Genomic DNA, 143,356 nt, shown 5'->3' on the forward strand with positions numbered 1-143,356 from the left:
TAAATGGGTAAATGCCAGTATTATACAACTTATAACAGTAATAGCCAGAAATCAACCATGAGAATATACAGTCTCACTCTTCCTTGTGTTCCATAACAAACAGGTGTGGCATTTAAAAAAAAACATCTAAGTTCATGAAAGGCTAATGGTCTTTCACCTATTGGTGAAAGATGGCAATTCTTCTAGAATGGAAATGGGAGCAGATGCATCTAAAGTAATTCAACAGCCAAGGGTCCCTCACTCTGAAAAGGCCTCAGAAATATCTGACAGAGCCAGACCACTTTAAGCTTTTAGTATTGAAAAGACCTCCTTGCTATAAAGCTGTGATTCAATTCATAATAATTTCTCCATTTGGGAAGCAAATACTTGGAGCACTAAATGAGCATACCAGATGGTTTACTTCCCTTTCTTCTCTTCAACTTGTTCAACATCCCTCCATCACTACTGCTTTCTTCTAAGTGCAAGCCACAAGCACTCATGACGGGTTAGTGATTTTAAAAAAGGAAAAAAAAAAAAGTAATTGTAATTGATACTTCTTACAGTTACACAAAGTTGTCCAGTGGCAAACAATGCTACTCCAAAAACTACTGAGGCTTTACGGTGTACATTTACTACATTTGATTTACAACAAAGCCCCAAAGGCTAAGAACCACAGTTTATCATCTTCAAGATGAACCACTGCTATGAAAACAAGCTCAGTCATGAATCACAGTCATCAGCGGAACACCCGTTTACCCATCCTTTGATCTCCGCTCAGTGATCCATATTTCCTAAGGCTATCTGTATACCTCCATCAATCTCCATTTCACAGAACATCTAGCTGTGCAAAAAAAATAAAGAGCAGGACCTAGCAAGATTGTATTGCAAATGAGTTGCTTTTTTAAAATCATGGAGACTAGTGTATCTGGTTGAGATAAATGGAGAAAAATGTACAGCCTGTACTTTCTTATCACTTCTGACTCAACAGTGGAGGGAAAACATGGACAAGAGTTGCCATATTTAAAAAGAGAATAGTATTTTCACTGGTAACAATAAGGAAAGCATTAACAGAAAATGAATCTGAAACACATTTGAGGAAATATGTGATTACTCTTCTTGGGCAAATCAGAGCCCTGTCTAAAGACTAGGAGTACAGTCCTTCATTAATTTCATTTTACCACCAGGTTCAATCATTTTGCAGGGGCAGACTGCCCAAGAAGACAGTGCTTATGACCGTCCTGGGACAGCTTAACCACACTAAAGGCAGTGGGCCAGTGGAAACCACTGAAGACGTTAAAAAGCAAACCAAAATTGGACATAGCACTAAACAAGAACTTTTTCCAGTGTGATGACTAGGTCTTGTTTAGCACTACTTTATTACTGGGAGGTTTTTTCCTGATCTACTTAAAAATCCTTGTTAAATTAATAGCTAGGAACAGCTAAATTTGAGGAACAGCTATTAACTAGGGTGGACTTAGGCATTTCCCCGTTCTCAGACAGTGGTTGCCAGTATTTGGGGGATAGAGGGGAGCTGTAAATCTGAGTCAATTCCTATTTTATGAAGAAGAGCACACACCACCTCTCCACATTCCTTGACGTACTGTACACACCTTCCAAAACTGGACCGCATTTATGCACAGCTGGAAGTCTCACTTCTTTTATTTTTGCCTTTCAAAATGAGGCGACAAACAAGATTGGAGGAAGAGGCCGATGAACTGGAAGGCAGGGCTGCTCTAAGACTGACTACATTTGCTCAGCCTGGTTGAGAACACGAGCCCGATGAATGCCACAGTTGAGCAGTGCTCCTCGCTGCTCCGGGACAGCCTCCTCACGGTACCTTTCACAGAGAACATGTGCAAGCGTGCAGTTAAGCGCATCACCCTGCTTGCCCATACACCAGACCTGTTGAGTTTCACAAATTTGAGTATGAAACTTGCATTTGTTCCCACTTCACTCTCATCCCTGTCTGTGCAGAGGTCTCTGTATTTGCAGAAAGGTGCAATGACACGTCTCCCCCTTTCTGGGATCCCTCTGGGTCCAGGGAGCCTGTGGCTCACATCTCACCCTGCCTATGTGACTGCTGTGCAGAGTCACACCAGTGAGAAAAGCTGTAGTCTGTCACTGTCATGAGACTCACCATGCCAGATGTGGGATGCCATATGAGCTGATGCATGGGGTTTCAGCGCTGAGGAGGGGGCACTCTATACCTACAGGGAGCCTCTATACCTACAGATCTGGGCTGTCTTCGGTGCTATTGTCCATTCATTAGCTCCTGCTAAAACCATTGTAAGGTAATCACAGTGGGACTGACAGTCCCTATTCAGGGAATCAAGATGCTCGACCTCAGGCTAAACTGAATACTGAATTAATTGCATGTAGACAAAACACAACAAAAAAAAGAAAATAGCTAAAAAATTAGTTGTAAATGATTTAGTGAAACTCTCAGTGACAGATGTGCTCTTGCCAATAAGGCAAGCAAGCAATAAGGCTGCGTGATTTCATAGACTCATTTAGTTTGGAAAAGACCTTTAAGATCAAGTCCAACCATAAACCTAACACTGCCAAGTCCACCACTAAACCATGTCCCTAAGTGCCACATCTACACGTCTTTTAAATACCTCCAGGGATGGTGACTCAACCACTTCCCTGGGCAGCCTGTTCCAATCCTTCATAACCCTTTCGGTGAATAAATTTTTCCGAATATCCACTCTAAACTTCCCCTGGCACAACTGGAGGGCTCCTCTTGTCCTATGGCTTGTTACCTGGGAGAAGAGGCCAACACCCACCTCCCTACACCCTCCTTTCAGGGAGCTGTAGAGAGCGAGAAGGTCTCCCCTCAGGCTCCTTTTCTCCAGGCTGAACAACCCCAGGTCCCTCAGCCGCTCCCCATCAGCCTTGTGCTCCAGACCCTTCCCCAGCTTCCTTGCCCTTCTCTGGACACGCTCCAGCACCTCAATGTCTCTCTTGTAGTGAGGGACCCAAAACTGAACACAGTATTCGAGGTGCGGCCTCACCAGTGCCGAGTACAGGGGCACAATCAGTTCCCTAGTCCTGCTGGCCACGCTATTTCTGACACAAGCCAGGATGCTACTGGCCTTCTTGGCCACCTGAGCACACTTTTCCTTCAATATGGTCCAGACATCTGTTGAGAAATTAGCAGGGAGTCAGGACATGAGACAATAATATACATTTTTTTAAAGGAAATTAGCTACTACAACAAAGGTCATGTTTTAAAGTCTTTCATCCATTCTGGAAAGCTTCTCAAGCAGAAGTGAAATCTGCATAGTTTACTGTAAAGGTTATTCAAAGTTTCCCTTGAGGAAGAGTTCAAACTGAAGCAACACATTAGTTTGGCCAAAGTATAGCTCATACCATAGCAAGAGCTAAGATGACCCCATTTAGGAAGAGAGGCTGCTAAGCTGTACCTAAACAATGGCTACGCAGTGCACAATAACAGCTGAACAAAAATATCACGCACCCTCTTGCACTAACACTGCCAATTCACGAACCATACTGTTGACAGGTACCGGGCATAGCATTTCTTCTGCAGACAGCACTAAACCACAATTGCACTGCAGGGAGTGGTAGGGAGGAACAGAAATTCTGCCAATAGTTTTATTAGGGTCTGTGTTTGATCTAGCCCTCTTCAACCAATAAAATGGAAGATGTAGCAGAACATATTCAAAATACAAAATTTGTATTTTGTCAACTGAAACCATGTTTCAGGTCAAATTCCCACATTGTTAACTTGCTCAAACTACTGTATTTTCAGCAGCAAATCAAATTTTCATGAGTTTGATCAATGAAAGTGCTGTGCTAAGTAGTCCCTAGGCAGTTCTCTTCCTTCCCACAGTGATGCTTTAGAGCCCTGGCCAGGGCCTTGCAAAGCAGATGAGATGTTTCAGACCTGGTCAAGCTGCTGGTGTCTGGATGCTTCCCTGACTAGTCTATGGAATCACGATTTCGTGTGCTTGAAGCCTCTGGAGTTTGAACAGGGACTAAACAACATAAACTTGCATTGGGCTCTCCAGGCTTTTGGCTTTAGAGAAGCCAAAGCCCAGCTAGAGGAAACTAATGAAGAATAAGGACAACACCCAGTCCTTGTTTTTCTATTCCATTGGTTCTACTAAATGACATTTTCTATCATCATTATTCTCTCCCACATGCAGCTATGTATGACACAAGGTGACCATCACCTACATTTAGATGTGTACTGCAACTCTGTGTCTGCAGAGCTCAGTGTATATATGTAAGTTAAAAGAATAATCCCCTTTGGGATTTGTGGGACCCAAATTCAGTTAAAATTGGTGCTTTTTAAAAGTCAATGCAAAGCAAAGCAATGAAGAGTTGCATACTGAGCAACACCTTGTTTATTCATCCCCTTTTTTCCTCCTCCAACAGTTCATACTCTACACTATGTTTTAATTGCTCATTGACATCACACCTGGTGCTTGGACATGAATCTCAGAGCATTTCCAGCATGTTCATCATACCAAACCAACTCTTCTTACATTCAGAAACAAAGCTGGCCTGCTGTATAATGGTGACTGAAGAGAACAGTGGCAAGAGAGGACTTCCATGACATATAAGGAGATAAATCTGTGTGGGCAGAGGGTAAGAGTTTTTCCTGTAAGATTCAGCCCTTCAAATATTTAAATAACCCGAGGAGCAGCTTTTCCCAGCTTAAGTATGTGATGCAGGCTAGCCACAGCACTGGCTTTTGCCTTGAGGAAATCCCATGCAGATACATTAAAATTTTCAGTAGCTTAAGGATCACACAAAAGTAAACAAATCCATGGCAAAACCCAAAGCATCTCACTATACAAAACAAGTCAGGCCACAGTCAGATCTTTAATAAAAGCACTTTGAGTCAGTGACAAACAAGATACAGCAGACATGACAACTCAGAAAAATCAAGTTGGGGGTAGAAGTGTGCTGCTGATGTTTTCAGAGGATCGAACAAGGTCCCTAAACCTAACCATCCGCTCAGTGGCTTCTCAGTCCTTCACGACACTAGAAGGCTGCTAAAAAAAGGCACTCTTGCCTTACCCCTCGAGTTGTTATGGAAGAAGCACAGAAGGGTCTTTGTTCTGACCAAAATTGATGGAGTAAATTAACCCAGAAAAACACTCCAGCTCTAATCTCCGAGTAGGAGATTAAGTTGACTTTATAGGAAGGAGACCAAGCAACCTAGATCCTCCCTACTTCCTCCAGTTTCACAACATGCACTTCAGCTAGGGCACCTTTGTGGAGAGAAGCCTGACACTGCCAGCCTCCTAATAGGATTCATCTAATTTGAGCAGGACATGGCAGAAAGCATCTCCCTGTAGAAACCATCCCCATCTTATGGGTTAGTCTGTTCAAAGAGGCTGGTCAGCCACATGTTTGACAAGACTATGCATTTTCATTTAGCAATCTTCTGTGCTGCTCCCCTTATTGGGACATTAGAAGCCAATAAAAGGTGCATAGGATCCTTTTCACCATGACATTAGCTAAGTAACCAATTCTAATTCCAAGAGTCAGTGATCTTCTTTCACTAACAAATAAGGCCCTGAAGCTCCCTTGGTAAGGGGGAAGGGTTCTGCAGCACTGAGAGGAATATGGCAAAGGGCTTGTTCTCAGAAGCCCAGCACACACAAGAGCTTTGGAAGGTTGTATCCCTGCACTTTGGTCTTTGGGTACTGCCACCTGCTCAGTATCTGTAGTGGTCTGGCTTGAAGGGCCCATCTCTTGATAAGCCTAGGTATTTGGCCTGCTTGTCACTCAGCTTTGTCAGCTTCACACACAGTTTATCCAGATGAGCAGCAGCCACAGCTTCATCCAGCTGGAAAACAAAACATTGAGACAAGAACATTAGCAGAACAGAGTCCTATTAGTTCATGAAGTCATGGTCAATAGTGAGAAATGAATATGTGAAAACCAACAGCAGCCCCAAGGAGGACTTAGACCGACACATATGAACAGTCAGACAGCTCTTTTCCTGCCAACATACCTCACCTGCTTGAGCATAGAGGCACCTGCTTTGAGCACAGAACCATGTTCAGATGGAAAAGCCCCATGCTTTTGAGGGAGTCAAAGTTAAGCTTAACTGAGACAGACAATTTTATATAATCAAGCCCATTTCAATCTCATTTACACATTTCACATCCATCCAACAAGAACAGAGATCAAACTATTCAGAGATAAGAATATCCAGTTCGGTAGAATGGTAAAGCCCCAGTCATGTTTCCACTACAAAGACACCTGGACATACTAGACTATCATCTTACAATTTTAGGTAAGTTCTAATACTGGAAAAAATGCATATCCTTTCCAGATATCCCATCTTAGGGGTATATGTGTTAAGAAATTCATTCCAGAATCACTAATTCAGCAAGAATGTATCTATTGGCATTGTCTTCATGAAGAATAAAGCCAAGGTGGGCTGTAGGACATATGCTCAGAAATGTCAACATACTTTCTTTATCCCAGAGGTGTCAGGCAGACATGCAAACTCAGATTGAAAAAAATGTGTAAAAAGTTAAACGACGGTTAAGTGCTACAGGAGATACAAATAATCATTGCTAGGGAAACAGATATAAGGTAAGTCTAAATTCCAGCAGCACAGGAAAGACTGGCAATATTTCCCCCACACTAATTAAACAGATGTGAAAGGTTGCAATATTTGAAGGGCAATGAATCAACAAAACAATCAAGGGCCAGATCTTCAGCTTGTGTGAACCAGCATGTCCTAAATGATTTCAATAACTAGTCCTAGATTTCCCACTCAAAGGGAGTGGGTAACAACCAACTACTCTGAAGCAATCCCACTGTAATGAACCAGGTAAAAAGCTACATCTGTACTACAGCTCAACCTGCTCATAGTAGAACTGCCAACCTCTTGAGAACATGGAACTGCCAACCTCTCTTGAGAGCCAACACAGCCAAAGATGTACAAGACAAAATTAAAACCGTAAGATGAAGTGGCTGAAGAATGTGGAAGTGAACCATGAAAGCTACCAAACACTACATAAGAGTCAGGAAAATCACAAAAGAAAGAAAAGCTAACTGGAAGGACTGTGTTTAGAAGGGAAACAAGTATTTAAGCTTAATAGATCCTACCAGAAAAAAAAGGAGGGTTAAAAATTGAATGCATATCTGGTTGACTAGACTGATATGTGAAGACCTGATAGGTGCATTTCCAGTAAGTTTAAGACAGATTATACCCACTTGAAAAGGAGCTGAGTCCCCAACACTTCCCAGATCAGGTTCTCAGACTGCAGCAGAGATAAGGTGTTTCACAGCTGCTTCAGCTTGGGGACTTCAAGATTTAGGCAAAAAGGTACACAAATTTAGATGAAAGTAAGCTGACATTCTTACTTTAAAATCAGACAGCTGAGCATATGGATGGACAGATTTGGTGCCAAGAACATGCACACAACAGTTTGCCTAGATTTCCAGGAACACACATTGCAGAAATGTGTGCATGCTTGTAATAGCTGATCAAAGCAATATTCTTGGCATCAAAGAAAGTGCAAAGTACTTGGTAATTCTTAAATTTTACATTTGGACCTCAGAGCTACTACACAGAACAAGGAAAGATACTAGCTAGAAAATTATCAGAGAAAGCTCTTCTGCCCATCTTTTGTTGGTTCTGACAAGGTGACTGCTTTATTCTTTGGAATTCTCTATGGAGCACAGAGGGTAAAAAGAGTATTTTGTCACAGTATATGAACCTGAACAGATCACTGCTGTATGCTCCACTAACATGCAACTCTGTTTGCAAGTAACTGATCTGGGCATTACTTCTCATTTCCAGTTCAAGTATGTTTACTAAAAATTGTTATTCAGGAAGAGGATGAAGCCACATTTTATTAGCAACATTGGACATCATTTGAGAGATTTGTCAACAAAACTTTTCCTTTGAAGATGATTATGTGTCACCTTGCTGATCAACTCCTACATTGTATTTCTGGTTGTCCTGGTTTCAGCTGGGATACAGTTCATTTTCTTTCTAGTAGCTAATATAGTGCTGCAGTTTGGCTTTTAGTATGAGAATAATATTGATAACACGCTGATGTTTTGGCTGTTGCTAAGTGGTGTTTACACCGGTCAAGGACTTTTCAGCTCCCCATGCTCTGCCGGGCGCACAAGACCTGGGAGGGGGCACAGCCAGGATAGTTGATCCAAGCTGGCCAAAGGGCTATTCCACCCCATAGGGCGTCATGCTCAGTACAGAAACTGGGGGGAGTTGGCCGGGGGGCAGCGATCGCTGCTCAGGGCCTGGCTGGGCATCGGTCAGCAGGTGGTGAGTGGTTGCATCACTTGGGTTTTTTTGGTTTTCCCTGGGTTTTGTTCTTCTCTCTTGTTATTTTCCTCTTCATTACAATTTATTATTATTATTTTATTCCAATTATTAACCTGTTGTTATCTCAGCCCACAAGTTTTCTTACTTGTGCTTTTCAGATTCTCTCCCCCATCCCACTGGGAGGGGGGAGGGTGAGTAAGCAGCTGCATGGTGCTTAGTTGCCAACTGGGGTTAACCAACAACACTGGTATGCTTTGCTTTATCTTTAACAGATGGTTTTGGAAGCTTAAGTCCTTCAGCAAACACTTCATAAGTAAGCCCAAACATACACCTGGCTCCATTCCAAAGGTAGTGGAATTTAACTCAAGAATCTTTTTCAATGACCATCTCATTCTCAGGCTTGTTTTGGAAAACTAAAACCAGTTTAGTTTTATAAAAGGAATTTGTGAGTTATGACATGATCCAGATTTTTCCACGAACAAAGAATGCAGAGATAAGTTTAAAGGGAAACCTGGGGGAATCTGTCATTAATATTTCGTGAAGCTATTAGGACCAGAATGTGATAAGCTCTGCTCAGGTGCAAATGGAACCCAGATTCTATCAACCACAGTAAAAGTGATTCCTATTTTCACTCCAGCTTCAACACTGCCCCACTAGACTTTGCTGCTGGACAGGCACGTGAAAGCTTGTTGTGAAAGCTGACATTCAGCAGAAAGAACAAGTTGGTTGGAAGAAGCTCCCTGACTATCCTAAGGCAGCACAGGGCTTTCCCAGCACCTTAGGGAAGAGCCCCAGGTCAAGCCAAAAAGTGACTGGATGTTCCTATCACATGTGACAGACAAGTCCCAGTTCTGCACAACAGGTTAGCCACAAAAACCAGCCCACTTCAAACTCAGCATGACCAAAGCCAAGCATTCACTGAGGGACAGAAGCTCTTTGCAACAACAACATTCCGTAGGAAAATGAACTCAAGCACAAATGAAACAAATCTACATGACCACATCTGAAGTTGGCTTCCTTACAAGCTTGCATCATTCTGCTATTCTATCTCACCTTCTTTGGCAGGAAATGGACTCCAACAGAGTATTTGTCACTATTGGTCCACAGCTCGATCTGCGCCAGCACCTGGTTGGTGAAGGAGTTGCTCATAACAAAGCTAGGGTGACCCATGGCACAGCCCAAGTTGACCAGTCGGCCCTCCGCTAGCAGTATAATATGACGGCCATTCCTCAGTGTGTAGCGATCCACCTGGGGGGCAAAAAGCAAGAGCAGTGCAATGTCAGGATAAAGAGAGCATTTTAAATAATGCAAAGCTTGGTGGGCTTTCTTCCCACATCAACAATTCAGCGAGCAGCGAGCTTGCAGCGAGCTTGCAACACAGACTTTGACTACAATTGAGACACCCCTCCCTCAATTTCCAGCCAGCATTTGTAAAGCCTGTAGCTATTCTACACTTCACACAACATTAATCTTGGCATCTGCTTCATATTTAACCAGTTATCCAGTTCTTCTGGTTTTTCCACATGCATGTGGTCTCCACTGGCTGTGGTGGGGAGCATGCTGCTAGCAGTAAAATGCAGTTCATATATGCCTAATTGTAACAACTGGTGTGGAGAGACAGGAGGAACACCTCTGCATGCAACAGTCCAGAGCCTTTGCATCTAACACAGGAGCAAGAGCCAAAGTCCTCAGCCTGCTGAAACTGCTCCCCTGTAACTCTTCCCACTTCCATAAGGCCAATGCTCTACAGTATAATAAACAGCTGTCCTAGCTCTGGTGTACCCTCCTTTGCTCTCAGAGGGCCAAAGACATGGTCCTCCAAAGACTGATTTCCAACCTATGCTGGGGACAACAGGACTCTGCACACTGAATCAAGTCTCAGATGGGCTAAGGAGACAGGTCTTTATGAGAGTGTCCCACACAATTCAAAAGATAATGTCATTTAATATGTGCCGCAACTGTCTGGGCCAGATTGGGATCCTGCAATGTTGAAGTTAACTCTGCTTCTCCTTTCCACCAGTCACTAGCTCTTCTCTCCCCCGCCTTCACCCCTGTAGGAGGTTACACTATTAAAGCCCAGAATGAAACACCAATACAGCCTATAAGTTACAAGAGTATTCAGCATTCACTGGTATTTATTGCTCATGTCACACCAAGCACATGGGAGTAGAGCAAACCTTTGGAAAGACTTAAAAAGACAATCAATGACCAACTTTGACAAAGGTTAATGCTTTAGACAAGTCTATTTACCTTATGCTGTCATAGCACAGCACCTGTGAAAGCCTTAAAAGGGTCCCTCCCCATAGCTGTATTTATACTTTGAATCTCAAAAGTTATTTAACATAAAGCAAAAGACATGCCACTTTCAGTTTTATTCTTAAAGCTTTGCCCTGTAAGTTAAAAGCCATGTGGGATGAAGCTTTAATTGTAACAATACCATCTTCTGAAAAAACACCTTTGTGCAGGTCCTTAGCAGAGATGTAGTAAGTAAACCAATAGAAACCATTTTGTTAGAACAGGTATTTTGCCTTCAGAGCAGGTCTGTGCCTCCACCCGTCTTCCCCAGCTATGCTTCAATTGCAGCACCACTTTCTGCTTCTTGGGTTCGTATAACAGATTATTATGTTTTCAGCACAACATATGCAGACAGTAACCACCTCAAACAGAAGCTCTAAATAACATTCTTAATTTCCCCTGTCCAAAAGCAGTACAGCAAGGTAGGGTTAGTAAGAATGCTCTCCACTGAGTACTTGCAATATTTCTTAAGGATGCTGGTTCTCCATTGTGGACTACCAGTGACAGTGCTCAGTCCACTCAAAAAATATCGTAAGATTATGGGAGGAGGTAATGAAACAAGGAAGCAGCCAGAAAGCAGAACACTAAAAAACCCTGAGAACTGCTAAAACATTACTTACATTAAACATTATATTTACAGATTAAACTACTACAAGGTAGCAGGCAAATAGCATTTCAGTTTTGAAGTCTGAATCAGGTGGTTTAGATGTCAAAATATTATATCCATATTGTATCCACACAACTTGCACCTGGACAGCTGTTGGATTGTGCATGGAATCACATACCTTTAGCAATGTGCTGACATGACTCATTCAATGCACAGGGTAACATAGAAAATGCAACTTAATGTCTTTGCACAGAAATAAATACAAAATAGTAGTGGTACCAGCAGAGGCTTAAGTCAGTACTGTGGAAACACAACTCATCTGTGGGCAGCTAAACAGGCCGATTTATAAGCTCAAGGAATTGCTACAGAAGTCAAATTCAAGTTATCCAAGCATTAAGTTCCTCTCCACACTTATACAAATGCCTCCTCCTTTTCACCATCAGCATTTAGCTTGCTCTGGACTTTCTGGCTGCTTTGCTCTTTCCTCTACACCATGATATGCAAATAATTTATTTTCAGAGCCAAAGTTCATCGATCCCACCCTGACCTTCCCTTCCCCTCAAGAGTTGAGCTTGTGCTACACGTCAGTCTAGTACCAGAACGCAGCTGAGCAGGACTGCAGTGCAAACCCATGTTCAAACAACCTGCCAGCTCTTTAGTAATAAGCCCATTTCCTCCTTAACTGTATTTTGAAAGCAACAGATGAGTCAAGAATGGCACAATAAGATGTTTTCCTTTCCCAAGTATTAAACATTTCTTACACCAGCTCACCACTTGTAAACGGAGACCATATGGTATGGAAAACTACCATGTTGGACATTTTCACAATTACTCTATCTCTAGCTGAAGTCTAGCAACCCTCAGCTCTGGTATTAATCCTCTGATCAAGAGGCAGATGTCTTCATAGGAGGTTAGAGATTTTTTGCTCTTGTACTATATTCCCCTCCCTGCTACAGGATATAGAAAAAAGCTGCCAGGTCTTAGTAAAAACTTGAATATTTAGAGAGTTATTACTTGGTATTATGAAACATCGGATACTTCACCCAGAACACTGATGTGAAAAAACATATGTTCTTCTAAGGATAAGTGCAAGATCTCACACCTTTAACACAGGACTGACCTCCCCTTGAGGCCCCCAAAAGACTGCGGACAAGATGGCCACAGAAGTTTCCCTTTGATGAATCTGAGCAACCAGCAATGGCCTAAGTGGCAAACTGATAATTTCCTTCCCAGATTTCAGTGTAAGAGCAATTCTATCAGTTATCATAATGACTCATCACTGCTGCCCTGAGAAAGATCCTAACACATGCAGACAAATTCCCACGCTGGTAGTGAGGGACAGAAGCTGCAGGATACCTACTGGGAGCTCGTTTCTAAACCTAAAGTTAATGCATGTCCTGGCAGAGTTAATCAATTGCAGCAAATTTCTACTCAATGCCTTTTAATTTGTTTCAAACATGGAAATGGGGGGTCTAAAGTCACATTTTGCATCCCAGTTCTGCCTCTCCCCCTGTTGAAATGAGTAAGCTTTTAGGATGTCTATTAGACCACTCCTGCTCAATTGCCCAGCCACCAGGGCAATCAGGCACAGAGAATGAAAGTGAAGACTAATGAAGCTTTTACACAGCAGAACTTGTTCACATAACACCTGCTCAGGAGGTACCTCCTTACCTTGTCATACAGGTCTGAAGTCTTTAGGGACAAGAAATCTAGACAGACACAAAGTGGAGCATAGGGGTATACCACTAGCACAGTGTAGCTACATACAGCATTAAATACACCAATAACAGCATCCAACTGAAGATTCAAAGCAGTTAACAGTGCTTCAGATTCACTGCTAGAAGTCAACAAAACAGAAGTACTAACCTGAGTCAGAGACTAGCTTTTACTGGGCTTGGCCATGTACACATCTATAGGCCATCCTCACTTCAGTAAAGCTTTGAAGATGTGGAATGGCCACGTAAGATCAGATTTACCTCTAGGTACATCCCATCTCCAGTGGTAACTTTACCAGATGGGTAAGGAAAAGTACAAGAACAGCCCAAGGGTAAAGTGCTACTTCCCACAGTAAATCCCCTCAGCTTCAGCTATCTGTGCATCAAGCTGAGACAGAGGTGGTCCACTCAGGGCTGTCAGAGACACCTTTTACAAACTTTAGCTAATGACTTTTAAGCAAACACTTGTGGCACCCACAGCATGCTGGGCAGCTATTTTCACAGCTTTTGCTCTGTGAGCAGGTATTTCCTTTGCATCACTCTGAACATTCTGCTTGCAACAGCAGCGATTTATATAAGAGACCAGAGAGATTCAGGGTAGGAGGCAGGTCTTCAGCATTAAACCATATGGATGACCTTTCCATCCTTTTGAAAAGGTAATATTCTGTTTTTAACCAGAAACTTGTTAGTTTTCATACCTTGGACTAGACTGCATCTCATTGCACCTAATACATCTGTGACACACTGGCTCCTTCAATACAGAGTATATAAAGAAAAAGGGACTACTACCTCTGCCAACAGTGACACAATTTTTCATATGGACTTTAAGAGCCACACTGAATGGCCACGTGGAGGTAGTTTGTATGTTACCATATTAACATCCAATTTAGCCTTCAATAATGTTTACTTTTTGAGCAGTCCCAGTTTTAGCTTTAAAACCCAAGCCACTGGAAAGCAAGCAGATAGTTGCAGGCTCCTCTAGGACACGAGCTGTTGAGCAAAGTCAGCCCCACACTAAGATCATGAACAAGAACAGACTTGAATGCACTGAGAACTTGAGGGTATAATTTCATACCTAGTTGAGCCCATTTAGACTGTCCCAACAGCAAACAGGATACTGAAAAGACTCACACAACTGCTTAGTAAGAATTTGATGTGGGTAGCCAGTAAGCCACAGGGGAGTTATGAAAATTGGAAGGACAGATTGAGATCTACTAAGACATACGCTTGGGTGTGGTGTTTTTAAAAAAGTAGAAAACCTGTCCCAGAATCCTGCTATCAGCAAGCACACTCCCTCTTTAAAAGATAACTAGAAGTCCCATGCCAAATCAGACAAAACCTGGTTTGCTTTACGTGATGTTCTCCCTCAATGCTGGTGTTACAAAACAGTTTTGATTTAGTTTAGTTTCTCTGCTTTAGGACACACAGCTGAAAAGCTGAAATTTTTAGATCCCTATTTTTCTGTGTAGCTACAGCCACAGCTTGAAGTGAATACATGGTGGGAATGCAAGCTATGCAAGGATAAAACATCTCACCTTGTCTGCCCACACATAGACATCTGGGCTACACAGGTTTCTAAAATGAAGCCACTAAATCTGGAAGAGAAGTCTGAGTTTGGCAAAGCTCCAGATAGGCTTTCCTGAGGCTTCAATCTCCAAGTAAAAAAGTGTTGGAAACAGAAGTGTGAGCTTTTTCAAACCTTGACAGAATCCCGGAAGACATTCCCTTGCAATTCACTCTAATCCTGGTACCCTGCACCAGGACCAAGATTGTTCCGGTGCAGAGCAGTAGATGAGCAAGCAGCTTCCTGAGAGGACATTCAGATCAGCCACCAGGCAATCTATGGGCTCTGTTCCTCAGACGTTTTATACAGTCTCTAACGGTCTGTTCTGTATTCATCATCTAACTTGCTTCTTGAAACTGAGCTATGGCATTGTTTTCAGCTGGAGGGCTATCAAAGAAAGCACATTTCCATACCTCCTTGACACACCCCAAACAAAGCTGACTTCCTGTATGGAATGAACTTGATGCAATTAATTGTCTACACAACCACCACCAAGGGCTAGGCTCCTGTTTGTCAAGGAAGGAGGAACACATGGAGAAAGATGCATCCATACCAGGCACCTCTCGCCAGAGACCACACTGTGCACTTGGGCACTGGCTGGAAACAATTGCTTTAATACCAACACATGAATATGACATGCAGCTTGTTCCAGGTTAATCTGGAGATTCTGCTCTGCAGTTCCCCTTCTGATCAGCCCAGAGGCAACACTGGCTTCCAAGAAAGCTAGAAACACAAAGTACCTGAAGAGAAATAACCCCCTTTCTGGAAACAGACACCAAGTAGCCATTGCTTCTTTCTAGCAGGAGAGCTTGTGCAAGGGCTATCTCACCTGAGGTTTAACATTCACCGCCTCTACTGCATTTTCATTCAGCCACTTTGCATCAACTTCCACATCAAAATGGCCAATATTACACACTATGGCATCATCCTTCATCTGCTCAAAGTGCCTGCAAAAAAAGTTATATCAAAAGTTAATGCACAAAAAAAATTTTTCTTCAGCATCAGAAGATGCTGTGGTCCATAGCTCTGCTAAAGGAGAAAAGTGCCTGGCTCACTGACTGCATTTGACTCTCACAAGATGTGTGGGTCTGGTAATCTTCCAGGTATGTGGAGTCTACTGGAAAAAGCTATCGAGCTTCTAGGGAAGGACACCTCCCAAGGATATAAGAGGTTATTGGAGGGAAAATATTTTCCCAGTACGGAAAGTAAAACTATTTTGTTTAATTGGTCAAAACTGAAATAGCTGCAGTTATTACCTTTCCTACACAGAAGAAATTGTCTTCTTCATTACTTTAAAGTTTCCAGTAGACACTAGACTAGAGACTAACGGCCTTATGTCCTCTCACTTGCGCTGATCTTCCCCTACAATATGTACAATCATAACAGCAAAGATAGGAATGAGTTTGTGTAGAGTGGAGGGGCTATAAATTGAGATCTAAGAAGCAATAACAACAAACCTGCAGGGTAGTTTGAGAACAGGCTGGTTCCAAGTCTGCTACGTGTACTCGAAGATGGAACCACTTTCAACCTTTACTTTTTAACCTTTACCTACCTCCTCTTCTGTTCACATTTATCTGTCCTAACACAGAATTTAGCCCTGATGCTCTCATTCTCCAAAAGTCTATCCATCCCTCTACATCTTTTGTTTCTCCATCATTACATGCTATAAGACAGGAATAACGGCAATGTGTGAACACCCAACAGAACTGAAAGACCAAAGCCCTGATTTCTCACTAAATTGATACCAAATTCTGATGTCCAGAAATGAGACTGTGCTAGCCCTCACCATACTGCTGACAAGTTATGACTGTATTAAAAAAAAATCTAACTGTACAGGTATGCTTTCACTAAAGCAAGTGGCTAGACCATACCTGCCCTGAACAATGTCAGTGCAGCCTGTGGTGGTAACAAAGATATTGCCTTCTTTGCAGGCCTCCTCCATGGTTGTAACTTCATAACCTGAAAAGAGAAAAAGTTATTCCTCTACCCAACCACCAGCACTTATTAAAAAAAATGGACTACGATATTACACATAGAAAAGTACAGAGAAAGAATGAGTAAGAGAAGTCTGTGCCAACACCTGACCTATGGAGGATGCAAGGCAGTGGGCATACTTGTCTTACCAAATACCAATGTATTTATGGATCTATGTCCATAGGTGTAGTATATGGCACAGCACTCAAACTGGATTTAGGGGGTTAAGTTTGCAAAGGAAAGTGCACCCACAACACCTGCAGGTTCTAGTCAGGTATGAGTAGAAATGGGATAAACTGGTACTAAGAAGCATAGTTACATGAGGCACCCACAGAAAAGGAGGAGCACAGCTTCCAGAGCATGCTGTGAGCACAGCTGGAAAGGCAGAGAGCATGGCATTGCTCTCCAAAAACAACTACTGAAGGTAAGGCCTGGTGTTTTACTGTGGAAATATTCTAGTCAAGTCTTAAACCCACACTGGAGGTTAGAGTTGCACAACTTGAAGATCATGAACCCATTCAAAACCAGGCTTACAGCGTTATGAAACAGGGGCCTTACCTCACTATGGCCGCTATATCCTTGACTCCAAACACATCTTCAAGGCCTATACTAATAAACTCCTTCCCTAACTGTAAGGAAAGAATTCCTACAGTTAAACCGGAGTCACCTCTACCTCAACAAGGAAAGGCTGAAACCCACTGAAACTTTCTTGGCCAACTATTGCTCTACACTGACATGCAGAGACCCCCCATCACATGCATGGATTTCTGCATCTCCTTCAAGTTCTCACCTTCCATGGCTGCCTGCAGTGCGTTGATGGGATCAATTTCAGTGATTATGACCCTGGCTCCAAAGCTCCGCAGGGCCTGAGCGCAGCCTTTGCCCACATCACCGTAACCTGCCACGACTGCTACTTTTCCAGCAATCATGACATCCGTAGCACGTTTGATGCCATCAATGAGGGACTCTCTGCAACCATAAAGGTTATCAAACTTGCTCTGAGGAAGAAAAAGGAGCAGTTTCAGAACAGACAAAAGTCACTCAAGTAAAAATTCCTTAGAGAAACAAATATGGACTTATATGCAAGTACTACAAACCAGGAGGCTGACAGTCAGCTAAGTACTTTAACCACAGTGAGGGATGGGAAGAAGATAACCTGGTTTGATGTTTTTATTTAGCCAGTTTCAATCTATATAGTTATACCAGATACAGGCTTCAGCACACCCCTGGTGAGAAGCATTTCATAAATATGTTGTGTCTACTGACTAGGGCTTGGACATGTTAAAATCTTGTTAGAGGTAACCTGAGTTTATCAAGTAAAAGCACAATTCTTGCATATAGGGGTAGGTCCAAGTTCCTTAACCAGATGTTCACCAGTTCTCTGCTGCTGTTTCAGACAATTAACTGAACCAAGTGCCACAGGCAAGCAAAAAACACAAGCAGAGTACCTGGCCAACTGGTTAGCACATATTCTTATCTTTGCAAGACACATGCACCCTGCAGAAGCAGCAAGTTGCCCGCGTCAACCATGAGAAATTGGTTCCTGCAGCCCAGAAAGATCAAAATTGCATCTTCCCACAGGAGGAGTTACACTAACACTGCCAGACCTCACCAATGCTCAGGTCTAGAAAAATCCAGCAAGTAGCCATTCACAATACCAATCACTGCAACCGAGAACCCCTGGGTTTCACCTCCTAATGCCCCATCGCACAACATCCTCCTACTGTAACATTAACAGATGAGCTTAACAGCCAGACCTCCAAATCAAAATTCCCCTGCTAATTCAGATGTCAAATAGTACCCTACTTGAACATTTTCCTAAACTCAGACACACATATTGCTGGACTGATTTTTGTAATGCTCCTCCTTTTTCTCCTTGAGCTCTTTGTTTTGACCAGGAGGATGGGCTGTATAAACAGATTTGATTATCTGAAGAGTTACAGAAGCCAAGAATTTAAGAAATCTGGCTACCAAAGTTGTGCTATGCTTCCCAAGGCAGGGCTATAAAGAACTCACCATTCACAGCAAAATTCTCATCTCAAAGCCTGCCCTGTGCTTTCTACAGCCTTAGGACACCAATCATTCCTGTTTTCATTTAACAGAGTGCTTATAGCACTGTCTGCTATAAGCAATCTTAAGTCTGCATATCTAGATGTGAGTAGAGGCACTGATCTTTCAAACGGGACCTACCTTGCAGCTATGGCTGCTGCCATCTAGCACGCATAAGATATTACACTTTGGTTTTCCATCTACAGCTTACAACTATTACATTTTTTATAACAAAAAATGCAAAGTCCATATATAAAAATGTTGCAGCTATGACTTCAATGCATTATCTGAGCAAGTTGAGAGGTATAGTGGCATACCGCTCCCAGCCTCAGAAGCTGGCCGAGGACTAATGTGTAAGAAGTTATACTTCAGATCTGCAAGTTCCTGACTCAGTGCCTAAGTCTTATCACAGGCACATTTGCCATTAATATTTCAGAAAATTTGCGTTACCAATCCTTCAAATCCAAAGCTAGTGCCAGTTGGTAATCCTCCTTTCTAGTCCTCCAGCAGATTTTCCTTGCAGTACAAGCTTTCTTATGGAAGAAAACAGCATGGTCAGATTTGATTCCTCATCACCAAATCCCCCAACTGCAATCAAAGGCTTCCAGGTGACTGTGCATTCCCATGCAGGCAAGGTAGCAGAGTGCCAGATGCAGACATCTGTCACACCCAAAAATACATTCCAGTGGCAGGAGGGAAGAACAGAACAGGATCCTGCCTGCCTTCTCTCTCCAAATACTAGTATAGGAAGCTGGCACCAAGTGAAAATATCAAACTGGGAGAGCAGAATTTGTCAGCTCAGTTGTATGTCTTCCTGGAGATGTGTAACTGTGGTTAGTACAAATCTTTTACTACATAAATACCAAACAGTACTTGAAAATAAGCACTTGTTTGGCAATAAAGTGAGCTCAACCCAAGTCAACTCAAGAGGCTTTTTTAGAAACATCTGAATTTCCAAATCTACTATACAGCATTAATAGTTATTATGCAGGAAGCACAAATCTAGGTGAAAAGGATGCAGAGAAACAAGCTGCTTCTAAGATCAGCTGGATTCCAACCCACTAGCTATGAAATAAAAATGCCAGATGCATCTTTGTAAGCAGAAAGGAGATACTCTTCAGATAACAAACTGCAGACAAAGCAGGCCAAACAGTGAGAACTGCCATGCCCAATAGGATAATGTTAGTATGGTAACTTGAAATAGATTTAGCAACTAGATTTAAAAAACATCTAGATTCATAAACCTTAAGCACGCCTGAAATTCCCACTATAATTCATCTGCATCTAAAAAGCACCAGCACCCTTTAAACACCGTTCCCCCTCATCCCTCAGTTCACCAGGATTTGTCTCAGGAAGCAGTAATATAGCTAAGCAAGGAATAAATACCTCCTGCCCTATCCTTTGCAACTGCTGCTCACAGAGATACCTTGTCAGATGAACTGATCTTTACCAGCCACAAGCTCACACAGGTCACGCTCCCTTTTCCAGCTGGTACCTGCCAGCTACCTGCGGGCTTTAAGCTACTCGGAGTGAGGACATGCCCCTTGCCACAGGAACTGACTGTACCCCAAGAGCCCTGATTTCCAAAGGTGTTTCCACATTATTAAAATGCAGAAGAATGCATGTCCTTACATACATAAAAAGCCCTTGATGTTCTGAGAACAGGGTGTATACAATGGCACGTCCCATTAGAGACATCATGGGCTCACTTCAAGGATACAATGGAAGAGCTGTTCAGTACCAGGTCAAGAATAGCTCAGCAAGAGAAGGAATACTTGCATGGGAATGACAACATCCCAACACCAAACTGGTCAGACAGCAGAACACAGCAGAAGGACTCTAGCTGCAGTACCTTGGTAACAGAGTCATTCACATTGATAGCTGGCACTTTCAGGGTCCCATTGGCCTTCATCTTGTACAGGTTGTGAACTCCAGTGGTTGTCTCTTCTGAAATACCTCTAATTCCTGTGGGGAGAGTAAAAGGATTCACTTTAGTTGGAGTTAACGCCGCTGCAAACCAACACATCCAGGTGCTGGGAGCATCCTCCAGAGGCTTAAGTTAAACAAACCCTTTGCAGGAAGCAGGGAAGAGATGAGAACCCTCATTTGGATCCTCAAACAGTGGTTTGGTTGCAAACCAGTTTGTCAAACCAGTTTCTTCCCCCTCCAAGGCAATTAAAAGAGCAGGACAAAATATTATTTGGAAAAATGGAAAGGACCAGCTCTAGACCAGGGAATTGGGAAAGACTCCACTCTAATTTCTCAAAAAGTGATCAAAAAACTCTTCTGCAAAAAGGGCAAGATGTTCATCTCAGTGATGTTTCTACAGCCTAGTCCATTCGCACAAGGTGGCTTGAAAGGAGATGATACCTAGATAACCACACAAATCTAAAGCACTTGGATCAACTAAAAAAATTAAAAAATCAAATACACAGTTCACCATTCCCAGTCCTCCTGTTGTAATCAACTTCAGCTCTGATTAAACAGCTGACACCCCCCCCCCCCCCAAATCTGGATACTAGCTACATGAAACTTCAGTTTCATGGGTATTGCTAGCACAATCAATAAACATTATTTCAAATATATCCTTGTTTGAAAACAGTCCAGGAAGCAGAGACCAGAGACAAAGGACTGTCTAGAAACACCAACATCATATAATGGACTAAGATCCTGATAACACAGGAACCATCATGGGGTTACCCGGCTCCACATTACACCAAAAAGCCAAAGCTGTAAAGGCACCCCCTGCTTTAAGGGTCCTGACTCTGTGGACCTTCTGACAGCAGCCAATTGTTCAGAAGTGGCATCACTGCACTTAACTTCTGGATACCTCTCCTCTCTAATGTCTCAATAATACCCCACTGTACATAAACTGTGTAGTTGCTACACTGGGCAACACCCCGATTACTTAGAAAGCCTATCTGCACAAAGAAGTACACAATTTATGACAATCAGAATAAATCTGAAACTAAACTATCCAGTCTGGCTGAATTTCCACTGTAGAGGATCTAGTAATTATGTTTGTTCTTTACGAACTGGAGGCATATTACAAGACAATTATTTTGTTGAAGTATGAACTATTGGGGGAAAAGAGGAATTCTGAAATCAGGCTGTAACCACCAACACAAGCAACATCTCTATAAAGAGATCCATGTGGCACTTGGAGCTAATTCAGATTCACAAGAAAAGAGAAAATATGAAAACAATTAATGCTAAGTTCTACGTACACAAGAGATTTATGCAGAGAAGATACTGCCCCTCCAGGCAAGTGAGCTCTCACATTGACCTCAGAATAAAATTGAAAGGATGCTCATAAGCAAAATAATTTTACAGTCATTTTGATAGAAAACCTCTGAGAAACAAAAAAACATCCATAAATTGTTCTGTTCAGGCTCTTTTACTGATGAAGCAGGTGACAGCCCAGGTTATCCAATGTGAGTGCACATGAACAGAAATATTGCTCCTTTTCATGTCATTTTTCTTAATTCTTCTCCCTCACTGTACAACATATCACTCCCAATTCCTACATATATTTTTTTTATCCACAGCCCTCCTAGTATTTCAAAAAGGTGAGCACTAGCCTTCCTATTTCACAAATAGCAAAAGCAGAGGGGCCAAAGGACCAGCCTAAGATCACCAGCCCGTGGCAACGGCAGGGCTCCTCAGCCACAGCCCACGCACCTCTCCTCAATAGCCAGTATTACTTTAGGGATGGGCAAGTGGGAACCAACAACAACAACCCCCAGCAAAATCCCCAAAACTATTTATGTAGTCCATTAATTCTGGGTATCAAAGAGAAGCATCCAAGTGTCACTACCTCCCCAGCCACCAAGACCTATGAGAAATGTACAGGACAGGATGAGTAACTGGAGAATCACCCCTCTGAACGGCACACAGAACAGTCCTCACTGCTGGGAGCAACAGCATCAGCGCAGCCCAAGGCAGGAACAGAACAAAGCTAACGAGCTCAGCACCTCCAGCCGCGCAGCTGGCTCTGCCCACAGAGGACAAATGAAGAGGTCAGCCACCCGCGGGGCCTGCAGGCTCCGGGGAGGCTCCCTGAGGCCCAACCAGGACCCTGCAAGAACACGGGAGGGCAGGAAGGCCAGAGCATGCGTTTCAGAGCCACGGGTACCTGCACCCTCCGGGCACCCAGGGGTGCCGTGCCCCAGGCACAGCTCCCTAGCAGGCTACAGGAGCACAGCTCCTGGGAGAAGGCAGGCCGGTGCTTTGCCCCAGCCCTTTGGGTTTCATCTGCCCGACTGGAACAAGAGCCACGGCGACAGCCGCCAGGAACCCAGGGGCTCAGGTCACCCCTGCCAAGGGGGTGGCGAAAGGGAGGAAAGGGGAATCCCAGCTTTGTACCAGCGCTCAGCAAAGTGTGAAAGAACAAAGCTTGTCCGAGTCCCCTTCAAAGCTCACGGCTTAAGCCCTGGGAAGCACAGCTCGCCGCATTTCCCCCAGGCCTCCCCACGCCACACCGGGGGGGGCCCGCGGCGGCCCCCCCGCCCCGCCCGCGCTCCGCGGCGCAACACCGCCCCCCAGCGCCGCCCCCCCCGCACTCCACGCGTGGAGACCCTGCCACACCCCCGGTCCGAACTCCTCCAGTCGGGTCAGCAGCAGGCGGGTGCTGGCTGCGGCGCAAACCCATCCCTACTGCTTCAAAAAAAGCTGCGAACTGATCTAAGCCTAGATGAGCCACGCAGGCCAGGAGCACGCACAACTTCCGTTTAAGTCTCCAAGTGCCATTCAAAGCGGTTTTCAAACCAGAATTTGTACAGATGTCTCAATGGAGGCCAAGACAGACAGAGCCATTAGACCTCCCTTTCGCTTCCCAGACCAGCAGGTAGAAGCACTGCCACCCTGTGTCACACGGAGGAAACGAGACCAACAGCGCCAGAAGGAAGGAGAGCTTGATGAGGCTGATCTGCCCCCACGGGGGCCTGCCTCATCACGGACCTCACACAGAGCCTTTCCTAACTACACTCCCCGCGTGGCTGCCTGCGGGGAGAACGAGTTCGGGCTTCGGCATGTTTAGGGCTTGCTTGGAGGGGACAGGACAGTTCGAAGAACATTGCCTGCTGCAGTGACATACAGCATCTGTAGTAAGTCTCCCAAAAGCATTGGTTTTCCAGTGCAACTGCCTAGATCAAGTACAATCATCCCCTTGTGAAGGAAATCTGCAGGAGGTCATGGCAGAAACCTCCAGTTCAAACCTGCCCTCTCTCTTCCGGTCTAGCTGGCAACTAGGAGACACACTCATCATCCTTCAAAAGCTCTCCAGGCTGACATTTCTAAGCTTAGCAGATTGTCTTGAACTTGCGCTAAGCGAACCATGCACACCAGCAGCTTCCCTTCCTGAAGGCCACCTGCCTGCTGCCCCCAGGCAACATTTATAGCTGGTCTAAACCACTTTGCAACTCTGCTAAAAGGAGTGCTGCCTACACAGCACAATTTCAATGCCTGAGTGACTTAAGTGACTGGAGAAGGGCCTACAGCAAGGAAAAGGTTGGATTAAATTGAAAAAGCCTTGCTAGACGCTCAGACCTGCTTTGCTTCCCCACATTTCTTACCTGATCAGAGCAAGTCTGCATCAATGGATCACAAATGATCCAGTCTTCTCCATCCTTTCTCAACAGTAGTCTTCTGCACAGATGTCAGAGACCTCTCCTGCATGAGTTCTGATAACTTTCTCCTTTGTTCAGTTCTAGTTTTCCCCCTCCTACCTTTATTTATCTTGGGTTTAAGGGCATTTAGTTTAGTGGAATAAGCCAATAGTACAAAGGCCATTCTGTCCTCTAACAGCAGTTGCAATTAGGGAGTGGGGAAGCTTGCTGAGCATTTCCACGCAGCTATTTAACACAAATCCTAGTTGAAGTAGACTCAAATGAGCCCTACTTTCAGCTGTTAGTTGCACACCAGGACTAAACTAACTTCTATTTAAATTAGAAGCAGATGAAGCACAAAGACAGACAGTTCCCTTTGAAATTAGCCCATAAAACTTGTCCAGCCTTTAAATGGCACTTTCTGATGCTGCATGCCAAATTGTCTCCTGCACTCATGACCCAGTCTTTCCACACACTGTGCATGCTCTGCTAATGTTACTCTTGTCCTACCTCTCTCCCAGAGAGGCCAAACATCCCCACAAGCCCTTAGGATATATTAGCCTCTATCTTCAAGATACAAAAAAAATATGGATGCTACACAGCTCCATTTAAGCAGTCTTCACAGCAAAGGACTAAGCACAGAGATCAGTTAAATGAGATCAAGTCTCTGCTCAGCTGATCCCATTCTGGAACTTTTGCTGTTTCCAAGGAGCAATGGACTGGAAGGTAAAACAGATCAAGTTCTGTCATCCTCCACAGAGACCAGTCTTCATTAGTTTACTGAACTGCTACAAGGAGGCTTTTCAACTAGTCAGTGCAAATAGCACACACATTTTGACAAGGGAAGTGTTGACAGGTATGGCATCCTGCCTAGACTCTTTAAAAACCCAGTGGAAGAGCCATTCCTATGAATTTAGAAAGCAACTCCAAGCAGTAGGGATTTTTTTTATAAATGGCAGACTAGAGATGGATGCCAAGACAGGAGACAGTTAACAGCCATTGCCCTACTGCACTGTACTATACCGGTCCCTTCCACACCAGAAGCACAAGACAAGTAAGAGGGAGCAAAGGGCTGGAGGGGAGAAAGAAGCAGGCAGCAGGAGGGCTGGAAGTGTGAAAGGAGCTCAGCACAAGAACCCCCAGGAACAGGGACACCAACTGAGGTGTTGCATGTGCATGGCAGGGAAACAACCCTGCAAAACAAAGAGTATGAACATGGAAAATGCATTTTTTGGCCTCTGGCAATGCCAGGAAGACAGGGAAGCATGATCAAGTGTGGTATTCCTTGGCATCAAATAGCAGGAAAGCAAGAGATCATGAACATGAGACAGAGGCAATCTAGGAAGCAAGAGACCTTTGACGGAAGAGAGGAGATCCCAGCATGGCTGAGCAGACACCAATGAAAACCTCTCATTACAGTTTAAATAACACAAAGATGTTGACTTGGATTACTAATGACATCAGGTTGAGGATGAAGGAGAATGAGATCTGTCACACAAAATAAGTTTCCTCTCTTCCTTGTGCCCCTACCCGCATGAGCACATGGATGGGGAGCTGCCCCAGACTCCTCCTCTCACACAGCCCTATCCATGGCCTGCTGCCTCCAGATTCTTTCCCCATGGCTTCCTCTTAAAGCAGTGCAGGAGTCAGAGGAGAGCTAATCCAGCAGACTTCTACAGCAACCTCATCTCTATGGCCCAAGAATGCACACCCCCCCGTATCAGTTTCCTAGCACACCCCTCTATCAGTTTAGTTTCCACCCCATATCACCATCCAATTTGCTTCACATCCCAGATCAAACATGCCCTTTTGCAACATTGGGCATCTGTGGCTTGCAGCACCACAGATGGACACTGGCAGAGCTAAGGAGAATCTGTCATACTTGCCAGGCACAGATCAGCCTGCTACTGCAGGTCATGCCAAATTCCCTTCAGATAAATCTTTTTACATAAACATGTGCTAGCAACACCACACTGATCTGTTTTCAGTTTTACTAACCTACACTGAAGGTAATAAGTCAACAAAGCAAGAGTCCCAACCCTGACTCCATCAGCATCGTTGCTGACAAACTGGATGAGTTAATGCCTTGTAGTTTATATAAGGTAGAAAACTGTTCCCTTTCCAAGAAAGGCTACAGGTTGCCATGACTTCATCCAGAGGTGCACTAAGAAGATGGGGAAGAAAAAGCATTAATGTTAAAAATATTACTTGCAAGCAGACATTAAGCAATTCTAAAACATAGCCCATTTCCAGGAAGCTCTTGGCAAGTCAGTAGTACCACTGGTCATTCCCAGGTAATGGACACTGTGAAGGATGGCCAGAAGGACAGGTCACTGTAGCTTATATACTATAAAGCAGAGATGTAAATAGCTCCTGCAGGTAAGAGATTCTGGTCTTGGACTGTAAGCAATTTTCATAGACTCATTCATAGCCTGTTTGCACATGCCTGTCCCTCTTCCCCCACCCCTTTTACACAAGCAGGGAATTCCCACAGAAACAGACTGCCTAAACAGCCTCCCAAGCAGAACTGTGCCTGACAAAACAAAAAAACAAAATACAAGTCACCTTTCAAGAGCTGTGGGTATTTGGTATGAACCAGGTTGGTAAGATCTCCGCCATCATCCAAAATCATGTTGAGGGGCTGCCCATCCTTGAAGTACAGCGTCTGCTCAATACACCACAAATATTCCTCGTCGGTCTCCCCTTTCCAGGCAAACACTACACAGGAACAAACACACAAAATTAGCCAGTTTCTTACTCAGCATGTAGTAAAGCAGCCAAAGGAAGATTTCATCATCAGCTCTCAGTAGCAGAGACGACAGACAGATGATTATCTGTGCCTGCAGGCCAGAAAAGACATTTGCATTGAAAAAAAAGATCCCAGAATGAACAGAAGTGAAATCACTTTGCCTTCTGTTCCAGGCCACAAAACTTGGTCAAAGTTTTGAGACTTCACTGCTCTCATTCTTCTTCCATGTTAAGAGGGAGAACGCAAAGCAAACCAAAGCAGACTCACATCCACAATATCCCACTTGCTCCCCTAATACACCCTAAGTTACCACGCTTTAGAAATAGCCACTGGATATATTGATACAGACAAAAACACAACTACAGCATTTTCTATCACAGCAGAAAAGATGGACTAGACTTTATCATGAGATAAGCACCAGACTACAAACTCTTCAACAACTTTGAGTTTAAATTTTAGTCTCTAGCACAGTGTTAAAATCCAAGCTGCCATGCCTTGTCTGCTCTTATTAGGGTATATTTCTATATCAGTACATCTACCACCAGCAACATGCTGCAACCACTAGCATATTGTATCTGGCAGTATTTTTGCCTTCCCAGGCATTTGTACTGGCTTCATGCTATACTTGAGCCTCAGTGGTACTCAGCCAAATATATATTAGGCACATGATTACATATCCCAACATTAGGCTAAATTGTCATGTTTTCACTGTTTACACAGAAAACTAACCCTTGAACCATGAAGAGCCAATCATGCAATTTCCCCTTCTGAAGAAATGTGCATCAGTATCTCATACTGTATCCAAAGAATCAGCATTCCTCCAAGGTCTCGTAAATTCAATATGTGAAGTACAATATTAACAAAAAGAGCAAGTTCCACAAAACAAGAATACCAAGGGCAGAGGTCAAAAATTTAGACAAACACTGCACCTGTAAACTGCTCTTCAGTTGAGTTTTGGGTGTTGAGAGCAGTGAGGAAGGCAATATCCTAACATCAGATCTAGAGAGTCCCACCTGGTCCTTTGACATCACATGCCAGAGACAGGTAGAGGAGGTGATGCCTGCAGTTAGTAATGCCAAAGGAGCTGATGAAGCAACTACTGTCTTCTCTTAGCTTAGAATGGACCACAGCTGGGCAGAGACTTGTAGCAATAGCTACTTATAACAGAAATGAAAGACACCTCCCAAAGCAAAGAACCAGGCTGCCAGAAATTGGATTTAGCCTCTGCCAACATCCAGGCTCAGGCCATGGAGTTCCCAGCACAGAGCCATGAGGACTGTGTGTCCTTGAGGTGAGCAACACAGCAGACAGCTTAACGTATTCATACTGATCTGCAAGGAATTGCTCTTTATTGGAAGGTGACAGCAACAGAACAGCATCATCCTGATAAACTGCTTCAGGGATATTAGGCAGCGACACAGCTGTCCTAGCTCTAGCCTTAAAATATCTTGAGTATTGACCCTATCACTGTAACAGGGCACACTGCAGTTAACATCCCTTCTCCAACCCCTAGTTAACACCAAGCTTGCTGGAAAGCACCAAACACCTCCATCTACACACACCTACACACCAATCCATTTAATTACCCATCCCATTCAATCATCTTAATGACCAGGCTTAAAGCTGCTAACATAAACCCAGGCTCTTTCATAGCCTAACACCAGCCATTGTCAGGAGTACTAAGCATTGTCTGATGCAATGCAGCTCCAATCAAATGTCCTGTTTTGTAACAATTACTGCTTTTGATGCACTATTTCTATCCCGAAGCTTGTTCAGAAGAGCTTGATTTGTACATAGTTTGATTTAGCTAGAACAGGCAGTACACCCCAACTCAGAGCCAAATTAGAACACGGAAAACTTACCAGGGATACCAGCTTTTGCAATAGCAGCTGCAGCGTGGTCCTGAGTGGAGAAAATGTTGCAGCTTGACCATTGTACCTGGAAAACAACCCAAGTTTTGTTTGCTCAACAAAGTTCTCAGATATCAGGCACTCTCTTCCAGACACAGGAGTTAAAAAGGGAGCAAGAGCAGAAAGGCACATCAGTGCAGATTCCTGCCTTTCTCAGTAGCTCTGCAAAGTTAAGGTGAAGACTAAGTATCTGACTAGGCCAGGGAAAATAACGTGACTTTGAGAGAGAATGTAATAGAGCTTTAGCTGTGCCACATATTCAGCCATCTCCTTACTCATGAGAGCTTCTGCCAGACAGCCAGAGCATACATTCAGCTATAGATCTTCAGGAAGATGACAGGTGAGTAGGGTGAGTTTAGAAAGTTTTGGTCAATAAAGTTCATATTTTCAGAACAGTCACATAGCAAGTGTCCACCAAGGGATATGGACATGCAGCAACATACCTGCTGGCACTCAGAAGTGTCAGAAATGCAGCTGGAGCACTACACTCAATCAACAGGCATTCTCTAAGGTTATGCTCAGCCAACTCCCACTCTGTGCTCCAGTCATGGAAGCTTTTCCAGCTGTGCTAAGCATTTTTGACACAGATTTCATAACCAGGCACCTAGAAATGTTGCTGAGTTGCATTGGAAAGTATCTGCATACCTACTGCAGCTCCCTAGCAGGCACAGAAACCACCACATCCCAGAGCCTCACACGAGTTCTCACTCTGCTCCCTACGGGGCTGACTGGCAGGTATTTACACACTTATTTGTAACAGACCTTGAGGAGAGAGGGCAATAAGGCATAATCCTTCAGCCTGTTTTCAGATACTCATCCCACTTTACCAAGAATTGACACTTCAAAGTAAGGGCTGCAGAAGGAAGCACCTCATCTGAGGCAGCACAACCAACACCTGTCAGTGAACACACACCTGGAAGGAGCACAGGAAACCCAAATTCATGACCTTAAGCACTGCACCTCCTCACCTGGGTTTTTTCTAAGCTCCCTCCATATCAGTACAGATGACATCAGGAGGTGTCATGAAATTCAAAGTATGCAGAATACCTATATATTGTTTACACTTCAAGCACTTGATACAAGACATAGGCCACTTCAACTCTGCATCCTCACATCTGGAACACCAGTTTGTGATAATGGCATAGACCCTAGAATAACTGGCATACCTGATGGGCTCAGAGCCTAATATTTACATCACTGGCTATGAAGAGGATGCGTTTTTATTACATTTTATTACAATTTTAGAATTTATAATCTGAGGCACAGAGTATTTACTCTATCTTTGTTAACCTAGCCAAAAAAGGGATACTAAGATTACTATGCTGCAGCGAGCTACATCCTCATTATGTAGGATATTGTTTCAGAGTTTCACTCCTCCCTCCCAGGCACCAAAGTTCTTGGCAGAACAGATGAACCAGGGCTGAATCCAAACTCAAGTCAAAGTCTAAACTAACATGCAGTTATCAGGACAAGGAAGGAGCTAACACAACTGCACAGATCTTAAAGGCACAACCACAACTTATGCGTAGAGGAACCAAGTCTCTGCAGGTACCTCCCTGAATGACTTGGATGAATCTCATACAACACTGATTTGGGGCTGTGCTCAGACTAAAGCAGCTTGGCAATGTTTAAGTTAGCACATAGCTGCTGCCTAGGCCAGCCATACTGGGATACAGCAACCAACAGGAGCAGCAAGGAGCTTCCCAAATTTCAGTGGCTACTGCTTTCTTTTAAATCCTGCGGAGGGACAAGAGTTTCATACAGAGTAGCTGGAATAAAGCCAGAACTGTACCTCCACATCAAAGCTCTCCTTCAGCACTGCACCATTTGCAACTGTGGAAAAGCTCTGAACAGGCTGAAGAACACCTGCACAAGAGCACGTACCTTGCCCAGGCCGACCTGGCATGCTGTCTAGGCCTACCCCCTCCACTTTTTGAGGAAGTGCCTTAGCTGCTGCAGAGAGCGCTTCCCCTTCTCCCAGTGCCTTTTGATCAGCATGACACTGCTCAACTCTTTTAACCATTCCCAGGGAGAGATCCCCTATAAGACACCTCTGGGCAGCCTGAGTTCAGGCAGCTAAACTTCAGGAAGAAGGAATTTCAGATCACACACATACTTAATATAATCCATCATCAAGTTCTAGTCAGCTCCCTGCTCAGCACACAAGCTACATGGATTGTGCTCAGGTGTCTGGCTCTCCTCACACCCTGTACAGTGAACACTCAGCCATGATGTTTGGACTTCATTCAGCCAGCCAGGCGGAGGCTTGTAGTACTGCACACAATGCAGTAAAGGGCTTACAAGTATCTCAGTCTAATATGGACCAGGGTAGCCAGTCCATAGTCACACAATAAATTCAAATTCAGTGGAGTCCCCAGCCCTCGATCACTGAACCACACTGCCTCCCTGTTGTTTTCCTGCACAGCTCAAGGGCCAGCATGAGCTCTCAGAAAGCTTTATTAGTTTTTGCTGACTTTACCAGGGCACAGTGCAGTTCTTAATACAGGCTAATCTGTGCTGGAGGCAGTCACCAGAGCTTCAGCATTACCAGCAACAGCACTGCGTGCCCGAGCACAACACAACTGCGTGGGAGCAGCTTTCGGCACCACTGCTCAGGGTGCTGTGCATACAGCTGACAGAGCTGCCGAAGCCAGCGACCCAGCCCAAAACAGGCACTCACGAAGATGCAGCTTGTCCAGAGGGAAGACACATACCACATCCCAGAGATGCATGCAGTACAGGTGACAAGCTCTTTCCTTAAGGAGAGAAGGCATAATCCATCCACCTGGAAATTGCAGCACAGTCTCTTCCAAAAAGTACAGACATTTGCCAGGATCCCCTAAGGTAGTTATATAAGCAGAAGCAGTGCTCCAGGCAGAGCATTACCGACAAGCACTCTGAAGGAGAAACTCAGAGACACTTTACCTCAGCTCCCAGCTCTATAAGGGTCTCTATGAGGACAGCCGTCTGCACAGTCATATGAAGGCAACCGGCAATACGTGCACCTTTCAGCGGCTTTGACGCAGCATACATCTCCCGCATCTTCATCAGCCCTGGCATTTCATTCTCTGCAATCTCAATAGCCTTGCGACCCCAGTCTGCAAGACTGATGTCAGCTGCAAGAGAAGGAGGACAGGTGTCAGAGTTTAAATAGCTGAGACCTTCATATCTGTTCACACACTTGTGGACAGGCATCGGCTGCAACAGCTGGGAGACAGAGTTGGGGGAAAAATGGACCCTATTCCAGTTACTCCCTGCTTTTTTACTATGGTACACAGGCTTTCAAACAAGTTTAGACCAACCTAACAGCCCCTCTGGAACAAAAGTGTGCTCCTGTATAAGCATATTAATCACCTGTGATCTAGTGTGCAGACATCCTGAGGCCCATTAATTCAGTAAGCCCCAGCCTTAAGCACTCCTTACAGATACTGCCCAAGGATCTGACACTTCCTATAGAGATTTACTGCCACAGTATTAAGACTTACATGTGGGGGGGCTGCCTGTATGGCAATAGCTTCCCCACATAAGAACATACATAGCATGCTCCCTGCCAAGTGCACCAGGAGCTGAGCCCAGCCCAGCTTCCCCTCTTAAGAGCTAAGCTGCAGGGTTCCTACCCCCTTGGATCCACAAAGATTATTTTCAAGGCACCGTAACTACGTTAGTTACAAGTCTACTTCTGTCTTTGTAAAAAGGCTCTATAGTAGAAAAGTTCAGCAAAAACTGAACAAAAGAGACTTCCGACAGGCTAGCTTGGGGTAGAAAATACTGCACTCACTGTGGATGTCTGACTCCAGCCTTAAAAAGGCAAGGGTCAAACAGCTAATGCCTAGGTGCACCACTTCGCAGCATTGGCCAACACCAAGTGTCCCTCTCACTCGTCTAGCTCTTTCAGAGGAGATTTCAGAAGCTTACCATTTCACTTAAGAACACGGTCAGATACTTTTCTTCCACCTACCTAGTGAACACAGGCCGTTTCAGGAACACTAGGACCTCTGAGTCAGACTGCTGCGTTTAATACGGACAAGCTAATTGCATTTTGCTCCAGAATGAAGCCTAGGGGCCACTGAAGCTATTGCCTACGCTGTAGCTGACTGGTGCACAGCCTTTACGCCAACAGGGGGCTGAAAAAAAAGCCCAGGCAATGGAAGGACCATGAAAACAACTATATCAAGAGGGGTGGGTCTGGAATCTTACCCCTCTTAAGGGCTTGGTAGTTTTAGCAGGGCTGCTTAAAAATACATCCTGTAGTATGTTAGGTACATAGCCTCCAAGACGAATTATTTATGAATCTGAGCCTTACAGACTAATGTTCTTCTCTTCAAACTTAGCTTTCAAAGAACACACAACTCTTTATAAAAATAAGGGGGTTTGTGGAGTTTCAGGTCTAGAAAAATACCCGCCAAAATCTTTAGGGAAGTGTGTAACACAGGGCCCAGATTTAAAGATACTTCCACATTCGGAGTGAAAGCCCGTCCCCAGCGAAGGGCTTCTGGTGGGCAGTCAGACCAGAAGGTCTGGGGACGGGGCAGCCGGGCTCACCCGTGCCGTGGGCTCTGGGGCGGGAGAGCAGCAAAATCGCGGGTGAAAACCGCACTCGTGCCGCGCTCCGGAAAGCGACGGCAGCTTCAGGGAGCTGGTGCAGCCTCCCGAGAGGCCCCCTTCTTCCTCCTCCGCGGGTATTTCAGCAGCTCGGGTGCAAACGCAGCCCTGCCCCGCGGCGTAGAGGGGGTTTTCAGGCTTGGACTCCCCGCCTGCCCGCGCTCCCCGCCCCCCGCGGCGGCACGGCGAGCCGGCAGCTGCCATCTTCTCCCCACCGCCGCATCCAGCCGCGGCACCGGAGCCGCGGAGCCCCCGCTGCCCTCCGCGGGGGGGGGGGGGGGCGGCACGGCCGCGGCCCGGCCCCGCATCCCGGCGCGGCGGGCCAGGCCCGGCGCACCGCGCTCGGCCCGGCCGCGGGGGAGCCGCCAGAGCCCCGCGGAGGCGGGCCGGGCCCGGGGCTCGCACTCACCCACTTTGTACGGCAGCCTGTCCGACATGCTGGCGGGGCGCGGGCCGCAGCAGCCGGCGGAGGAGGAGGCGGTACGGCTCCGACCGCGCTTTAAGTAGAGGCGGCGCCGCCGCCTGCGTGGGGCGGGGCGGGCCGGGGCCGCGCCGGCACGTGCGCGCTGGGGCCCGGCCGCTGCGGGCGTGAGGGGGCCCGGGCCGCCGGTCCCTGCCTCTGCGGCCGCCGCCGCCGGGCTCGTGGGGCCGGGCCGGCCGCGGATGCGCCTCCCCCGCGGCCAGGGAGGGCCCCGGAGCCCCCGGTGCCTGGGCTGGCCCCAGAAGCTGCTTCCCCCCCAGTACCGCAGCGGGCTCCAGAGGCCTCCTCTGCCCCGGGACCAGAGGGAGCCCCAGCCCCACGCCAGGGCAGGCTCTGGCGCCCACCACCACCGGTGCCAGGACAGGCCCCGGTCCCTAGTACCAGACCTGGCCTTGGAGCCACTGTGGGCATTGACCAGGCAGCACACCCCGGCCCACTCTCCTGGGGGTTCCCCGAACGATGCCATGAGTTCCTTAGTGTAAGCAGTTACTCTGTGGCGTGCAGGCTCTTGCGCTGCAGCAGGGCCGAGGGCAGCGTACAACTCGGCCAGTCAGGCCTGCGAGGCAGAGCAGCGCGCTGGTGAGATGCCACGCCGACAGAGCTAAGGCGCAGCGCGAGTCACTCTATCTGCCTGGACCTTGGACTTGGCCGTGGCCTGTTCCTCTCTCCAGCCTACAGCCGGTTTGCCAGGTGCAGGGCAGGAACAGCACGGGCAGGCCTGCCGGACACTGCCCCTGACCACAGCCAATGCCGGCTGCACACGCAGGAGGCAGAGCCCTGCTTCGGCCCTGTCTGGGGGTCACACGCACATTCGCTCCTGTTCTAACATCTGAAATACATTTTTCATAAGCCTCAGTCATAAACTGGGGCAAACTTTGCAACCAGGGTGTTACACACCTCTTATTTTATCTGTGAAGTATTTAAAAGTGAAGATTTCCTCATACTTACCCATAAATTCTCACTGAATTATTTTGCAAGGTTTGAAATAATTCTCTGTGCAGAGTTCACTCCAACACCCCAACTCACAGTGCTTCCCATAAATGAGGTTCAGTATTTGTTATCTGAGCAGCAGCTGATCTTCAGTGACCGGTCCTACAGTGAACAGTCCACACAGGCAGAAGTCCCAGTAGGAAACCTCTAGCCCTACAGCCAATACACATGCAAGTGGCAGCGTTTGTGTTTGATATTTGGAGTGCCGCAGGCACACTGGCACACCTGATAACCATAGCAAGCAATTCTGTAAATCAAAAGGTACCCAAAGGAGTAGCATGTCCGTTCCCCTGGGACGGGTTCATCTAAGTCAGTCATGCTTTCATTGGTTTACATCACCAACAACCTTTTTGTCACAGCTCGAATGCGCTGGCTCGCAGCAGCAGGACAGGAGTTCGGGCTCTGGCGGTTCCCCACCCACTCGTCCGAGACACCGAGATTGTATCGCTGGCAGACTGCAGTTTCTGCATGCTCCCGCATGCCTGCCTCTGCCGACAGGCAAACGTGGGACTTCCCGACAGCCCTACGTTATACAGCGTGACCGAAGGGCAACAAATGCTCCAAACGTGCCTTGCGTTAGGTGTCAGCCCACAGCCTCCCTAGCAAACCTGATCATCAGTTTGTCAATTACAGTCGATGTCTTTATGCACAGCAACCCCTACACATAAAATGTCCTTCCTAAATTAATGAGCAAGGCCAGAACAAAGACATCATTTCATATAACTCCCACGAATTTCAGCTCAAGGCATACTTCCCTGTGAAGGCTGAACGGGACCAGCACCTCACTACAGCTAAGCCAAGGGGTGGGTGGCGGGAGCTGACGGTATTTATTAAAGGAGGACAGATCAGCTCCACCTAGCGTGAAGGTGCTCCAGTGCTTGTCAAAATATTCTCAGTTGTTTGTAACTGCATACGGAGTGCTTAAAGACAATTCACGCCAGCGGCATGGTTTGCCCTGACCCTCCGATTTAGGAGATTAACACCTCATAGCACTGTATTATACTACATCTTAATGTAGAAGTAGTCAGTGCCTTGACGACTCGTACACACCCTGGTCCTTTCATTGTTGCTGTCACTGGTGGATTTGGGACACCAGATGGCACAAGCTAGGCAGAAAATGGAGGGAATAGGATGTAGTGAAGAAGAAGGAACAGGAAAAAGAACAGAAGAGTACAAAAACCCACTACCTAACAGAATACATGAAACAATAACAGGATGTTATTCATGTTACACATCCTGTGGCTGTTTCATTTACTGTAGTACTTCGAGTAGGGAAGTTCTGGGTTGTAAATTTAAATATCTCACAGTCACTGAAAAGCTGTGAAACTCAGGGGAAAAAGCTTTTTAAAAAATAAGAATATAACATTTCTTCAGAACTCCATTTAAAAAGGATTGGGCTTACTGGCGTGGCTAGGAAATACTGTAGATTCCAAGACTAGGAGGAAACATCAGTCTGAGCTTTCTGTATCACACAGGTGCTACTTCACACAGGTACTCCATACGAAGCCAGTTAGCTGCTTGACTGGGGCAATTTATATATTATATACATTATAAGAAGGATTTTGTGCAATCTGATACATTTTTTTGTAAAAAGAATGCCCGTGATTTGTTCAGCAGGATTCTCACTTGACAGTGCACTGGGAATATCTGTGCTGAGTGTGAATTAGAAATGTACAAAAAATGAGGCTGTTGTTCACAGGACTTCATTTGTCACAGCAGGTAGAAGGTGGGTATCAAAGAGTGGCAAGAATGGTCTGACAATTAATGCAGCGCTGTGGGAGCATGGAGAACTGGGTTCTATCCCTACCATAGCACGTCATCCCCTTGTGGTGCTAGCTTAGTCCCTTAGGACAGGCTTTGCATGAGCGATCATTAATTGCATACTCATTTTCTAGGTGCCCATAACAAGCATCTTCTGCTCTTTCCTCTTCTTTGAGCAACGTTCTGCCAGGCTGCGTGGACTGAAGTCCAGAGCACATCACCAACCTTAGAAAATGCAGCACAATGCCAAATACTCTGACAAAACAAACCCGCACGTCTCAAAGTGGTACCCACAAACAATGAGAACATTTGATGTTATATTCTGTGCCTCAGTTCACCCTTACCCATAAACTGCAGACAATGATTTCACTTTCCTACAAACTTACATACTTACATTGCAAAAATAAATTCATTTCTGCCTGTGAAGCACTACGATATTGTGGTGGCAGCAGTCAGGAGCACCCTGAATTAGGAAACTAATGTTGTTTTACCCTGCGTAGAGGTTTGATGAGGAGTGAAGAAGAATCCCCATAGTGAATGATGCAGATGAAAGAGGTGTTGCATAACTACTGTTCCAGCTAGCACAAGCCATTCTGTGCAGTGAGGCAGGTACAGTGTTTGATGATCCAGTTAGGTCATATCATGGTAAATGTCACAAGGTGCCTAATGAAGGTTGTAACAGTGATGCCATCACTGGCGTCTTCTAAGTAAAGTTCTTTGCTCTGTAGCCTTACCGCTTGTGAGGGCCCCAGCCAGCAGCTGAAGGTTGCAGCAGCCTTCTTACATGCACGCTGGATGACTCACACTGCTAATTTAGCGTAGCAGGGGTCCCATGTGGACTAGAGTCCTTGTTGTTCATGCCTTAAATTGGCTTTTAATATAGTGCTGTTATGGGTAGCATAGACATGCACTTACAGTACTCACAAACTGTTACAGCTCATACTGCAAGTAAACTCTCCCTACCTTCCTCAAGCATAAACTAAGACGTATTGCCTTGTGTGTTTGCACAAAGTCCTTCGCAATGTGATTTCCTGCTCACTATCATCTTGTGCAGCACTACAGAATAACACCACTGGGGATCTTGTTCAGTTAATGCCATCTCAATCCACAGCAACATTTATATTACTGTAGCAAGCATTAGCATTATGATGATAATATCATTTGCCCCAGCAATATTAAGTTCAACACAGTCCAGACTCACTGCAGCTAACTTTCTCCTCCCCTCTCCTCAGTAAAGGCTTCTGCACTTTACCAGGTCCTGATTTTGTCTTTACGGTACCATCCACTTCCCATCATTAACTGCCCAAAGAGGGCAGAGAGAGCCTTCATTTTGACTTCCTTGTGAATAAGGACTACCAACATTTAAATAAGAGTTTGGTATGATCACGCTGGTGCCTTTTGGGAGGAATACGGTTAGTCCAAGGGTTAAAAGGAGGCTATGTTTTTGTTGCAAGAACACTAGAAATTATTCACTTGTGAACATGCTGTCTGTACACCCAGTGCAAGCACGAACTGAAGCAAGAGCTAGAAGGTAATAAATGAACTGGTGCGAAGGGAAGTTTGGACTAATTTTACCTCTTGCCTCTTATTTTCCTTATATACCCAACAAGAGAAAAACCACCAGGTTTTGTTTCTTAGAGGAACTCTGGGCCCAGCCTGTTACACAAGAGGCTGGTTCAGTCCCTGAGAGCCTGAGGCTCTGGCTTGGTGGTAAGTCAGTACAACATCATCTTCTCCTCCCTCTCGCAGCTGTAGCAAGCATGAGCATAACATGAACTGAGGACCAAGCCCTGAGCCTTGTAGAGCAAGTTTAACCAAGTAAATTCTCCCTTAATCCAGTCTGGGAAATTATGAGCACTGCACCCGGTATGTTAATGGCATGCGATGGGACTGGTACAGCAACCTTCCTGCCCTTGCTCTTACTCACCTTAAGTTTGCAATTCAGCTGCCCAGTTACTTAGTGCACACTGAGCATAAGAAAGGCTGGATGAAACAAATAGAGTGAATGAGCAAGATTACTACTCAGCAAGGGATATTCAAAGCCTGGGCCTGTTAGCTTCCTTGGAGTCCAAACCAGAGGTTTGGTTCAGGGTTCTTGTTCAGAACTGAAATGCTGCAGCTCCAAGGGACAGACAGACTTAGTGAAACACACAACTTGACCTCTTACTCAACGGGATTGATAGCTTGGGTGGTTTTGTTCTTTTTAGAGGAGGGTATTGGGGTACCCTGGTACGAGGGACTACAAAAGGTAAAGAAGGTACAGGCACCCTGAAGCTAATAAAGACTTTTAAAGAATTCACAATGGAAAGCAGTTCACTAGCTTTATTTGGCTTTGGATCAAGCCCCATGTATTTAAATCGCACCCTCTCTCATTGTATTAGTTTTGATATTACATAGCTTTTTATCAGCATCTGTTCAGCTCTGAAATGCAAGCTGATTTATACCAGAGCAATTTGCAAGGAGGTAAACCACTCAGGGGATGAGTCAGCCTTTCTGATGTAGATAATTTACAACTGTATAAATGAGGGAGGTTATCAGGGTGGGTCAGGAATAAACCTGGGTTTAAACAAGATACAGGCTCCCTCTCTACTAGCATCTCCATTCCAAAAACTCTTCTCAAAGAGCCTGTCAGAAGCAGGCATCCATCTCACACTGACACTGAGCAAATGCATGTGTTCCCGTCCTTTAAGAGTCCTAGATGCAGCACCCAGTGAGCAAAGCCGTAACTGGGATCCAAGTGGTGCCTGTGGGTACCCTGCATATCTGCCATGCTGTCTCACCATGGGCCCAGCTGATCTGAAGGCTGTTTGCAAGGTCTCTGTAGGTAAGAGCTGGACAGAGCCGTCAGTTAAAAAATGCATGGTGTGTTTCAAATATCCCAGCACCAGCATGCCATGTCTTTTTCTGAAAACTCCCCAGCAGATTCACAGTATCATGTTCTTCAGTCCTAGGGAAAAATAATGTTCAGCCTTTTGCATGGCGAAGAGAGAAACTATTTTCCCAGTATCTTGTCCTTCCTTTAAAACATCTACATATCTTGGTTGTGTCATTTCCGTTCTCAAGACACCTACTCACTCCCTCCCAGTTCTCTGATTATGCACTGTGGAGCAATTGAGTAATAAAATACTTAATTAAATAGCCACATGTCTTTGTTTTACCCTTTAATTAGATTACTCGGAAATAATAATAGTTTCTCACCAACCTGAGGGTTTTCTTCATTCCTTCTCCAGATAACAGGAAGTAATTTATCTTTTCCTACTGATACTTTTCTAAATCCCAAGTCAAATTAATAAAATCTGATTTTAAAGTCAATTAGAAATAGATACACTCTGACACTGCACTGTTATCTTCATGAGTGAAATCATGAATTCAGACTCTGACAACAAGGCAGCACAACAAAAATTCTCTTTTTAGATGACAATTTTAATATAATAAGTCTAATTTTAAAATATAAAGCACTTGCTGCAATAATTACCTAGTTAACAAAAAGCTCCAGAAGACTTATTTATAAGAAGAATTACTTTATAGTTTTTATAAAGTGGTTTGAAACCCAATAATGAAAAATGATGTGAAAACAAAATATTCCTGCATTTATAAATCACCAACTTTACAAAGCCTTAAGTCAGACAGAAGTGTTAAGCCACTGTTAAAGATTTAAAATAGCTTAGCAGCTAATGGATGCTGATGATATGTGATGACTATTCAACAGTCGTTGTGTGATATTTGCCTGGGGCTGTGTCTAGTCCAGAGTAAGCATTCACACTATCAAAATTGCTTCCATGGAGAGATGGACCAGCTTTATGTTGTTGACTTATATAGCATTAGTGGACTGAGGTCCTAAATGAAGGTGGACAAAAACCTCAGGAAACTCAACAAAGACAAATGTGGGTGGTCAAAGATAGTTCTCTGTCTGGGAGGGAGTAACCCCAGTTCAGCAGGACATGGGGTCGACTGCCTAGATAGCAATTTGGTGGAAGAGGTGCTGAGGTCCTGGTAAACAAGTTGAGTGGGAGTCCACCGAGTGCCCCTGTGACAAAGAAGGGCAACTGCAGCCAGGGCTGTGTCATCAAGAGTGCAGCCAGCAGGGTGAGATAAGGGAACCTTGCCCTTTACTCTGCAGTGGTAAGAACCCATCTGCTAGTGCTGGGTCCAGTTTGAGCTCCCTGGTGCAAGACAGGCACTGATGTACCAGGGTCCAGGGGAGGCCACCAAGATGATCAGGGATGGAGCACAGGACATATGAGGAGATGCTGAGAGAGCTGGTTCTGTTCAGCCTGGAGAAGAGAAGGCAAAGGGGGATCTTACTGCTGTCTACAGCTGCCTGATGGGAGGGTGTAAAGAAGATGGAGCCATATTCTTTGCAAAGGTGCACGGGGACAGGATGAGGGATAAGAAGCAAAAATTCCTACAAGTGAAATTCCAATTAGATATAAGGAAAAAAATTCACTGTGCAGGTCATCAAACACTCAACCAGGGCATGAAGAGGTTGTGGAATCTCCATCCTTGAAGATATTTATCTCTCGACTGGACAAGGCACTGTGCAACCTTATCAAAGCTGGTCCTGGTTCAAGCAGGGGGTGGACCTAGAGGCCTCCAGAGGTTCCTTCCTACCTAAATTATGTTGTATTTATGTGATTCTGTCTGGATTTTTGTGTGCTTCACTAAAATAAAAAGATCATTAAACACTTGTCAAGGAGCGAAGAAACCCAGTTCTGTTTCCAACTCTGACAGCGACTTGCTGTGCAACCTTTAGTAAATTATGTAATCTTGGAAAGAATAGGTTTGTCATATGCGAGGTCAATGGGGATCTGCTGGTTGAGAGTGGAAAAAGGGAGTGAATGAAGGCAGGGTCTATTTCAGGAGAGGGGATCCCATACTCTAGGGACAGCAGAACAATAAGGGTGTTCAGTGCTTCTGTTACGCAGTCTAGTCCCAGCCCTCTAGCTGAGGGAGCTAGGGGCTTTGAGGTATCAGAAAGCAATCTCCATTTACAGAATCCTGCTCAAAAATCTAATAGAATTGCAATATTTTAATGATCCTGCAGGATTTTTTTATTACCACACTAAAGATTCAAACATGGAAGCGATTTACACAACTCTGCCACACAGACACTTATCCTCAGTGGTTTCCCAGTCAACCCCCAGCACCAGCAGCACTAACTTACTGTGCTAGTTCTGGCTGTAACAACACAGTTAAGACTGCATTAGTGATTTGAATATTGTTACTTACAATAGCCCCACTGAGAATAAATGCTATACATATTTTGCCACAAGAAACAATCTCTGTCCCAGTGACCTTGAAATCTGGATTGGACTGAGAAAGAATGGAAAAAAATTATTAATAACACTATCAAATATTATTAATATTTTTATTATTATTATTTAGAATTATTAAATATTGTATCTCAGAAATTAATTCCCAGAAGCACTGCTTGACCATATCAAACCTAGGAAATCTGAAAAGCTATAAAGTATACACAGTTTTCCTAGTTTTCCTTGCCTTTGTACAAGATCATCCTGCACAGTTGTAGCAAACTTTCCTAATCTGTTTGGGTTCTTACTAGTCAAAAGAAACTTATGACAGGGAATAGCAAGAAAATTCCATCCTGTCTGAGCATCTTGTAGTTATAGAAAGTATAGGGAAAAAGAAAATCAGCAAGTAGTCTCCTCCTTTCCCCAAATAAGCAAACAAAAGAAAGGTAAAAGCTTGGATACGTAGCTCTTCTGCCACTAAATTATATTCATCTGTGCTTGCCACGTTGTTCTGGCATTAATTCATTATTTGTTGTTCCAGTTCACTGATAGGCCATGATTTTTAACAGGGAAAATCATCTCTGAAAGAGTGTGGATGTGAAGATTGTTCTACGTTCATCTTGTCCTGGCAAGTGTAAACTAATCAGTAGTCTGTGCACCTGGAATGCATTCTTTTTCTCATGAATTTTACAGAGCAGATAGCGCCAGTGGAACTTGACTTGAGGCATCAGAAGCTGAAAAATAAAGAGGTTAGGGTTGCTGGGGTTGAACAACAATCACTTTTCTGAAATGCCAGTTACAAAAGGAGGAAAAAAATGATAACACAGAGGACAACTTATGTGGTGTCCTTTAAAAGAGACACTGAATGTTATTAATTCACACCTGCTTTAGCAACCTTTACCTTGGAAACCTAAAAACCAGTAAGACAAAAACAGAGACTGCAAATGGCCACACTGCCCTAGGGATTTATGCACATCTATTGAATTTGATAGGAGTCACATGTATGTGTACTTGGGGTAGCATTCAGCTTCTTCCTGCAAACACTGAACTTCTACTAAAGTTAAAATTAATTCAGACAGCTAGGGTAAGAGGTCATAGTACACCTAGCTGCAATGTTCCTACAGTTTTGGGAATCAAAGCACAGGCAATCTGCAAACACAAGCCCAATGTTATGTACCGGCTGGGAGACAGAACAAATATGCTGTAAAGGAAACCCAGCTATGCAGATGTGGAACTCCAGCTGAAGTCATCCTGAGCTTTACTGTCTGCCAGGACAGGAATCTGTACCGCACCAATGGATGAGAGGTGACTGTTTATGAGGGTGATGCATGAGAGAGAAATGTCTGTTAAGTAAGGCTTGCAGAACTCATTTTTATTTTTATTCATTTGAATGGACCATTTAAATATGGAACTGTAAATATATGTATATGTGGTCAAATATCTGTAAAGGAACATAAAGACTTAAAGGTGCATAGAAAAGCTTTAGACGAAAAAAAACCTCCAGAACTTATTTATATCAGCTGTTCAATTTGTTTGGCTCATATATTGGGCTGTAATCTTGGCTTCAAACTCGCTTCCCAGGGACACGCACCTTTCTGACAAAGCCACACACTTCTGATTTTTCAGTACTCACAGACTCTGACTGAGCAGCATATATTGTTCTATGCTGGAATTAAAGTGATTCCTGTGCTTGAAGTTATGTGCATATATACCTTGGTCAATCGTAATTGCAGATGGCTAATTGGCATTGAAACATGTATGTTGTTCTGTTAGGGGAAAACAATCTGAGTTGTTTTCTTGCTTAGGCCTCATCAACAGAAACACTCACTTAATGGTAGCTGTGGGTTCTTTCTTATTGGAGTTTATGTGTGAAGTAGGTAAGACAAGATGGGTCTTCCCTAAGGTTGGTCACATCCCTACCAGGTGTAAGAAAATGCTAAACTTTGCACTTGTAAAGTATGTAATTTTCCTGAAAAATGAGTGAGGATATTCTCCTACTCTTTGAAACTTAAGGAGTCTTTTCTCTGATTTCAGTGCATGGAAACTGAACTCTCTCATTCCTCACTGTCAAAAGAGGAGGTATATTGTAATTTCTATGTATTCACTTATGCAATAGTGCATTCCGGTTCCGAAGAAATACACTTGAAGCAAGAAAAGTGTTATGTAAAGGTTAAGCTTAAGTATCTGCAGTGGGTACATTAAAACCGCAAAACCTTAATTGTGTGTCACAAAGCCTGCACTGCTACCAGTGATGTCCCAGTTGCTTGACTGGCAGAAACTCAGATTACCCAGTATGTCCCTTTGTGCTACCAGAAATTTCCAGTTATTAGGGTTACAGTGATAACCCAGTGCCACGGACGGCCGTAGGCACGCTAAGGTATTCCTGTGACTTCAGAGGGGCATTAGCCTAGCCTGCGGGGTTGCTTTGATGATCAATGGTTTTTACTGTAGCGTGTGTATACATATATACACACACATATATCTATATATACACTGTGTGTGTGTGAGTATATACATACATAATTCTTTCCAGGGACCTGGCCCAGAAGGTTGCTGTGGGAGGTGAGGGGATGACCAGGCCCAAACGGCTCCCTGCTGCTCCGGGCAGCCTCACCAGCACACGGGCAAACCCCAGCTGCGGCCTGGGAACCAAGTGCTATTGCGAAGCGTTCACGTGAGCTTAGCGCCAAAGCCCAGGCACACAAACCGCAGCCACGGGCGAACCGGAGGGGAAACGCGGCCCCAGCGCCCACCCACGGCCGCGGACCCACCGCGCCCCGTCCCGTCCCGTCCCTCACCGCCAGCCGGCCCCTCGGGCCGCCGTGAGCATGCGCAGCGCCTGGCGCGGAGCACGCCGGGACTCGTAGTAACTGCGCGCCTGTGGCCGCCGAGCGACTCGGCGCGTGCGCAGATGCCGCCCGACTTTGTAAAGTCGCTGCCTCAGGTTGGGCTCGGACCGGCTGCCATCTTGGCCGAGGGACGGGGGAGCTGCTACGCTGCCGTGCCCGGTGAGGGGAGCGGGGGTCCGCGCTGCGGGCAGGGCGGAAAGGAGGAGGCGGAGGCGACGGCAGCGGTGGGGACGGGACCCTGCGGGGCGGCGGGGCGCGGCACGGCGGCTCCGCCGCTCTCCTTGGTTCCGGGCGGCCGTGGCGCGGCGGCGGAGGCAGGGGGGCGCGAGGGACCCCGGCGGGCGTAGGCCTGGCTTCTTGAGGGGCTTCTCGTCCCCGCGAGCGCCTCGCTGAGGGAGGCCCTCCCCACCGCGCTGCTTCCCCGGGCCCCGGCGGGGGCAGCTCTTGGGCCCGGGGCCGGGCTGGGACGGCAGCATCGTGCCTTCCCCGGGGCACGGGGCGGCGGTCCCGGGACCCCGGCGCTCCCCTGCGAGGGCTGCCTGGCCCCGCCGCACCTTCTCCGGCGCTGACGGCCTGCGCTGCGAAGCCCGTTCTCCGCTCCGGCTGGTGGAGGCACCTGCCCGGACCCCGGGCGGGGGTGCCCGTTTCCCCCAGCTCTGCATCGCTTGCTCCAGTTGTCCCCAGCAGTATTTGCTTTCCCTCCCCGGTCGGACCCTGCTCCTTTCCAGGCTCCTTGTCGCTGAGATCAGCCTTCACCCCCCTTAGGGCCTTGGGGATTCGCTCCCGTCAGAAGCTTTGCTTTCCGGCAGTCGTTCCGTAGCACAGCCCTCTTCCCAGCCCTTGTATTTAGCCCCCCTCCAAGGAGCACGTCCCCTCTGTCCTGGGGTCTCCTTTCAGATTAGGCGGCTGCTGCTGCAGCCGCTTTTCGAGGGTTCGCTGCTTTTGTCTTGTCAGGGTGCAGCCGTGCCTTGAAGTTATGTTTCCCAGCGATAAAGCATGACTAGCTGGAGGTTTATACTGAACTGTGTTCCCTCTTGTAAACACAGCAGAATGGCAACGCTGGTGCCACCGCTTTATTTTGGAAACACGAACAAGTTCTAGGTGTTAACCCTCCTGCTGCCAAATGGGGTGTCTTTGACCTTGTGTGGCAGGAGTATCCGGATAAAAGCAGAAGAGGGTGTTTGAGGATGCTTTTATCTAATTGGCTCTGATATACAAGAATTCAGCTTGTTTTAATAGCTGTAATTTGTGATGTTAAATTAACAAAAGAACTTCAGATCTGTGTGTGATGCAGAGAGAAGGGCGAGTGTAGCATTTGGGATATCTGTTGTCATTTGTGTGGCATCCTTTACCCTTGAAGCTTCAGAAAATATCCCCAGCAAAACTTATCTTTATAGCTTAGTTGGAATTGAAGAAATCAGAAACCAGGGTATTTTAGACCATCTTTCCCCAATATATTATTGCTTATTTTAGTGAGTTTCTCATTGTTTTGTTTTGTCTCTGCTACCCTGCCACTCATCCTTTTCAAAGAGAAAAGGAGAGAAATTTGGACTGGTATTTGTAAGAAGACAGACCGTGTTGAGAGAATGACAGTAGATCCAGCTATTGCTTGCTTGTATTTACCTGAAAAAAGGCATAGATATTTAAGAATGAAACATGAACTGCCAGCTGTCTTTGGTTCTGAGGATTTTAATGCTTAAAAAAAACTTGTTTGAAAAAACAAATTTAAATTCTTTTCTCTCTTCTTACAGCAAAAGTCCAAAGCAGTTCTAATTTTATTACAGTTACATTGCTCTTTGCTACAGCTGTTTAAATCTGAACTTGGTCTAGTGTGCATTCTTAGTTGTGGTTTGGCTGAACAGTTTTAATCTCTACAGTAAATGCATTCATCTCCAAGTAATCATTGGAATAATATGTAGCATTCTGATCCAAAGTGAATTTTCTTGTCTTTAAAACAAAGAACTGATACAGTACATGTGAAAGATGATGTTGCAGTGGAAAATAACTGAGACTTCTGAGTGCTAACTTTGAAAGCTTCTTACAGATTAGACAGTTATTTTGGGGCTTAAGAGAGATTGAGAGAAGGTTATTTATATGAATTTATTAGTTAAGCAGCATCACCTCATTTTCTTGCCTCAATTTTCTCTCCCTTCTTAAAGTTCTGTTTCTTCTGTGGTGAGACAGACCTGAAATATGAAGTTGTCTTGTTTCTTTGTTTCTAAGTTTCAAAATGGTTTGGGGAAGTTAACTACAGAATAAATAAGCTAACAGAGACATGTAGTAAAGCAGCATGATGGTTCTCTTGTAGAGTTTAAATTAATCATTATTTCTAAGAAAGCTTGCCTTAGGACTGCTTGAAAAATATGTTTCATGAGAGATTTACAAAATAAATCAATTTTCTACTATTTTACAGCATATGCAATAGGTAAGTCGCTTCTCAACAGCATTACCAGTTAGTATGAGTCGATAGCATCTAAACAAACATCTTTTTTAAATTTAAGCTGTTTAAACAAAGTGGTAAACGTATTCAACCGTAGTGAAGTGCTATTCATGGTGCAGCAAAACCAATTTGATTTCTGCTTAAAAGCAAGGAGAAGGGTCTATAGGGTTAGAGCAGAAGAAAAACCCCTTGTAAATGGTAATGGTGAAGCTTCTGGGAGTGCTGTCACTGATGCTGTTTATTTTTAAGCCTTTCTGTTTGGCTATCGAATTATGTACATGTAATGTTCTAATTTTTGTCAGTCTGCTGTACTTACATGTAATTGAAGGAACTACTTTGTGCCCTTACACCTAAGGAAAGTGAATACGTCTGCATAACCTAGAGGAGAGTAGTTGCCTCAGTTGCTTACTGTAACCGTACTTCGCCCAACTGTAGAAGCACTTTGAAGTGTGTGCTCACCTCAGAAGAGGAAGTAGACAAGCCATGATTATAGTCTAGCTTGGGAGTATTCTGTTTTTCTAGATATTTACTTTTTACTGTCTCATAAATTGAGTATTTTTAAAGGTTTTAGGTAATCCTTCTTGGGCTTGGTTTGACTGTTACCTGAGCTAAATCTGTGTCCACATTTTGAGAGGGAAAGGTAGTCTTTCTCCTTCATCCCTCTCGTCTGAAGAATAAAGCAATGAGGACTTGAGCATTTTCTGTAGGTGACTGGCATTCAGGTTTTACTTATTGTAGTGCAGAGTTGCTGCGGTTGAAGGATTGATCTTTTTCTATATAAGAATTGCAAATCACACTTAAACTGGGAAAGAGCATTTTAAAGAAACCAAGGTGCTGTTTCATATGACCAGCTCTTAAGTTATGCCTGGAATGTCTACTTTTACTATACTGGGGCATAGAACAAACTTTCTGGTAAACCATCAAGGGCAGATTTTTTTTCCCCTCTGAGGAAATATGGTACTAGATGTTGTTACGCTGGTTATTCAAATCGTTTTTTAAAACTTGGCAGTAGGTTAATATGCTCTTCTTTTCTTTAAAAAAAGTTTTATTGCAGTCCTCCCATTTAGAAATTGATAATGCCTGCCTTCCACCCACCTGCCTGAGCTATTCTAAACTGTGCTGGTAGGAGAGGCCTATTGTTTCAGTCATGAACCAAACTACTTACATGTTGGCATTTAGATCACTGATTTTGAAGTTCAGAGCTTAGACTCAAATGGTATTGCTGTTGAGTAAGAAAAGGCCTATTCTCTTCCGGTGGATTGTTAAAGTTTTATTGTGTGGAACCCTGTTTCTGATCAAGAAGAAGTGAAAAGTTAGGTGACTTACCTTTTACCTGAAATGTGCATATCTCAGGTTTTGGATCAGGTAGGTCATGATATGGAAGCTGTAGCTTTCAAGAGGGTGTTAATATCAGCCTCTATAAAATCTTTATGCTCTCTGTTTTCTGTTCTTTGTAGGTCTAGCTTTTTGTGAAGGGTAGCCTTTAGACAGACTTTTTCTCTCTTAGTATTACCTAGATACCTGGTAATCTTTTTAAAGTTTAATACTAAGGAAAAGAAAGATCAGTTAAGGTTTAAAGTGATCTTGAATAGAAAAAGACACAGTAAAGACAGGTCTATAATCTGGTTCTGATTTCTTCATGTTCATCAAATGGATAGCCATTTGCAGTTAAATATCCGTCAAGAATATCAAATTTGTGACTGGGAAGCATGTTCATTTACTTAAAAATAAAATGGGCTCTTTGATTCCTTCAGTTTCACGTGATTGTGACGGAACTTTTGCCTGTGCAAATCTGAAGTGGTTACTGCCCTTTTTAGCTTTGCCTTATCCAATACAGTGAAAAAAGCCAAGGAAGACTAGAAGCTGAGCAAGTTGAAGAGTATGTAGTGAGACAAAGAAGAGTGGGTTGTGTTAATTTTTAACATGCTTTTGGTCAGTATCCATCCCAGTGCCTGCTCCTATCCCCACTGCTAGCTATCTTTTAATTATATATTAATAATCATTACTCTTGCTTGACAGTCAGAGTGGTCAGATATCCAAATTTTTATTTCTTCACTGCTGGTTTCATAAACATTTGAATGGATTAAGACCTGTTGCTCCAAATACTGCATTTGCACTTTTCTGACACCTTAATTTTTGCTCTGCCAGTGCCATGAGCTGCTCTTCTCTTAATTTATTTGCAAAGCAGCTAGATGGAGTGAGTTTGTTCTTTATAAGGAACAAACTTGAAGTTTTTTTACTTTGGCTTGTCAGAGCCTCAATTAATTGACCTTTGGATCACTGATTAATTTATCTTCATAGGGCTTGCCTCTGCAAGTGCATGTGTGCCTTGCGTGTATATGTATGTGTGTATTTTGTACTGCTGTAATTATATCATTTCAGAGACTAGATAAAAAATGTAGCGATTAATATATAGAAATGTTCATAAGGCAATAATGCGTTTGGTCTAATCTTTAACCAGGCTTGCTAACTTCTGTGAAAGTGATGAGCTGCATATTTTCACTAGATTTTACCTGAAGTTGAACACCCTTTCCTATCTATGCAAGTTAAGACCTCCTGGGGCGATCCTGCATATGAAGGACACTTCACTCTATAAAGGAAGCGAGAAAAAAGAAAATACAGGAGTTTAGAAGATAAAAAGTAACAGTGTGACACTGACTTGTTTTTTGTAGAAGGACAGCAAGGCTGCTTCTGTTCTTAAATGTATGCAATTCTTCCAGTGCATGTGTTGTCATCAGTGATGCAGTCCTCAAAGCAGATTCTTATTCCAGCTGTTTGAAGGGGAATAATATGTATAGTGATAACAGGAAGGAGGAGGGAAACGCTGAAGGTTTAGGAAAACACTCTGACCACCTCACTCTACATTAAAAAAGTTTCTATAGCTATCCAAACTAAATAGCTGTCATCTGTGTTTTCAGGTTTTTTTTACATTGTGTTATTTAGTAAATACTGGGCGTGTGTAACATTTCTAATTCCATTTAAAAGTGTTCATCACCTAAAGATACAGAGGAAGACTTACGATCAATGGGCAGTACTTCTGCAGATAATTGGCATACTCCATTTTGTGCTTGTTAAACTGAGTTTACCAATAAGATATTGGAATATCTTTTCTGTCTTTTGCAAACGCGGCATGTGCTGTATATTAGAATGACCAATTTCCAGAGCGATGCTGCATTTGTTAAACATTTGCCCGAACCAAATCTAGTTCAGATCAATGAATAAGCTATCACAAGGCAACGCTGTTCTCATTATTGTTCTTTTTGTGCACCTGTCGAATCAGTGTATGTAACCTCTGTTCTGAAATCTCATTTGGGCAAGTGGATTTGCTCTGGGTGGAAACCTGTTGACATTGCTGGTGGTTTATTTAAGTATTCTCCATGGCTTAAAGGTTTTAAACATAGTCCTGTGAGGTGTGGCATGTCATTACTTTTTTCCTTTCCCTTCCTTTCCACCCCTCATCAGGCCCTCAAAACCATAAGACTTTTATGGCATTAGTGACAATTTGAGTTATTAAAGCAAAAGATAACATTTAAGAAAAGTCTTGCTTTCATCTGGGATGTGAATGTCTGAACAAAATAATACTGTCCTGATGGTGATATTAGAGTTGAAGATGCTTTCAGACTAATGTGTGTTCACTTCGAAGTTGTGAACTTCCCAATGAACTGTACGTTTGAGTGTAGAAGATACCAGCAAAAAGAAATTGACAGTTAAGGGTGGATGATGTGGGAGCTGAGAGGGGAGGGACTTTGTAGACAGTAATAACAGGGATAGGATCTATTATGAGAGAAAGCCTGTGCCACAGCTAACATTTCTTTGCTTTTTGGAATTTCACTTCCTATTTTTAAAATGGTAAACTCTTGTATTTTATATTTCTGCCTTCGTGACTTATAATCAAACTCAGTAAGGTTCTTATGCATTACAAACTAATTTATAAAAATGTCTGAACAAAATTTAGAAGAATAGTTGTCGAAACTCCTCACATGACTTAGACTCAGGGTTTGTATCTGGAAGAATGCTTTGCTGATTAAGAAGGTCATTACGTAGCATTATAACCCCATGGGCCTATACTTTTATTCCAGTATGTGAGTACCTTTTTGTTTTGCCACATAATGCATGGACAGGTAGGCCATGAAGGGGTGTGTGTATGGTGTAATAAGTGTGTTCACACTGAATTACACTCCTTATATAGAATACTTTGCCAGGGCATGCAAAGTATGCCTATTTTATTAAAAAGAAAAACAATTGTTTTGCAGTTATCAGGGGCCCTAGGCTTTTTTCCCCCTGAAGATTTACTGAATTTAAACAGGTCAGTGAGTGTCACTTTAGCACTAGAATTGGCACAAAGATAGTGAAGGACTATGTGACTGGGAGGAGCGTAAAGGGGAAGGTGGGACTGCTCCTTCAGCAACATCAAGCTGCCAGAGTGGAACTTGCCATCTGCACTCCCCTAATAGCTGCAGCAACTATATTGCCATCACTCTTATTGTACAGTTACTTCTGGCTCACTGTCAAGTTTTAGTTTAGGAGACGGTTCTAAGCTTCTTCAGAGACCTGTGGGCTTTAAGTTGTATCCCTGCAGTATGGTGATTCCCTTGAAATTGAAGGATGCAATTAATGTTTGTTGATAGCAGATGATCCTGTTCTTTTAAATGTGCAATTGTCAGTTCTTCATACAGAAGATCTAGGACATAAAGACTGAAGCTTTCATTCAAGGATTTTATTTATTACTACAGTTGGAAGTCTTGGGTAACCCAAGATTTCAGAAGAGAAGTCTACTTTATCTTCTGATAAAGGGCAAAAGGGTTTTAGCGCAGCCCCACAAAAAACAAGTTAAATGGAAGTGCTGAGAATATTGAAATAATAGTGCAGTTCTAAGCTATCTTTTTCCTGTAGTTTCTGTTTTATTTTCCAGAGAGGCATGAGCTGGAACGTAGCAAGCAGTTACATTTTGCAGGGTTGGGATGGTTGTGCTGTCCGCTCCTGGTTATGCTTTCATCTTGCCATCTGGTCACTCGCAAAAGATTCCTAGGAAGCAGGCAATGAACTTCTGTTGCAATTAGAAAACATGAAGATGATTCCTCTGGAACTCAAGATTTTGCTTGCAGCAGTTTGCTGTTTTAAAAAAAAGACAGTGACCCATAGTATTTTCAGATACCTCAGTGTTTACTTAAATAATCTCAATTTTCTTTTTCAGAAATTCTCATTTCCATTACATCTTTTGCATTTGTGTGCTTTACTTTAGTAATGCATAATTTAGGTTGGAAAGATGCAACCTTTATTTCCGGCTGGCATTGAATTTAGGACACATGAATATTACTTCATTTTGTTGCAAATACTAGATTTCCAGTTCTGTTTTCTTTGATTGTTTGTAATGCTTAAGAGTATTCAGAGAAGCAGCTTATTTTTCTTATGGGGCAATGTAATTCATACCTTGCTAACTAGTTAACTGTAAGAATTTCAGTGCATGGGCTACAGTAGTTCTTGTTCTTATAGCTGAGCCAAAGTTAATCAAGAGGAACTGTGTCTTATACCATCTAATTTGCTAAAGCAAGTGACAAAGAACTTTCTTTTTCAAGAGATTTCAAATAATCAGCAAATTTCAGATTTGTGGTTGTTACTGGTAGTAGAGTGTGATTCATCATTTCTTTGATGAGCCTTGCCAGGTTGAATTGCAGATCTGTGCAGTCTGTTTTGATTTGGTTTATTGCTCAGGTACCTATAGTGGCAATCTATTCAACAAGATAGTTTTTGTCAGGTAGTATCATTTGCCAGTATCTTTCTGCCAGATATCTCCATGGCCTTTTTCTCTGCGTTCTTGGGAGCAAACAAACAGAGGTGTATCTGGGGCTCTCTTCATTGTTATACCCCCAGAGAGAGGTACCTCTGTAGACGTGTGAACCTTCATCAACGCAACTGAACACTCTTAAAACAAGGTGTTTTGTGTTCTGTACCGTTTTGTACAGAACATACTAAAGAATCATGTTTAGATTTATTATGCTTTTGAAAAATGCGTCTGCTAGATTTGAGCCTTCCAGGTGACAGGATCTAGTTTTGGTTCTGAGTTTATAGACTGCTAGTAAACAACAGCCTTTCAAAAGGCTACTTTTAAAAACATTCTTTAAAACAACTGTAATAGTGGGTGAAGTTGTCATTCTTAGTAATGAATACAGGTAATAGTGTAATTTAACTGTCAAGCTTTCTGGTTTTTTTTTTTTCCCATTCCTCCCAGACTTTAAAACTTTAGGTTTGTTTGAATAAGGGTACTCATGGAACCATTGATAATGAAATGTAGTGCTGAGAATGGAATGGGGAAATATGCTGAAGGAAGTATTAAGCTGTAAACAAGAAGAAAAACTAATCATCAGAGACTATGAAATCCTCTGTAGATGCTGTCCTCTGTTAATAACTGAATATATAACTACTTCTAAAGCGTCTTGTTTAAAAGCTGCAAGGTAGATGGTGAAACAGAAGGTGGTGGCCTTACATTTTGTTTTATTGTGAGAGTTTATAACATTGTTTCTTATTGACACTTCAAAAGTAATGCCTTTGAAATACATTTAAAAATAGCTGTAATACAAAAACATTAGTTGTCTTCTGATGCCAAATCACAAAATAACCAGTCGAATTAGTTAAAGCTCAAGTGGTTCTCCAACACTTCTACTAATATCGGTCTTTTATCTCTCTTCCTATGAGCATCAAGTTAAGTTCTGCAGTTTCTGAAATCTGCTCATGAAGGTCAATGATTTCCGCCTTTTTAATTGGAAAATAACATACAACTGTAATCTGAACTGTGATGCTATGTGACTGTTTCTGTAATAATGAGATAGGGGAGCTAAATGTACGCACTGGGAACTGTGAAATGAGTGAAAGTTAGTGGATATGTTAAAACCATAAGGCTAAAGTGGTAGAACAGCACGTTGATGTGAATTTATCAGCTTGGTATGCAGCTGTATTATGCCTCCACAGTTAAGTTACCTGTGTATATCATTGGGATTTTTGGCAGCATCATTTTTGTTTTGTTTTAGTGTCGTAAGTGAAACTCCATTGCTGTTCTTTCCTGCTGAGGTTTGGATTAATTTATATAGATACCTAGGAGAAACTTTTAGAAACTGTTAGAGGATCAACATCCTTTAAGTGACACTCCAGCCCAAATTCGTCACATGTGAGATATTTTAAATGTAAAACAGAGTAATTAGTTTGATTGAAAGTACTGCAGAGATTGGGACGGAGGCTTTATTGATGCGTGGGAGAGATACAGAGCAGCATATTGGTAACTGTCCAGATTTGCTCTGGAAAGTTATCACCATATGAGTTAAAATGAAGGAAATTCTTAAAGGTATGAACAGTTGGACACCTGCCAATAGCAAAATAAAATGTTTTTTTGAATAAACAGAGTATCAACCATGGTATTCAATGACTTCCCCATCTCTGATGTTATATAAATAATGAAGGGATACCACAGGTTCCAAGGCAGTGATATGTGGATGTTTTATGAGATTTCTTTTGCCCTGATAAGAAAATTAAAATAAGCCAGGAAAGCAGTGTGCATATGAAGTGCACAATAGCATTCTTTCTGTTGGGACAGTTGAACTTGTCCTTGATTTTTGCATGTTTTTCAATTTCATGTTACCTGATTGTCAGTAATTGAAGCTAGCTAACACTTTGGTATGTACAGCCTTGGACATTTTGTAGAAGATTGACTCAACCTGTATTACTTTGTTCTTTATAATAGAGAGCAGCAATAAGGTAAATGGAAATAGTTTTTAAAAGTGAGAAAAAAATACCTAGTGTAGGCTTGTGCATTGAATTTTAATATAGGACTTTGGAAAAGCTGTAGAAATTAAAGTAGATGACACTCAAGATGAAGATTACTGAACCTGAAGAACATGCATGCTGGTTTATGCAGTCTGTGCCTTTCTATTCAAACCAGTAAAACTTAAGCTGTAATCAATAACTGGGTACTGAAAGGGAACCTCAGCTTGAAAAAAAAAAAAAAATCTATATAACCAACTTGATAGATGTCTCTTCAGAGGAAGAATCTGCTACAAGACAGAGACCTAAAGACAACAAGCAGGAGGAACAGGACAGGTACAATAGGAATTACTGAGTTCATTTTAGGGAAGTCAAAGAGTCACAGAATAATTGAGGTTAGAAGGGACTTCTGGACATCATCTGGTCCAAACCCATCTGCTTAAAGCAAGGCCAGTTAGAGCAGTCAGTAATGCATTCAGTTGGGTTTGGAATATCTCTGAGGATGGTGACTTGGCAAGCTTCTCCACTGTTCAACCACCTCAGTAAAATAAATAATTAAATCCCCTGTTTTTCAGTGGAATTTCCTGTATTTTAATTTGTGCCCACTGCCTATTGTCCCAGTCACTAAGTGCTGCTGGGGAGAGTCTGGCTTCATCTTTTTAACCCTTTATACCCCCTTCAGGTATTTATACACACTGATAAGATCCTCCCGAGCATTGTCTTTTCCAGGCTTAACAATTCTAGGTGTCTCAGCCTCTCCCCATATGTCATGTTCCAATATCTCTGTGGCCCTTTGCTGGTGCCACTCCAGTACGTCTGTGTCACTGTTGATTTGGGGAGCCCAGAACTAGACACACTAGCACACCAGATGTGGTCTCACTGGTGTTGAGTACAGGGGAAGGACCACCTTCCTCATCCTGCTAGTGATGCTTTTCCTAATGCAGCCCAGGATGTTGACAACCCTTATTTGTGCTGCAAGGAAGGCATTGCTAGTTTGTGTTCAACAGGACCGATGTTTTCTGCAAAGTTCCTTTCTGTTCAGCTGCCCCCCAGCCTTTACTGGTGCATGGGTTTGTTCCTCCCCAGGTACAGAACTTTGCACTTCCCTTTGTGGAACTTTTGTTTCATCAGCATATTTGCTGAGAGCGAGCTTGGTCCCATTGTCCAGGTCATAAATGAAGAAATTAAACAGTATTGGTGCAGTATAGTACCCCTGGGATACAGCACTAATGACTGGCCTCTAACTGGACTGCGTACCACTAATCACAACCCTTTGAGCCTTGCAGTTCAGCCAGGTTTTCAGTCTACCCCACCCATACTTCTTAATCTCGTCTATGAGGATGTTACAGGAGACAGTGTCAAAGATAATCAGCATCCACTGCTGTCTTCTCAGCTACCAAGTCATCTTGTCATAGAAAGCTGTCAGGTTGGTCAAACATGATTTCCCCCTCATAAATCCATGCTGACTAATCCAAATCACCTTCTTGTCCATAATATGTTTGGAAATGGCTCCTATGAGAATTTGCTCTCTGACCTTCCCCAGGATTGAAATGAGACTGACCAGCCTGTAGTTTCTTGGATCATCCGTCTTGCTCTTTTGAAGAAAGGAGTGACATTTGCTTTTTTTAGTATCCAGGAATGTGGAGAGTCACCTAGAGGAGCTGAGTGACCTTTTCACTTTTACATGGCACAGTATGGGCTTCACTGAGCTTAAACATGACTGCAGAGATTTATCAGAAATTTTAGTTTTTATGAATTATTTTCTCTAGCACATAGAATGAATGGGAAAAGAAACTTCAGTTTTTCAACATCTCTGTAGATGCTTATTAATACTTCTTGAAATTTATCCTGCTTGTAAAAAGAAACATTTGTATTTACACAAATAGTGGTACTCAGTTACTGGGCTTCCTTCCATATGAAACAAGTAGTTCTGTGGTCCAGCTCATTGCTTAGGCCTCAGAGAAGCGCAATCTGTTACCCTATTTGAAGGCACAAATACTTTGTGCTTTATAACAGAGCTTTTTTTTCTTTTTTACCTACAGCATTAATCATTTAAGTTAAATAGATATAGTCTTTGAATGCAATCTTAATCTATTTGACTAAAAAGATGCTTATTATTTACTTAATTTTAACCACTGTGGTCATGTGGTTCAGTAGTTTTGCAGAAACAATTTTCTAGCCTAGATTTTGTGCAGAAGAAGGGAAAAAGCAGATCTATCCCAATGATGGAAAGTGGGAAACTTTGAGGTTTCCTTTTTATATTTTTATAAAGGAAAATGTTCTGTGAAAGAATCTCCTCTGAGACTGTCAAAGCGGAGTGAAAGGTAGAAGTCTTGAAACAAATTGACTAAGCATACTCATGCATGAAAATACCTATATCCACATTCACAGAATTAAGGAAGGAGAACAGAAGTAATGCAGAAGAATGAGCTTGAGTCAGTGGACATAACTTAAACTTGTGGAGGTTTTCCATACGGCCAGAATGCATACCGGAGAGGAATAGGTGAAGGAGAAACAGGGAATGCATCTGCATTAGTGTTTTAATTGGTTTAATTTGGACAAGGAGTGCACTTCAGAAATGAATCCCCTGATTGTTCTCACAGACTGCACTTTGATTTGACTTGTGAAATGAACTTGGACCAAGGAAGCTGAATTGCTTTTGGATGAAACTAAACTGGAAGCTGCAGTCCAACTGGTGTGGAGCTGTGGGATTAGAGTGGAGCTGTTCCAAAATGTATACATTTCTGGAGTTTTAATGTCTGTATTGGGTCTACAGACCTGTCTTACTTCCTAGCTCCACTTCTATCACAGTGCGCTGCTTGCTGATGTGGACATAGTACAGCAAATCAGATTAAGGAAGATGCAGTGAGAGTTCAAAGACTCTTATTGCTGGAAAAAGGCTTTTGCCATTCTAAAAGACGCCATAACAAAAAAAGAGACGGGTCGACTACCATATTTCTGAAAGGTGTGTGCAAGGAGTTTTTAGAAAGATTAGAGTACAGGAGGTGAAAAATGGGTCTGTCACAAAATAGGAATCTGTTTTGGCAAGTATTTCCCTCAGTGAAGCTTAGAAGCCATAAGACAATGCAATAAGCTAAATCAAGCTAAAAAGGAATAGACCTATTTTTAAGTAAAACTTTTAGAAAGGAATTATTTTTATTTTCCTTGAATGTATACAATATGAACAAGTGTAGAAAATGAAGAAGCAGTAAAAGTCTTCAAGAAGAAAAAATAAACCAAAAAGAAACCTAGATTGATAGAAAGGGAAGCATTTGTATGGATTTTTATTGATAAAAGGTGCAGGGAAGCATGCATCCTAAGGTGTTAAAGGAACAGCTGTTACATTCACTAAACCCAGAATTATTTTTGGAAAACAGTGAGGTGGAGAATGCTTCAGAAGGAGTTAACTTAGAAGCTCTTCTCAGTCTTTCAATTGAGAGCTATATGAATTGAATGTACAAACATATACTGGAAAAATTCTTACACTTCTAAGAATCAAATTGTGTAACAAAATAGATATTGTCATATAATATGGGTTTTTTTAGAACTATTAGATTTGCCCTCCAGTTTTAGTAAAGCAGTTTGATTTACAGTTTGCATGAAGTCCTGAAAGAAGTAAATTATCTTGACTGTGAGAAATCTCTTATGAAATGAAAGCTGGCTTGTAACTGAACTTGATTGGAAGGTGACTGCTTAGGGTGGAAGAGGCAGTTGTCTCTGGAGTTCACCTGTTTCACTTCATTCACTCTATTTCTCAATATTCTTGCAAATACCAAGAGGAATAAAATTTCTAAGGAATGCATCTTTAGGTATATTTTAACTTCATATTTTAACTTTCATGTTAAGTATGTTTTGTTTCTCTTGATATGTTTTAGTAGCAGTATGGCAGGGATATGTGAAAGGCCTGAAATGTTAGAAATGTGAGGCATTTGTGCACATTTATGCATTAGAAAAATAGGATATGCATTTGTGTAAAACCACCGAGCCACTCACTTTGTTGTTATTGTATTGGAAATGTGAATATCTGTTGAGATACCTTTACTACAACTTGTGTCTTGCTATTAGTTTAGTGTACTGAACATTTTTATGAGACTCTGAGCAGCTTGGTCTAACTTTGAAGTTGGCCCAGTTCTGGGAGGGTGTTGGACAGGATGACCTCCAGAGGTCCTTTCCAGCCTAAATTATTGTGTGTTTCTATAAAAAAAAAAAATGGGGAGGAAATTAGAAAGTAATTCATAGAAGCGTGTTCTCATTTTAAGATACCCTTGTTTCCTCATGTGTTCTTTCAGTAACACATTTTCATTTGTTATTTTCAGATCATTTTTAGATAGTTTTTTTTTTTAAATGCACAGCATAGAGGAGAACAAAAATATGCGTAGGAAGATTCTGAGAGATAAGATATAAATGCTGCTTGAGTTGTTTAAAGTATGTTCAGAAACATCTGAGAGTAAAACCAAGCAAACTTTTCTCATCTGTGTGAAATTTTTCACAAGGCTTTGTACCATGGCTTTAAAGTCACTGACTGTTCTATGTATTTCGTCTCCCTGTCCTTAATTTTCTAGGCACTTTATAACAGGCAAGATTTTGGTTTTTATGGTGTTTTTTTAATCTTTCAAGTTTTGTTCATGTGTTTTATGGGAAATAACTTTTAATCCTTTAATATCTTTGTTTTAAATATGGAAATGTTAATTTGTGTTTTTCCTGACTGTTTCTACTAACTTCTTGCATTTCAGGAAAACTGTTAAAACTTCAAAAGATGGGTAAAAGGGAGGTGATTTGAAATATCTCTTCCAGGCAATCGTCAGTTAATAGATTACAAGTAAGAAAATTGCTTAAAAGGTAAAAAAAACCTTACTATTTTGACTTAATATTTTTGCTCTGGGTGATCACATTAAGATTATTTCATTGCCCTAATTAAAAATTAATTGAATGCATGAATAAGTAGCTTAGGCTTGTGGATTTGTGTGACCATGTCTTCTCACTGCTGTGTCACGTAGCTAAACCAGTGGTAAGTGGAGGCCTCGATAAATTCTTTCCTTCTTCTTCCCATAGCAACAGGCAGGAAGAGACTTTGGGTGAAGTTCTTCAGAAGATTTCTTTTTCATGCTTTCATGGTAAAGTCCAAAATAACCTGTTGCTAACACCGGCATGAATATTTGACTGAGATGCTCAAGACTGGCATTTTTGCTTTGTAGGAACCTTTTAGCCTCAGAGTCAGCTGAGGTGTAAACATAGCTGTAGGTGAGATTTTATAGGGCAGACAGAACAAAAAATATTGCTGCGTTTGGTAACTCTGTTTTGTAACTGTCTTGGACTTCTTTTCTTCAGTGCTTCTTTGTGCTCAAAGTTGTCCTTTGTGATAAAATTTGAGTAGCGTTGAGAAATATAATCTCTGAATTACAAAACAAATGCAGGTATTTCTACAGTTAAGGTACAGTCTTACTTAGGTAAACTGTAACCAGGGCTGCATGCTGTAGAATATTGTGTTTATGAAACAGCTGCGATTCAAAGAAAGCACCAGTGCTTTTGGATACTTGGTCAGTTTACTGTTAGTGCACAGTTTAACAGTGACTGCTTGTAACTATCTGGCCACACTATCTGCTTTTCCCTTGAGAAAATTCTCTTCCAAGGTTACCACTGGAAAATGTTGTTTATACTTTCTAGGTACTTTCTCTTTAGAAACCTGGAAATATAACAATGTTGTTTTTTAAAAGTGAAATATAAAAAGGCTTTTTGCCTGTTAGGGCTCTGTCAATACATGTTTGTCGATGACATTGCTTCAGTCTTTGTCTTTCCCTCCTCTCTGAGGAAGGATGTCCCTGAAGTTACAGCACAGATTATTTTTTTTAACCTGTATTTCCGCAAAGCTCCATATAGGATATGGGTCACAGTGCAAAGAAGTGGAAGAATTAAGAGGGAAAGCTGTAATTAATTTCTACAAGATGTGAGAGTTCTAATTGCTAGACCTTGATGCCTTTTTGTTAGAGATCTATAATAACAGTCTAACAGTCCTAATAACAGGAATTGTGTAAGGTCAGAGGAACTTTGGTATTTGGAGGTGCTAAAAGGATATTTCCCTATGAAAGAAGAATATTGCTCATTCTGAGAAGTTGGTTCACTATATAGTCAATTACCCCCAGCTCTGGAACCTCTTCAGGGCACCAGCTTTCTGATCATAATACTGTCAGCTGGTAGGTTTCAGATCATGAGTTTAATTTGTACTTTGGAAGCTGAACTTCCTTTAAACAATCCTAAAAGAAATGTGATGCAACTGAAATGTGATGGTCACAGTAGACCAGTGTGATGGGTTAACTGTGTCTGCCTGCCAGGTGCCCACCAAGCCGCTCTCTCACTCTCCCTCCTCAGCAGGAGGGGGGAGAAAATAAGATTGAAAAAGCTCATTAGTTGAGATAAGGATGTGGAGATCACTCACCAGTTACCATCATGTGCAAAACAGACTTGACTTTGGGAAGATTAATTTATTGCCAATTAAAAACAGAGTAGAATAGTAAGAAATGCAAACAAAACTAAAAACACCTTCCCCCCTCTTCCCCCTTTTTTTCCAGGCTCAGCTTCAGTCCTTCATTCCCAACTCTTCTACCACCTCCCCACCCCGAGCGGCACAGGGGAATAGGGAATGGAGGTTGCGGTTAGTTCGTAACACTTTGTATATGTCAGTCCTTTGTCCTCACACTCTTCTCCTGCTCCAGCATGGGGTCCCTCTCATGGGATACAGTCCTTCACAAACTTCTCCAATGTGAGTCCTTCTCATGGGCTGCAGTTCTTCAAGAATTGCTCCAGTGTGGGTCCCTTCCACAGGGTGCAGTCCTTCAGGAACAGACTGCTCCAGCCTGGGTCCCCCATGGGCCACAGGTTCTGCCAGCAAATCTGCCCCCACGCAGGCTCCTTTCCATGGACTGCAGCTCCTGCCAGGAGCCTGCTCCTGTGCGGGCTCTCCACAGGCTGCAGCTTCCTTCAGGGCACATCTGCCTGCTCTGGCGTTGGGGTCCTCCACGGGCTGCAGGGTGGGTGTCTGCTCTAGCATGGTCCTCCATGGGCTGCAGGGGGACAGCCTGCTTCATCATGGTCTTCTCCATGGGCTGCAGGGAAATCTCTGCTCTGTTGCCTGAAGCACCTCCTCCCTCTCATTCTTCAGTGACTTTGGTGTCTGCAGAGTTGTTTCGCTCACATTTTCTCTCTCTTTCTCACACAGCTGCTGCACAGTGTTTTTTACCTTTTCTTAAATATGTTATCACAGAGATGCTACCAGCATTGATGGGCTCAGCTTTGGCCAGAGCTGGGTCCATTTTGGAGCCGGCTCTGTCCAACATGGGTGCAGCCCCGGTCTCTTCTCATAGTGACCACCCCTGCAGCCCCCCTGCTACCAAAACCTTGCCATGTAAATCGCATACAATCACCTACTATGGAGACAGGTTTGGGGCTAAATTTGATTAGTTGTCTTTGATAAGTTAAGTAAAAACGTTCTGTACTCATACCCTTAGGGATTTGTTACTCCATCAAGAAAAGGCAACCAATAGTGATTAAAAAATCTTGACCTATAGGGTAAGCTTCCAGAAGAGGGGGCCTACAAAAATAGTTTTGCCCATCATGAAATTGATAAAAGAGCACAAACCCTTATAAGCAAACTTTTACTTTGCAAGTGTATTGTCAGTCCATGATAACACCTGGGTACTTTCAGCCATGAAAGGAATAGGCGTGAATATCTGGTTTCTTGAATGAAAAGCAATTTGTCTTGCTTTGTGAGTAGCAAGGTAAGTGCTTACCTTCCAGTCCACAGATTGTAACATTGTTCTGGTTGTGCATTACCACTGAAAAATTTTCCTAAAGCCTCATCACAGAAGTACTAACATGAAACGTAGTTCTGAGTCAATGTAGTATTGTGTTGAAACTATATTATTACAGAAGATTTTGTAAAAAGAGTTAAAAAGGCCAAAATGAATTTCTAAAAGCAGTGGTTTGTAAAATGCAGGAGTTAATCCAGTTAATGTCCACTTAATACCAGTAAATCCAGCAGTTTAAAAATCTCTTTAAGTTTGTGGACGACAATGCCAGTTTCACTGTCTTCTCTGTCTTCCTAATACCAGTTTAATTCTCTCAACTGTGGGTTAACATACATGCCAAGTTTAAGATAATCTTGTTTTCCAACGGTGGTATTTAAGAACCAGCCATTTTAAGTATTGCTCTATTTCTAAGATTACAGCAGTGAACCAGTTTTAGCTTAGTGGTTTGCATATATGAATTGTTGTCCTCTTTGAAATGGATTGTACCATGAGAAGGAAATCGCTGAAATAAAAATAGACTCTCTCTTTGTTTTCACAAATGGTTTTAATTATCTCGTGCAGCTCTCTGCAGTGGCTTTTCTTGCCAGGCCTTTTCGAATCAAGCAAAAGGCATACGATGTTCATGTACACTTTTGTCTCTTTTCCCGTCTTTGAGCATTTCTTAAAAGTTAGTAAAAGCTAACATCCTTTTAGTTAGGAAGGAAATTCATTGGCAAGTTATCAGAGTTGGTGGCAAAGTCTGTTTTGTCCCTTTTGTCCTGCCTGCCTGTCCTTTAGTCTAACAGCAGCTTGTGGTTGGGGAATTACTGATGTACTACTGAAAGGGGAAAAAACTGTCAAATTACATGATTTTTTTTTTTTTAATTTTGTATATTGCAGTACTGTTTTTTACATGTCTTTTTTCCTATTCTTGTATTCAGTATCAAATATATATGTATGTAGAAAAAAGCCATATGAAATATTTCTGCTGAGGTGCAGGTTACACAAGCAGGCTTCTTGGTGCATAGAAATGCTGATGAACAAATTCTCTATAATTTTGATGTAAGTCTTTGGTTTGGGAGGCCTGAAGACATAGTTTAATTTGGATTGCAAGCAGTGTTGTTGGAAGCATTTTTCTCTGCCGGCTGAAGTTGATGGACCGGTTTTTTTAATCTGCAGTTTGCATAAGGAACACTGATGATCCGTGGTATTGAGGTGGAAGTTACAGTGTGAATATCACTGGGTGTCTGGCCACAACATTTCCAGAGTTATTCTGTCTTTCCTTGGGCAATCTCTTTGTTTTCGTAGTCATGTTAAATGTTTGTCAGCTTTTCCGACTTAGAAACTTTGGATTCAGAAGAGTTTCCCATGTTCAGTTCTCTTTTGAAGTGGTAGATACTTAGGAAAAACAAGGAATCAGTGCTGAGGATTAGTGTTGCATAAATAATTGTCCGAGTGTTTTTAGGAAAGGTGTTAGTCTGTAGTTCCGTAGTCTTTGCTACTGTAATTTAAAATCTGTTCATGACATAGAATAGAGCCATCTTTGATCCTATTGCAGGATATCAATATGGTGTCAGACCGATTATAATTCATGTTGTGTATGAGGTTGTAATTAGTGTAACAAAATTAGTGTAATTAGTGTAACAAAACTCAGTGTGAGACTTTACAGGAAGGGAATGTGGTATTTACTCTTAAAGTCTCAAACTAATTTTACCCGCTCACACTCATTCTCTCGTACATTTCATTTGCTCTCTCTTGCGCTCGTGTACTCACAAGCACCGGGACATTTTTGTGTGTTGAGGTGGTATAGCCAGTGTGTCTCATGTGCAACATGGAGGATGGAGCTAATGGTATCTGTCAGTTGCTTATCATGCTTTGGGCTCCTTTTGGTGACAACAAACTACTTCATAGACAGATATTTTATATCCTTTGGGAGTCAAGAGTTGTTTTACACTAGTCCTTTGCTTGGGAATCTGGCTTACTTCAGCCTCCATAAATCTTAAGTGAAGGCTTAATGCTAGTTGTTTTTTCCTGATTTGGAATATCCATATCTTTATAGCTACTGTGTGTTTTCCTGTTGGGCTAACAGGAAAAGGAATGACATATATGATGTGCTGTAACCCTGTTGGCACTCTCCTCTCTTTAAAGCACAGGCTGTTTTGCTGGCCAGTCATCTGTGCTGTAGTCTTACCAGAGCGACAGCATCCTGGTCTTGACACAAACACTCCTCAGTTTTATTGCTGCAAGAAGTGTCCTTGGTTATCAATAAAAGCCATTCTTTTAACGTTTGTTTTCCTGATTTATGTATGCATGTTTCCATTCCTTCTTTGTTCATACCAGTCTTAACATCTCCATTACAATTCTCTACAAGGTATGTTTACTTGTAGCAGAAAAACATCCAATAGAAAGATTCAGGATGGTAGTTATCTAGAACAGATTTAGGTAATCTCATAAAATATAATTAGACCTGTTGATTTAAAGGGGATGTGACTTCTGACTCTGATATACCACTGTCCTTTGAAAGGCTGTAGAAATGATACTTTGTAAGCAGACATAAGGAGAAAGTGGTTCCTGTGTTGAGCCAAAAGTACAATGGCTTGTATATATTGTATATGTGAATTAGAGAAAAATGTAAAATATACATTTTTAAGACAGCATAATGGATTAAGTTTCTACTTCAATGTCAAGGATTTCTTATTAGCAAGTCCACAGTAGGGAAAAGACAGAAGTTGGGCAGCTCTTCTCCTATCTTTCGTGGTTTATGTATCTTGCTTTTCCCTCATTGCAGCCTCTGAAGGTCATGTCACTTGGGTTGCTTCCCAAACTGAATAAATTGTATTTTCCACAAATATATTTTTAGCTAGTATATTGAATTGGCTCAAGTGTTGCCTTTGAGTCTGCATCTCACTCATTCTTATCAGAACAGCTGCCTGTATGTTAGCTTTGTAAATAGTTAAACTGCGCATGTACACAGCAGAAGGGAGGTGTGCCTGTAGTGCTAACTGGCGTATCACAGTGCTGGCTCTGATCTGGTGAGTACAGTTACTGATAGCAGTGGAGATATGCCAACAGCAGCTCAGTAATTCAACCTAGAGTCTGTTTTTGGACCCAGTATGCACTGTATTTCCCATTTGTTAAAAAAACAATTTAGGCATCTGGATTTTAAATTTCAACACGTATTATGGCAGGGACTACTTTGCTTTTACTGCATTTTCAGTAAAGAGGTGTAGTGCTGCTCACATAAAGTGATGGCCAAGCTGCATTCTGCTGTTAAAATCCTCTTTGTTTCCATTCCTTATATAAATATCCCTTGATGCAAACCTCATAATTGCTTCTCTTTCCAACGTGTACTCAACACTCTTATCATCTTCTCTCAGTTATTTTCTTCCTGGTTGATTACTCAGCAGTTTCTTTCTTTCCATATGTCATCTTACTTGTTTGGGCAAAACTGACCATATCCTTAAAACTTATTTTAGGGAAAAAACCGTTAAAAATGTAAAACAATAAAAACAGCTTTGTCAGACCACTTTTTACTTTAAAGATGAAACTTAAACAGTTAAAGTAACTGCAAATTTGCTAAACAAGTTGCCAAACTTGCTGTCTCTGCCTAGCCTTACTGGGTAATTATATCTAACATTTAAGAGAAAAGAACTTTTCCACAATATGCATGCCTTCAATTAAAAAGAGGCTTCAGTCTTTTTGGGGAAGGAGAGGAAGCATTTGTATTTAATTTCTTGCACACAAAAAAGTGCAGTATTAATGTAAACAGGTGACTTTGAACTTTCTCTGAAATATCTAGTCTAATCTCAATTGTCTGTAACTCACATACCTGTTGATAAAAAAAAAATTAGCTGTTGTAAACAGGACATGCTACATCTTACATGCAGTTTTTTAAACAAAACTTTGTATATTTTACACTTTTTCCAAAAGCCTGTATTCCTGTGTTACACAGTGACGTTTTCAAAACCATTGTTAAAATTACTAGGTATGTAAAAGAAATTTTTTTCATTATGCGATTTTTTTTTTTAAACTGGATTATTGAAACAGCAAATACAGTTTGAATTGGTACACCTGTAAAGAGTGGTTTAGCCTGTTCTTAAAATTAATTGCTAAACATAAGGCTTACAGCAGCCAACAATGTGCAATTATTTCAGTATTTTTTAAATTATAAAGAGCATGTGCCAACATATTTTCAAAGCTATGCATGTATAATATACAGTCACAGGATTTCATTCTGACCTAGTTGTATTCTGTTCTTTCAAATAAATATGAAACAAAATTACCTTATTTGATAAGTCAGTTCTTTAACAGATTAATACCATCACTGAATAAAGTCACCATAAGTTAAATTGGTGTCACACTCTGAAGATCTCTCAAGCCTCTGATAGCATTTTTCTTCTTTTTACACTCCCTGAATTTGTGGAGTAAGAAGCTCCTTCCCACATCTTCCCTTACTTTGCTTTGACCAAGAAGCACTCAAAGCTGCTTTTCTCCCCACTCTTTCTCATGATTTGTTTAAAAGAAAAATAAACGAGGATCCTCCCTTTCTGCTTTCCTTTTTCTGAAAGTGTTTGTAGCATCTGGGCTGTGCTCCTCTAGAATTTCTTCTTCCGTACCACTCCCACAAAAAAGTCTGGTGATGAAATTTGCTGTCTTGGATTAAAATGCCACTGAAGATGATGCAGTTTGGCCTAACAGCGTCAGGCCGTGCCATAGGGGAGGCTTCTGAGAAATCACTCTAGTTAGAGGTGGAATTCAAAGAACTGAATCCCAAAAGGATGCGTGGACCGAGTTTCCTACTGTGAGGCAGATTTATTTTAAGCAATGTTTGTTCAAACCTGCCTGAGTACAAACAATGGCATATGCAATTATGAAGCTGAACATAATTTATCTAATAATCTACACATTATGGTAGCATGTTACAAAACCAAACCAACCTACCTGGGAGTAGGTATGCAGCCACTGAAGAAATTCAGGCTAGCATTTGAATGGTTTATATTTAATGACAAGAGGATATGAATTCTGTATTATTGTGTATTATACTTTTTATATGCCAAATAATTTGTCTTGTTCATTTCTAATAAAATTATACTTACGTGATCGTGCTCCCAGTGTCTGTTACGCTGCCCTGCTCTCTGTCACAGCTTTCAAACCTTTCAAATAATGTTCCTAAATTTCAAATTCGGGCAGGTTTCTTGGAAGTGGGTAGCAGCACCAGAGGGAAAAAAATGGCATTATGAGCTTACTATAATTTAAAACAAAACCAAACCTAAGCAAAACAAAAAAACCCAACCCAAACCAAATCCCTAAATATTTATGAAGATGTGTATAATTTTCTACTGCAGAAAATAACTTGTGTATGCATTCTCAGTTATTTGGAATTACAGTTTCAACTTGTGGAAGTACTTGTTGCATTACAATGAATTTATAAAGCAAACATACCTAGTTTATAATGATTTCTCGAATTATATTTTCGTTCATAAAATGATTATTTATAACATAGTTTGAAAGCAATCATTATATTCCTTTCCACTGGCAAGGGGTCCAAAGGTCTAGTACAGTTAAAATACTTCTTGGTGTTGGCACATGATGGCCTGTTCACATCCAGTTGCTGACAGAACTGCTTGTCTTAAATGAAGACATTTGCTTTTCACAGAATCCTAAATATTGTTTCTATTGTAATAAAACTAAATGGAAGTATTTTAATAATGATTGAAGAGTGTACGTTGTCTTATTTTGTGATTAAGTTTATAAGTAGCCCTAGGCTATTTTTGAGCTGAAATCATATCCAGTCTTACCATTAAAAACAGTTGTTAATACAGTAGTTTCTTACCAAACAGATTTAATTTGTGTGTGTATTTGTTATATAAACAAAGAGGAGTTAAATGCTAAAAATTAAGTTTAAATGTAGAAATCATCTGGATGTATGTGACTTGTGGGGTTATTGTCTTTTGCAATCTCTTTGTGCTTCCTCAAAGTGTAGTTCATTAATCATCATGGATTCTTATTTGACTAATTAATATATTTTAGCCTTGTTTCCTAAGAAAATGAGGTGTATACAGTTCTACCTGCCAGTCCTGTTCTGCTCTCTTCTTCCCCTTTTCCTGTGTGTTGCACTACAAACTTTCTTAATTGCTGATCCATTCCAGCTAAAAATTGGTGGAGATGGAGGTATCAAAGTTGATTAAATTCTGATGATTTACGAAAAATCTGGATGGAGTATGTACGTGCATGGTAGGGAAGAGACTTAAATGAGGGCCTGGCTGAGAGAAAAGCTGCAGTGAGTTCATCCTTGCTGGATGCCTGGCATGGAACCAGCTATTCTGCTTGCTGAGTCTTTTTCAGCTGGCAGTTAAGGGGAGCAGAAGAGGCATTGGGGTCAAGGTGTTTGAAAACATGAAAAGAGAAATAGGGCTATTGAAGTGCAGGGCACAGGTAAAGTGTTGCTTGCTGCTTCTGCCTCTGGAACTCTCCTTTTTCCTGGTTAGCTAATGGAGCTTGCTTCAAGTGAAGAGCCTCTGGATTTTAGAGGTGTGCAATAAAATAAGGCTCTTCAGTTTTATTGTTCAAAAACAATTAGCAACTTTATGGCAGCTGAGAGGACTAAACAATGTGTAATGCAGTTTCTTTTTTTTTAGAAGTATTGGGAGGCAATAGATTCTTGAAATTTTGCTTAAGCTAGTTGTTAGTGAAAACTATGTCTCACTACGTACTCACTTGCAATATACATGTGCTAACTCAACAAATGTTTGCAGGACAGTGATTTCAGATGTGATTAAGCAGCTAGAATTTTTTCTGCATATTCTCAATGAAAATGATCAAATATTAGGAAAATTGTTTTAATGAGTGTATTTTGCAGGCTTAGAAATGAAACTTAGCTTTAACATGTGCTTCTGAATGAATGTTGTATGCTGTATGTGCTTACTGTATGACTTCAGTTGAAAATTATCACCTTCAGTAATTGCATTTATATGATGTGCAGTGTTATTTCTCCAAGTGTAAAATAGCAGCTCTTCTGTAAATGCAAATTCCTTTAGGCTATCCAGTATGTTTGTATTGGTCTAGACGCTATTCAACTGCTTTCTTAAAGCATAAAGGATATATAATGAGTTTGGTAGAACTAATCACAGGATCAGAATTAAGAATTGTCCTCTACATCTTTTAAATTAGACTACTTTTGAAATACTTCTGTTAAAAGCTTTCTCACTCTAGCAGGATTTAGATTTGTGAGATTCACATCTAGAATCTAGTAATTAACAGTACTGGACTCCACTAATAACACTATACACTATTTAAGCAAGTCATTAGTACTTTTTTTGGTGGTGTCATATTCTCCAGCAGTTAACACTAGCATCAACAAGCTGTAGGATACAATAACTTCCCATTTTACCGCGTTCGAAATACCTGTGGAATTATCAATTTCACAGTAATTGTCACAGTATACAGACTTTTGCTTCAGATTGCAGCCTCTAAAAAGAAAGTTGTGATATTCGGATCTGGTCTCCTTTTACAAATTCTGTTTTGCATGGCATGCAGAGATTAAGACATGCAGTTGTTTAGACTGCTTGTGCTGTTATCAGTTGGTGAGTTAATATGTATAGTGTTTTGTACTCAAGATACAGATAGCAGCAGCTTAAGCTAATATGTTACTTTCCTCCTTGGAAATAATGTTGTGTGCAGAAAATGACCTGAGAGCTGGCATGTGATACTTGATCTGCTTTGGGATTCAGATTTGGTGGCTGACCAAAGATCTGCAGCAGTGGGCTGGGAGATTGGTGTGTGCTGATTAGCCAACCCCTTGGCCAGAGTAGCTGAGCCTCGCAATAGATGGGAGCCCAGAGAGAGGTAGGTCAGACTCATAGGTGGGTGAATGGTTTTGCAGTAGGTTATGACCACAGAAGACAGGAAATGGCACAAAGGAGGGAACACGGCATGAGAGGGATGTAGTAAGTAGTCTAAAAGTTGTATCCAGCAGCTAATTTGGAGTCCTCAATCACCCATTCATTTTCCAGTGGGTAATCTGCTGTAGAGGACTTACTGATACATATCTAGTTCAGTTGGTAAGGGATGTTGAGCTGAAAATGTGTTTTAAAAGTGAATTAGGAGACAAGGATATCTGGATATTTCCAAAGTGATGTATATTTTTAATATAATAGCACACTATTAATTTCATCTGTTAATATTGAAGCTATATGATGCACATTGTCCACTTTTCTTCCCACCCCCCAAAACCGAATACTGAATTGAATTAAGTTCAGAGAATAGTAGGAATACCTGCTTGCCTTGGGGCTAGGAGGATCAGGCTAGCACAGGTGTGAGGGTTGGGGTGTGGTGAGAGGGAAGGTTGGGCTGTAAAGGTTGTCTTACCCTCTTTCAGAAGTGATGTATTTCCTCTTTTAGTGAAGTGCTTTGTAGAATTACAGCCCCTGTCTGTAGACTTGATCTGACCAAGTGAAAACAAAAGGCATACAGAAGCAGGTGTCTTTAAATTTGAAATTTTCTTTTTAATTTTTTCCTATGCCTGTGGATTGTGGTTTTCTTTTTTTTTTTTTTAAACCAAGTAATACTGGGCATGGGAAGCTAAACTTCTTACTCAGGAATTACGACAGCAAAATAGGCAGATATTTTCAGACATAAGAGGTACAGCAAACTTTGCGATTAGAACATCATTGACTCTCAGTTAATTGGCAAATTGAAGGGACAAAATCAAAAGACCTCTTTTGTGTAGGACGTGAATATTTACAGATCATGTAATAGTAGAGGTGAAGCCCTTTGTAAACCATTTTCTGTACTTTGGGGTAATGGAAAGGAACTAGAAAGAAAACAAGTGTGGTGGTTTTGTTTGCAATATAATGTGTCTACGTGTCAAAAACCAGATGATTTAATTTTTGAGTGTCTGAGGATTCAAATGTTTACATTGTCTCTTCATCCAGATTCAAGATCCAGCCCGTATTATGGCTGGCAGTGGGTCCAGATCAGGACCATCCAGTGGGTTATCCATGAAATCACAGCTCCAAATCACTGGTAAGCCTTTTGAAAGGATGTATCTTTTCTGGTTAGAAATGTAAAAGTGTTTTTCCCACAATTAAATGGAAGTTACTAGTATGTTGCATTTCAGGAAGTTTTGAGTTGTACAAAACCCAAGAGAAGTCACACAATAAAATTGATGGTGTTATGCTATCATTACTTGTCAGATATATAGCTATTTTATTCAGGATTATATCTAAAATGCATTTTGAAATTATAAATTTTTGTGTAAAAAAAAAGAAAAGGAAGGAGTAATTCTTTTTGAATGCTGTAAAGTAAATTATACAGAACAGTCCTCTTTGAAATGTAATAATGTAATGTGATACTGCTTTCAGTTACTAACACTTGACATAATACCAAATCTAATACTTTCTCCTAACAATCTTTTTACACCTCAAGCTAAGTAAATCTGAACTTCTGTTCATTAAATTTGACTTACTGCTTCTCCCTTGTTACATGTTTTTATGGCCACCATTGTAAAGGAGCTTTAATAAAAGTGTTGGTGAGAATATTACTGTAATTGAGCACCTGTAGATTGCATAGGAATGGATTTCCATGACATGCTTTGCTTTTTGTAGTGCCCCACCAACAGAGCAGCTGTTGAAACTTAATTACCAAGTTTTCCTCACTTTTGCTCTCTGACAAATTTTACTGAAGCATAAAAGCTGAAGCCTGGGAATGGGAGATCTGTGGATGCATGCAGGTCTATGTTTAGAAGCATCAAGGGTAAATTTTGCACTCTCCGTGTGGAAGATCTGTGGGTATACGCAGAAGTTTCACAAAGTTGATATTGTGGGGATGAAAAGAATTGTCAATAATAGATGGGAAAGCTTTAGGCTAGGAAGGAGGTTGGAACTGAGTAAGTTATACTGGCTCTAGTTGTCACACTGAGATCACAAGCTTGTTTTTTCTCAGTAGGCTGTGAGATTTTAAGAGAAATCTTGTCTCTACAGGTTGATATTAGAGAGAAAAAATGAAGAGGTTTGGAATGAGGTACATCCTCTGCATAGCTATGGAGAGCAGAGCTAAGGATTGAAGTGGTGATTGCTGTCTAAGGCTTGCTTCATTAAAGGCCTGTGACTTGCATAAAGAAAGTGAAGTGGAAGAAATGTCTTAGTGTTTAGAATTGAGACTTAAGATGTTTGAACGGTAGTTCTTAATTTCTGTAGTTCAGCCACAGTCTGCAAGCAAACTATTTCCTGTGCAAGGAGGCATAACCTTTTTGTAGACACTTCTGTAAACAGCACCCCCCACCTGTCCTACCCTCACCTCCCTGTTCTGCTGTCTTCATTAGTTTTAAATGAACTTTCCGGTTGTCTGAGTAAGAACGAACCTTGAAAGTAGGTACAAGACTGCTGATTTGTGCTGCCTCAAAGTAGGTCTTGATGTCTTTGAGATAACTGGTGATGTTGAGGCATGAGATGCTGTAGTATAGAAGTACTGGAGACATGAGGGGAAGGGAAGGGGAGCTATTTGTGAAAATTAATGGTAGCTAACTGAAGTTAATTTCTGTAAGATGTCTGCAATATAGAGAGAAAGAGTTTCCCTTGGGAGCAGTTCAGAGTAGTTTATACTAAGCTACTTCTCTAAATCTCTAAAGGAGCATAGACTATAAAGGGAATCTAGGTAGATTAGCCATATGGGCTTGAATTAGTCATCTTTTTTTAAGGAGGTAGTGCAGCTGAGGTGGGTGACAAAAACACAGGAGACCAAGTTGTTACTTGTTAGAACAGAGTTGAGTTCACTGGCCAGTTGGAAATGGTAATATCTTTGTCTTAAGTACTGTTTTGTGAATTTAGTGTTGCCAAGGAATCCAAGAACACTCCTAATCTAAGAGTCAAGTGTCAGGGGTAGTCATGCACGTGCATGCTGCTTTAGCTAAATGGAGGCAGCATAGCCATGGTGTTTGGAAAGACAGGAGCGTTGCAGTCAATGATGTTGAATGTTAAAAAAAACCAAACCAACAAACCCAAAACAAACAAAAAAACCCCCCAAACCAAAAACAAATTAACAAAAACCCAAAACACACACCCCACCCCACCCCCAAATTAAAGCTCTAGAACTGCGAGTCCTGTCCAGGTTTTATTGTTTCTAGAAGAGTAGGTAGTTACTGCAACTCAGAGTTTGCCTTTTGCTAGCTTTTCTGTAAGTTTGCTTTGATACAGAAAACTTAACACAAAGTTCTTTTTCTTAATGTTGTTCTTTTCACCAGAAGTGGTGGCAGTTTTCCATGATTCCTTAACGAGAGAGACAGATCATGTTTTGAGCTTTTTAACAAGCAAGCATAATAAACTCCAGGAGTTCTCTAGGCTGGTGATAGACAGGAGGAGGTTGTAGAGGATCTTTTCTACTTTCAACACCTAAGCGCTTTTGTGGATCTTATACTAATTTTTATTAATTATAGTGTGTGATGTTATAGAAGTACTGTTGCATGTTTTAGGCATTTGTGTGAGCTATAGCGTTGTATAAAATGATCTGGAATGTAAGAACATTTTTGTCTGCGTAATGTATTTTTATTTCTTGAGCTTTATGGTCAGGCATCAATGACGTGATACTTGAATACTGAAGCACACAACTGAAAAATATTATTTGCAATTGAAATCTTATTCAGTAAATTATTATTTTTCTCTTTCTTAACAGTTATTTCAGCAAAACTGAAAGAAAAAAATAAATGGTTTGGACCTAGCCCTTATGTGGAAGTCTCAGTAGATGGACAGTCAAAGAAGACAGAAAAATGCAACAATACAAATAGTCCGAAATGGAAACAGCATCTTACAGTGTAGGTTTGATGGTTTTGTTTTCCAATTTATTTGAGCTAAATTAATGCAATTGACAGTGGACTTAGGGGTTGCATTTTTATTTTAAGCAAGGCATTCAATATTACATGATAAGAAGATATTTGTGTAATTTTTGGAGCCTGGAAGATATATTTACAAACTATTTTGCATTATTTCCTATGGAAAAGACCCAGTGCTTATGAAGGAATGTATTCTGTATTAATGTATGTGGCATATCAAAGGAGCTTTAATTCTGTGAGTAGGGTAATTTTGATATTAAACCCGACAGTCCCATGCATGTTTTTGTTGTCACGTTTAAGGTTACGGTGTTTCAGAAATTCTGTGGCTGAAAAGTGTAGCTGTTCTTTGTGTACCACTTTGTTGTGTACCATGCAATAGCACAGGTTGTTAGCTCTGCCTTGCGCACGTCTAAATTCAATCACAAGTACAAAATCCAGATTAATTTGTGCCTTCAGAGTACAAAACTAACATTAGATTCAAGATGAACACAGCTGTTGATTTTTGCTTGGCCCAGTATTTGTGTTGTGAGATTATAGGAAGTATAAAGCACAGGAAAAAAATTATCTGCAGCTTCTATAAAATTTAGTTTTCTCTTACGAATGTGTCTCATGGAACACTGGGATAAAGGTCAGTCTTGTGCTTGCACATTTGCTTATCCTTAAATTCTAGATTATTATTCTTGAGGCATCTTGAACGTTCCTGCCTGATTAAAACCTTTTTTGTGCCTGTTCTTTTCTTGTAATTCAGATTATTATGAAGTTTTAGTTACTACTATTTACCTTGCTTTCTACTGCAAAGAAGTATTTTGAGAAAAAGAAAACCTTGCACTTTACATGCACGTCAATGTACAAGAGCAGAATTTTCTTTTAGCTTTTAAAGCCTGCCTTTTTACTTTTTTTTTAATTGAAATGTTGGTAGCTTGCGCTGTGCAAGTCCACATGATAATACATGGGCAATTTTTGCTCTTGTTCAGTAAGCGTTGAGCAGAGGCACCCAATGCATATCAGCTTCATTGAAGATTACCCTAATGCTACATGGAACTTAGTGGAGTAAGTTAATTGTTTTTTTAGGAAATATTTTGACACAGCTGCTTACATTCAGATTCAGAATAAAAAGAAGTGTAATGGCTTCTGCAAATGGGTATGGAACCATGGGTTCCTCTTCTAGGAGGCAGTCTGTTAGGTGGAGCTGCGTATTCTGAAGGGGTTGTCTGACTGAAAGTCTGGATTTATCAACCATATACAAGTGAAATTGTCCAGTCAGAGAAAATAAACAGTCATTTATAATACCTGTTTCTTACAATTAAAATAATTTAAAAATATATAAACGTTAGAATGTTCCTTATAGAAAAAGAATATCAGTATTAAAAATTACTTTGAAGTTGCCATTACGGATTTTTTTTAAAAAAACAGAAATGTGTTCATATAATGTCAGCAACTGATACTGACATAAATTTGTTTCTCTGTTGTAAGGCTTCTCAGAACTCAAGGGAGGATGAGGGGCAGGTGAATATTTTACTGTTAAGAGTAACTTTCTAGAAAAAAAAGTTTTGTGAGTCCATTCTTAATTGTAATATCAGCTGTTTTATGATGCTTATCTTTCTGCTGTTGTCAGAATACTTTTAAGAAGGAAAAAGAAAAATCTAGGCTTCTAGGTTTTTCTTATCACTGGGAGAGTTCCTTTATTCTCCAAGATTTGCCTGATCCCATACACTATCTCAGCTGTCATCATCTTGCTGTAAAACATTTGGTGAGATTTAGCAGTTTTGAAATGAGCATAGTTTGATTCAGCTTGTTTTGGAGCTAGAGGGAGGAAGACTAAGTAACTGCTGTGGCAGAAAATATTTCTGTTTGCATGTGTTTCTTCTCCAGTAAGGGGCTCTGTCAGTACATAACTGCTGGCGTAGATCTGAGAGTGGAGGGTCTTATTGCACAGGTAATCCTCGATCAAGCACTTTGAGGTTTAGGGAGTGACTCTGCTGATGGCTTTTCTAGGAGCAGAGATGTACCTTCTCTGCCACAGGTTGACAAATTCAAACTGTCTGCATTTGGCAGAGGCTACAGTACTGTGGTTTCATGACCTTAGCAGCCCCCAAGATTTTTTCAGAGGAAACTTTGGCTCTTGTTTGGACTATATAGAGGCTTACATTGCCACTGTTTGTACTGTGCCTGCTCTCTGGAAGGCATCTTTCCAGGTTGTAACACCATGCTTTGAATGAAGTTCAGATTTTTGTGTCACTAAAACAAGTAAAAATTTAAGAAAAGCCTCAGGGAAGCGAAAGGAGGGTAGAAATAAATGGCTGAATTCTTCTTTGAATTACTTGATTTGGAATGAAGAGACTGTTGTGATAGTTGGGTCCATAAGGGACTTTTCTGATAGTAAACCTGGAACCAATTCTCCAAGGACGTAATCAAATTAGCACACTGTAGAAGTAATACATCCTACTCCTGGGAATGGTGAGGGAAGTTTTTGAATATTTAAGCCATGGAAGATGTAATGTGTTCTTCTGTTCTCAGTAAATGCATTGTGAAGCCAGAAGTATACTAGTAAAATATTAAATAATGTTGTATATATTCCTGCTTCTTTGTCATAATATGATGTAAGTATGTGCCAGCTTATGAGGGGAACAGTCATCTTCTAAAAATTGTTGAAAGAATTTTTAGTATTTCAGAGTACTTCCCTTTTTATGGGATGTCCTAAAATTTTTTCATAACCTCTTCAGAAAGCAAATTTGCTGTCTTCCCTCTCTGTGTGAAAAATTCTCACATCCAGGTACGCAAATGCCGAACACTCATGAAATGTGAACCTGTGAGAATTGGTCTTTTTTTTTAAATCCTGGTTACAATCAGATGCTAATTGTGAGCTGATAGTTTTTCTATAGATATTTCCCTTAAAATAGTAATAATAAAAAAATGTACTCAGTGTATGAACAGTCTTGCAGCAGTCTTGATTTACATGACATATAAACATGACTGCATACTAGAATGTGATAATTAGAAATGGTTTGATGTTACCACCATTATTTCTTTGTTTTAAAATAATTTTAAGTGACAGTTGAAGTAGATTGCTGGGTTCACCCACTTCCTCCATTTGTGGTAAGGGCTCACAAGTGCCCTTACCAGTGCTCAACTTTTTCTTTTCAGAATTGTCACTCCCGTAAGTAAATTAAACTTTCGAGTCTGGAGCCATCAAACATTAAAATCTGATGTCCTTCTGGGAAGTGCTGCTCTGGATATTCATGAGACTTTGAAATCAAACAGTATGAAACGTAAGTATAAGATTAACAATACCTTGCAATGCTGAAGAATTTGTCAGGAATTGTCTGTTAATGAGTACTGTGTGCGACACTGTAGATGACCGTTAAGAATTCCTTTTGTTGCTACAGATTGCATTTATAAGCTTCCTTCTACTTTTTCAGTGCAATATCTTTTGTTATACACAGTCTGCTATGGTGTCATTGAAAACATGATATTTTTCACTTTGCTAGTATGTGCAAGAGCAAAAGCCGTATTTAAAGAGTGTTTCCTTTTATGTAGCCTAAAAATGAAAACTATGATATGTTCCTGGTGCTAGACCAGGAAATCTGTAAAGTTATTTTTGTTCTAAATAGTGTTGTAGGGATATGTTGTATTATTTCATGCGTCTTAGAACTAGCTAGCCTATAGGCAGTATGTGCATCCTATGAAGCTTGAGAGAGAAATACAGAATTCTACACACCTGTGATGGAATTTATGTTGCTACAGCATATAGCTTTGTGCTGGCATACTTATGTTCTGTCCTTTAAAGAAGTGTTTGCTTCCGGACTTTCAGATGTGGGCATTGTAAATGCAGCACGTTGATAGCAGTGTAATAAGCTGTTCTCCTGACAGTGTGTTACTGTCCTGCTGAATCTGGGTGATAATTACCTTGGGTAGCTACATTGTTCTGTATGACACCAGATACCCTGCTGTACAGGGTAACACTGTATAGGGAAACACTGGATTTTGTTTCAAGCCATTTCATCAAGAACGTTTATTTACAGTTCTGTTTAACTGAAAAAGTTATTTACCCTGAAAATACCTTTGGTCTGGGGATATGATGCAAAATCTTCATATTCTAAATGTGAATCGTGATGTCATTAGATAAATGTGAAATATTTTAATCAGAAGATAGAATTGATACCTGCTCTGTATGAAGAATAAGGTGAATTACATTTCCTAACTATAGGTTTTTGAGGACAGGTGTATTAATTGCTTTAGAAGTGTGGGCAGAAATGTGAGACTCAATCTCTACTGTAATGATAATGCTTTCTTTAGGCAGCAACAAGCTTATGCTCCAGTTTTCCCCTTTTCGTAGAACTATAACTTTTTACTGACATCTGGAAATGATTAGTTTTACCACACGAACATAAAAAATTATGGAGAGACAGAGCTGTAGTTCCAGGTTTTGTTTTGTTTTTTTTTCCTTGATCACTGTGGTCTACAATTGGCTTCTTGAATAAAATGCACTTTTTTGTCATGTAGTAAGATAAACTCCCATTCTTTTCTGTTCTTTTTCAGTTGAGCAGGTAGTGGTGACAATGCATCTTGTTGGTGACAGAGAACCAGCAGAAGTGGTAGGAGACTTGTCTGTCTGTCTAGATGGGATGCAGGTAGATCCTGAGCTCCTAACCAACGGTGATGCCTCAAGTACAAGAAGTAAGTAACTTTCAATTCAAATGTACGAAGCTTTAACACAATGTTTTAATCATCATAACAGCCGTTTCTCTGTAACTTCCTGTTTGTAGAGACCATGCATTTTTATTCATTTTTGTTTGAGGTGGAGTCATGGTCCACAGCAAAGATTTTCAGCCTTACTGTAACAAAAATAAGATCAGCATCTTTATTTTCTGGACTTTGCTAACCTATATCTAGCAATCCCAAACTTTAATGAAAGCCTCTAGCTTCCCTGGATGTTTAATAACATCATAAACAGAAAAGAATATAAAATACATTAGTTTGGTCTCATAATAATAATAAGTATTCTGCTCACTAGAAGACATGGGTTTAGATGCATTTTTCTTAAAATATCTCATTTAAATTAATGTTTTCATAGAGTCTCTTCCCTGTGGAGTGCTGCAGAGAGGGATCCACTATTCTGTTTAGTTGGTGTCTTCAGTTTCAGATAACTAGTATGATTTTTAACTGAAAATCTTGAATGCATGTTAAATGTGTAATTACACTGAAATAAAAATAAGGGGTTTTAGTTCCATTGGTGCAGGACAGGCAATGGAGCATTTTTGAGGGTATTGTACATTGCAAAGTAGAAATAGATAAGAGCTTATTTCTCCAGAAGACAGCATTGGAGAGACTGTCTGCTGTAACAACTAGTTAGCAGTTAATTGGCAATTTTTAGGCTTTTTTTTTTTTTGAAGGAGTAGAGGAAGTTGCTTTGAGATTCCGTCTAAGTATCATAGGAAAATTGAATTAACACACAGCTTTGTAACTATTGTTTCTTAAAGCTTTTAGTCCATCTTTCTTTGCATCTTGTTAAAAGGATCAATCGCATGATGTGATGATGTGGGATTTTTTTGTAAATAAAAGCCAAATGCTGACAAATGCAATACTTGGTTTTTGTCTGTGCTTTCTTCCATTTCCTGAAATTTACCTACTGAGAAAAAGGTGCTAGCAAGTAGAAAAAGGCATGCAGGTAGTGGACTTGAGTACTATATACCGTTTGGGGCTCGACAGCGAAGACAGCCGTTGACATACCAAGCCAGAAGTTCAGCAAAGGGTTCCCAGATAATCAGGGGACTGGAGCACATGAGGAAAGAGTTAAATCTTAAAGTAGTCTAACACATTCTTATTGTACAAGTTAAAGGTACTTACAGGCAAACACATTGTTTATTGAGTAGCTTTTTAAGTTAAGATTTCTGTTTCTGGGATTAAAATCACTTCCGTGCACATCCTACTAACAGCACATTACCATAAGCCTTTACATGACTACGCCCTTGTCTTTGGCTTAGATCTGTACATAGGTCCCATCAGAATTGATAACTGATTTCTTTGTTAATAACATTTGTTTAATTCTATGGAAGTAAAGTATTTGTGCTGTCTACATGAATGAGCAGTTCTGTGCTGTGTATTCAAGTATTGCAAATGCTGGCACAAAAGGCAAATATTTCCAAGCTGGCTGAATAAGCAGTTGCAAAACATTTGCAAATCTAGGCTGAGCTGCTATAATTCTTTTTGGAGTACAGACACATTTTGTACCTGCTTGAATGCCTTTATGCTAAATAATTTACAGAGTAAGGGAAAGGTCCAGGCTAAAGAGCCCCAGAAAACAAAGCCCCTGCAGTTGCTTGCTAGCCAACCAGAGAGAAGATTTTAGAGAAGTTGTTGCCCTTCCTGCTCTGCCTATCATCATTGGAAACGGAGAGAATATGAAAAGCCAGCTTCACTTGAAGAATGGGGAGCAATGCTTGATAATGCTACAAAGACAGGAGACAATCTTATTGAACTGTATGTGTTTGGGGATATTCATACAGTCAAATGATATCCTGTTATATCTTCCATAAGGTGAAAATATTACTCACAGTGGCAGTGGTTTAAAAAAGATGTATACACACACATATATACAGAGACATGCAAAATGTATACAGTTTTGAAATAAGACAGTAGGTAAACAGCACATAGTGTATCACCTCCACACTGAAAGAAATGTGAGCATTAAAGAGTGCTGCTTTTCTTGGAAATGATTCAGAATGTTACTTATACTTCTGTTGTCTTTCTTTCTGGTATTTAAGGTCCTACGCAGAACGATAGCTCCAAAGTGAGGAATGATACACGGTAAGACTTTTTTCCTTTTTTTTTTTTTTATACAGCCATTTAGTGTTTGCAGTTTTGAAAGAAGAACTGTATGTTTTATAAAGAAGACAATTGAAACATTTCTGAGTATGCCCTGCAACAGTATCTGCTAAGATCTGAGCATGTCCTAAACAGAAATACTGTACCATTGTACATTCACATATTAAATTGTTTTCCATATGAACCCCATCTTCTAGCTTCAGTTTGCTTCCGTACCTGAATGATCTTTTGTTTTTTTTTCCCTTTGTGTTCCTCATCCTTCTCCCAATGATTAACCAAAGTAAAAAAAAAAAAAAAAAAATCCCACTGGTGAGTAACTGGCACTGGTTATTTTTACACTGTTTTGCTTTATAGCATGGAGGTATCAGAATTATATTTAGCTTTGTTAAGAAGATACCAAAAGCTGTCTAGCAGTTGCAGTGTTTTAAGGTCGATACCGGATTATGTACCCTGCTGCTTGGTAGGATAAAGGTGTGACCATACCTGATGGTGGATTAACCTGCAATGAGCACCATGCCACTTTAATTAGTTCCTGGTACTACAAGTATTTTAAGGATCTGTACAATGCGCAACCCTCTTGGATGACATCTGTAGTAGCTAAGTTAAATTTCAATATTTTTTTAATAGATCGTAACTCTCTTAGCTATACCGTCTAAAGTCTTCCCATGAAGGTTTATTTTTGTTCTGTTTCCTTTTCATGCTCAGAGGAATGTTTCCATGCTTGGGTATTCAGAATGCCTGAGTGTGTAATAGTATAATAATAATAGTAATAATAGCTAATTTGGTTTTAGTACCAACCAGTGGGGTTTTTGGTGTTCATTAAAGGTCCATTTTGAGGATCATGTAAGTGATCTGGAATATGTCTAGCAGTAGTTATTGTTACCTGTATAATAATGTGTTGATATGCATTGTTATACCTTAAGCCAGCTGGTCAAATACACTAAAGATAAAAGGTTACACTTTTGACTTTAATGTTCAAACAGCAGCAGTATGCTTTCTGGGACTGCTTTCTCGGCTATAGCTCTTACAAACTTCAGATCACCAATGATTTGTACATGCTTTCATAATCGTTTACTGTGGAGTTGGTGTGGTATGGTATGAATTATGTGCACCACACCTGGTATAGAGCAAAAGTGTGTTTGACAATGATATTGTGGTCGAATGTACATGATTCTACTTGGTCCTCTATGACTTGTGATTTACTTAGGCTTACCTACTGGTTTTTATTTTGTGTACATTTAAAGGAATGTAATTTTAGAGGTACTGGGCTGAAATTGTGCGCTATAGTTTTATTACTGATGGCCTATGTACTTGACCCATCAATCCACTAGAATTTTAGTTGACAATCTTTTTATTTTGCTCAACATATTCTGAAAACAAAATGCTTTAGAAGTAAAGATGTAGATACCTGTAACTCTGCTTAAGGAGCTACAAATGTATCAGAATAATACACTGCTAGGTATAACTGAACAGTACAGAATGGGCGAGTACTGCTATTTAGTTTCTTCATTCTTGTAAAGTTGAGAAACTTATATTCGTAGCTGTTGGTCAAAACCTTAATGCTCAGTCCTAAATTCTCCATCCCTTTCCAGAATTGAGTTTAGGGGAAAAATTGGTGTATATGTAATTAAGTTTTCGAAAAATTCAAAGCATTCTGTGTATTCTGAGCATATGCTAGCCTTGTGGAACAAATGACACAGGCTATTCTCAGGTCTTAGCTTCCCATCTCATTGGAGACAAGTGGAATTCATGGGCGGAAATAGCTGAGCAGCAAAATGCAGAGCCTGGGCCTAAAGGCAGGTGTATCGAGTTGGGAAATGAAAGAGGAGGTTTCAGTGACCTCCTCTTTCATTTCAGTGACCTCCTCAGATGTATAGTTATATACATCTATTTCACAACCTTTTCATCAGCTGAGGTTTCATATACCTCAGGAGATAAACTCTTAGTATGTTTATACAGATGTATAGGCTTTTATAATTATTGTGAATCTAAGAATGTCACCTAGTCATAACTATTACGTTCTGCTGTCTTCCACAAAGTATGTATGTCATCCATACACTATTAGAACAGTTCTCCTTTCTGTCCTTTCCTGCAAAAGGACTAACTCAAATGGCCTTGAAAGCTGTGAAGATGCTGCTCCCAGTGAAAACAAGACTGTTAATGGCAGTGATTCTCCATTACTCACGAATGGAAGCTGCAAACCTTCTAGACCTCCCAGGCCTTCTAGACCACCTCCACCCACTCCCCGCAGACCCGCTTCAGTAGCTGGTATGTATCTAGGGCTAGGCATTCATTTCATAGTCGTTTCTGATGCTGATTTTTAACTACATTTTTTCATGGTAAATTCTTTGGCAGATAACTTCTGAAGGACTATTTTTTAGCTTGCATTCAGTACATTTTGTTTAATCATTGTTCCTGTTACTAGAAATTGCTTGCTTCCATGTCTGCTAAGTAATGATTGCAGTGATAGTGCTACATATAGTGGAGCTGGGACCAAAAGAACGCAAATGAGTGCTACTACTGCACTAAGACATCCACTGAGTTTGAGGCTTGAGATGAAATCTACTGAAGGACTTGCAGAACTGTCGCAAGTTGATAATATTGGGTTTTGAGATACTACTTATTTGTTTCTACAATTCTAGTTAAATTCTGTGAAATAGCAGCACTTAAAACATTCATTACTCTTTTGCACTGAAATGGATAGATTTTTCTTTTATTTTATCTGATTATTTAAAAACTACAAAACTTTACGACAAGTAGTCCTGAAAAGTTTGTTGATGTTTTTAGGGTAACTCCTTTACCCCCATACACAGCAATCTGTTTCAGTAGGCTCATTATTGCAGTTGGTAAATGCTGAGTCTGGATGAGAGACTGCGATACAGTAATTATTTTAAAAGATTAATCCAGTGTAGTTCAGTAATTAGGCCTGACTTGTATACAGCTTTTAATCTCCGCCCCCCCCCCCCCCCCCAATGGCATTCTGAAAAAACTGAAAACGCTTAAAGAATGTATGTATTCCCCTCCCCTTCCAATAATTTCTTTCCATGCAATGTCAAACTTCTTGAAAATTTTATGCTTATCATCTCTTAAATTATTATTCCAAATAATAAAGGGAAAATAATTAACTCATCAATGCAAGAAAGTATTTTTTGTTTATAATTGTTTAATGTTTACAGAATGCAGACAACTTGCTTTGGTAAATATGATTTATTCTATCATAAATGTCAAAATTGTGCCATTGATGGCAGTTCTTGGATTAAAGCATTTTTACAAAGTGAGACAAAATTGCTTTTTAGTTTTTGTGTAAGCTCTAAAATGTGGCTGTATGCATGCACTTTGAAATACCAGTTCTTGCATGTTTACTTTTGTGATTTACGACTTCTAAAATAGATCGGTGATAAATATCAGTTAAAGGCTTTTTTCTTCTGTCTTTGATATCTCTGACATCACAGCAAGTGTAAATGGTCCTTCATCCACATCCACAGAAAATGATGGGGCCAGTGCAGGATCACTGGCAGGTACAGCTACAAATACATCTTCAGAACAGAGCCCTGAGGGGGCAACAGCTGCAACAACAGCTCCTGCAACTGCTGCACTCGCCACACCTCCAGTATCAAGACAAGTCCAGCCAGTAAATCCTCCACCTCAGGCACTTACTACAGTCAGTCAAGGTCCTCTTCCACCTGGGTATGAGTTTAATGATTTTTTTTTTTTTGGTGCTAACATTTCTGGTTTTATTTTACTTACAGTAGGTGTTACAGAACATTCATAATATCTGCCTTTTGCTGCAAAACAAAAATCCCCCCCGATATTAATTTGGAGCTTTTCATAACTGTTTGTCTGGTAGGCCTTCAAGCATGGTTTATTCAAGAAAAGAATTAATGTTTCAGATATTTTTGATAGTGTGACAGCTTGCTGTCTTCAAAGTAGAATGAAGTTAGGTGATAAAATATTGGTATAGATAAGTAGAAGAAAAGCTGCTATTGCAGTACGTAATCTGTGATATGTCCTGAAGTTTTGCACTTCATACTGCAGCTCCTGGGAGTAGCGTGGGCACACCGTTGTGTTTCAGGCACATGTGGAATTTGCCAGATGGTTGGTCTATTGCCTCAAAGTTCTCATTTAGATTCTAAACTTTAAGGAAAAAAAATAAGTTTCTGGACTCTTTGGGTGAGGGAAAGCAAAAGCTTCCCAATGTGAATGGTGTAATTGGTGAAATATCTGCCTTAATTTGCAGGCAATGGAACCAAAAGGTAGGAGAGGTCTGAATTACCTCGCTTACTCACAGGATAACTGTGAAAAATAAAAGCAGTCTTGAAAGCATCAATTGTTGCTTTACCATTTTGATGTCAACAGAAATGGCAAATTAGCATGCTTTTTTCCCCATGGTGTCACATTTGATGCAAATACAGGAGTAAGTCAGTATCCCAAATGCTGCATATGCAGAAAGTGTGACCAGTGCCCTTATGATGAATTCTGCATTTGTGATCTGTGCAAAATTTGCAAATTTTGAGGATTTAAATTGAATTAATGTTACTCTGAAAGGGGATTGTGCTCTACAGATGAATCTGTTCAACAAGTTATTGATATACTCGATATTGAATACAAAACTTTGCTTCATTGCTTGCTAAAATTGTATGCGTAGGCATGAATTTTAGCTTCAGTTTCCCAGAAACTGAAGGTGGTCATGTAGAATGTTTTTTGTATTCTCGTTGACATAGAATTACTGTTAATATGAACATTGTACCACTGTATATTGTACAGCATTTTGGTGCATCTTGTGAACCAGGTGTTAGTTTCAAACATTTTATTTAGAAATAAGCATTTTATGAAAACAAATATTTCTCATCTTTGTACTCTAGATGAATGGTTGTAGTAGTTTGATCTGGAGGAAGATAAAAATATTGTTTTATTTTTAGTTGGGAGCAAAGAGTAGATCAACACGGTCGAGTATACTATGTAGATCATGTTGAAAAAAGAACAACATGGGATCGGCCAGAGCCTCTTCCACCAAGGTGAGCCAGGATAAGTCATATGATTGTCTAGGATATGTCTGGATTTTTAAGAAATTAATTGACTGACAGTTTACTAAAGCTAGAAAGCATGTTTGTAAATAGAAATGTTAACCCAGTGCAAAGAATTGCTGCAGGTTGTCTCCAAGGAGTTATGCAAAAATGCATAGTACGTGGTATGGAAAAGAGCTGAATGTCAAAAATAACAGAATCTGAATTTTCTGTCAAAGATTAAGTGAGTGCATCTTTACTGAGAAACGGGTTTAAGTTACAGACGGTAGACACCCCCAGCTGTAAAAGAGAACCAAAACCACAGAAAAGTATTTTGGGATTGAGGTAACCATCAGCTTGAGCAAGAATGCCCTTGGTTACCTCTTTATCCTGAGGTTACTGTTTGCAGTCCTTTGATCTTGTCTCAGGGTTCCCAGCTGCTAATTTACTATGCTCTTATAAAACAGCTTTGGTTATTAGGCTTTTCCAGCTGTTAGCATCAGAACAGCCAGTGATGTTAGTCTCTGCATGGAAGCAGTGTTCGCATTTGTTCTATGTTTCTTATTTTTTAAAAAATGTAAGAAAGACATAAGAATTATTCTGTTGCACTTCATACTCAAGTGGTTCACACGCTATACAGAATTACAAAGCAAAAACGTGGGATAGTAAAGAGAACTTGATATTAAAGAACAAAAACTGGCAGACAGTCTCATAAAGGGAACCCACCTGTCATAATTTATTTTGAACTCTTTGAGAGGGTTGACTAGTGTTTTAGTTAAACTTACCCTGAATTGGTAGTATTTTCCCTCAAGTTTTGTAAATAGTACTGATTTCATATGAACTGAAAATAACAACAACAACGACAACCACCAAACCTAAAATCAAAACAGAACAAAAAAACCAAACCAAAACCCAATGCCCACACTTTCCTTTTCTCCCAAATTAGAGTGAGAGGAAATCTTGCATTGTACAGCCCAAACTGTCAGAGGTTTTGCTGTCTTTTAGGAGAAACCAGCAGACTATTGTCTTATGGGTTGGGCAGGATAAATGCAGTAATGACAGTATAGTATTGACAGTGGTTTGTGTGGCTTTTGAAAACTATTTCAAAAAATCCTGAAAGCACAGTAAATGCAATGAGTCTGACTTGGTATAGTATACAACAAAGTAGAAGTGATTCTCCTCAAACAATTTTAGCTCTTACATAGTTTTAGTGGAGGGTAAAAGGAGAAAAAAACCTCTGCTGATGAGCCCATGCTTTATGTCCACTTCCAACATACTGCCTGTTTGTCTGAAAGTGCTTCTGAACCCTTAAAATGGTCTGCTATTGAGAACTGTTGCTTGTAATTTTTTTAAAAGCTGGGAGCGACGAGTTGACAACATGGGGAGAATTTATTACGTTGACCACTTCACTAGAACAACAACGTGGCAGAGACCAACATTAGAGTCTGTCCGAAATTATGAGCAATGGCAGCTTCAGCGCAGTCAGCTTCAAGGAGCTATGCAGCAATTTAATCAGAGATTTATATATGGGGTAAGGAATATAATGATGACTATAAAGGTTAAGAAAGGTATCTTTTTCAACTTTTCAACCCGTTAGTGTCTCTTCTGCATATTGAAAGTATATATGTATGTGGGTTTTGGGCATGCTTGTGGGTGACTTTTCCCCATAAAGGTACCAGACTTTGTTATGGTTTATTCTTTATGATAATATAGTATTTTTGTGTGTGTAGCATGGCAGGAAGTAATAATTGGTAACCTTAGTTCATGTCCTTGCAATGACTGCAGGTAGCACATGCAGTGTAATGGTTTTTATTTGTCAGCTGAATATAGGTGGTGTTCTTTGATAAAATTTATGTACAATATTGATAACAGCTGTTGGTTCAAAACAAACTACAGCTTAGTAATAAGCTGGTTTATTTGTATTGTGTCTTGTATTGGCTTGGCCAAAGACCTGGAAGGTAAGCAAGCTCATGGGACATATATTTCTGCTTTGAGTAAAATGAAATATGCACCATGAATGTTACGAAAGCAGGGAAATTGAAAATAATCCTTCCAGAATTTTAAATCCATTGTTTACCTCTGATGAATAGTAGAGTTCAGGTAACTCCAACTCATGCTACTAGTTTATCAAGAATGGTGTAGGTTCTAAATCTGCTGTATGTGTAGAGAATAAAAACGGACCTCATAAATGGTGGTAGGGACAACTGTACTGAAGGCAGGAATGAAGTGGTTTGCTTTCTGCTTGTTTTGGGTGGTACTGTACTAATTTCCCTTCTGCGTAGGCAGGGGCACTAAACAAATAATAATTATTTTCTTGGCACTGTAGTTAATTAAGCATGCCAAGGTCTGTAAAATAGGCCTTCTCTGCGGAGAAAAATAAATTGTTGGCATCTTTGCATATATGTAACATTAACAAAAATGCATTTACTTCAGTAATTCATTATAGCTATGGTAGAACATCTGGAAAGCAAGTCACTAGTCATTAATGCACCATTTGTTTGTGTGACTTGCAGAACCAGGACTTTTCATCCACACAGAACAAAGAGTTTGATCCTCTTGGCCCTCTGCCACATGGATGGGGTAAGACTGACTTGAAAGTGTTTTCTAGTGCAATGTAATTAAACATTAAAGCATACTTCTGCCAAATAATTTTGTCAGCTGTTCTAGGCTAGTTTTTTAAAATTAAAATCTGGATTAAAAATCTTTTAAAATTAAATCTAATAAAATGTGCTGTTAAAACAGAGTCCTTACAAGGATGTATAGTTTTAAAGTAGATCAGAAACTGTAAAGTATTCTGCTTTACTCCCTGTAACTATCATAATAGCTTCTTTCACACTGTCATCCTATTTTTTACCACTTTCGTTAGGCAGGATTCCCCTCCACCATCCTGTTCCTGCCAGATCAGACTCCAAATCCTCTCTAAATCAGACTGCCAAATTCCCTCTCCAAACCAATTCCTGGAGAGTTTTGTTGGTCTGAAAATGTTTTTTCTAATGACAACTAACCACTTCTTGACTTGCCTCTCTCCCTGGAATAAATTTGATTTTTGTACTTTACAGGGTTAACAATTTACAGTTAATATAATTGGGGGGGTGAGGGGGTGGTTGTGGTTTGACCCCAGCCGGCAGCTCAGCCCCACGCAGCCGCTCGCTCACTCCCCCCCGGTGGGATGGGGGAGAGAATCAGAAGGGTAAAAGTGAGAAAACTCATGGGGTGAGATAAAGACAGTTTAATAGGGAAAGCAAAAGCCGTGCACGCAAGCAAAGCAAAACAAGGAATTCCTTCTCTCCTTCCCATGGGCAGGCAGGGGTTCAGCCATCTCCAGGAAAGCCGGGCTCCATCACATGTAACGGTGACTTGGGAAGACAAACGCCATCACTCCGAATGTCCCCACCTTCCTCCTTCCCCAGCTTTATATGCTGAGCATGACGCCATACGGTGTGGGATGTCCCTTTGGGCAGTTGGGGTCAGCTGTCCTGGCTGTGTCCCCTCCCAGCTCCTTGTGCCCCCCCAGCCCACTCGCTGGTGGGGTGGGGTGGGGTGAGAGGCAGAAAAGGCCTTGACTCTGTGTCAGCACTGCTCAGCAGTGACGGAAACATCCCTGTGTTATCAACTCTGTTTTCAGCACAAATCCAAAACACAGCCCTGTACTAGCTACTATGAAGAAAATTAACTCTATCCCACCCAAAACCAGCACAGGGGTGTACAAAAATATAAGTGTAAAACTAATTTCTGGTGTGACTGTTAAGCAGATATAAGAATTCAAGTTTCATGATACATAGACAAAGTTCTCAGAATTGTGTGATTTTTAAAGCAAGTAATTACTTGGCAGAGTTAGAGCTGGGTTTTTGGCTTGTCTGTTTTTCAAACATAACTATTTAGACTTTTAGTTCTGGTATTGATGCAATTTCATGCTGTAAAATTGTTGTTCCCCACACTCGTGCTTTGTTGCATTACATACAACATTTCAAAGAAAGTTCTTTAGGCTGGAATTGCCCAGGAAACAAAAAAACTGAGTTTCCACATTGTGTTGAATTCTGCTGTCATTGTAACTCTCATAGACAAGTGTCTACTTCCACACTTCTCTTGTAAACTGAAGCTTTTAACCTGTGGTAGTCAGATTTTGGCATGTTTTTATAACTTGTATTCTATATTCTGTATTTCTCTTGCAACACTAAATAAAAATTTCATTAAGAGCTGCAGAATGGTACAGAAGACCAAGCCGGGGCATTTATTATAAGCTTTGTTCGATCGTGGGCGTACACTAAACTATCAGAGAGAAAATATAAATGTATTTTCTTGGAAATGGCATTGATAATTTTTTTTATTCCCTGCTCAGAATTTGAATATGAAGTCCTTGTACTTTCTTGATACTTGTGTATACATCTGTTACCTATTTTGTGTTTACTGTCTCTATTGCTTGTAAGGTATGTCACAATAATTGAAGCAGCTGGAATTTCCTGTGCAGACAACAGCTTACATTTTTTCTTTCTTCCAATTAATTTTTCCCTACAATTGAAAAATAAATAACATAGTAAAGGATCTTAAGACAGAAATTTCAATTTCTTCAATATTTTAATCCATATAAATTTTTAACTTGCAAAAATACTGAAAAACATTTTTAAAAAGTGCAAGCAGTAGGCCAATAGATCTAGTGAAGGTAAATCTCCTGTGATGAGCTACTTCCTTCATGCAAATGTTTATATTGTTGTTACGATGCCCAGAATGTCGTGATCAGGATTGTTGGTATAAGCAGTGCAGGTAGAGATAGCTGAACTTTTCAGGGTAAGAATTGAGATATAAAGAACTTACCTATGAACACCATTAAGTGCAGCTTTTCACTGAGGACAGGTGGTGGTGCAGTTTCGTATGACTATTAGCAGTCAGTAGTATCAAGACAGGTTCCTGTTTGTGAATAGCCTATTTAGGAATAATGTCAATGAAAGTGAAAAGACATTGAGTCAAAGGAGGTACAGGGAAATGTGAAGACAGTAGAGGCTGTGGCAGGGTCTGTTCATTGATTTTATTTATTATATTTGTTGTAGTCTCAGCAATACATTAAGCAGATATTGAAAATTTTTTCCTTTCGCATCTTTTCAGAAAAGAGAACTGACAGCAATGGCAGAGTGTATTTTGTCAATCACAACACACGAATCACTCAGTGGGAAGATCCCAGGAGTCAGGGGTAAGAAATCTGTTGCAGCTTCATGGAAGTCTGGAATGAAAATGTCACAAAGTAGTGAGACTGAGAGCTAGGAAATGCTGCCCACAGCTGAAACATGGTCTGTCCTACACAAACTTCAGACAGCCTGTTAAAATATTAAAAAGTACTAGCCAAAATGGAAACTGTCAAAATATTACTTAGTAATAGTACAATTACTGGGAAAGTCTTGGTCAACAGCAATAAATTCATCCCCCAGAACAGCTCCTACTCTTTTTATAAATAAGACATGCATGTCTAAACATTTGTGTCATTGGGAGAGGGAGGGCTTGCTTTCATACGGGATGCTGCAGATCCTCTGCACTATCCAAGATGGGATAGTGCAGAGGATCCTGAATAAGAATTTAATTTCCTAGACAGTCAACAGGTAAGAGACAGAAAGAAGACAAACTTGAAAAACTGCAGCACCCCTCCTCACACCTTTTAAAAAAAGAAAGATTTTTAAAAAAAAAGAAAAAGAGAGACAGAAAGAGAACTTGAGGCAGTACTATAAGTAATGGAGTACTGTTTATTTTGGGCTCTGGTCACTCTGACTCTTTGAGGTAGGAAATGTAGGCAGGAAATTGAAGGTGAAGGGTGCTCAATCCCAACTCCTCCTGTTTGAGCTGAAAATTTCCAGTTGGTAAAGCAACTTCATCTGTCCTCTATGGAGAAGGAGGAAGAGGAGGGGGAGTGGAATAGCCTAGTATGTGTGGAGGGGTAATAGCTGTAGCCAGAGATGACAACTTTTCCATCCCGGTCACATCTGCAAGCAGCTGACACTGTGGAGAACACTATTACTCTTCATACAACCCAGCAACCAAATGTGCTGGCTTCACAGTTAGAAATATGGTCATACAGTGTAGTTCTATGGAGGGAAGTCACTCTGAGAGCACTTTGGAGTGATACTACTCAGGTCTTCCAAATATATTGACATCTATTTTTGTTTATACCAAAATTGAGTTGGAAGTTGTCAAAAAATTATACAAGATCAGTATTTGCATTTTCTTTTATTTTTGTCATTCTGAAACTCTTTAAGTTTTTAGCTGCTGTGATTATACATGAGGTACCAAAACCTACTTATTAAAATTATGTCAGTTTTCGAGTAAAAACCTAATAGTTAGGAGATAAAATTCTGTTGTTTAAGTGGAGGAAACATTGATAAACCTTGCTTACATTTTTCCCTTAAGTTTCTATTTGCTGTTAATCCAGGTAGTGCAGCCACATGAGCTAATGTTTATTTAAACAGTCATTTTGGTCTAATTGAGAGCTGACATGAAAGTTTAAGAGGAGAAAAAGGCAGAATAAATATTGAATGGAAAGTTTCTCAATCTGTAGTTTTTCTAGATCTGCCAAAATTTTTACCGTCTTGGGTATTGTTCAATTGACTTAATACATTAAGTTGATCAGTTACCATATATTTTCTTGTATCCATAGTCAATTAAATGAGAAACCCTTACCAGAGGGCTGGGAAATGCGATTTACTGTGGATGGTATTCCATATTTTGTGGATCACAATAGAAGAACCACTACATATATAGATCCCCGCACGGGCAAGTCTGCTCTGTAAGTGTTTTTAACATTATAAGTTTTCAAAAGTGAAGTTTAGCACGCATAATTTTTTAAAGTGTTTTTTTCTCTTTTTATGTTTGTTATGCAGAAAGTTTTACATGTAGTAATGCTTCTTACTTTTCTGATTTTTTTTCATCCACTGATAACTGTCCTTGAAGAAGGCAGTGTTTTGAACACTTTAGAATCCTTCTTGCCATTTAGAATGGCAAGAATCTTCTTTAGAATCCTGCCAAGTAGTATATAAAATTTGAGGGTAATGGAGCATCTGCATCAGTACTGTTGATGACCAGATCCCTTCCTTCCAGTTACTAGTCTTTCTTTTTAAAAGTACATTCAACCCTTTCTTTCTTTGATTTTAGGAACCAGAATGGAGTTAAAACCAGAATTTAACTCCCAGCTTCAATTAATTGCATGTCATCCCATCCTTATTGTTAGAATGTTTTTTGCAGTTGATAGTCAGATACTGTTTAAAAAGTACTGTGTATGCACTCCACGCTTTACAAAGGAAGATTTTTTTTGTTTAAAAACAAGAAAATTACACCCCAAAATAAAAAAATATGAATAAGAATCTTGCAACTAGATAGCCAAATAAACCATACAACTATATAACGAATACATTTGCAGGCTTTTACTTAAATTACAAAAACACTTTTAAATTTTTTTTTTTTCTCCTTTTGGTTTCAGAGACAATGGACCCCAGATAGCTTATGTGCGTGATTTCAAGGCAAAGGTCCATTATTTCAGATTCTGGTGTCAGGTACGGATTCATTTCTTGGGAACATTTGTTTGCATTTTTGTTTTTTGCTTACATGCTTTAAATGAACTCCTCAATGCCTTGAAAGTAAAGGTAATCAAACTACTTTAAGGTTAAAGGTGAGTTAAATTAGGAGGGAGTAAATACAAGACTTCTGTAAACTCATGTAAGCTTTAAAACTTTTTAGAATAAAGGAAAAGATCAATTTAGCTGCTACTTTTTTTTTTAAAGTGGTGGGTTTCCGAATAGTGTTTTCTTTCTGCTGCTAATAAGGGAATATATGGAGGCACAGTATTTTTATCGTTAATACAAGATCTACTTTCTGCACAAATAAACACTTCTGGAAGAAAATGCAGGGCATTTGACACAGAACATGCATGTCTAAACATTGAAGAATACATTGTGTTGCACATTAGCATGCTCTAACATAATGTCATATTCCAGTGTGTCAGTCTTGGTCCTCTAGACTCTATGTATATCAAAAGATTAAGTATCTTGGTGTTTAGGAAAAAGTCTTAGGTTTAAATGTTCCAGTTTTCAAGTGTCAACGAATTATGCTTTGAAAAATAGTGGATAAACTAGCCTACTTTTTCACTTTGAGTTTTGTGCAGAATAACCTAAATTTTCTAATTTTTTATTCAATTCTGGGGTAGAAAGCCTTGCTAACTTAGAATATGTTATTGATCTTAATGTTTTCTGATGTCTTGTAAGAGTACAGTATTCGAACCTGTTCTATGCAGGATGTGGAGGCATGTATACCTCACGGTAGATATCAGTATTGGAAGCAATTTATTCTTGGAGTAAATTACAATTCAAATATCTTGATTACTAGGTTTGTTTTATATGGATTAGTGAAATTCAACTGTACCTCTTAAAACAAGATATACAACAAATAACAGTCCAATCTCAGTATTAGAAACTTTAAGTGATTGTATCCTTCACCTCTAAAAAATTTCATTTCAGCAACTGGCAATGCCACAACACATAAAGATTACAGTAAGCAGAAAAACGTTATTTGAGGACTCATTTCAACAGGTATTGTATTAAAACATGTTAGTAGTGGGCATGAAAAGTTGAGTTGATTAAATTTATTGTCATCATTTTTGATCCTTTGACATCTTGCTAATGTCATTTTAAGTGAGACTAACAGAAAAATACTAGTTTAATAGTTAGGATACATTCATACTTATAGATTAAAAGATCATGCTAAAATGTGAAGTTCTGGCTCTAAAGACTGATCCATCTGACAGAGAAAGTGGTTTTTTTATTTTTTATTTTTCCTCAGAATTCTTTAAAATCTGAGTTAATTTTGAGGGGAGCACTGTGGGAGAGCAGCTCCCCATTCTCATTTCTCAAATTTTCATGTTGTGCTTATGTTTGTTGGCACATTTTTCCTCACAGTGTGTTATATAAGCATGGGCTATGCACCAAAATATATTAAGTTGATCTTTGTCTGGGTGTTATGGGTCTTTAAATGAGTAATGAAATGGTTAAAAGAAAACAAAAATTATTAATTCTATTTAGATTATTAGTAGCAAAATTCTTGTTAATGTCTGTCTAAAATCTATGCTAATGTCTGGCTAAAGTCTTGTTAAAATGTCTTGTTAATGTCTGACTTAAACCATGATTAAAATTCTTCCTATGCAATATTTTCAAGTGCTTTTGAATTTTACTTTTACTTTTTTGAATGTTCATTGGGGCAATAAATCACTCCCATTGCTTGTTAAATTGAAGCCAAAAGCAGCTCTTTGTCAGTCTAATAAGATACATAGAAACAGGCTTGGAAGTGCACGAAACAATTCCTCTTGGCAGATACTCCTCTTGGCCACTTCTGTACTTTTCTGACTTAAATGTAACTTAAGAAAATGCAGACCTTATCTAAGAAGATAGGAACTTTTAGCTTCCTCTGTCCCTAGCTGAATTTATTTTATCTTCCTGTATGTCTTCAGGCTTCATTTCTTGTAGGAGTTATCACAGATGTGTCAAGCCAGGAAGTCTGAACAAATAGAATAGTATGTTTTGAGACAAATGTATTCTTAAATAAGGATTAATGCTTTCTTGTTCAAATTACTGTATTAGCAGAAGCAACAAATAGCGCAGGTGGCTAGTCTTTTCTTTTGGAACAGTGATGTCTTCAAATAAAAGGGTTTAAGCGGAGACAAAATAAATCCTGTAACTGAAAGTTAGCTCCAGCCTTATTGCTAAAATTACACTTGGTCCTTTTACAGTAAGCCTAGAGGCAGTAAAATTATACTGTACTGGAAAGAATCAAGAGAGATTATGTAATTATGTAAACAGCAGCAAACCTAGGTTTCCTTAGGAAAACAGGGTGCCTTCTCAATAATTTAGATGACATAATCACAAAGACCTGAGTTAATTTTTTATACTTGTTATTCATCATTTGCAGATATCTCTGTTGTGGTTATAAAATTTTTTGTGATGATTACTACAGACATCTAGGAGAGATTTTAAAATGCAAATCTTGACCCAAATTCTGTGCCTCTCATTGCAAAAAAAACCTCAAGGTTCTTGGACACACAGAAGTGTTATGTGAAATTTCTTTATGTAAACCTCCGACAATTGACCAAATCAGTATAATTACAGATTTGGTCATTGTGTTAAAACCAGCATTAGGAAAGTTCCTTAGCATCTATGCTTCTTCCTAACTTTTAAAAAAGCAAACAAACAAACCAGCTAGATTTTTATTATCCTCTTTAGGAGACGAAGCTATAAGATGAAAAAATATGTAATGTATGTTTATTATTGTTTTGTTTCTAATTGATTTCTTTGAGTCCTTGATCATGTCTCTTCGTTTCTTGTAACTGGGATACCATTCAATATGGTATTTAACAAATACCGAATTTACTCACTTTGGGCCCATTATTTATTGGCTGGATTTCTGTCATATACTTATAGACAGGCTGCTGGCCTAAGTATCCCAAGTCTTTAATTTCAGAATTATTACTTCTTTTTCTTTTACATCTTTTACTTTTTAATCTATGGAAATAGGTTTGCACTAACGCTTCAAATTCCATGAACATTCCATAAGCAGGTACTTCACGTACTCATAGTTCATTTTATGGTCTGAATTCTTAAATGATATATTGCTTGATAGCAAATAGTAATAAGTCTAGCCAGTGCTTATAGTTGTTTTCTTAAAAAGAATCGATTGTTTTTCTTTTACTAAGATAATGAGCTTCAGCCCTCAGGATCTACGGAGACGTTTATGGGTTATTTTCCCTGGTGAAGAAGGCTTAGATTATGGAGGTGTTGCAAGGTAAACTCAACTGAAATGGCAAATAATATCTTTTTCTGCAAGTTGTTGGTGTGAAGACTTCCCCAAAACAGATACTTAAACTGCAGTGCTTTCAAAATATTAGTGAAGTTTATCCCTTATCTTTTCTTGGAATATCTGAGGAAGACAGTTCCTTAAGATGTATGCATGTCTTAAAACTGTATAGAATTATTTTCAATTGCATTAGGAATTAATTTAATCGTCTCAGTGATTAAAGAGATGCACAGTTTACTGAACTACAGTAAGCCTTTGGCACAACCGTTAATATCAAAGTAGAGGTTTATTGAAAAAGTTAATAGAAATCTACCTTCAAGTCAAAAGTCTTTACTGGAATGTAACCGAGAAGTGCATATGTTAATTAACATTCCTGTAACCCCTAAAGTTTAAAGCAATTGTAGACTTTTAATCTGCTCGTTTAGATAAGGGTGTTTTGTATCCAAACCACTGACAGTTGTATATCATTGTAACTTTGCTATTAATTCATAATTTTTGTTAGTTTCAATTTGTTTTCTGTTTCGTCTAGCATACTTTCTGGTAAAGAAGTCAGATTGACTACCTATGTGCCAACAAGTTCCTAAGTCAACATGAGTTAGCTAAAGTAATTTCTAATTTAATTTATTTTGAAATGTGTTTTTATTGTTTGTGTGATTTCAGGGAATGGTTCTTTCTATTGTCACATGAAGTTTTGAACCCAATGTATTGCCTGTTTGAATATGCAGGGAAAGATAACTACTGCTTACAGATAAACCCAGCCTCTTATATTAATCCAGACCATCTGAAATACTTCCGATTTATTGGAAGATTCATTGCCATGGTAAGTTCAAAAGTAGAAGGAGGTTCTCTCATGTAATTTTCCTATAAATAAATATTGTACCATCAGATGGATAATTAACCAATTCATTTTTGAGTTGAAACTGTCATCAGGTGTTTGGATATAACTACTGTTGGTGTAAGTTAATTCAGCATATTAGCAGTCATGATTGTTTTAATTCTTTGGCTGTCAAATTTCATTGGTACAGAGTACAGAATGTTGTCATATTAAGTATTCAATCATCCTTTTCATGATTTTGTCTGTTTTCATGTTCTTCAGGCTTTGTTCCATGGGAAATTCATTGACACTGGTTTCTCGCTGCCGTTCTATAAACGTATCCTAAACAAGCCAGTAGGACTCAAGGATTTAGAATCTGTTGACCCAGAGTTTTACAACTCTCTCATCTGGGTAAAGTGAGTTTGACTTGATTTTGTTCTTGAAATAGCAATACAATGTTTTTGATTTTCACTTATGCCAGGAAGTAGGTGTAAATTTATTGCTAAAAACTCCACTGGAAAGTATAATATATTAATGGTAGAGCAGTACTGGAATTTTTACTGTGATTTTAGATGCACAAATAATAATTTGATAATGAAAAAGCCTTTCTGGTTCATTGAATATTCTGCACAGCATCCCACATGCCATTTTTGCTGTTTTTTAACTATCTAGCTAGACATTATACAGATGTGGCAGTCTTGAATACTGTTACAAATAAAATGGCTTGAGTAAATTCCACTGAAACTTTTCAGATAACTGATAAAAAGAAATCAGCAAAAATCCACTCAATGTTTCTAGTACCTGGTTTAGTTAGAAAACATAAGTTTAGTGCTACAATAACATGAAGTTAACAAATGTAGTTTATTATATAGTACCACATAATTCTTCTGTTAGTCATACCTGAAATTTGACTTCAAGGTTAATATTGAAGATTTAATGCTTTAAAGAAGTTAATGCTCTCTGTCCTTGGTTTGTTGCTCCAAGCTGAATGATTCAAGACTATTCCTACCTTCCATGTATGTGTTGTCAGTCACCTGTCTATTCTACATTCATACTCTTTTTAAGTCCTCCTTCTCCACTCCTTTGCAGATTCCTCTCCAAAGAGCAGCAAGTAAAAAGGATCTGGAGTTTGTAGTCCATAATTAGTTTGGAATTAAGTGTTAAAATATTTTAAGAAATAATTTTAAAAACCCCTTAGATCTAAAGCATTGTAATTCTGTACTTATTTTATAATAGCAGGACTCCAGGATGTTGTAATCCATGGTTGATGTGCACCATTTCTTTCAGTAACACAGGCGGTTTTCCTTTCCCCAACAGTTTAAAAAAAAAAAAAGGAAGAAAAATTAGACAAAAAGACAAATTCACTTAAATTTGTTTTGCTTCTGCTATAGTAAAAACAGTTTAGCAGAAAAATTAGTCCTTTTTATGTGACTAGAGAGATAAAACATTTTACTTAAGTATCATACAAAACCAGAATAGTTCTAAAAATGCTTTGAGAAATTCATAAAAGGTGTGGGGAAAGATGGGTTTCTAAAATGCAGAAATAAATATAAAAGACAAGATTGTCATCTCCTGTAGTGGTGAATCTTGGAAGCATTATCTTGAATAACAAAGAGGGGGGAAAGCAGCTTTACGAGATGTTTACAAATTGAGATAGGAATTTTGATTTGGTTTTCAAAGAGTAGTATGTTCTGTACGCAATGTATGTGCTGCTAAAAGGTGTAGTAAGTTAAAATTCCATTAGGAAAACTTATAGTTGCTATTTGAGTAAAGATGCCATGAAACTGAGACCTGAAAGGGAAGAAAAGGTCTCAAGGCTCTAAGTCTTGATTTCTGTAATTAAGGAATCCTTTTATCTGTTCCGTAGTCAGAAAATGTATGTATTTTTTTTTAAAAGAAGAGCACTTTTTTGTCATCTTGTGGCTTACTGAGTTTTAGAGAACAAGCAAATATGATACTGAAAAATGCAAGTTATAAGGAAGAAATTTGCATTAAATTGTGGGGGAAGTTGTTACTGGTGAATGATCTGACTAAACTGTAACAACTTGCACATGTAACAATGTTTACCTTATGAAGGGTATCAATCCGTTAATATTTTGTGGCAAGTCTGCAGTAAAAGGGTCTTATTTTAAGCCATTGTCTGTAGACATAGTTGCATCTTCGCATTTGTGTGTGTAGTGCACATAAGCTGGCCACTTTTCACATTTCAGAGCAATGGGTTTTCTTTATAACACCCAATAATAGCAAGGTCTTTCAGTGCCGCTCGAGTGTGTTACATTTATTCTATGTATAGTTCTTTTGGTGCGTATGTAGTTTCTAATGATCTACAAGAGAGCACAGAGGCTTCTGGATGTCAGTATTAGGCTGTTTGTCTATGGCAATAAATGGAGACTTGTCATAGACTTTGCAGACTACTTTTCCCCCTCATTTTAATTCAAAGTATGCATTGTTGCCAGATACCACCCAGTGGATTGTTGGTGTGAAACTTCCGAGACTGAATTCTTGGGTACCAGCAATCCCTAATGAAAGATTTTGTCAAAGACAGGAGAAGCCTGCATCTGTAGTAAGGAACTAGAAAACTCAGAACCTACTGTCAATAACAACTCTTACATCTCACTCTGTATATGAGGGTTTCAAATGACTAAGCTGTGCTGGCTATATATACTTTTATTGATTTGCACTCAGTGTTTGGGTTTTTTTCTTTCTTTTTTTTTTTCCCACCCCCTTTTACCATAGAAGAAAGCAATAGGGAGGCTTAAGGCTGTACCAAGAACTTTCCTGAAGGCTGTCTCTAGAGCAAATATGACCCAAATATCAGTAGCAATTTCTGTAATGATAAAGAAATCTTCTGGGTTGGAGTCCATGAAAGGCTTTTCCCCTTTGAAAAAAACACTTGAGGATATGAAAATTCTGGAGACAAACCTTCAGACTTCTGAGGGGTGCACACTGACCTCTAAGAACAGAGATCCAAACTTCAAGTTTAGTATAGTTGAGCCTGCTTATCTGTAATGCTGATGGAAGGTATCCTCTAAGGAAATGACTGCAAATTTGTAGGGAAAAAAGTCATGTGGACATAATTTTGTTCCTCACCAAAAAAGCAGATTTTATAACTTTCCAGGAAGCTTTCAGTAGTTTTGAATTTCTTGGTGCTTCTCCTATCAGGTGGCCATTTTTCTTGTTCCCACAATTTTGAAAATTTCACAGAATCATGGAGTTTGGAAGGGGACCTCTAGAGGTCATCTAGTCAAACTCTCTGCTCAAATTGAGCTAGAGCAGGTATCTTTCATTTTAAAAGGAAGGGATGGTTTTATTTCATCATCCATCCCTCTGAAGCCTTCCCTCCTCGTCTGAGATTTCATGCAATAGCATGTATTTTGGAAAGATCAAGTTCAAAAGCACTATTGCGTCACGGTGCTAGATAAACCACAGCGATGTTTTCAAGACTGACATTTCTGTGTTACGGTTCAGGACAAATATCTTGATTTTGCACTTTATTTTCAGGGAAAATGGTCATCAAAACCTCTGCATATGCAGGTGATTCTTCACTTTACAGGAGCACATATAAATATATAAATTAGTGTTGTACCTATTATTCTCCTGGCTATTAATGCCTATAAAGAGAAAAGAGTTTATTTGAGCAATGTTTATTGGCTACAGATTCTTCCTATGTTGAAATTTCTAAGAGAGTTCCTCTTTAGCAGGAGTATTTGTACTTTGTTAACTTAGGAGCTTGGGACATTTTAGTATATGCTTACAAGTTTACAAGATAAATATACTGGAGTTGAGGATAATTCATTAAGCATGCAAAGTCTTTTTTAGTTGCTTCTTACCTGCTATTATCTGACAAAGTGACAGCTATGTTTTAACACAGTCTTTACATTACCTGTTAGAAGAAGCAATCATGCAATGAAATATGAGAAAATGTCATTACTTGAAAAGTTTCTGTATTCCATAGACATTCCGCAGATCATAGTCGGCAGGTAGTTTGTCAGCCTTATGACTGGGAAATGTAAGGGTACTACTGATCAAAAATTTCTGATCAGGAGTACAATTCATGTATGCACGTTGGTAAAATGAGTCAGTACTTCTTGCAAAACCATAATTATTGTGTAAGGAACATTTCCTTATTTTGATTATTTAGCTCCAAACCTTTTTTTAAGGTTCTTTATACCCCTCTCCTCTACTGAGTACAAGGTCTTGACACAGTTATTTAAAATTATATTTTTTCCTTACAGGGAGAATGATATTGAAGAATGTGGCTTGGAAATGTTTTTCTCAGTTGATAAAGAAATTCTAGGTGAAATCAAAAGCCATGATTTGAAGCCAAATGGTAGCAACATTCTGGTCACAGAAGAAAACAAAGAAGAATACATTAGGTAAGAATAAATGAAGATTTTAAAATACTCTTATCTCCGTCGTTTTCTTTCTTTAGTTCTAGCAAGAAAAGATTGTCAAACTATGTAATCTGAAGCATTGTTGAAATTCTGTCTCTGAGTAATTGCTCATGTTGGCAACAAGTGGCAATTGTTTGGATATCATATTTGAAAGAAGAATATTGATAGAAATAAGTTTTTAAATCCAATTTTCCCAAAGATTACAGTTAGTAGAAGGTCCACTTTTTTCCTAGAGGTATTTAAGTTCAGCAGAACATCATGACAACAAACGTGAATGTCGGGTATTTCATGAAATCATTGCATGTGTTTATTATTGGAATTACATGCCCTGCTGATACTCTACCCAGCCATTGATGTTTGGGTTTTTTTGAAACTTAAGAACATTTTTGGATGCTTTTGTGATGATTCCTAAAGATACTTGGGATTGCTACTAGTTTTATCTGAACTGGTGTTAGACTATAATTAGGTCTTGGCATTTCTAACAGGACAGTGTTATGAATGATGTCATAAGTTGTATTGTCATAAATTAAGGATTATGTTTGCAGTACCAGAATGTTTTAAAGCAATAGGTTAAGAGGGAAGGAGCCTAAGAGCAATTAAAGAATAAAAATGTGAACAGTGACCTGCTTTGTCCTGAAATATTCCCTTCTTCCTCAATGCGCAGCAGTACATAAGCTCTGCTTTAAGGTGTGAACTTCAACATATAAGCTTGGAGGATGTGCTTGCAAAAAAAAAAAAAAAAAAAAAATTACACATTGCAGTCACAAAACAAACTGAATCACAGAAGAATTTTCCTCTCTTTCTTACGATGTGTTCTGTGAAGGCTTCTTTCATGGGAAGGGGTGAGGGAGAAGGGAGTGGATTTTGTTTTCATCACATGAGTAATTTCAGTGATTCACAGAAAAGGTAGTATTTGCAGAAGAAACATACTGGCATTTTGCAGTTTTGTAAAGTATTAATATTGGGATTGAAAATAGGATCTGCAGAAAACCATTCTCTTCTAGTTTTTAGGAACCCAGGGAGAGCTCAGATTCCAGTTCCACTCATATTCTTTTGTCTTACTCTGAGTCCTGCTTTAAGTCCCCCAAGTTTCTAGGATTGAAATCAAAAAATAGCCATCTCTCCTTTAGACGCCAGTTCTCCTGACAGGTTAGGCTTGAATTCAGCATAATATCTGCTTCTCCCTGGGTTCAGGTTCTTCGGGTCTCCTGCCTGCTTTTCACCCTTTTATTAATGGAGAGTGGAGTTTCTGCCACAGAGCAAAGTTTCATGATTAACAGAAACAAATATGGAACTTTCCAAATGGACATAGTCGTTTCTTGGTAAGCTAGCAGTCCTACTTATCTTCACCAGTACAACTTGACCTAGTTTTTACCTTTCATGGATAATGACTGAGATTTCTGGGGAGAATATTAGACAAATATAGCGCTGCATTTTTTTCTTTCTTCAAATACCTAGGGACTGCTGTGCTCTCATTAATATAATCGGTGAATAGATGCTGCCTCCTCTTTGAGTCTAAAATACTTTCCGTAGCAGAATGGTTGGAAACATAGGGTTTTAACTTTAAGAAAAAACAAAATCATTTGCACAGAGTAAAGGTTACTAATAAAATTATACAATGCTCTATCCCCAGAACTTTCCAGACTTTCCATATTTTTTTAACTTAGCTTACAGTTCATCTCAAAATAGGCTAACAAAGATGTGGACTTGGGTTAGCACAGGCCATTTAAATTATCTTCCTGTATCTTCTTTTACAGGCTAGTAGCAGAATGGAGACTTTCCCGAGGTGTTGAGGAGCAGACACAGGCTTTCTTTGAAGGCTTCAACGAAATTCTGCCACAACAGTATTTGCAGTATTTTGATGCTAAGGAACTGGAGGTAAAGGATTGTTTGGCTATTGCTGGATCCAGGTTGTTACACGTAAAATACTTAATACTCCATTCATTATGTCTGAAGAGCAGAACTCACTAAGGCTGACAACTCTGTTTTATAGGGCATAAGAAGGAAACTTTATGGAGTAGTATTTGATTAGTGTGTTTCCTTCACTTTCCTCTTTGCAGCCTACTTACGCATTTCTAAAGGCTAAGGTGCTGCCAGTAGAAATTTCTTACCGAATTGCTTTTGTAATCCTCAGCAATGTGATTTGCCTGCTCAAAGAATGAGTAACTTGACAGAAAGGGAGATAAAACCAGATATGCAATGGGTGATAACATATAGACTGGACCAGGTTCTAGGTGGTTTTGATCTCTCAGAATTACATTTTCTGAAGCATCTGTTCAATTTAAAAACACAAAACCAAAGCATCCTGTTCCTAGTGGAGAATTGTATGGCTGGCCAATGATAAACTGTTCCTGGCTTGAATGTCTAAATGCAAGCAATTATTCTACTTTTCATGACAGAGATGCTTCCTGGTTTGTGGCCTCTCCAAATACACTTAATGAGCAGTCATCGTTCTTTGTTGTAGAAGTTTTGGATAAAGTTTAAAATTAAAAACAAGAATACTGTCATTGCAGATGCTTCTGAGTATGGGTGGAGTTGATGTTCTGTTGATGTTCTATTTTGCTATGTCATAGAAGGAAAGTAATAACTTGGACTTGCATGTTTATTTCCCTTTTTCTCCCCTAAAGGTGCTTCTATGTGGAATGCAAGAAATCGATTTGAATGACTGGCAGAGGCATACCATCTACCGGCACTATACCAGGACCAGCAGACAGATAGTATGGTTCTGGCAGGTTTGTAGACTTTGTTTTATTCTGAGACCAACAGAAGTTACAGAGAACAGCTACAGCTTAGTAAACAATAGTTAGAATTACGAAACAGGTCTGTAGAGTGTAAATATAAATTGTTACTGCTAATCCAGCTATTCATAACAGTCATGTAATTTGTTTAATCTATGGATGATAATGATGTGAAAATCTGTATATCAAATCTATACCTAAACGTTTACTTCAATTATTATTTTTCAGTTTGTGAAAGAAATAGATAATGAGAAGAGAATGAGACTCTTGCAGTTTGTTACTGGAACATGCAGATTACCAGTGGGAGGATTTGCTGACCTCATGGGTATGTATTAATAATCACTCTAATGCATTAGATAATTTTTTTTTAAAGAACCAAGTTATATGTTTATGGACATTTTTAATGAATTTTATATTGAATGCTATTTTTTAAGTCCTGCATATACTTGAGCTATGGTGGAAAAAGAGATGGAGGGAATGTTTACACCTGTTCTATTGAGTTTCAAAATCACTTCAAATTTACACATTTCATCATATGCATACTTTGATCTAGATGAAATTGTATACTGAATGACAGAAGTCTTTTTTCTGTGCGAGTGATGGTAATCTTGTCTTGTGTTTAAGCCTTTTGTACTTCCGTTGTAATGTATTACCTACTGATACAAAGGTAGCTAGACCTATGCCTTATTTGAATTTGCTACAGGGAGCAACGGACCCCAAAAATTTTGTATTGAAAAAGTCGGAAAGGAAAACTGGTTACCTAGAAGTCATACCTGGTGAGTATGTAACAAATCAGAATATTACTATTGTTCTGTTTTTGCTGACAACAGTCTACTTGGAGATTTTAGTAAATGGGTAATAAAGGGTTGAGACTGTGTGAAAGCAAACACCAAGTTATACCAATAAACTTTGTTGTTGAATAATAGCTGAACTTCAGAAAAACTCTTGTGGCATGGAGTAGATTCCATTGTAAATTCCATGGATTTGTGTATAACTGAAAATTTAAAGTAATAGACAGTACTGTCTAAAGAGGTTGGGATTGATCTTTGTTATCACTATGCCCATCTTGATAGTGAAGTAGCCACATTCACACTCCCTCTTCCCTAGAGAAAAGGTAGCTTCTACTCAGTTCCTCAGGTGTATTAGTGGTTAGTAAAAACATACAAATATGAAATCTCAGATGTGAATTATGACTCTAGTTAACCAACTAGGAAGAGTTAGTGAAACTTCTTACCAAGTACACTGCATTTCTAGAAAGCTATCACTGTTCAAGCACTTGAACTCAGAAATACATAAATTTATGTCAGTAGTCAGCTTTTCACAGGGTATAAATCCAGGTATCCATCTACACAGCAAAAAGTTTAATTACCCATATTCATAATGGATTTTTTTATGATGGTTTAATTATTTTTCAGTACTTAAGTTTTTTCTTTATTTTCAGTTTCAATCGCTTAGACCTTCCACCCTATAAGAATTATGAGCAGTTGAAGGAAAAGCTGTTGTTTGCAATTGAAGAAACAGAAGGATTTGGGCAAGAATAGCTAAAATCTCCACCTTGAAGAATGTGAACTCAACACGATGTATGTTCTTCACTTCGTCTGCTTGTTGCACACTTCATTGTAAAGTAGACTTGACTTGGATTTATTTAACAATACTAATGTGTAAGTAAATGGATGTTATCCTGAGGTTTTAGCCACATTAATTCTGGATTTCTACTGAGTACTTTCAGAAATGAAATGAGCAATCAGATATCGCTACAAATTAATCATGACCTAAGTAGAGGTTTAATACAGCTTTGGGCTCTGCTTTGTTTTACCATTCATTAATTAGAATGTGTCCTTAATGACTGACAGATTTTTAACAATAGGTTTGTCTTTCCTTTTTAGTAGCATTTTTTGCTACTGATGCGCTGGGAAGTTCATTGGTAGCTGCAATGCTGCAGCATCATCATAAGCCTCTTTACAGCAGTGTTATTCGAGCCAGCTTGTAACCATCCTCTGCGTACCGTGAGCAAATTAATTGCTTAAGCTCTTTTTTCTAACTCAAGTGTGGCCAGACTGTTTTTTCCCCGCCTGGAGTCTACTCACATGTCAGCTGGACTCAAGCTGCTGTTAAGGGGATGTCAAACTGTGGCACAAATCCAGGGCATAGCTTTGCTTTGTTTTATCCCAATCCTGCTAATTTCAGCAAAATAGACACCCGCCCAAAGTTGTTGGAACGTTTCTGTGTTCCCTCAGAAGAATTCTGATCTTTTTCTGTGTGACACATTTAACTTTTAAATCAATATTAACTGTGGTACTTCACTTGTTTTGCAAAAGACAAGACCACCTGGGATTGCACTGATTCCATTTAGATTCCTGTCTGCAGACTGATGTTTCTTGTCAAAAGTGTTAATGGACATTATTCTCAGTGTTATTCCTACATGTTGCAGTCAGTTTGCTCTGAAGACTTTATTGGGCTCTCAGGAAGAGGTACAAAACAACTGGATTCAGAAAATTATAATACTTCCTTTTGCTGATGAACTGATACATGATACTGGCTAAGGCTAAGAGGATTAGAAAGTTCAGACACGGATTACAGATTTTTGAAAAGCTGGAGCATCAGTAAATAGTTCTATAGCAACCTAAAGATTGCAACTAAAGTTTTTGGGGGAGGTTTCTAAGCTAATTCACCCTAAGCCGCTTATAGCTAGTAACTTTTGTAGTGAGTTCCTATTGGATTAATAACATCTTTTACTTCCTTTTAGAATCTGTTAATACTCAATTGTCTTCTGGTTTACAAGAACATTTTGCATTTTACTGCTCCTTTAGACTGAATGCACTTTTTGGGTATGGTCAGCTCTTTCCCTGTCTGAAGGGAAGAAAGCAAACTTCAATGAGTTGAGCTGTTAGCCATAGTAAGACATAACACTTGAAATAGCATGTAGCACGTACTAAAGCATAACCGCAGCTCTGCATTGGGACAGGATCTGTTTTTAAGAGGCTTCTAGATATCGGAGCTGAAACAGGACAGTGGGAAACTGTGAAACTGAACTTCCAGTCTTGAAAAGAATATTTCTTTCCTGTTGTCCCTTCTGTCTAAACCTTAAGAGGGAAAAACTGATTCAGGCCTAAGAAGAACCAAGACACTATCATTTTTAACTGACATCAAGAGTTTTTCAGGTCATACAAAGTGCTACATGCTTATTGGAAGGCAGAATGATTAGACTTTAGAGTGAATAGCTCTTTTCTCATGCATATTCTAAGAAAGGCATGGAAAAGAGTTTCTGATGATACAGAAATGACCTTCTTTTACAGTTTCATTGATGGTGAGAACTAACCTGATTTCATGGTTTTACTAGGAGGAAAATCTGCCAACTTCAAAACATTTGATGGATATATTATAGTACACAGCTCATGAGGAGAAAAAAAGCCTTATAAATATTTTCTGTTTATATTCTTACAATGAAATGTAGTTATCTAACATATTTACAAGAGAGATTAAATTAAGCAAGATAATGCAAGATTAAGCTATGAAAAATAGTATGTGTTCTGCATAATGCTTTATGATTCATGTAGGGAACCTAGAAATATTGTTAATGTATAAATATCACCCAAAAGGCTTTCAGCCCTATATTTTTAAAATAAAGAATAGTTATAATTGAAATAGCCTTTGCCCTAGTTCTATAGGGTATGGCTGTTTAATATTTTTATGGTTGAAATGTTTAGTTCAGGAAAAAGGTAAATGCTTGTATATATTTTTGCAGTCCGGGATTCCACTTATTCCATTTTTCTTTCTTTAATTTAAATGGCATGTTTATATGTCTTTTCTGCTGTATTAGGATGGGGGAAAGGGGGCTGGATATCCCAAGCAACAGATATGATTTTAAAATATTGCAAGAATTCATTGGGGAAAAAATAATCTGTGAAGCATTGGATTTGGCCAAAATACAAAAAATTTAAAGCAACTTTACTGTGTTAAATTGGCAATATTTCTGAAGTCAGAGGTTAAGATTACTTAGGCATTTTACTTTGTCAGCATTGTGAATGCTAACAAATCTGTTAATTTTTTACAGCATGTTGTGTAGAAATAAAAAGGAATTCATATAAGCCATTGGTGCACTTTTCTCTTCTTTATGGGGATCCGGAAAACAACATGTGGATGAGCCCACAGCATTTGGTATCCCAGATAATAGATTATTATGAATTGGACTTAAAAGTATGATTTTCAGCAGAGATCAATGAATTTGTTTCCCACTACTTCAACTGATTTAGCAGCCTGAGCTGCATAAATTCATAGTATGTCATAAATGTATATTCATATGCAACTGTCAGTTGATCCTAATCTTGAAGCATTACAATAACTTTTATTTAGAATTTTGCCTTATGAGAATGACATGAGAAGATTAAACGCTGAGCCGCTGATCTAAGAATTAACGAAGCCTTATTGTTCTGGGTAGCTCAGGAAATGTTAATATACTAATGAAATGCACAGTAAATGCATCATGTCTTCATCTGATCTAGTATGGAAGTTGTTTTTTTTTAATCCAGTTGCTTGTGTTTAAAAAAAAAAAAGCTTTTTTAATTATTCTGAGAAAAGTAAAACAAAAAAAAAAGCTTGTTTAATTTTTTTGTTTGCATTTTTATTACATGCTGCGCTGGATTCGTAATCTCAACTCTCTCTATTATATTGGTATCTCCAGCCCCCTTTTTGTGGTGTCTTTTAATTTTCTTCCAAGAATCACTGTTTGTGTATATGTGCTCTAGTGAACTCATATATAAACTGGGATCAGCAGCACTGGATTGTAAAATACTGTACTGAAATTCATTATTGAAATTTCCTTGCATTGTAATTTCAAATACTCAGGTAACTGTAACAGTATCTCAGTAAGTCAAATACTTTTATAAAACTACTTAAAGAGCTGGTAGTCTCGTTGTTATTCCTTCTGTGTTATGAAGCATCCGTGTGCAAATAAATTGTCTGTCTGCTCTTTTGGGGGTGAGGGGTTAGGCTGTCTGAAGTTGTTCTTCTAGCAAAGTTACTTAGGAGTCTTTCTTTCCTGAGACCTCTTCTGCCATTGTTGATTGCATTGGAAATACATTAGGAGGTTTCAAACATGGCTGCCTTTGTGACTGGTTAGAAACTGCAGATAAAACAATTCCTGAATTTTTAGTGCTCGTGGTCCTGGGGATGCTGCCCCAAGGAGACAGTGGGGCTGCTGGTCTGTTAGTGGCGGTACTCTGAGGGAGATGGTCTGGAGAAAGGTTCTGCAGGAGCCACAGCTTTAACATTTTCTTGTACCACTATTGCAGTGATAACAAAAATGAGGTATGACTGTGCAAGTTTGTGTTTTCTGTTTAGGAATGACAGGGTGACAGGAAGGAGGGGGGAAAAAAGCTCAGATGAGACTGACCAGCCTTGTAGTTACCCTGAATCCCCCTCCTTGAAGGGAAAAGTGGTATTTACATTCTTCCTGTCATCAGGAACCTCTCCTGATTGCCCTGACCTTTCCAAGATAATTGAGATTGGCTTTACAATGACGTTGGCCAGCTCTCTCAGCGCTCATGGGTACATCTCATCAGGTCTCATGAACTTGTTTATGTCCAGTTTGTTCAAATGTTCCCTCAGCTGATCCTCGTCCACTGAGGGTAATCTTCCTTGCTGCAGACCTTCCCACTGGGTTTTCACTCTGCTTACTTTCCCAGATGTTCACACAGGCTCAGTTAATACAATTTTGTTAGTAGCAGCAAATCCCAAGCATGCTTTTCTGTGCCAAGTAAATACATGCAAAAATAATTGCCTTTTTTTCTGCAGCAGGGGAGGTTAGTTTTGGGTTGCTTCCTCCATGCTTTGGATGAAAAACACTTAAAAGCATGCTAGGAAGTTGTGTAAACCCGAAATTTGACACTGCTTGGGTAGTTTTAAGTTAGTACAGCTATGAGGATATTTCACATATATCTGAAATTAAAAAAAAAAAAAGAGGCAAAAAACCCCAGAACGGAATCGCAGTGCAATGCATGATAAATGTGTGGTATGGTCAACGTACAACTTGTTTGCACCATTGCATTAGTTCCTTGCTATTTTCTTCTGTGATGATGGTGCTAATGTCACTACCGCTCCTGGGTGGGGTTATTGATGGTTTTCTACATGGCAAGATGGCAGTGCTTGTTTAGTTTAAACAAAACCTTGTTTGGTTTAGGGCTCTGGTGGCAGCTGTGCGCTGCTTACCTGTTGGCCAAATCTCGTTGTCATTGGCGGGACTAGAAGTTGAATCAATCTATGGTAAAATGACTTTGTGTAGCAAAGCTTTAAAACTTATTGCTGGACTGACAAGAGAGATTAGAATTTAAATTAATTAGGTTGCAAAGCTGTAAATATCCACTGGAAGAAAAATAGCTGTATCTCTCGGATCCTAAAGAAGGATTTGTTCCTGATCTCTGAAGATGCCTGACGCCGTGTCCATTCTCAACCTATGACCTCTACAGCAGTGCACAAATGACAGGGTTTGTTGGAGAAATCTTCTGTTTTTTTCCGAGCAGAAAGTAGTCCCTGCCAGATTAGAAGGACCAGTGAGTTTACCTGCTATGTCAAATCCTGTTTTTCAGAGTATCTTGGAAAAAAAATGAAAACTACTTCATGAGGTCATGTTCTACTTTCTACCCAACAAATACCTGCTTTCTGTAACTTTTGTGAGGAGCGGAGTGTTAGCTGAGTGTCAGTTTTCTGCTTGCAGGGTTGCAGTGCTGAAAGAAGCAACTTTCAGTTCAAGCAGAGAATGGATTCCAGATGAAAGGGGGAAAGTACCCAATGCTGCTATTCTGTATGTATAATACCACCTAGGGTTATGTTTGATACAGTTCTTGAGCCTGTTATTTTGTTTCTGCTTCAGAATATAGGCCATCCCTGATCCTTCCCCGAGGCGGGCTGAGCATTTATCCTCTTCATACCCACAGGGGCAGAAGACACCGCTACCCCGATGACGTGGTTCCAGGGTTCTCACCAGCCCCGCTGTTTCAGGGGTGCGCGATGCCTGCGGCGTCAGTGGGGCGTCGCTGACCGGCGTCACTGACCTCCCCGGGTCCTTGGCTCGGGGCCTTCAGAGGCAGCTGAGGCGTCTTGGCCGGGGCGTCAACTCTCCCCGCCCCCTTTACTTCGTTTGAGGGATCCGTCGGTGAGGGTTTACGCTAAAGGCTCAACACGAGCTCCACGACCCGACGGGCGCCAGGCGACGGGCCCTGAGGCGGTCGAGGCGGGGGGGGGTGTGGGGGTGGGTTACCGTGGAAACGCCGGTATCCGGCCTCACCCCCGCCGTGGGACAAGTGCTTCCGGGGCAGGGCGCACGCCGTGGCGCCCGGCCCGCCGCTCCTCCCCGCGGATTGGCGGCGCGGGCGGCGCATGCGCGCGGTGCCGTGACTGGGCGGAGAGGCGGCGGCTCGAGATGGTGGGTGAGGCCGCGGCGGGCGCTGGGGGCTGCCCGGGCCGGCGGGAGCGGGGCCTCGTCTCCACCGCGGGGCCGGGGCCCGGGCCCGGGCGGGGGCGGCGTGTCCTCTCTGGCGGGGCCCGGGCGGGGCCCGGACGCGGGGGCCCGGTGCCGCCTCTCTCGCCCGGCCCTCGGGGGGCTCCGGCGTGGGAAGCGCCCGTGGTCGCGCTACCGCGAGCGCCCGCCCTGCAGCAGGCGCAGAGCGAGGCGGAGGGGACCCGTCCTAGGCCCTCCACGGCCAGAGGGGCTGCCCCCGCCCGGGCGGGTGGCCGGGCCGTCCGGTGTCCTGCAGCGAGTAGAAGCGAGAGCCAGCTGTGGGCAGTCGCTTGATCTCTCTCCGGTTTCTCTTAATCCCCCCCAGTTCGGCCTGGGTTTGGTTTCCGTGCTGGGAACGCGCGGGTGTGGCCCTCTTTTTGTTCAGCGGGTGTTTTGCCGGGGGTTTCTGGTGCCGTGTGGCTTGCCGGTGTCTCGCACACCCGCGGCTCAGGCGGGCCGCTCAGGAGGCCCCTGCGTTGCCACAGAGGGGTTTCACCGTGACAGCAGGGCCCAGCCTGCCTGGCAGCACGGGCCGAGGACTTCTGCCCCAAAATCATTGCGGTGGGAAGTGTATCGTTCCCATAAACCTCCAGTTAATTCTGTCGAGCACTGACATACGCCATGTGATGGCAGGCTGAAGATGTGTTCACAGGAAAATAATTTCTTATGGCTACCAGGTTACCATTCCTAAAGCTGAAAGCAATCAGGAAAAAAGACTGTTCTAAGCCAACTGGCTGTTTAATATTCTGTGGAACCTGGAACGTATTTATTTTATTGCAATTGTATTGGAGGTTGCTTGCTGTTCAAATGTATTGTTGGCTAGCGCATGTTCATGAACTGGGGGATCAAAATATGTGGAAAAATTTCTAAAGAAATAAATACTGACCTAAGTTGTAGATGGAAAATTGAAATGATTTAATAAGATGTATTTTTTAGGCGAACCTAGGAGCTAAAGCTTTCTAGAGGAAAACAGGAAGATAAAGGCTACTGTTGTATATATAGCAAACATTATATAAGATGTGTTTCTGTTTCCTTTAAGGGTAATAAAAAATGCCAAATATTCACCCAGCTGTGGAAAACAGCTCAGGTGCTGAGGTTTTATGACCCTGTTAGAGAAGCCGTAGTTAAATTTCGATTGATGTCCTGTAGCAATGGAAGTTGTGCAGAAGACTTTGAAAGCTCTTCTGAAGTTGATGGTGATTTTTACAGGGAAGGCAAAGGGACTACTGTCTTGGCCTTCAGTTTTCATTTTTCCTTTTTTTTAAGTTGATTTCAGAAAGTTGTAAATTATTGGTAGCGGTTATAATCTTGTAGCTGTCCCAGCATGAATATAAATAGCATTTATTCATTGCTTATTTGTAATTGCTCTTGGTATTCATTTGATAAAAGGGAAGGTAGTCTTGAACCCAGAATGTATCTTTTTCTACTTTTTTTGTAAATTCCGTGTATCTTTTCGTACACGATTTTTGCTTGACACCTCAACTGTAGCAGTCTGACTAAGCAGTCTTCCAGTTGCAAGCCTACAGTAAGGAAATTACATGTGAGGTTGCAGGAGGGCTGGGGAAGAGGAGAGAGGGAAAGATTAGAAGGAAGTTCCAAGTTTCCACAAGATTAGAATCACAAATGAGTGAAGAGCAAAGACAGATGGAAAACAACTGAAAAGGTCATGCAGAAGAGGTAGTACCAAAGTACAGATACTTTGCTGTGTAGGACAGCGTAGGTAGGATCTGTTTGAATCATCTTTGTGCAGCTTTGTAATAACGTGTCTGAAAATAAAGCTTTGGTGGAAGGCAAATAGCAGCTGTAATCTTCTGTTGATTTGTGCTTTCTCTGCAGGCTGAGGTGGAAGAAACACTGAAGCGAATTCAGAGCCAAAAAGGAGTGCAAGGAATCATTGTTGTTAATTCTGAAGGTACTGTGTCAGTCTGGGTTTTCGGAGATATAACTTGTTCTAAACATGCACTTCAAGGACTGCTGATTGTACTACTTGCATGTAGATTACAGTCTGTCTTTTAGCAAAGGTTTTCCTGTAGCCAAAGCAGATAGACAATAGTTAGGCTACAAGAGAAAATCAGATTCCCATTTCTGCTTTTCTGGAAGCTCACTTTATTATTTTAGGAAGTAAATTAAATAAATTAAAATAAGTTGCAAAAGCTTAGAAATATTTGAGTTATGCCAGTGTTTGAGACTGTGTTCTGTCAAAGCCTTTATCAGTAGCACTAAAAGCTCTCATGACATCTGAAATCTTGCTGCTGTGCACGTCCAGAATGCTCCTGTCTTGGCAGACTTGAGTAGCTTAGCAGCTGTCTCGTGCTCATGGTCTCATAAGACTCATAAGCTAGTTGTCTCTTTTTGGAGTCGTTGAAGAGTCCAACAGAGCAGACTTGTTCTGAGCGCTCTACACTGTGAGCAGCCCAAATTCTTAAAACTGTGTAATTATCAATTTAAATTGAATATTTCCTAGAAATAATCCTTAGAAAAGATGACAGATAGTAGCTATATATGAATATATTGAAGATTAGATCATTGCATACTTGTATGCAGCTTGTGTTCCTGCTCGCTGCTTTTTCATAATAGTGAATAATGGATTGTGCTCTCCAGGCTGAAGCTGTGCTTATTTGAACATACACCTGCAGCAGTTTTTCTGCCATGCCAGTATTTGGTAGTTGGCTACTGCATTGTTCTGACACGTGAGCAGAATTTTGGCTGGCTTTTTGTGGGAGAACATATCTAATGGGTGGCAGAAGTATAAGGGAGGGAAAGCTCTGGCCAAACAGTGTCAGTGTGTCTGCCCTCTTGGCTGGTGCACAGGAATTGAACCGGGGACCTTGCAGGACTGCATCAGCTGTTATGGCTAAACATTGGAGCCTCAGCTTTGTAACTGTGTAATGCAGTAGCTGATGTCCTCTATCATCAACACTGATCCCAGCCTAGCTTACTTGAATATCATTTAACTGTGATGTTCAGGAGCCTTTCTGAAAGGAAAAGCTATCCCCAGTCAGGAGAGCAAAATTGAAACATTGGTATTTCCTCTCTCCCCCAGATCTTTATTTTTGTTATTATTTATTTCTATTTATAAATCTCATAAATAAAAAAAATCATGAAAAAGCAAAAGTAAAGCACAGATGCTACTAGAGGTAAGCAGTTCTTCTCACCTGCACCTGTGGTTCTAGATCTTAGCCTTTCCACATGTTATTTCTGTTCATGTTTTTCTTTCAAGCCTTTAAAAAGAACACTCCTAATCCCTGGTGTAGTGACAACATCTGCTTAGGTTAAATAGCTGCCCCAGTTGGACCTGATGATGCCCAAGGCGGAGTTAGTTCAGGATTTTTGTCACTGACCCTTGCTGTCTCCTGTGTCTTGCAGGTATTCCTATCAAAAGTACTATGGACAACTCCACAACGATTCAGTATGCGGGCCTCATGCACAGCTTCATCATGAAGGCAAGGAGCACTGTGCGAGACATTGATCCCCAGAATGACCTCACATTCCTGCGGATCCGCTCCAAGAAAAATGAAATCATGGTTGCACCAGGTAAAAGTGAGTGGGGTGAAAGCAGGCATCAGGGAATCCAGCAGAATTCTTTTCTCGTGAGATTGACACTGTCAGCCTGAGAGAAGTTCTGCTTGCTGCTTTTATTCATATTGTATATCTCTTGTTTTCCAAGAAGCTGTTTTGCTTTCTTCAGAGCGGAAAGCTTTTATCATTGACCTAAGTTGTCTTTTTCATGTTTGAATGTGGGAAATCATTTTCCTCATTTCATGTTGATCAAAGTAGAAAGTATTAAATAGTGTTTGAGAGCATGTTGCAGCTTCTCATGCTTTGTATAAAACCACAAGAGTTGGAAAGGAATATGTTTTGAGAGCGATTTCAGTTCAGCACTGTAGACTAAGTGATAAAGCAAAAGAGTCTAATAGATTTTTCCAGTTCAGAGAAAAGCAATAGAGTATATTGTAGCTGTAATCATAAGTTGTAGAATATAGCAGCAGCAATCTTCTCTTCAGGAAATGTCCTCAGTATTTCATCTAATTATGAGATGGGAAGCAATGAGATGAGTACAGTTCACTAACGTGGCAGGAACTCAGCTTTGTTCCTTCATACTGCATCGGCTCTGTGGTGCGATTGTGCTGATGGAGAGGCAAAGGAAGGGGCTGCAGTTGCAGTAGACTGCTCCGCAGGGACTGGTCAAGGCAGATTTTAAGACAGGCTCTGGCGTTTATGCTGAGGCAGCCTCTGATTTCCACATGAAGGATGAAAAAAGAGGAATAAACATCGCTCCAGAAAAAATGCAGCTACAGACACTGCAGCCCAGCAGTCTGCCTGTGAGATAAGGGAAATCATTGTCTTGCGCCACCTATTTTGATTCCATTATTGCATGTGCCAGTTATTATTTCCTAGGCACAAACTGAGTTAAATTCAGTTGGCTTGGGAGCATGCAGTTTCTAAAGCTGAGACTTTTTCTCAGTAAGACTCATAAAAATAAGTGATCTGACATGCTAAGCCTGTTTTGCTCATTGAGAATGAATGTCAGGACTCTATAGTTCCCATAGTGTGTCAGTGAGATACAAAAAAAATGTTGAAATTTACTGTTGCTGTGAACAAATACCAGCAATGAAAGAATAATTTTTTTTTTTTTCTCCTCCAGATAAAGACTACTTCCTGATTGTCATCCAGAATCCAACTGAATGATTACACTGACTTGGTCTGTTTTTTTCCCTTTGCCCAACTGTTTTTTTAATTTAATGGTAAAGAACAGAGCATTAGTGTTAACTCTGCTGTGCCACTTCAGTAATGTCTGGAAAAACAAAAGCAGGTGTTTTTGTTGTTTACAAACAGAAAAAGTGGCTTCTTTTTTTGTATCACAAGTCATTTTGAGGAGGAGTTGGTGAATTAGAATCAGGCAGTAAAAAATGCTACAGATTCTTTTAATAGTTAAGAAGATAATATAATAAAATTCTAATAATGTTCTAAAAAAGATTATTCTTTGTATGTTTCCATGCTTCTGTCACCACTATTTGAGATATGCTTTTACACTATTACTTTTGACTGACTGTAAATATGAAACTTGTCTATCCTCTAGCTCTGTCTTATTATGTTGGTTTTGCAAGCTACTTTGAAAAAGTCTGGCCATATCAAATTAAAAAGTGTCATCAGTGACTGTTTTTGTCTTACGTGTTTTCCTTCTGAAGATTTTAATTATTCTTATGATTGACTGAGGTTTTCTTCAATAAACAGAACCTTCCTAGGACTATTTTTACTCATCTGTTGCTTTCTCTAAACAAGGATTTAGTCTAAGTGCATGTACTCATAATTGCCTTGTATGTTGGAGCATTTTTGTACTACTTGCTTTCTGTTTCAGACAGAGAAGCGTTGTGGCTAAGTAAGGCCATCGAGCGTCCCTGTTGGAGCTCTCATGCTATCACAAGTCAGTAGCCAATTTGATCTGGTATCTTCCTTTAGTAGTTTTTTATTGATGGCCATTAAGGACCAAAAAAGGTCATCTGGTTCCTCCAAAATAATAAAGGGGTTATTTTTGTAGCCTTGAAAGAGCCTTGTAATTGCATGCAGAGCTCAAGAATTGTGCAAAATGTCTGCATTGAAGGTGTTTGTCACATGTGTGACAGACACAGCTCTGGTTGTACTGAAGAGTCTTAGCAATGTGCAGAACATCAGAGCCCAGATTGAGAGATGGTGCATATTGTCTTGTGCTGCCTTTTCTTTGCATGCTTGGGTAGCTCAATACAGCTAACTGCTGCAGCAGGGAGCGGTGCTCAGAGAGCCTGGTTCCTTCCCCAGGCTCATTTGTCCCACAGAGAAGCGGGGGGCTTGCAGGTAGTGTAGCTGCCTGCTTGTGCTTCAGCCTCTTCACGTCTGGCCTCAGACTGCTTGCAATAGAAGTGTTTTACCAGCCTGAAAAGGAATTTCTCCCGAAGTGCACCTGAGCAAAGAGGCACAGCCTACAGGCATGAAACAATTAAAGAAAGACCCTTGATTGAGTAACTGCAGTTTTATTAGGGGATGCTGTTTCTTGTGCTGGTGAGGGATCACTCCTGACTCTCATATCTCTGTTAGCAGAAGTGTATAACCCATGTTTAGCCCTGCTCTTTCAAAATTACAAGCAGTAGTAGGAACATGTGATGCTGTCCCGTTCTACGCCGAGGAACAGATTAAATTTATGGGTGATCTCAGCAGGTTAGGGGGTATTCCAGGCAATTGGCTGCAGTGCAGTTTTGGAGTCTTTAATAAAAATGTCGGTGTTGACTTGGACACTTTTCTGGATTTCAGAGCACAAAGTGATGGGGTGGATATGTGGTGACTCAAACAGCTAAGATAACCTGTATGTTCAGTATTTGTTTTCTGTGCATTTTCAGACTTGGGCATTAATTTATGGACTGTGTCTAATTTTGTAGGTAGTGTTTATGACTGTGAAGGTCAGAAATGCTTTTTGAGGTCTGTAAAGTGGTCAGTCCTGCAGCAGCTGGGTGAGGGTGCTTTACAGTATTTTGGGTATCTCAGCTGTCATCGTGACTAAGTGTTGCCTGTTACTCAGTTTATGAACCGTTTCTCCCATCAGCGTATGTCTGACCACACTAAATTGGTGTAGCCCTGGGATCGCATTTTGTGCCAAGAAGTGGCTGATGTAAACATCCATCTCCTAGTCGTAGAAAACTGACAGAGAACTCGCATAGCCTGTATTCACTGGCCCTTTTGTTATTGAATGTTGGTTTAAGCCATGCCATCAAACCAATGAATAGGGTCTGAAATCATGCTCTGCCTTTGGAGTAGTTCCTGATACACAGCAGCTTATATAATGCATGTGATCTGTTATAATTTAATTGAACGCTGTCTGCAAAAAAATGATCTCCAGCAAGTTGAAATCTCTGGATAATAACTGAATAGTGAGGCAAGGCAAAAGAAAAATGTGACTTCAGTCCTGTATCTTCTGTCGTTCATAGCCAGAGAAATGTTTCCTTGGAGGCGGTGACCTGCTCATGTATTTTGGCTTTCCCTAGTAGATGGCAGTGTTACTGTCTTGAACAGTGAAGAATTTCTTTAGTGTCCTGCATTCTCGTGGACACTTCCTTAAGGATAGCTGTCCTACCAGTGGTTTTGTGTTGTATCTGAGTTCGGGGCAGAGAGTGTTGAGGTGTTTTTTTAAAAACAAGCTGTAATAAATAATCCTATTGCAAAACAAAGATCATGCCCATTTTCTGTATTGTGTTGAGACCATAAAACCTGCAGTGAAATTACTGAGTTCCTGCTATATGCTGATTGTTTGGGGTTTTGGAGGGGGGTTGGGGGTTGGTTCGGGGGTTTTTTGGTTTTTGTTTTTGGGATTTTTTTCAAGAACTGTTAGCAGCCTGGCTTGAAATATGTTCAGGAATTTGAATACAGGGGTCTTGAAGAAACTGGTTTTGGAGTCTGGAGGAGCTTGTCAAATCCATCTGGTCAGGGCAGGGCCTTGATTATGCCATGCTAGTGCTACCTTTACACTAGCATTCAAAGTTAATTCAAATTTAAAAAAAAAAAATGGGAAGGGGTAGATGACACGGAAGAACAAAAACTTCCATTTAGATACTTGCTATGGAGAAAAAGTGTCTTACTTGGATCAGGAGCATCAGAGAGTCACAGAGATCTGACCAGAAGCAATTCCTCTGTGTGCAAGTTAGAGGAGGATTTCACTTTTCCTAAGGTATCTTAGAGGGTCAAGAAAGAGATGGGATGAAGTTCTGCTTCTTGTCCTGTGTTTGCTGAGTCTGGACCTAGTCATTCGTGTGGTAAAATTATTGTCAAATTGAGGAAGAACAGAAAAATAAGCATTATGGTTCTAGTCCTTTTTTCTAGCCAGAAAGCATGACGAGGTGGTTCGAAGGAGAGCTTGAATAACCTTTGTGCCTTAGAGCTGCTTCGTGTTGTGGTTGGAGACTGGCCTAATTTGCTGTCTTGGAGAAGTCAGGTTTGATGGATCCCTCTCTGAAGGCAGAGGAAGCATCTGCTGCTGAGATGTGGAAAACAAACCCTAATGCATGAACAAGCTAGTGAAAGGAAGTTTGAGGTATGGCTCTGGGCTGTCAACAGCAGCCCTTGAGGCCCAAGGATGTGCTGTCTTGCGCTGACTCTGCTCCAAGATAAGGCTCTGGCAGAGGAACGGAGGTGCTAACATATTAATACTGCAAAAGCTAGGCTTGTAGAAACTCATCCTCTATGGGTCTTTGAGCAGCTCTTTTAAGCTGCTCCAGCTGGTGTTTGCTCCAGCATCCTCCCAAGCAACTCTTCGTCTGCCTGAGATGGCTAAGCTGATTGTGCAGTGCTCCTCTTCACGTACGGGACATTTATGTTTGATCTTGTCTTAACACTTTTGTTATGTATAGCTACATCTATAGGGGATGAAAGTCTGGCATGAATAGTTACACCAATAGAGGCTGGCCTTATGTCAGTAGAGCTAGAGCAGCTCCTTGAACCAGTATAATCTGTAGGAAAAGCTGTGGCAGCTGGGGTGTGCAGGGGCAGTGAGCTTTGACAAACACTGCCATGTCAGCAGAAGCCTGAGCATTAACACGGTTTCTGTTGACAAAAATACACTTCCTTTACCACCATGACAGTATTCCTCCGGGGAGATTTCCCCTCGCTAGCATGCTTTCACAAGCATCCAGGAGTGCTTATTATCAGTGGTGTTTACCCTGTAGGAATGCTGGCATGCGTAAAGCTTGTTGTTGATCCTGGGTCACGTTAGGACAGCTTGCTGGTGCTGGGTTGATACAGCTGGTTCCTTCCATCTTCTTTAAACGTTTGACTGATCTGGAGTTTTTTGGATCTGAAGTGCACCTCCTTAAATAAGGAGTTTTGCCAATGACATCAAGTAAGAACAGGCAAGAGAGGTAGTACTGTGTGGAAGATTTTTCAGGAAAGCTGAGTGCTCAAGGAAGAAGTGTGTAAGTCATACTCTGCTGTATTGGAAGTAACACTGCCTTGATCCATGTCCCATTTTTGTAAGTACATTAACATGCTGAGAAGCTCCAGAGCTTCCATGAACCAGTGTCTTTTCTCCCACTCTGGGTGCATGAATAATCTTCTGTGGACTTATGGCCCCAGTCCTGCAGGGAGGTCTGCATGAATACATTGGGGATCAATTCACTACAGTTCCTCATGCCTCTCATCAAAAAGGGGTTAACACTTTATAACAATAGTAATAAAAAAATCCTTTGCCTGAGGATGCAGTCTTTAAAGTTGATCAGCTTGCCATGTCTAATTCAACATTACTGCTTTCCCTTATGTATGTTCTGATTAAAAGGACCTATATCGGAAATGAATGTCTCTACCTGTATCTTAATTATAAAAGTGAATCTGAAGAGTTTACACTTCCTTACCAGTATGTGTTTAATTAACTACTGCTACTGCTTGGTCATGGAAAATCCATGTTAGCCACGAAAGTAATTGTTTCCTTTCTTGGGTAAACTCTACAAGGAGAAAAGAATTTGTTTTATTGTAGTTAAATATATTTTACTTTTAATTACTGACACTTTTAATAATTGGAGCAGTTTTTTGATAGATGCATCTTTCATGCCTTTTTTTACAGAGGTTGTACTTAATCCTTTAACATTTTGTGTTCACTCGTGTTTCACGCCAATTCACTGTAAACAATGAAACATTGGTTCGGCAGAACACAACTGTTATTGCGGCATACATTGAGGAGGAATATTAAACGTGTTTCTTCGTGAAACGTTGACATTCTGTTTGCAGTTGTTTTTTGATTCATTTACAGTAGCTCCAGAAATAGCCTGCCCTATTTGTAGTCGTGCGGCGTTCTTTAAAATACGCAGCATAGACGCGGCTCTGAATGCAGTAGGGAAACGACAGACTCGTTAGTTGAGAAGTGATAGAGGCAGCCGTGGGAATTGCGGGTATCTGATTGTCTCGGTGAGGTTAGCTTATGCCCAGGTTTGTTGGCTGTAGAAGCTCGCAGATACGCCCAGGCTCTGACCTGTCTCCGCAGGCGTCCCCCCATGGCTGCTTCCCCTCCCACCGGCCTCACACCATCGGTGGTCGCTACCCGCAGCCAGCAGTAACGCTCGAGCACGCTTGAGCGGGGGTCTCCCGAGGCGGCCGCCGTGTGCTGCAGTCATTGACGCCTCCGCCCTTCAAGCACCTCTGACGGTCCCGGCCCAAGCGCGCTCCCGCCGTCGTTAAACGGGGCCCGCTGCTTGCCCGCCTCTGACTGGAGCAAGAGAACGGCCGAGTAAATCATTCCGTCTGACGGCCGTGCTCCACCGTTGCATTCGTTATGGCCTGGAAACGACCCTCCCAGTGACGTCAGCGTGTCTCGTATTTACGGCGTTGCAGGTCATTGTAGTAGCTGTGTGCTGATGGAGAGGAAGAACACCCGCCTGAGGGGAACCCGTCTCGGAGCTGTGCGCGCGAGTGTCGGTGCCGAGGCAGCGTTTGCGGAGAGGCCGTTCTGTGGTGCGGCCCGGCCGCTGGAGCGGGGGGCAGAGGGACCCCCGCGGTGCTGCGACCGGAGCCAGCAGCCCCTCGCCCTCGGCTGCGCTCCCCTCGCCCTCGGCTGCGCTCCCCCCACCCGCCGCCGCTGCCGCCGCTGTCCCGGCGGAGCGGCCGAGGGCGGGGCCGGCCACGCCCCCGCGGGGCCAAGCCCCGCCCCTGCCGGGCGTGCCGCGGTGACGTCACCGGCCCGGTCCGCCGCAGCCCCAGCGCAGGCCGCGCCGCCAGACGGAGCCGCCCGCCGGCACCCGCGCCCCGGCACGGCCCGGCCCGCCGCCCCCCCCCGCCCGCCATGCCCTCGGACCGGCCCTTCAAGCAGCGCCGCACCTTCGGTGAGCCGGGCGGGGGTGGGGAGTCCCCGCGCCCTCCCCGCCGTGCTGACCTTCGGGGCGACCCCCCCCACCCGCCGCGGGGCGGCCGGAGGCTCGGCCGCCGTCGGGCCCCGCCGTGCGAAGCCGGGCCGCGGGCGGGGTTGTCTGGGGGGGGGCGCGGCGGCGGTGCCGCAGCCGCCGCGCGGTGATGTCATCCCGGCCGGCAGCGCGGCGGGGCGCCGACCGCCGCACCGGGGGCCGCACCGGGCCGCGGGGCTCCGGCCGTGCGGCGGGGCCGGCAGCCCCGGGGGCTGCGCCGGGCGGGCAGGCGCTGGAGCTGAAAGAGGGGTCGCGGCCAAGCGGGCTGGGAGGCGTTCGGAGCCCCCCCCCGGCTGCGCGCATAGCCCGGCGCCTGCTGCGTGGGGCTGCTCCCCAGCGCCTGCCGAGCCGAGCCGCTGCGATCCGAACGCGTCGCCCCCGGAGCGCGGGGAAGCGTTGCTCGTCACCAGGGTGTTCATGTGTGTACTTCATAGCAGCTTCGGGTGGTACCCCTCGGCAGGGGAGATGCTTGCTCAGTCGGCCTCCGTTTTTTGTGAAGCATGGAATAACAAATTTGTCCGAAGTGAGCATGGTTGGGAGGGCAGCTGCTGCGGTTGAGCGCAAGAAACCCGTGTGCGGTGTTCGCTGAGCCCTCGCCCTCCTGTGTCACGTCTTGTGTATCCATCCGAGGAACTGGGGTGGGGTGACAACTGCAAGGGGCTCTGAAATCTACAGGGCGAGGGTAGGGGTCAAGAGGTAAATGTTCTCGTCTCACTCTTGCCCTGGGTCCAGTCTTTACGCTTTTGACTGTCAGAGCACAATGACCTCCTCAAAAATTACATTCCATGCTCCCCATCTCATTAGCATTCGAGTAGTTGTTGTTGCAGGAATTTGATACACCCTCTCTAATTGTTCTTGAGACCCAGAAGAGTTAATGCTCACATCATATCCATCCCTTTGGTAAATGTACATGGTGGGAAAACTCAAATGGCAAGGAGGTTACCATAGAAGGTACCAGATTTGATTGCCAGACCCGATAGTGAAATCAGATGAAACATCAACTGCTGTTTCTCTTGACCTTTGCTAGCTGGCATTGGGAGAGGTGCACGTTACTGGCAGGTTACATCCCGAGGGGGGTACCGGTTGAGCTTTACTGCCTGAATAGTGCTGAAATCAGTATATTCATGCCAAACAAGGCCTCGTTTTGTGTCAGATACTGTCCAAGCACAGGTGAGGGCATGTTTCCTACTTGAGTTTTAAAATTGGAGTTTTTTCCTACTGGACTGCTGATCCAGCCCCTCGCTGCTCTCTTGGAAACTGTAAATATTTGCTAATTTATTGGTGCAACCCTTCCGGCCTTGAATGCTTACCCAGCCTTCTCCTGCCACAGTGACCGAGCCAAGTGAACATGCACAAACAAGAATAAAATGAAGTCTGGGTGCCCTGGGATACTTGCTTGGGACCCTGCTGTGTTCTCCTAAGCTACGTAACAAAAGCAATGAAGTCCTAAATCAAACCATTAGTAACTACCTGCTGTTAAACTGGTGAGAATCATCTCATTATGGGCAGGAGGAGTCTGGTTTGCCTTTGCGGATTGCTCAGGCTTTTGTATGAGCCAGAAAGAAAACAAAATCCGAGGCTCAAAGTAGTTGAAAGAAAGCAGGATTAAAATAGCCCAGGAGGGAAAGGGGGGGTGAGGGAGTTTGGTGTCAGCAACTGCAAGTGCCCCTTGTTTCTGTGTACTTTCCTTTGCCCTTTTGCTCTCTCAGCTGACTGGTCTGCGGAGCTCAGCCAGGAGGAGGGGAAGGAGGAGGAGGCCTGGCAGCCCACGCAGCTGCTTTGGGTCAGGGCTGGAATTGTTCAGTTGGAGAAAGTAAATACAGCTTGTTTTCGTCTTCGAATCATTACACAACAGGAGCAGGAAGCGATTGTTTACAATGCAGTTGGAGAGGGCTGATGGAAAACATCGCCAGCGACACCGTACCCTCAGAATGGCTTAATTTTTAAGGCTTCAAAACTTTATAGAAGTGGAATGGTTCCAAAAAAACAGAGAGAAGGCAGAGTCAGGAATATGACTGTTTACAAAAGGCACCCAGGCTCCAGTTTCATGGCAAGTGGCTTGCTTAGGTCTTGGTCTGCCACCCCTTGCTGAAGATTCTGCTTTCCTCAATGCATGTTTTCCCCCTTGTATTTTTGAGATTTGTTTTTCCATGAATTTCTTCTACTTGTTCATCTGCTTTGTCTTGGGTCTATCCTGAATAAAATTTCTGGATTTCTATTCATCATTGTTGAGGACTTGAAAAAGAGACTGGCTGGGAAACCAGGGGTTTGAGCCAAGGTGTGTTGAGGGCACCAAGCGCTGACTTCTCCTGTGATCTGATGTGCCATTAGTGGTGAGAGGGTGATGCTCTGTGACCTGGTCAGGTCCTTGGCACGTCTGTGGCAGAGCATCTTTCGTCTGGGTGCATGGGGGTAAAATCTGACAGTAACCCTCTGCTTTCATGTGCTGAACCCGACTGTAGACGCTGAGGCGGCTGTCTTCTGTGTAGTGAGATCCATTGTAGGAGTCCAAAACAATTCCCAGAACAAAGCTGTGGTCTGTGTCAAAGGAACAGGGTGTCCGGGCTGTAGCGAGAGCGTGCGGCAGCCTGACGACACCGTTGCGCTTCCTGTAAAGAGCGCGAGTCCTTCGGAGCATTGGGTAGCGCTTGCACCTCCCACTGTTCTTGAAATGGTTGTTTTGAATTGGCTGCTCTGCTGTTGCAAGGCTGCCAGCAGGCTTCGAGCTTTGTTTTCAATGCAGTGCATACCCAGTGTGGTTACAGACGTGGACCTTAAACCTAGACCGGTCAGCTAACTAAAAGTAAGTTGGCCTCGTGCCCCAGCATCCTGCCAAAATGGAGGCACTTCACAGTAAGACACATACGCGTGTGTCCTGTTGGTCAGCTGGAGCCCCTGGCTAGGTGACAAACATAGACGTTTGACCTCAGCCTCTCTGGACTGAGTATTCCCATCCCAGGTTCAGTCCTCTGGGAGATCTGCCTTTACTTCTGAGAAGCCACTTCTCTTTAGAGGAAAGGCAGCGGTAGATAAAGGCAGTGTGTGGAGCTGATTTCCCTCTCCTCTTGGCTCTGGGGAAAAGTGTTGCCTTCTATGGGCACTCACCTAGTGTAAGCCAGCCTTGCTTGTACCAGTTGTAAGACCAACAGTGGATGAGTTGCCTGTCTTGCACACCATCCTGTGCTTGTCATAACGGTTTTGCTTGTTGGTAGCTTGGAAAAGCGTCTTGATCTTGATCTGGGTTGGTTAGTGAGACAGCTTGGCCTCATACTCTGTGCTCAGGGTATTCATGCTCTAGCAGTTGTGCTTTAAGAGCTGGGATTCCTTGAAATGAAGCTGCTGTTGCAAGTTGATGCTTAGCTGCCTGTGTCTAGTTGTATTAATTACCGAGGACATTCTGTGACATGATTTGATGTGGGATTAATTATCAGCATTGAAGAAAATATTGGTATAAGAAGAACTGAACGAAACATCCAGAACAAATGCCAGCCAGACATATAGACCACAAATACTGATTTTTTAATATCAATATTTTTGATTCTTTTATATAACAAAAGGTCCTGACTGGCAGCCAGGATAATAAAACCTGTATGTCTTTTGTTCATTACTTAATACTTTCTTCACTACGAAGACTTCAGATATCCGCTTGAGCCAGAACGGTGGAGACTGATGAATCTAGGAGCTGTAAGACTGGTAGACCCTTGCTGCCTCTGTCATTGGGTAGCCATGAGCCACAGACAAGTCATCTCCCTTGGCTTCTGTGTTCCTTCTTTGGTCAGTCCCAGTGGGGATGACGGTCAGGAGAGTCACTCCGGAGGTCGTCCGGTGTGTCACCCTGCTTGTGTGACGTCCTGCAGCCAACCTGTAGTGTGTAAACACCTCTGACTCTGTGGTTATGCAGTTGTTTGCTGCCTTTTGTCTTCAGAAGGCAGTTTGGAATAGGCTGTGAGAGAAAATGAAGGAATAAATTCAAGACTCTTGTGTCTGGCACGTCTCCCCAAATAGGCCCTGCAAATCCATGCATGTCCAGACATGTTTGTGCACAAATAGCAATGACCCGGGCTGTGCAAAGTCTCTTTGTGCATGCACATGTGTGGTGTTCTGCATTAAAATACAGTTCTGTCAAGAGTGCCAGTTCTTTGTTTGAGCAATTTGAAGTGTCCTGAGTAGTTCTGAGAAATTTGAGTGCATTCCTGCTGTCTTGGAGGCTTATAATTGTGAAGGTTGTCAAGATGGAAGAAACAGTCAAACAAAAGCTGGAGGGAAGCCCTTGCAGAGGACAGCCTCCTGACAGCTCATACGGAGGGAACTTGCTGGTCTTTTTCCAAGGCTAGTGAAACTGTGATTACACATTCAGCAAAAAAACCAGTTCCTTATCTGGAACTCTCATGTAAGTACTCCGTATGCCATCCAAACATGGCACAGAAGGTGTTGCCCATTTGCCCCCCAGGCTCAGGAGGTGCAGTGAATTGGAAGCCTTGTCTTAAGCTGTTTGAATGATGGAGGTCCAGTGCTCATCCTGCACGGCCCATGGCAGGGGTGACATGGTACTGTGCAACCAGAGAACAAGTGTCTTGACATGAATTTAGACTTCACAGTTGTTGTGTGGCTCTGCTTGGTCTTGAGCTGAGCCCTTATCATGACTTTGCCAGATACAAATACTCATTCCTGGAGCCAGGCTCAAAATCATACTCTTAAATTTTGAAACTGCTGGAAAAAAAAGAAAGTGGTTCCTGTTTGTCTTTTAAAATCCATTTTCAAACTTTACTCTGGAGCCAGGAAGATTGGGAACTTATGCAAATGAACAAGACTGTTGAGATCCTTCTGCAATCACAGGGCTCCAGGAGTTAGGCATTCAAAAATCCTTCCAGACATTACACATCTTGTAATGAAGCTGTAGAACGAAATGGATGGTCATGCAGACAGATCATCAGTTGCTCCACATTGATGTTGGTAGTACCTTCCTGTGACAGTGGAGCGTCAGGCTCTACCTACACCATGTTGCAGAGACGCACTTGCTATCAGACAGTAACTTGTCTTATAGAAGGACTTGTCTGATAGAAGGACAGATAGAAAACAGTGTAGTTTTGGTCCCGTGTCATTCGTCCTGTCTGGAGCCCCCCCAGCTTTGCAGACGGAAGAAGTAAAATACAACCAACGATCAGAATCACTGTCAAGTTTCTGCAACACTGCTGTCCTACGTAGCTTGGGACACCAACCCTTTCTTAGTAGTGAGGACAGCTTTCCCAGGGCATGGCTGGCGTCGCAAGCTCTGCCGTCCTTTCCTGGATGTGGGAGTCTCCTCTTGCTCCTCCTGCAGTGCCACTGGCCTGAGAACGAGCTCTCCAGCGTTGGGCAAGGACAGGTCAGGTCAGCTGTTGTGTGAGCCATGACACATACACGGGGGTATATTTCCTGGTGGTTAGAGGTGTCTGGCCTTAGGGTGGTGTGATATTATGAAAATATTTATCGATGTTCATCTGGAATGACCTGCATAACTTGCCTGTGTCTTCAGCAGTTGCCAGCTCATCCCAGACATGTCCTGATTTCAAACCATCCAATTCCTCCTCTTCTTGCAGAATATCTCTTGGAGAGAGGGCCACGCTGTAGCAACCCTCTGCCCTGGGACTGACCGCAGCAACTTCTTGAAGAAACGTGTTCATTTTTGCATCTGCTTCAGATCTGAGGCAGATCCACCCCCAAGCTGGCTGGCAGAGTCTTGTGGATGGCAGTGAGAAAGCCACAGGCTGGCAGCCTGCTGCAAGTGGCAGGGATGTCTGCACGCTCCCTTTGTGCTGTGGGCAGCTGCACCCGGAGCCCTGGGACATGGGACCACAGGGAGAGGCAGTGGTTCATGGCTCAGTTTCTACTCTCTGCTTTGCTTTCCACATATAGCTCTTGCTCAGCTGAGGAGCTGTTGACCTGGTAGCAAGTTGATGACGCTTCCAGGTGGTGTTTTTTTTAATGGTGTTTTCTTAACAGCATTCCTGTTGGTCACAGGCAGCAGGGCTGGTCATAGAGTCCATCCGCTGCCCCAGGGCAGCACCAGCGCCTGGCCAGTGTTTGTCTAGTGTCTCCTGAAAAATGCTGTCCCTTACGCAACTGCACTGTTGGAGAACTTGCCATGTGTTTTCCTTCTGTTCCACCATCTGTATCTTTTGTCTGATTAAGCTCTTTTGCATCCAGGGCCGTCCTTTCGTCCTGTGTCTGCACAGCACCCAGCACAGCAGAGACCTGTCTCCCATAGACAGGGTTCCTGGGCACTGCTGATAAAAAAGGTTAATGCTTGGAAAGTCTGGCTTAAAATTTTCTACTGTTCTCCTTAACTGTCATAATGATCTCATCCTGCATTGACATGGGATATGTTGTGTGCCGACATCTTTGGGAGAACAGCTTGGGAAGGACCTCAGTCAAGAAAATAGCTGAGATTCTGGTGTTTTGGGCAATTTGCAAGCTTTGCTGTTGGTACTTAACAGTTGAAACAGCAGTTGGAGGAGAAATCAGCAATTTTTCTGGCATATGCAATGCTACAGAAATACTCCTGTCTTTCCATAGGCCCTAGCAGTGAAATTTTGCTGGGAATAACCAATAAAAAGTGTGTGGTTTTTATCTTGCTGCCATCGTGAGCTCTCGCATCCTGGCACTGGGGAGAAGCCTGGCTTCCCTCGTGGCAGATGTGCAGTGCCCGCACCTGGGAGCAGAGACAGTGCTCTTCCCTCTGTGTGCAGTTCATTAATCTTTGCTCAGCTCCTTCAAAACAGCAGCTAGCTGTAGCCCCTTCATCCCCTCTTGCTTGGAGTCCCTGAGCTGCTGAGATCAGGTGTGGTGCTTTGCTTCTCCTTGCAGCGAGGAGGGGCCAGAGAAAAAAATGCAGATACGGACTGGGCCGTGTAAACAGTTCTGGTTCGCTTTACATATAGGCTAAGGATTAACTATAGCCAGGTCTACAGAAAAGGGGAAAGTCTTAACCTCAGTTAGCACAGCTATAACTTGGGAGAGCTGCAGGAGACGCACAAGGCTTGTAAAATCAGAGCTGTCGTGTATGAAATGTGAGCGTGCAGACACTGCTGGTGAAAGGGTGGAGGGAGCGTACCTCTCTGCAGCGCCGTACGTGGGTGAGCTTGGGTGCTAGGCTGGCATCTCCATTGGTGTCTCTCTGAAGTGCCCTTTAATAGTTTTCTCTTTATTCCTGTGACTTGGATTAGACTACATATACATTAAATTAAAGGTAGTATTTATAGCCATTCCTTGCTGTGTGGTGTTGAAGATGCTCTCATGAGACAGAAAGGCTGAGGAGGGTGTGGGTGACCATCATCTTTCTTGCGGGAGATCTCTATCACCTGAACTATTGTGCGCACAGAAATTACCCTTGTGCAGGTTCGATGCAGGATAGCTTCTCCTGATTCCCAAGCCTGCTTGGTTGGCTCTCCAAGGCTAGGATGGGACTGAGTGTGCTCCTTAGCAAAGCTTCAGATGTCCTGGAAACTTCTGCCTGAATCTTCAGGCACCTGAACAGCTTAGGTGGGGTTGCTCCCAACTGCCTTCCTGAATGAAGTTTCTGAAACAGGCCTCTCCTGGGCAGAGGAGGAAGTGCAGTGCTTTAGGCGCTTGTAGTTGCAATCATATGTACCTGCTGAAGCGATCCAGCAGCCCCTGGAGCAAAGCAGCACCTACTGTCATTGCATTGTGGTAACCTGCAAATCAGCCACCTCCCGCAGGGTCCTCTGAGATTAGAAAGGCTGCAAAAGCCGTGGGCCCATCTGACCAGAGGGACTGCATCCTGTGCACACGGCAGGTCTTAAGAGTGGGACAGGGGAGCTGCCACAATGGTGCATCAGACTTGAGGCCGCTTGCGAGCTTTGTCACTGGTGGCTCGTGTCCTTAATTCCAGCTGAGAGTGGAGTCAGCAAGACCTGGAAGAAACGTGCTGCAGCAGCAGCCTGGCCTGCTTCTGTCCGAGGCACCTCCAGTCTGCACCCCTTGGGGGACAAAGGACTGTGGTTTCAGGGGTGGGATCCTGAGACACTAATGTGTAGCTGGATAGATGAGGTACCGTTTTATTCTCTATGTGGCATCTTTTTCCGTGTGATGGGCAGGGGCACCTCTGGCTCCTCTCTGGAAGTGAGGGTGGTGATGGCTGCCAGCCTTGTGCTGGAGTTGGTGATGCTTCCAGAGAGCAAGGAGGGGTATCAGGCATGTGGATGCCCTTTGGCGTTTGGCACGTGCAGCCTAGACTAGTTGGATGCTCTGAGATTATCTTCATTACTAGCCGTGATCACATGCAAAGGCGGCAAATTTGCCTTTGGCGAATTGCTTCTCAGACCCTTCTAATAATTACCTGCATTGTTGGGGCTTCCTGTGCAAACAGTTCTGTGACCCTACAGGGAAATGCATCATGTCTAGGAAGTTCATCCACATGGCCATCTGATAGCATGGAGAGAGAAGCAGTATAGGGTGAATACTGAAGCTGGAAAAACTAGCCAGCCATGAGGACACACAGCTTTCTGCAGGCTCTGTTAATACCCAGCAGTCTGAGTTGACTGCAGTAAAGCTGCCTAAAGTACTTACGCTGATACGTGTTGTCCACTCATGCTCTGGATCTCCAGCCTTTCAGATGCTCTGTCCTGCTGAAGCTTGTACACGATGAACACGTGGGAGTGGAGCTCTGCAGAAGGGGGGGCACGTGCTTCTGGTTGGCTGCTCAGGTCGGGTGCTATGCGTTGGGTGCTTGTGTGCTGGGTGCTTTTTGTCACTGTGTCCTTCAGCGTTCCTGAAGAGGCATTGCTGTATCAGCGTCATGTACAATGCTGATTTCTGCGTAACTCCTTGCTGACTGGTACCTCAGAGGAATATTGTCTGTATCACAAGGATAACTCTGGATGCCCTGGAGCATTGGATAGGGTGAAAAGGAAACATGAGGAACTACACAGTCAGTCATAAAACCCAAAACAAATATGCCCGAATTTTCCATTAAATCCAAATAATCTTGCTCTGTCTTGCTAGCCCATGGAGTCCTACAGAAGAAAGGTCTACCAATTCCTAGCAGAGGGATATTTTCCTCTCAGAGCAGATAGAAATGGTGCTCAAAAGCTTCTGTGATCCGGTGATTTTGTAGTCTGGTGGCCTCTAAAGAAACCCCAGTCTCTTCCCAAAGTAGTATCTAGCCAAATTCAATTTATAAGCAATAAGGTTTTATTGAGTGGTTAGAGGAGAAATGCTCAATGTTTGCGGGGAGAAAACACACTCAAACACATGCACTTATCCTGCCCTACATGATCCTGGTGGGTCATGAGAAACGGGGGCTGCGTGGTAAGGGGAGGTAAGGGGAGTCAGGCTTGAAGCAGGTGCTGTGCCGGCAACTGTGTGTGAGGCAGGATGATCCCATGACAGATCCTGTGATACCCAGATCTTGCATTTCTAGGCAGTCCTCCGTCATTGGCCTTCACCCCCTGGCTTACCTACTGTGATCCATGAAACTGCTTCCCCTGGGCACTTCAGATGGGCTGCTGTAGGCTGTGAAGCACTTCCCAGAGTAACGGTAATGCAAGGAGGAGCGTAGGTCTGTAGTGTCCCGGGAAGAGCACACGCAGAGCCGAACCTGGCCCTGGTATGGCTTCTGCCCCTCCTTTCTGCTGCTTTGGATTGTGGAAAGTGGAGGGTCCTATGGTAAAGCAGTGAGGGGGCATTGGAATTCTCCTATAAGCTCGAAGAGCGTACATGCTTTTATGTGCTGCCTGTTGTGTGTGTCAGTAAACATGAACTCTGGAGGAAAATGGGTTAGAAAGTGTGAGAACAACTGCAGAAAAAAATCTTTTAGTACATGGGTGATTTCCTTGCTTAAGTTTTTATTCCTGTTTCCATGACAGGTCTAGAAATACTGTCGGGCCAATAGCTGTTGTAGCTACTATGTAGATCTGTGATAGTGAAGGAGTCCTCCTTGGCAAGGCCTGTCTCTCTTGGACTGAGGCACTGTGCCAGGTAGTGCTTGGTAGTGCACAACAGGCAGAAGGAAATGGCTAAAACCCAGCCCCAGTTGGAGAATCGTCTCCTCTGGGGAAGCAGCCAGGAGATACAAAGAGCCTGAACTTCCAGAGCTGAGACCCTAAAGCTGTGCTTGCTGCCCGGCACTGATGGTCATGAGCTGTATTTGCTTCAGGTAGATTTAGGAATACAGTTTCGTAATCCTTATGGTCTCATTTAAGTAATTTGGTTTCCCAGTGTGTTGCCCAGTTTTACTGGGCAGGGTAGCATGTCCCTGCCTTGGGGGATGACTGGGGTGGTAGGAAGCCATGAAGGGTTGATCACTGAAGCTGACATCTGGCTGACTATCTCACTGCTGCAAAATGTTCAGAAAAGGCCTGATGAACAGAATTTGCATTACTTTTGCAGTGTCCCTCTTTGTCAGTTTGTGGCTTGCACACAAACCTCGTTACCTCGTTTTTGCCTGAACTAGCACAGCCAGATGTTTCTAACTTTGTTTCTTTACTTCTTTCTTTCCAGCGGATCGTTGTAAAGAAGTACAGCAGATCCGAGAGCAGCATCCAAACAAAATCCCGGTAAGTTATCATTCTCGCTGTTCTGCATTAGACTCTGTTCTTGTGACCTCTCTGTGCTGCCGGATAGCCTCCACAGCCAGCCACAGAGGTTACAAAACTTTTCTCCCCAGAATCGACACAGGACACTCTCCATAAGGCTCTAGTGCCTTGTGCATGCCAGCTGCTCAATAGTGGACCACATTCTCAGCAGTGCAAAATACAGTCTTTCTCTGAAGCTGCATGTCTGCCCTAGAGGCAAGGGACTGATTTGATCTCAAATCTACGTCCAAGCTAGTGCAGCAGGAGAAAACTCTGAAATAATGGCCTTTTGTTGTTGTTGTTGTTGCAGTAGCTACCTGACTTTTCCTGGATAATCTGGTAAGGATTTTTCTGCATCTGCCCAGAGAAAAATGTGCGAGATGATCTTTGCTGTATTGAAAGCAAAGAGACTCTGTTAGGAGAATTCATACCACAGCTGAATGGTCACACCCGTTTTGTGCTTTCCCAGCATCTGTTGTTGATGTGTAGGTGAGGCTCCATGAGTTGCCTCCAGTTCTTCCTGCCCATGTCAGACCTAATATGCTGCCTTGCTCTTTGGCTGTGAGTGTGCTTTTGATATCCTAGCTGAGTATTTGCTTCTCTTCCTGAGGAGATGGAGAACTTAGAGAAATAACATACTCAGGGCTTACTTGAGTTAGTATTTGCAATACCATAGCATGTATAACCAAAAAACAGGGTGTGTTCCTAGTTCAGCTCGCTCTCAGTGTTGGATGAACATGAGCCTTGTCTTAAAATTGCATACAATCTCTCAGTATTTAGCCTTCAAGGCTTAATGTCTCAAACTGCTCTTGGTGCATACTAGTCCATTCCTGCCTCTCTCTTCTTTTGATTTTAGCACAGCATCTTCTAGCAAAAAGAATTCTTTCTCTTCCTTCTATTCCACCACCACTGTGGTGTCCACGTGTTGTCAGCTCAGCAGAGCAGGACTTGCCCCTTGCAGCACACTGAACACCAGTATGCCACATCACCTACACATTTATTGACCATGCTTTTAACGTGGTTTTCATGGTATTAAGCTGGCTCTGCATTTCTCCAGAGTTGTGGCAGAGCTAATTACAATGCCTTAAGGCTCTAGCAATAAGGAGAGGCTAGAAATAAGTTGTGCATAAAATATACACACATGCATATATCAAGTGCCTGTACACAAATGCATGTTGCCTGGGAAATGAACAGAAGGAGCCAGATGCATCCACGTGCAGAATTTTACTGGCATTACCGAAACGTGGTGGGAGAGCTTCCATGGCTGGAGTGCTCTTTGTGTTGGGGTCAAACACCATGGGCCCTGGGAGAAGGCTTCTGTGTCATCAGGACCTGGCCACTGGTGTGGTTATCTGGGGAGTTGTGTGTGTGCGGGGAGGTTTAGCCATAGCAGAGACCTGAGCCCTCCCACACCTGCTCCAGTGACCTCTTTGTTCAGTGCCTTATTGTCCTTGATAGCGTCCTGAATGCCAGCATTGTGAGAGGATGAGGGACTCAGCTGAACGCTCAGCTGCTTTGCTTTCCTGGGCTGACTGACACGACAGGGGTACCTTAGCTGCAAGTTCTGCTGGAGCAGTAAAAAGAATCAGGAGGAGAGAAGGGTGTTGAAGGCCTTGAGGAGCCCAGCTGTGTTTGTGTCATTGGTATCTCTCAAAGCCTGGTCCCGATTAGACCGTGACACCAAGTTTGATGCTGTCTCTTCTCTTTTACATAGCAAAGTTCCCGCAAGTCACTGTATGTAGCTTTCAGTGCTAGGGCTGTGAGCAAAGCCCTCATACTGCAAAACGGAGCATGGTGTGGGGGATAGCTGCGGGTCTGAGCAGTGCAGTGCAGGCAAATGGCTGTAGGAAGGACTTGGTCTTCTGTGAAAGGCAGGAGCTGTGTTTGCCAAATGACTGGCTTCCCTGGAGAGACGCTTGGAATTAGCAAAGGGGTTTGAGCCCACAGCCCGGGGGGAGTTAGGGAGAAGATGGCCCAGGTCACACCCTTATTGCTGGCAGAAATCACAGCGAGCTGTGCTGCAGCTGCTGCCCTCTTCTTGCATCTCCAGTTTCCACTCAGAGCCCTTGGGTGAGTCCCCTTTTGCTTTGACAGAGGGCCAGGAGGATTTACAGAGTGCATGGCCTGGCTTTGTGCCCATTTCTCTCCTGTTTCCATGAGGGTACTTCCAGAGGAGGCTGAGGAAGGGGCTGTGCCACATACACGTGGGGGGACTGCGTGGGGAGAGAGCTGGTGGCGTGTCTGTCTGAGCCCACCAGAGACAAAGCAGTAGATAACCTGGACTCTGCCTGAGGCGTGGAGTTCTCTGCTTGTGTTTGAAGGGAAATCGCATCCCAGGTAATAAGGAGATAGGCAGGAGCTACGGGCTCCCTGGTGTTTCCCTGTCCACCTCATGCCAGGGACTCCTTTGCTGTCTCTGCATTCCCCAAAGCTGGCTGCACTTCCATGGTAAAAAGTGCTGACCACAGGAACACACAGCTCTTACTGAGAAGGGCATGGTTGTGTTGGCAGTGAGGTGCTGCTCACGCTTAGCTCTGCTGGGAAGGAGCCTCCATTTGCCCCTTGCAGGCAGCTGCGGTGTGGCTCCTCCTCAGGCGGTCAGAGCAAGCAGAGAGCTTCCTGCCTTCTCGCTGGGATCTCCGTCCACAGCCTCAGCAGATGCTTTAGAAATCATCTTCTGCCCTGTTACAGGATAGACTGAGCTTATGCCTGCCCATTGCCCTCCCCTGCTGTTGGCCCCAGTGCTCTCTTTCTGGAGCCCATTGAACTGGGGCCTGTTGAGGAGCAGTTGCAAGCTTTAAGCCAGCTCCGGTGAGCCTTGGAGAGTCTAAAATCACTGGGGAACAGCTTGTGCTGGGCAGCAGTGGGAGCAAATCATTTCCCAAAGCACTGTAATGCTAAATTCAGTGAGGCCTAATGAGTCACGAGCTGTACTGCTGCAGAGGGTGGTTAGGGGAGAGCCACCTCTCATGCTGACAGGGAAGGCTGAGGGTGTGTTTGGGCCATGCAGAGAGGTCTCTATTAGGTTACGTGAAAAAGCTCATCTGCACACCCAGAGAAGACCATGGAGAGGCAATGGCAGGTGAGGGAGCCCAAATAATGCCCTGCCCGGCACAATGGTGGACAGAAACCCAAATTACAGACTTGGAGGAAGGGACAACCTTGTCTGGGCTCCTGCGAGGGCCGTTCCGGGGAGCTGCAGACCCAGTGTCCACGGCTAACACAACTCAAGATGGATCAACACCAGAGCACCTTTTATAACACCCCTGTATGTTCCCCAGTATGGGAACACCCACTAAAGGACCTCCACCCTGCTCAGCCAGAGGGGGACAGGATGAGGCTGTTGGTGCTGTCTGTGTTCGTGTGAGTGCTCTGCATGTCTGTGTTGATCTCTGTGGCTGGCCATGTATATAGCTATGTGTGTGTTAGATACACGCATTTGTGCGTGTGTGCCTACTGGCAATACATTCCCTCCTACTGGGAATACAGCCTTGCTGCTGGTTGGACCTGTGGGCATGGCGCGGTGGCAGCCTTGCCTCTGTCGGGCTGCCAGATCTGGCCCCATTCCCTATCAAAATCCCTTTCCACCTCTTCAGACTGGCCCCAGAACAAGGGTTGCGTTTACAAATGCTGCTCAAGCCCCCTCTGCGATGGGATCGGGACCCCAGGCTCTGCCCTAAGCCTTTCCACCTGTGCCCAGCTCATGCTATTTCTGCAGTGAGATCTGTGGTGCGTTCCCACTGCAAGAGCAGGTGTCCCACGCTGAGGAAGCCCCTGGCCTGAGGTGGCAGATTGGGAGAGGATACGGGAGGGGAGGTGGCTTTGTATACAAGCCCTGTGGCCACAGGGATGTAATACTAGCATTTGATCATGCATTTACCTCCAAAGCTAGACAAGAACGTTTTGTCCATTGGCCACCTGTTCCCATAGCTGGGTTACCCAAATAGCAGCTCATGTTCTGGAAACAGAAACTCTTGGAGCTGTTCTACCTGACACGCCATCTGTCTGCTCAGGGCACAAGGCAGCTGCTGCTTTAACAGGCAGGACATCCTTCTTGGCCCATTCTTGGACTAATTGAGAGGCTTTTCTTTGTGGGATGGAAGTGGCTGGTAATTAGAGACATCTGCCTCTGTTCCTGCTAGATGTAAGTGAGAAATGAGGCATAGCCCAGGTGTACAGGGCCCTCTCTGCATCTAAAGGTATATGCACAAACAGTTTCTGCGTAGCTGTCCCTTTGTGCAAACTACTGTTAAAAACTCGAGGTCCCGCTGTTGCCTCTGTGTTTCCCAGTGGCCAGAGCAGCATCCCTGTAGGTGGCTGTTGTGAGTGTCCAGCCCCTTGAGACTATTCATCTCCCTATAGCCAAAATACTCATCTGTCCATGTAAGACTCAAATTAAATACAGTAGGATGGTTCTGCTTGTCTTTGTCCTTCCTCTGCTCTCCTCCTGGAGGGAAGAAGGGACACGTTAGCAGGTTGGTACGGGGCATCCTGGTGCATGATTTAGTCTGCTGCAGAAAATTGTTCTTTCGTCAGGGCCCCATCTTGCAGAAGGGGCCAAAGGAGCAATACCTGGCTTTCCCTGGTCTTTTTCTCTGGCACTCTTGCTCAGTATCAGGAGGAGACATGGCCAATGTGAGAATACATTGGTGGACTCATGGGGGCCTTCATATGCTGCTTGTGTGGCCCTCGGGCTCCTGGGTTCCCCTTGTGCGAGCTTTGTCTGGGATGGGCTCTTCAGAGGGTATTTAGGTGCAGAGCTCTCACCGAGGTGCTTCGCGCCCCTCCCTCATCCGGGAACTGCCTGCAACATAGCTTGGCCCATCCTGGTGGGCCTTGAGGTGAGCCCTGCAGTCTGGGGAACTCATCAGATATTCCCAGCTCACTGGTGATACCGCAGCATCCCAGCCAGAGTGTCTGATTTGGCTTTGGTGCAGACAGGCAGCAGGAGTTACATTGCTCCTGCTGACAGAGGCTGGTGTGTCAACAAATGATTAAGGGAAAGGCAAATCAATGTTCCCGGGGGTTCGCCTGATCCTTTTGGCTCCACAGAGCCATCATGTGGGGATCCTGGTCTCTGCATGCTGTTCCATCCCTCCACTGTCCAAAGCCATTTGCAGTATCCTGTATATTTTTGGAAAAGACCTGGGAAAAAGATTTATGGGAAGTCCTTGCCTTACAGTGAAAAATAATGTTCAGTCTCAACTCGGAGAGGATGATGAACTGCTTAGTATACAAGTGTCTTTCTGTGGAGAAAACAACTAGGTACTGGAGAGATGTGAGGGTCAGAGTATCACTGTAATGGGAATGTATTGAGCTTTATAAGTAATATCATTACTTACTTTAACTGCCTACCACCTTGTTTCTTAGAATACAAATAGTACATTTCCAAGCAGGTTTAGAATAGCAATTGTAGCTGTCAGCAGAGACTCCTTAACAGAAGAAATTAATTAATTATAATAGCAGGAAAACTGAACAGAAATCATTGTTTAGCCATTTCAGAATGTAGGTGTGGTAAGAGCTTTCCCAAGCAAGACCCCTTGCAGGGGAGGACAGGTCAGGCTGTCCCCGTGGTGGCACTGTGCTGAAGTGCCCTGGAAGTTCACCGTGCAGTTGTGGTGGCACACGGGAGAAGTGGTCATGGGCTTCTCATCCTTTTTGGAGTCAGCGTGTCTGAGTGTTAACATGAGGAGTGGGACTGGCGAAATCCAAGCTCTCCCTTTCTGAAGGAATGCCTTGGGTGGCTTCACAGTGATTCCTAAAAAATGCTTGTTTGGGAATATCCATAGCTCTTCCTGAACCAGCAGGGTGATGCTGAATGGCAGCAGCCCAGAGCTGTGGCACGAAAGGGAAAGAAAAGGTCTCTTGCTGTGCACCGTGAGTTCAGTCCTTAGCTCAAGCCAGCAAAACCCTTGGTTTTGGTCAGTCTGAAAGTGATGTTAAAATACACTTCACTCCTCTTCGGATCTCCTGCATGTCGAGGGAGGTAGCTAAATCAATGCACTAATGCCTACTGTTTCTCAGACAGCCAGAGCAATTGATGCTTTAGTTCACTTATCTTGGATGCTCTCCACTGTCTGGCTCAGGCAGACAGACGACTCTTTGCTGAAGAGCAGTCTGCAGCCAACCTGATGGTCACTGCTTGTGTCCTTTTTTTTGTTTTCCTGTGAGGGTGAAGGGAAGTGGGGCCTTACCTCAACTTTTCCACTTGTGCTAGTTTGATTTGTGTTTGACCTTGAGGCCAGTGCTTGGGGCACTGTAAACTGTGGCTAACCCTAACATTGACTTTCTTCCCAGGTCATAATCGAACGCTATAAAGGGGAGAAGCAGCTGCCAGTGCTGGACAAGACCAAGTTCCTTGTCCCAGACCATGTCAACATGAGTGAATTGGTCAAAATAATCCGGTGAGTGGGGTGGCCCCAGCTGGCAATGCTGTGAACCTGTCCTCACCCACAGGCCCCGAACAGAGTGGCAGGGTGAGGATGAGGCAGAGGCAGCTGCTGAGGGTGGGGATGGGGACGTGACAACCACAGCGTCCTTGTGTTGTGGTACAGACTGTTTAGGGGGGTTGGGGCAGGGCAGGTTCTTAGCATCTGGTGAAGGACTGTGACCTCTCCCTCGTAGGGACACTCCATGAGCTGATGAGGGGGACTCCAATCCCCTTCTTTTATCCTTCAGCTCAGATGGAAGAGGCCCCTCTGCTTTGCCCTTGCCAGCAGCGCTTGGAGAAAGGGGCTTTGCAGACTCCTGACTCAGGCAGCCTTGAAGCCCCGAACAGCTCAGCTGGGCTCATAGACACCATGTCCTGAGCAGGTGGGAGGAGGTCCTAGCTGTGCAGGCCTGGCCCCGTATGAACAGCATTGCTGGGGGGAGGTAGAACTTGCTGTCACAGTGTCTACCACAGGTGGGTTGACCGAGGCCCTCCTGCCCTTGCCCCCACAGGCGTCGCTTGCAGCTGAATCCCACCCAGGCTTTCTTCCTGCTGGTGAACCAGCACAGCATGGTGAGCGTGTCTACCCCCATCTCGGAGATCTACGAGCAGGAGAAGGACGAGGATGGCTTCCTCTACATGGTCTATGCTTCCCAGGAGACCTTTGGCTACTGAGGCCTGCGGAGAGGTGGCATGTGGAGACAGATGAACTGTGGCGCACAGGCCCCCAGCCTTGGAAGACGACACAACCAGAGGCTCAAAAGATGGGGACTGTGCTGGCTTCCTTTCTCTCCCTCCCTCCCCTTCCCATCACCCCGTCACCAAAGAGGCTCGTGGCGTGTGTTGGACTCGCACAACCCTTCACCTCTGTGTAGATTAGTCCCACTCCCTCCACACACACCCACCCACGTGCGCACATACAAGACACCCACGCGCACACATGGGGCCTCGGCTTCCCATCCCGTCCCCTTCGTGTACCCTTCAGCTGCTCTCACTGTGCTGTGTATGTGTGTGTGCGTGTGCGCGTGTTTGCAGCCTGCTGCCAAAGCAGTTCGGCCGGTGATGGAGAGAGGACAGGGCACTGCTGCCTTCGCTTTCAGCACAGGGAGAGCCGCCTCTCCTCCAAGACGCTAATAAAGGGCAGGAAGTCTGCAAAAACAGCAAACAGATGTTACCGTTGCTCCCCGAGTTTTAATTGATTTTAATTACACCCATATCAGATTCTTGGTGCTACTGAGTAGATGTAGGCATCTCTATAGGACTGTGGATAATGTATATCCTTTAGATTTATTTTATTGGTTTTTTTGTTTGGGTTTTTTTTCTAGGGATAGATTGGAATGGGGAGAGGGGGCAATCTTTCCTGTATTCTGTAGGTAAATAAATCAGGCTTCATTGCACTTTAAAGCATAGTAGATGTCAGAGTGGAATTTACTTTTAATTTATACAGGTTTGGCATATATAGTGCTGCTCCTCTGTTGACAGTTGTACCTAGATTGTCTTTTTTTTTTAAAAATAAAATTGATTTCCCTTCTCTCTGTCTCCCCATTGCATGAAATTTTTCAGTCTCAGTGTGGCAAAGAGTTTGCTCAAGGAATGTACTGATTTATATTTGCTATGTTCCTGTTTCTTATGTATTATACCAAAAAATGTATATGATAAAATCCCACCCAGTTTAATCTATACAAAGGTATATATATAAAAAAAAATATATAAAATAAACATAAATTGAAGTCGTGTCTTGTAGGAATGTTCTGTTCCCATCTCATTTGTCTATGTTCACATCCCTAGTATCAAGTAAGAGTGATGTGTGTTCCCCACGTTCGCTGGTGCACTCTATGCCTGCCCAGGCTTTGGAGTTGGTTAGCCCAAGCTATGGCAAAAGCGGCTGGCTGGGGTTGAGGGGCTGAGGCAAAGGTGGAAGCTCAGTTTAGAGGACAGACCACTGGATGGTGATGTGGGAAACATGGTTATCCTTGCCCTACCTGTGACATAGTGTTAGGTAACTCTCTTGTCCTGTGACCAAGTTTCCTCATCTGGGGAAAAAACCCTCTGGTGCAGGGCATTTGCAAGGTCTCTGCTTTTAAAGGAAACTGAGCAGTGCAGGAAGTCTCCCTGAGCACTCAGTCAAAACTGTTTTCCAACCAAACGCAGGGGCCGATGGCCGTTTAGCATTTCAGTGTATTTCCCTGCCCCTCTGCTTGCTCTACTTCCTTTGCACTGCCAGCAGAGAAGGGTTTAGATAGTTTGCCTGAGTTGCAGCTGACTGTCTTGTTTATGTCCTATGCCTGCAGGGAATCTTCTGTCCAGGGAAGGAGCTGCTGTAAGGGACAGATCCAGCAGAGTGCACACAGATGGGTAAGCACTGAAGAATGATGGTGCGAAGCCAGCTGGAAGCACAGCAGTACAGGCAAGCAGTTGCCCCCACCTTGTTAAGCACCAGCCTCATGGTATTTAAACTAGTCCCTGAACTAAGCTCCTCTCCCATCTACCTCCCTGTGGGACAGGCTCCTGCAGGTGATGGGGCTGTGCCTTGCTTTAGCAGCCCCACAGCAGCAGCAGCCCAGCTGAGGCTTCTCCCTGTAGCAGATACAAAGGAGTCGCAGATGTGCTTAAACACAGTGGGCTTGAGGCCTTGATGGGATATAGTAGTGCAGCTGAGGTGTCCCACTCTCTCCCCCATGAATGCAGTCACCTGGAGATGTGCCAATTCCCTTCACCACTATGGCTCTCTGCTAAATGTCACCTCAGACAGTGAAAGGTTGCTTTCAAAAGGCAGAGCTATGGGAGAGGCAAAACAGCACCGCCTTATCAGCTTATCTTCATAAAATCTATGAAGATAAGATAATCTATAAAATAATCTGTCAGATAGATTATAAAATAGATTATAAAATAAT

The 143,356-nt window shown here is 42.1% G+C and overlaps 4 protein-coding genes across 7 annotated transcripts; 3 read left to right on the plus strand and 1 right to left on the minus strand.

The window, feature by feature from the left end:
• Nucleotides 1-4,811: 4,811 nt before the first annotated feature.
• Nucleotides 4,812-33,957, minus strand: AHCY (adenosylhomocysteinase). Its single transcript, XM_072879264.1, has 10 exons — nt 33,747-33,957; nt 31,661-31,851; nt 28,688-28,763; nt 26,642-26,794; nt 20,323-20,435; nt 17,212-17,419; nt 16,319-16,406; nt 15,277-15,394; nt 9,320-9,514; nt 4,812-5,803 (listed from the first exon to the last, which is right to left on the minus strand). Exons 1-10 carry the CDS (start codon nt 33,772-33,774, stop codon nt 5,672-5,674), a joined length of 1,302 nt encoding a protein of 433 aa, XP_072735365.1. The 5' UTR covers nt 33,775-33,957; the 3' UTR covers nt 4,812-5,671.
• Nucleotides 33,958-44,730: 10,773 nt separating this feature from the next.
• On the plus strand, nt 44,731-111,792 carry ITCH (itchy E3 ubiquitin protein ligase). 4 transcript variants are annotated; one of them, XR_012045103.1, is made up of 25 exons: nt 70,342-70,488; nt 71,577-71,667; nt 74,311-74,449; nt 77,612-77,736; nt 79,007-79,144; nt 81,232-81,274; nt 83,391-83,560; nt 84,745-84,979; nt 86,212-86,307; nt 87,652-87,826; nt 88,809-88,875; nt 91,396-91,480; nt 92,933-93,061; nt 93,752-93,824; nt 94,785-94,856; nt 97,010-97,098; nt 97,771-97,930; nt 98,207-98,340; nt 102,160-102,300; nt 104,076-104,196; nt 104,946-105,050; nt 105,285-105,381; nt 105,760-105,832; nt 106,498-106,717; nt 111,769-111,792. XR_012045103.1 is itself a non-coding variant. In XM_072878868.1 (24 exons), the coding sequence occupies exons 2-24, from the start codon at nt 71,598-71,600 to the stop codon at nt 106,595-106,597; spliced, it is 2,637 nt and encodes an 878-aa protein (XP_072734969.1). In that variant the 5' UTR covers nt 44,731-44,829; nt 71,577-71,597; the 3' UTR covers nt 106,598-109,973. The 4 variants fall into 4 exon arrangements, 3 of the variants coding, with proteins under 3 accessions (XP_072734969.1, XP_072734970.1, XP_072734968.1); XM_072878868.1 differs by lacking the exons at nt 70,342-70,488; nt 111,769-111,792 and adding an exon at nt 44,731-44,829 and having other exon boundaries at nt 106,498-109,973; XM_072878869.1 differs by lacking the exons at nt 70,342-70,488; nt 111,769-111,792 and adding an exon at nt 44,793-44,832 and having other exon boundaries at nt 71,575-71,667; nt 106,498-109,973.
• A 440-nt stretch (nt 111,793-112,232) lies between these two features.
• Nucleotides 112,233-117,708, plus strand: DYNLRB1 (dynein light chain roadblock-type 1). Its single transcript, XM_072878870.1, has 4 exons — nt 112,233-112,476; nt 114,388-114,463; nt 115,918-116,085; nt 117,197-117,708. The coding sequence occupies exons 1-4, from the start codon at nt 112,474-112,476 to the stop codon at nt 117,238-117,240; spliced, it is 291 nt and encodes a 96-aa protein (XP_072734971.1). The 5' UTR covers nt 112,233-112,473; the 3' UTR covers nt 117,241-117,708.
• Nucleotides 117,709-123,233: 5,525 nt separating this feature from the next.
• On the plus strand, nt 123,234-142,205 carry MAP1LC3A (microtubule associated protein 1 light chain 3 alpha). Its single transcript, XM_072879272.1, has 4 exons — nt 123,234-123,380; nt 133,959-134,014; nt 140,330-140,436; nt 140,975-142,205. Exons 1-4 carry the CDS (start codon nt 123,341-123,343, stop codon nt 141,135-141,137), a joined length of 366 nt encoding a protein of 121 aa, XP_072735373.1. The 5' UTR covers nt 123,234-123,340; the 3' UTR covers nt 141,138-142,205.
• Nucleotides 142,206-143,356: the final 1,151 nt, after the last annotated feature.

The sequence above is a fragment of the Ciconia boyciana genome, chromosome 14 (assembly GCF_034638445.1).
Source record: "Ciconia boyciana chromosome 14, ASM3463844v1, whole genome shotgun sequence".
NCBI lineage: Eukaryota > Metazoa > Chordata > Aves > Ciconiiformes > Ciconiidae > Ciconia > Ciconia boyciana.

What these genes read in the sequence shown, in the direction of transcription:
- ITCH (XM_072878867.1), top strand. An exon ending in TGGAAACAGCATCTTACAGT is followed by an intron (nt 74,450 to 77,611) that starts GTAGGTTTGATG and finishes TTTTCTTTTCAG; the next exon opens with AATTGTCACTCCCGTAAGTA. An exon ending in CCCTCTGCCACATGGATGGG is followed by an intron (nt 88,876 to 91,395) that starts GTAAGACTGACT and finishes GCATCTTTTCAG; the next exon opens with AAAAGAGAACTGACAGCAAT.
- MAP1LC3A (XM_072879272.1), top strand. Translation starts at nt 123,341, where the DNA reads ATGCCCTCGGACCGGCCCTTCAAGCAGCGCCGCACCTTCG. An exon ending in CAAGCAGCGCCGCACCTTCG is followed by an intron (nt 123,381 to 133,958) that starts GTGAGCCGGGCG and finishes CTTTCTTTCCAG; the next exon opens with CGGATCGTTGTAAAGAAGTA. An exon ending in GAATTGGTCAAAATAATCCG is followed by an intron (nt 140,437 to 140,974) that starts GTGAGTGGGGTG and finishes TTGCCCCCACAG; the next exon opens with GCGTCGCTTGCAGCTGAATC.
- DYNLRB1 (XM_072878870.1), top strand. An exon ending in CATTGTTGTTAATTCTGAAG is followed by an intron (nt 114,464 to 115,917) that starts GTACTGTGTCAG and finishes TGTGTCTTGCAG; the next exon opens with GTATTCCTATCAAAAGTACT. An exon ending in TGAAATCATGGTTGCACCAG is followed by an intron (nt 116,086 to 117,196) that starts GTAAAAGTGAGT and finishes TTTCTCCTCCAG; the next exon opens with ATAAAGACTACTTCCTGATT.
- AHCY (XM_072879264.1), bottom strand. Translation starts at nt 33,774, where the DNA reads ATGTCGGACAGGCTGCCGTACAAAGTGG. An exon ending in TGCAAAAGCTGGTATCCCTG is followed by an intron (nt 26,795 to 28,687) that starts GTAAGTTTTCCG and finishes GTTCCTGTGTAG; the next exon opens with TGTTTGCCTGGAAAGGGGAG. An exon ending in TCCATTTCCTGCCAAAGAAG is followed by an intron (nt 5,804 to 9,319) that starts GTGAGATAGAAT and finishes TTTGTTTTCCAG; the next exon opens with CTGGATGAAGCTGTGGCTGC.